This window comes from Tympanuchus pallidicinctus, unplaced genomic scaffold (genome assembly GCF_026119805.1).
Source record: "Tympanuchus pallidicinctus isolate F22 unplaced genomic scaffold, pur_lepc_1.0 scaffold2, whole genome shotgun sequence".
Lineage (NCBI taxonomy): Eukaryota > Metazoa > Chordata > Aves > Galliformes > Phasianidae > Tympanuchus > Tympanuchus pallidicinctus.
In genome coordinates this window covers 19671506-19815684 of record NW_026294721.1, presented here as the reverse complement: position 1 = coordinate 19815684, position 144179 = coordinate 19671506, and positions in this window count along the sequence as shown.

Below are 144179 nucleotides of genomic sequence, written 5' to 3'. Positions count from 1 at the left end.
TATCCAGAAGAACCTTGACAGGCTTGAGAGGTGCGCTGATATGAACCTCATGAAGTTCAACAAGGCCAAGTGAAAAGTCCTGAACCTGGGTCAGGGTAATAGCATGTACAGATATAGGTTGGGTGGAGAATGGCTTGAGAGCAGCCCTGAGAGGAAGGATTTCGGAGTGTTGGTTGATGGAAGATTCAACATGAGCTGGCAATGTGCTCTTCCATCCCAGAAGGCCAATGGTATCTTGGGTTGCACCAAGAGAAGGGTGACCAGCAGGTTGAGGGAGGTGATTCAGCCTCTTTACTCTGCTTTTTTGAGACTCCACTGCATCCAGTTTTCGGGCCTTCAACATCAGGATATTGAGCTGTTGGAGTGGGTCCAGATGAGGGCCACGAAGATGATCTGAGGGCTAGAGCACCTCCACTATAGGGACAGGCTGAGAGCTGGAGATCTTCAGCCTGGAGAAGAGAATGTTCTGGGGGTACCTTATTATCTTATATCTGCCTTTCAGTACCTGAAGGAAGCCTGTAGGAAAGCTAGGGAAGGGCTATGATTCTATGATATTCCTGAAAGCATGGCAGTTTTCTTAATGAAGTTCCCCACAAAAATGACTTTGGAGGAAATGGAAACAACAAAAGCTAATGTAAACCCTCAAAAGTCAGTATGAAAGCATCATATTGTTTTGGTCATGAATATTCTCTAATGTTTACATAACTGTCTAAATTGCAATGAGATATGTCACAGTTCTTTGAAAAATTGTTTGCATGAGTTACAGTAAGTCAGCACTAATTTAAAAAGTTTATTAGCTAAAAATACTTTCTCAACCAAAAAGGTGAAAGAAAAGACTCTATAATTTCTTTGTTGTGATAGCTATGCTCATAACAACAGTCATTAACCCCAGATACAAATTGCTGACTTTTCTTCCCAAAATGCAAAAAGCCATTTTCTTTCCACTATTATAAAATAAGTGGGAAAAAATCTAACATACTGAAGTCTTCCCGCCTTTTTAGTCTTGTCTATGTTTAAGGAACAAAATAAATTTGATTACTTTTGTTGTCTTAAAAAAATTACAAGATATCATATGATTGAAAAAGGCAACATCTTAACTTATGCCACATTAAACATTTTTTAAATATTGAATTGATCTTAATTACATAAAATTCTCTATATAATGGTTTGTAGGAAATCGTGATGTGAACCAGGCAGTAATATAGCTCTGTTCAGAGTCTCTGTGCAAATGCATTCCATATTTCTGTTGACAAGAAAAGTGACATTTAATTTGTATCTATGTATTTCTTTTTTCTTGGGAATCTTGGTGTAATTATTTACAAACATTATTGCAAAATAAAAAAATTGGAAGACTTAGATTGAAAAATTTCAATTTCTTCCTCAGAAAGGGAAGTTGCCAGGAATTATGCAAATCCTGAGGGCTCCAAGCAGACTTCAAGTGTTACTTTTTTGCTGACACATAATCTGTAATCTTCAAAGTCTGTTTGAAGTATGATATATGAAATATGATATTAGTAAACACTGATCAAAATAAAACTTGGCAGACTTTTAAAATAAATGATTAATTAAAAATTGAGAGTTTAAGTTTACGCTTAACTGTTTGCTCTTTTGTTTTCTCCATAACCCTTGAATAGCATTTCATAAGAGGTCCATTCTTCATTTCTTTTTCGGATACACAATTCCTTAACATGCAGTCATCAGAAAAAATCTTTTGAACAATTTGAATTTCTTACTGAGATTGTATAATCTATTTATTACTCTGTCTTGGTGTAAATATTGCACTGATATAGTTCTTAAAAGCTAACGTGGAATAAAAAATTAAGATTCTGTTTTCACAAAGGAAAATCAGTTTCTCCCAGCATAGTCTGGGATTTCAAACCTCATTGTAATCCAGACTGTCATAATCATAAAACTTCTTTGCCATAACCATCTCACACTGAAAAGCCAACTTTTTCAAAACTCATCTATTTATGTGCTAAATGTAATATGTGCTAAATGGTAATACAGGACACAAAACTCAAAATTCTTTTACTTAACCTGTGCAGTGATAATTGCATATTAATGTAATTATTAGCACTGAATGTTAAGAGAAAATAGTTTGCAACTTGTAATCAACTTGAAGTTTATTGTTCTTGACTTATATACAGAGAACCTCTGTGTTCAAGGATTTTCTACTTATTTTTTCTCCTCCACGAGATACTTAATTAAACTCATAATAGTTGTTTTTATGGAGGGCCTTTTAAAAATGAAATTACTTATTAATAAAACGACATAGTCTTTAAATCTAGAAATGATAATAAAGAACTTTATCTATGAAGGAACTGTTGTACTGTCCACTTACTACAGATGTGTGAAGATTCTTTGATTGCATGGATGCATGGGATTTTCTATAAGCAATCAAAATCACACAATAAGTGCTTTCAGCTTTTGTGAAACTTAATCATTTTTTAGGAGCGTTGAGCGTATTTGTGTTTAAGCATATATAGCAGTCCTTGATATTCTTCATGACCTTTCAGCAAATGTTCCACAAGCTGACAAATGTGCCCTTTCATCTCTTTACAATGAAATATTGCAGAATTATCTCAGAACCATTTGTATTACAGTTATTTACTCCTGATTCCTTACTTATTTTAGCTTGTGTGACATTTCTGCCTCATAAATAAAATGGAGAAAACTGGCAAACTGATCTTGAAATTGTATATGTTCCAATCAGTAATCTTAGAGTTGGAACCAAAAATCAGTGTTTTCTGGGCTCTTTTGAATTAACACAAAACTTTGTATTCAAAGAGGATTACTATTCTCTTGGCAGAAGGAAAAAAACACATACCTGGATATATACTGGAAAAGCAAGAGAGTATATTTGAGGCCAAACTTCTAATATTAATTTCCTTCAGACATTAACAATGGGAAATAATTTGCACACCGCAATGAAGCTAAATGTACTGCCAAATTCTTTTTATTTAAAGGTTGTAACAACGGAATATAACCTTCCCTGGAAAGAGAAATTTGTTAGAATTTACTGTAGGCTGTGGAGAAAAGTGACATCTGAAGTAAGAGTTAACTGCAACACACTCGCTCTGGGCATTTTAGTTATGGACATTGCATAAGAGGAAAAACACCATCTGTTTTCAGCCAGCATCATTTTCTGACACTAGGTGTCAAAAAAAAGTAGGAAAGTAGTAGAACTTGTCTCTAAGGAATGTATTACATCCAAAAGAAATAACAAAGTAGGTAGCATGATGACATATGAAGTACTGAGAACTTCATTTGAAGTCGTTGGGAGTTGGGGCTCTCAGAGTCTCTGAAAATCAGATTGCCCAAAGAATTAATTAAAATTATGCTAGATTAACATACATAAATCACACTCTTATTTTATCCTGACACTTCTGTGTATTACTTGGCAGTGGTCAATGAGCCACTTTGTACTCAAATCATTATTTAGAATTGTTATTAGTACATTGGCAAGGGACCATATTAACAATCTGTAAAAGTTGATAGAAGAAAGCCTGGTGTAGGAGATAAAGACTGAAATATTGTTTATTATGGAAAGACCGGCACTGACCTAACATCCTCATTTTAAAACGTAAGGAAAATTCTGTCCTAAAGTGAAATTTGAAAGGAAAAAAAGAGGAAGGTCGTTTAATTTCTGCTGTGTAGCTCTTCTATTATTTGATTTATTTTAGCTTCCAAAATGGGTAAAGATGCACAACAGCATTGAACATGATCAAAGTAATGCAGAATGTTTGTCATAAAAAGTGTTTAAAGTGAGATAAATTGAAGTATGAAACAAACATTCACTGATCATCTAAATCCTGAGTAAAATAATCTATGTTACTTTCACTTCTCTATGTTTAGTACTGAAAAAGATAAGGAACGGATAGGATAGTTTAATAAAATTCTAAAAGTTCCTCCAGCAAGGTTTTGAATTTGACGTGATTTTTTTTTCTTGGGAAATGAAGAAATTAAGTTGCATTTTCAATTAAAAAAGGAAAATAGAATTACACAGAACTAAATTCTCATGCCCCCAGTATGACAACATGCAAAGAATGATTTAAAAACACAAATAAAGAACAAAAGCAATAAAACCAAAAACAAACAAACAAACAAAAAAAAAACAACAAAGAAATGAGAACAAAATCTGTAGTTGCAGATGCTAGTAGCTTAAGATACCCAACAGGAAAAAGAAGCAAGATTTCTTTGAATTGAGCTGCAATTGATACATTTTGTAAAATAACAAGTCAGCCAAACACCATCTTTCGGAATAGTTCTAGTTTAAGGCATCTGGAGGGCTTTATTTCCGTGTAAAGAAATTTAATGTGTAACTAAAACTCAGGTCAAACAACAATTTCACATCAGAATAAAACCAGAAATAAATATTTTTATGAGGAAGACCAGCTTTTATCAAAATAAAATAATATATTTAGCATTAATGTATTATAGTATTATAGGGGAGTATCACCTCCCTCACTCCGCTGGCCATCCTTCTTTTGGTGCAGCTCAGGAAACAGTTGGCTTTCTGGGCTGCAAGAGTACACTGTTGGCTCATGGCCAGTCTGCCATCTACCAGTACCACCAAGTCCTTTTTAGCAGGGCTGTGAGCAATCTTTTCATTCCTCAGCTTTTTTTGATAGTGGGTGTGAGCAGGTGTGAGTTGTGAGACTTTGCAGTTGGCTTTGTTGAACCTCATGATGTTCACCTGGGCCCACTGCTTGTGTCTAGGTCCCTCTGGATGGCATCCCATCCCTCTTGTGTGCCAACCACACCACGCATCTTTGTGTCATTCATAAATTTGCTGAGGGTTCACTTGATCCTACTGTCAGTGTCACTAATGAAGATATTAAAGAGTGCTGGTCCCAGTACTGAACCCTCAGGGACACCATTCTTCACCAGTCTCCATCTGCAGATAGAACTACTGATCACTACTATCTGGGTATAATTTTGCAACCAGTTCCCCACTCATTAAATGGTCCACCTATTAAATCCATGTGTTTCCCATAAGAACAGGGAAATCATTCAGCAATTACTGTCACAAAAACAATTACACAAAAAATTACATGCACACACTCAGCATAGGGAGAGTAATGTAAGGTATTGCCTACTGGTAAAAAAAAAAAAAAAAAAAAAAAAGAAGAAGAAGAAAGAAAAAGCAATGAAGCAATGGGAGCTTATGCATTCCCTTCTACCTCCTCCTGAGCAATGCAAAAGAATGTGGAATGGGAGCTGCTGCAGTCAATCCATTATACTTTGTCTCTACTGCTCCTTTATAGTCACTCTCTGCCTCTGCTCCAGAGTGGGGTCCCTCCATGGGATACAATACTCCCCAAACTGATCCTCTGTGGCTTCCCACAGGATGCAGCTCTTCAAGTTCTTCTTCCACATGAGTCTGTACCGTGGAGACACATTCTTTAGGAGCAGATTGCTCCAGCTCTGGTCTTCACGGGCAGCAGCTTCCCCAGCCTCCCTGCCATACCATGGCTCCCCTTCATGGGTTACAGCTCTGACCCAAAGCTTCTCCTGCAGGTACTCTCCATCGGCTGATAAATAATCAGTCAATAAAGCTTTTGTACAAGTTTTCCTCAAAACAAGAAAGTGGTTTATAGGCCTACCTTTGCTAAGCCTGACAGTAAAAATGAGTCCTTATGTGTTGGGAAGGCCAGGTATTTGTATTGAATGAACATAAAATCTGTGGTTCAATGCTGTAACGGTGTTATGTGTCAAAAGATGATGGCCTTTACCCTTGCTTAATATAGCCTAACATGGGTGGTATGAAAGTTATGAATAACTTCAGAGAATGCAGATCAACAAAAATTCCATGTTATTAATATACCAAAATTCACTCTGGGAAAAAGTAATTCCTATTTAGCTTTTATGGCTTTATATATTCTACAAAGTTCATGTAAAGATACTATCATTAGATAGATAGATAATTAAATATTGTGGATTTGGGGCCAAGGTTCTTTCTCTAGGCTTTCCATACTGCTAACTTCAATGCAACATTTCCAGTTTCACATCCACTAATATAATGTATACTATTAAATCAACAAAAATAATAATAAAAATAGTAAAAAGGTAATGTATGCTTCTGCTTTAATTGCTTAAATTACTGGAATTACTGAAATTTCCATTTCAAGATTTTACAGTGGAATTCAGGGAGCCTGAAATAGTCTGAAAGGATGTTAAATCAATAGCTTTTACCTACTTTCTGTTTCTATGTATTTTAATACTCTAATGGAAGCTTGTGCAACAAATGATTATGTGTGCTGCAATATAACATTTTAAATGATAAGGCATTGCTTTATCATTTAATCATATTGACTAAATTGCTCTTCAGAACTTGGTAGTAACTCTTGTTAATTTTGAAAAATATTCAAGGAATACTCAGTGATTCAAGTTAACTGTGTGTGTGTAATTAAGCTATTATGAGTGGTCTTGTAAGATAAATATTCATGAAATTATTGCAAGATAAACACACTGTTAAACAATGTACCTGTCAATTAATTATTCCATCATTTCTATTATTCCATCAGTTTTCCCCTTCTTTTTCTGCTTGTTTTAGTGGTGTGTGCTCCCTAGCTGTCTTGCCTTCAGCATTAGAGTATCTGAAAGCTATGAACATTCAGTTATCCTCGTTTACAGGACATGGGAATCTGGACGTAAGTAAGTAACATGTTTATATGCTGTTTTCTGGACTTTTTTCTCTGAAGGATTTTCATTATTTAAAAGTCTTTAGAGTATTCTTGTGCTAAATTCAGCACTAGCATTAAAAGGTCAGAAAGCAGGTGCATCAGTAAAATTACATGTTCTCTCAAGTTGGCATTTATGGATACGTAAAGTAAATAATGGTTAAGGTAGAAAAAAAAAGTACATGCCAGGGAATGATTAACCCTTTTTTTCCTTGTTCTCTTTTATATGCTTTCTATTTATGTCCTTTGAGTAGCTGCTTAAAAAAGATATTAAGAAGTAAAACAAAATAATGTTTATCATTAAAAAAAATAAAATCCACCATGGAGATAGTGATATCAACATTGAATTACCATAAATTACCATAAATTACCATAAATATTTCCCTATTTATATTAGATTATATCTGGTGAATTTTAAGTATTTCTTGTATTTCATCAAGGTTGTTTTACTTTTCTATGTCTCTTGATTTTAATATTACAATGAAATTCAGAGCACTATATACAATTGATTATTCCATACACAAAAGCTGTAACATGCTGATCAAGGAGGAAAAATATAAGATATAAATCTTGATGACAGAGATCATGGTGGTAAAATACTTAGTTTAAAAAGTACAATTTCAGAGACTGAAGAAATCCATTATAATTTTTAATTAACAAAATGATTATTTCAATATTTACATTACCTCTGTTTCTCTTTTTCTCATTTCTTCTCACTATTTTCTTTAGTGTTCTCTTCCTCCTTCGTAAGTACCAGCTTTAACTTATGCTTTATAAAAGTACTTTAAGATATTTATTTTAATTTAATTTACCAAAGGAAGCTGCTTGTGGTTTTCTTTTAAAACCTGTATGTGGTATTTTAGGGGTATATTTTTTGCTTTTCGGGATGAAAATAAAGTGCAGGTTTTCTTTCATACTATCAGTGCTTTTCTTCTTGTGCTACTGAAAAGTCACTCAAAAGAACCAGATAATTGTTGTTATTTCACTATTCGCCACACTCAAAGATCTCCAAAGATGACACCTGTTCTTGGATGCACCTGTTCCTCCCACAGTCTTTCATTTTCCAGTAATCCCACTTATGGGAACTACTGAATTGTGGCCTGAGCCTCTGATTGACCACCTGAGGCAAGCAATGAATCAACCACAGGCGCACAGGTGAAGGTAACTCACCTGTGCTACTGGAAGGGTGGAGCCTGGCTCCACCTCTCCTAGACTCATTTAAGTGCTGATTGCCAGTGAGGAAGGATCTCTTCCTAGTGATTACTCCTTGGGGAGAATATTGTAAGCCTTACATTGGTAAGTATTTTCCATTTATTATCTTCCTGTTGCATTAATCTTCCTTAGCCTAACTTTCCTCTATATTTCTTACTTACAACATCTGTATATTCACTGATTACATACCCACTTTCCAGAAAATCACATGCATTCTTTTTCTATTATATGTAATGAAATTGCTTTTTCAACTTGCATTTAGGTTACTTATGTTGGCTCTGGTGACTGAAGTAATGGTTTGACAATAGTAGCAGTTGATAGCATTTGTGTGTAAAACTACACTAACCTGAAATATTTCTGTTGGGACTTCTACCTAGAGTACTAAATCATAAGTTTCTACATAAAATGATCTCTGACTGTCAGAGTTATGGTGGTGAAAGGTAAGCAGTATTCCTGAGTTGCTCCTAAATCACTATAGTAGTATGCATTTCAAGCCCATTATGAGTGAACTTCAGTTTGTGTGGTCAGCATACTAGAACACTTATAGGCTTTCAGGTGAAGGGAGTGACTATGCTTGCCAGCTACTCTAGAAAACATGTTTAAAAAAAAAAAAAAAAAAAGACAAAAACTGGAAAATGGCTGAGATGCACTCCTATGACCATGGGAGTGAGCCTTGCTCCCTGACTACTAAGCAGCTAGGGATGCCAATAGGAAAAGGAGTTTCTAGACGTTATTTAGAATGTATGTAGTGTGTTTATATTTCCAATTATTAGTCCAAAGCTACTTTTGATGTGACAAGAGAAGTAGCAGTTGGTGACAGAAGTTCTCAGGGCATCTCAGATTACTCAACATCTCTGGTAGGCAGACTATCTCTTCAGACTACTGTCATTAGGTGAACCTGCTTCTTGCTCCCCAAACATGTTCTTCTTTGTGCCTTACCAAGATATACAAGACCCAAGCTTGGCTTTCTGCTCCTCCTTAAATTTGTCGATGGCACTTTAGGTGCATAGGTGTTAGTCTTCAGTTTCCACTGGTTTTCTTAGGAAGACAAACACTTCTCTGTTTTTCATTCTGGCCTACAGGTGCAACATCACATTTAATTATGTCACAGATTGGATGTGTAATGTTTCTTCTTTTTTTTTTTTATAATCTAGGAGGACATTTCTTGGCAGTTTTGCAACTTCTTGAATTTCAAGGCCCAGCAAAATTGACTTTTGCAAATGTTTATTCAGAGATAGAAATCCAAGTGTTCTGAGTAGATGGCCTCCCCTCAACAAATATTATATTTTAATAGTATTTCTGTGCTATAGGTTAGTCTAAATATGTTGCTCACTTTGCTTCTCCTTGAAAAATAAATAAACTATCAATTTATCTTCAGTTTTATGCTATCAGCTATTATGTAACAGAAAACTTCCCCAAGTAGTTTCTCCCAAACTAGTCATAATGTCAACATTCTTTGTGTTGAAATAAAATGTTGCTTTTATTCACAACAAAATACCCTACCTGGACTATATAATATAGTCTTTTTTCATTTACAAGTTTATTTTCCCCTCCTATTAGTAGTACATTTATTTTTTTACTAGGTGGGAACTTAATAAATTAGTAGAGAATTAATGTGAAGCTGCATTTTCTTGATATTATTTCATTATAAGAAGTTTCATCTAGACCTACAATATATCTGTATGTCAGGTAAATTTAACTAGTGTGTGTAATATATAAATAAAACTTAACTGTTATGCTGAACATGTAAGATCAGTCTAATACTTACTCTGTACTGTTTTCCAGAAAGATAATGCCAACTAGGTGATTCTTAGCTAGAGTTCGTTCCTGTGTAATTTGAATACCTGATGAAGTAGTACTGTTTAAAACAACAACAAAATTAGAAATCATTGTATGGAAACGGGAAAGGAAGCACAGTCACTTGTTCTTGAATTACACAAAAATATAAAATGAAAGAAATACAGGGGAGATTCAAATTGGATGTTAGGAAAAATTTCTCCGAAAGAGTACCACTCAGGTGCTGGAACGAACTGCCGAGTGAGGTGGTGGACTCTCTGTCCCTGGAGATGTTCAAGAAATGTTTAGATGTTGTACTAAGGGTTTATTGGGGGGACATATTGGTGGTAGGTGAACTGTTGAACTGGATGATCTTGGGGGTATTTTCCAGCCTTAGTGTTGTTGATTCTGTGTTGTAGCAGTTTTCAAATATATCAGTTTCTCTGTAGTTTTCAGAAACTCTCAAGAACTTTGAATCTGTAATTGCAAAGTCTGGTTTACATGCTAATTCTAGCATTTAATAAATTTTGCTTTAAAGGCGTCTACATTCTTTATTAGATCTACCTGTTATGTAGCCTACTTGGACATTATTCAGTTTTAGAGTATAGATTTCCCCAGCCCTGGATGTAGCTTGGATTTTGCTTAAAATGTTCATCAGCTCAAGGTATTTACATATCCCATTTATATAGTAATTTTGAAACTTTGATGTTGGAAATACTCTGCATTGTAGTGCAGTGGAAAACTAGAATTTGAGAAATATATTACAGATGTAGGTAGACACAAGCAGCCTTTCTTTGCTTGAAGTTTTCTGATGAGGCAGAGCTTATTTTGGGATCAGCACTACTTTGGATATGAAAAAAATGCCTTCTAGAAGAAAATCTGTTAATTGCACTCTGTGATTTTAACTATCAGTTAATGCTTGAAACTTTGAATTTTATTTGGTTAGTTATGGCCAACCAGAATTAATTTGCAGCTAACATACTGTTACAAATGATAGTGGAGTCTCCTAAAACAGTAAGCTGAGGTGAGTTACTTTTTCTTTTAAAATGCAGTCCTTCCTTCATGCATACTAATTGATTGTGATATTTTTTTCAAGTACAGATAACTTGTTTTACACCCTGAAGATGCATTTTTATCATCATGAGATGTATGGAATATTACTTTGCTTCAGGAGATAAAAGCAATTTCATCTGAGCCCTTCTAGAAACTAGTGCATCAACTTACCTAATCATCTGTAGCATCTGCAATGGCTATCTTTCAATAAGTATTCTTCAGTATTATTAATTTCTGTGAGATTTTTACCTATTAGATGTTTCAGATGGAAGATGCTTCCTGTATTTTTTCCAAAGTTAAGTAAGATGCTGTAGCTCTTGTGAATGAACCTTACCTCACTGGATTTAAAACAGTAACATCTTGTTGTAGGTTAGCACTGGATAGCAGCAGATTCCCACTGAGTCACTCAGCAGGATGGGGAAAAAATAGGGGGGGGAAAAAAGGGAAAAATGTAAGGTTGTCATAAAGATGCAGAGATCAGTAATTACTAATTATCATCATATAGGCATGACAGTCTTGACTTGGGAAAAATTAACTTAATTGACCACTAATTAAAAGAAAATTCTAATAATGAATTTGTATAGTGAGAGAGAAAAAGAAACATTAAAACAACATTAAATTTCCACAAGACTCAAACAGTGCTTTCTTAACAGTTCATCTCTGTTACTCATTCTCTTTCCCTGCATAAGGTCTCCACAGACTATAAAATAAATAAAATAAACTAACACAAAAGCCCACATTGCTCTCCTCAGTCTGGTTCTTTCTATACTGTCTTATTTCCTGTCCTTTCTCAAAAATATTTCCCCAAGGCACAGCTATGTTGGCTATGGGGACCAGTTGTGCCAGGTATGGGGCCACTGAAGTTAACTGGAATCATCTGTATCCATTGAGGACAGCCCAACATCTCCTCAGAGACCCCTACAGTGCCCACTGTCAGCAGTTAGGCACCCACACCCCAATTTAAAAATAGCTGGTAGCAATAAAATTCATAGGAATATATGGATGTATTTCACTAATTGGTTTTCCAGACAGTGGAATTTTCTGGTTTTCTAAGTATCTGGTACATTCCATAAGAAGTTCTTTAGACATAAAAATAAAAAAAAACCCACAAAGCAAATATAATCTGTTCTCCTGAATTTTCATTGGTTTTAAAGTCCATGTGGACTTAACCAATCGTAGCTTGTTGCCTAATAGTTTTAATGGTAATTCATTTTTTCTTCTAATTAAACACAGATGTAGATCTAAAATTTAAGAAAATAAGGAAAGCTGTATTCCCTTGACAAGCTCATAATTTCCTTTTTCTACCACACTGCAGGGTCGTTGACAGTACCCCAGAGTCTGCCACAGATGCACACTAATTACCTGTTCTGTAATTACTAGGGTACCAATATAACTGTTCAACCATTCATTAAGCTTTCTTCTCAACTTTGTAAAACCCCGGAGACGTGTGCAAGAAGCACACAACTTGGCAATATTAATTGAACCCTATTAACTCCTAATATGTACAAAAAAGTGTAACTATTGATAAAAAAAAAAAGCTTTTTTATTTTGTCCACTAAGCCCAGAGTGTATAAATGATCATTTTTGGTACAGTCTGCTTAGATATTCAGCAACACAGCTGTTCACAGATTGTTAAATATTGGGCACACATCAGCAAGATTAAAGAAAATTCTTGGCTATTAAATTACTAGTATAATTCCCTCATTCAAGGCCTGCGCAGAGATGGTTAGCTGTGTAAGCAAATCTAAGTACAATGATTATCAAGAAAGTTAGGATATTAACAAGAGTTCTGTTAAATAAAAAAATATAATCAGGAAAAAATACCTTCAATTCTTTTGTAGCTCATTTATTTCCAATATCTAGAGACGTTCACTTTTTACGTTTTAAAACATCTTTTACCAACATAATTCAATGCTTGATATGACTGAAGGTAGTGTTGTGATATAAATGAATCAGTCACGAAGAATGAAGTCTTGCTTTTAAACGTCTGTATTTTTCCTACGTCTGTCAAACCTCTGATTTTTAAATTCATTTGTTGCAAAGATGCCACATTTTATCATCTTCTGTTTTTTACAAGCCTGTGAGATATTGTGATGATTCTTACTTGCTCTGATTTTGGTTTACATACTCTGCGCTAGAATCTTTAAGCATATCTTATCTGAATAGGAATCATTATTACTTACTAATACAGCCTGTATTTCTTGATAAATATATGTCACTTTATTAATAATGACTTGTAATCTACATGTTGCCTATCTGCTATTCAGAATCCTGTGGTGGATTCTCAGCACTTCTTCCTTTTAAGAAGGAGAAAATACTTTAATGAATAATTTCTTTTCAAAGCCCTTCTCAATATATTCAACAGAATTAAATATATTCCTAAGTAACATTTTGGTACCTGGTAGATTACACATGTATCCAAAGTCTGTAAAAATGCAGTTGCTTCTTTCTATTTTCTAATTATCTATGTCAGAGTAACGTTATTAGTTCTTGTATTAAGCTGACCTCCTAGTATATTTTTAGCTTTGTAGAATTTGAAGAGGGAAAACTTAGAAAACATTTTACAGACAAACTTTGACAGTTAAATAGTGAGTAGTTTGAAATACATGTACAAAAAACTCTATTGTAAAATTAAATGTTGAATAATTCTCATTATATCACATTTTTGACAAATTAGCCTAAGTGGTTTTTTAGAACTTTTGTAAGTAGTTAAGTAGTAACGAGTACCTACTCTTTACAGTAGGTACTGATCTAATTTCAATGTAAATGAATGATTTTTGCAGTCTATAGCAATTAGCTCAATAAAGGAATCCTTAAAAAATTTAAGAGTTACTATTTAGAAGAAGTATATGGGAAAAAAAATGTCCTGCTTGGAAAGTGTTTCTGGAGACTAGATTATCCTGTTGTATCAAATGAGATTCAATAGAACATGTTAATATATAATGCACTTTATAAGGTGATCCTGTTTAAGCACATTAAGCATTTATAAGGTGATCCTGTTTAAGCACACTTACTGCAATTAATCAGAAAAAAAAAAATAAATACTTGAAGTCAGTGTATACTGGTTGTTCTTGACTAAATTCATCCAGAATTTCAGTTATCTTTGCATTTTTAAACAGTCAAGGATGCATGCCAGTAAATTCTCCAGTTTTGTCTCTGCTTTGGTATGTTTACTCTTTCTTGCTTCAGTGTTTTCTCTTCTTGTGATTAGTTAGATCTGGATTACACTTTGTTGCAGATTACACATGAGGGTAATCATATTCCCTTTGTTAGGGTTTTGCCTGGATTGACTAGAGGAGCACTAAGATTATTAAGGATAATTCATGCCCTTCGTAGCAGAGATTTTCTTTAATGCCTTAAGTTAGACGTTGAATCAGTGATAAAATAAAAAAGCCCCAGTAACAGTCAAAATGCTGAGATAACAAAACATAGCAAATAAAATTCAACTCAATAGCATCAGACACAATTACAAAAATGTTATAGCAGAAGGTTTGCTGTCCAAACTCTGGGCAATACTCAACTTACCATGGAGGATTACTCTATAGCCACCTTAGGTGCAGAATAGCCTTAAGGGAGCTAATAAGTCTCTATTTCTTCCAATGAAGAGCTAAGCCGTAGGTAATTCCAGGTTGCCGAGTCCCAGTAGAATCCCCTGCCTGAAGCTGGGCAGCAAGAGGCCTTCAGGGCATGGGCTGTGTCCTTATCTGCATGGCGGTTTGGCTGCTGAGCCTGGCCCAGCAGAGGCTGCCTTTGTAGGGAGATGTAGGTTTTGTCTGCAAGGCCCTAATTGGCCTGCATCCATATCCAGCCCCACTGGTCCTGGTCCTCTGGGACCTGCTGTTCCTGCTGAGCCCTGACCGAAACTGGAAGGCAAGTACTTTTCTGCTTTTTAGGAAATGCCATAGGATGATTCTAAATTCTACTTCCTCAAAATAGTTAGGGCCTCTGGTAATTTTGTACCTTGTACTGTTTCTAATTAGACATCCTTCATGCATAGTGCTCTTAAAATATGGAGCAATACGGCATTGTAAAGGCTAGATAGCTGGTGCGTGCAGAAGATTTGCCTTGTTAGTCATTATTTTGCACAGTGGATGTTGTATTTATCTTGGGGGCAATATTTTTATCTGTTTGGCAGTGAACTTTGTTAAGCTGGGTTAATACTGCTGACCTATGCAGAAATATTTATATGCATGAAAGAATGTATTATTTTGGAAGGGAAATTTAAAATTTATCTGTCTATAAGAGACAAAGTAAAATGAATACTAGTTAGTCCCTGGTAATTAGAAGTGAGACGTTAAAATGAGGTTTATAGCCTGCCATCCAGCATTCCATTTCTTTGTGCAGTCTACCTATGTGATAGAATGAGTTTTAATTCTGTTTTATTAGCGCTGCCAATAAGCACAGCAAATTTAGGAGATTGTTTGAACCTACAATTAGGAGGGAGTAGAAAGATGGCAAAAGGGAAAGAAAGACTTACTTAATATGTAATATTTCTGTTTAATGATTCAATGGTTTGTACCGTGCCACTATGGATTCTTTGGTGCAAAGGTCAGAATTTAAAGAGCTGTATTTTAATTGGATATTTAGATGAGCTATATTCATTATTATTCTTATTAAATTATAGCTGTATATATCACTTTATTGCTTTAGCATCTTGTACAAGGACTTCATTTGCATTTAATTAGTTTCTCTGTAAAATGATTTCTGGTTTTGAAATTATGCATTTGTACATTACAGAGCCATCAAATTATCAGCCTCACTGCCAAAGATCAATCCAAAACTCTGATAAGTGTGATGAGGTAGGTTTTCCATCATTAAAATTGCCTACAAATTCTTCAGCACAGTCAAAATGTCATGGGCTGTTATTTAATTTGTTTATGACTAGCAGGAGTTAATGGAATTGTGTGGTAAGATGGGATTTTCAAGAAAGCTACAGTGTTGTGATTTAAAAAAAAAAAAAAAAAAAAAAAAAAAAGTGTAAGCAAGCAGTATTAGAAATCTGTTATTGCACAGCTGGGTACCATCACATATGTTGTTCCCCTTCAAGGGAAGAATTAAAAAAATCTTCCTGTCACAGAATGATGAAGACTGGAGAAGACCTCTAAGATCATCGAGTCCAACTGTCCACCTGTCTTAAATATTGCCTACTACGCCTGTTCCAGTGCCCGACCACTCAGAATATGCTTTGTGTGTTCTGAACTTCTGTATTATAAAATATGCAGCATCTGGATGGACCTTCTCTTTCAGAATTGTACATGACTTTTTAATATTGCAATAATACACTTATACTAATTATAAAATTAAATGTGAATTTCAAATTTCTTTAGGAAACTAAAACAGAAATAGAAAAATCTTAACAAAGTAGTATAGACTGGGGATATTTGCAGTGCATGCTTCAACTTGCAGAGAAGAATTCCAATACAGACAGTAAGACTGACTGCCATTTAAAAGAAAATTTTATCAAGCACATTGTGGAAATAAAAACTCTTGAAAGTGGCTATTCAAGAAATATCTTTTTTTTAATATCCCTCCTTCCACTTGTCCTTGATATTCCTACTAGAGAATGATAATTTTTTTCCATGCGTGTTCAGACTAGGAAGGGTATTCTTCAGGCCTTTTACAAACTGGTTTCTTATGGCCAATTATATTTACTATTAAAAATGATGCCTTATTTCTGGCAGGAAATTTATCTAATTTCAGCTTGCAGTCACTGGATATTGTTATGCCTTTGTTTAGTAGATTAAAGAATCTTGTCTTTGAAAAGATAAATGAAGAGAGCTTTTTAAATCTCAGACTCCAGACCCTGAATCAGTCTTATGAAGCTTGTCAGAACCTTTTCCAATGTTTTGAATTTTTTTTGAAGATTTAGGCAGACTAATAGTCAGTGTTGTATTCAGAAGAAATGCAATCATTATATTTCTTCTTATATGCATGCATACTGCAAATTACAACTTCTAATGGGATTTATATGAGTTTTTAACTCTTGAAGTGACTAAAGCTGCTTAGCCTCTGCTTTCAAGTCTCAAGATTACGATACAAGGTACTTCAATAGTTCCCAGAATTTGAATCACAACAAACACGGGAGCCAATAAGAAAACAGAAATTAACTTGGGCGACCAAAACAAATTCACATTAACAAAATATCTACGAACCTATAGGCCCTTTTCAATGTCTGAGAGCACAGAAATATGAGCCTTATCTGACTCATGTATATTTTTGTGTATTTTCTAGTAATAGTGGGTATTTTAGAATTTACTTCAATCAGTAACAGTATAGTAATTATATCAATTGGCTACTGTACTCTGAAGAAGAAAAATGTATATGGGAAATATTTCCCTGATAGCTCACCAGACCAATTAAGTGAACAAAGAACAATCTATTTGCAGAGGGAAGATAACCTTCCCCCCTGAATTTTAACCAACAGAGGGAAATAGGTCTCCTTTGTAACAAAGCACGGAGCAAAACATGGTTTTCTCTATGTGCTTGCTATTTCTCCTTTGAAACATCTACTAGCAGGTGAGGCATTGTGCTGGGCCAGTGGCCCAACCTGTGTCAGCCAAATCAGATACGTTCTCATTCTTAGAACTGTTGCACTACTTTTTTTTTTTTTTTTTTTTTTTTAGAGTTGTGTGTAATGAAGTCTTTGGCTACTTTCAATGATTTATATTTGTTTAAAGAACAGACCCTTGTATTCTCCAGTATTCTAAAAAAAAAAAAAAGGTATCCATACCAGCCAAATAACTCCTTAACATGATACAGCCAATTGCAAAGTAAAGTGAATTGAAGCTGCAGCATGTACTTCTGGGAGCTGGGAATTAGCATAGAAGAGAGATGCCGGCAAATGGCCAGCTGGTTTACTGGCTGGGAGAGTGCAGCACAGTTCCAACTGGGAGTTTCTGCATAGAGGAGATAGGATCCAGCACATGGAGTATGAGGTCTCCCTGAATGTTCATTTTAATTTAAAAGAAGATCCTTCAACCTGAGGTTGCTTGGGTTTGCATTGCCTTTTTGCAGTTACACTGCTGATGGGGAAGAGTAAGCAATTACAAAATTGAATGTGACTTATGTGATATTTTGTCAATGATATTTTAGTACTTTTGAGAAAGAAAACGAGAAAAAAAAAAGATATGTTGCACTGTCACTGTGCATTTGCTGCAAGTAAATGGACAATGATTAACCCATACTTCATATTTATATCTTTTATCCTTTGCGTTCTTTTTTAATGAAGAAATATAATCCCCTCTTTGTGACCATATATTTCTAAACCAAATAAGATCTTGTAACAATTAATGTAGCAAAAGGAAAAAACCTGTGAAGGGAGATACTGCATTTAATAACTCTGTGGCTTAGATTATCTTTTTCGGGTTTTACATCAAAAATCTTCAGCGAATCAGTCATATTTTAGAAGACTCACTTTTCAGTTTTCATTTTTCCTTAGGAGTCTTTTTTTCCATGAGCTCAGAGGTTCTCTCTCCAAACAGTAAGAAATGCTAAAACTTTGTGCCTGTAATTGTTCTTCTCACCATCTGTCTGCTTCTTTAAACGTAAGCAAAGATGACCACTTGTGTTAAGGGAAGCTGATCTCACTGGAGGAAGGGGAAATACTTTATTTGACCACTGATTGTCAAGGAATACAGCTGTGTAAAATTAAGCAAGTGAGAATTGCGGTAATTGCATTTCTCCGTAGAAATTGTGTTTCAGAAATACAGCTAATTGTATGTGGAGGACCGGCACCTTTTTAGAAGATGTGAGCAGCATTCACTATTATGATCAGCTAGGTTTTGACATAAATTATGGGTTTACTTAGTAAATCTGAATTTTAATTGCAAGTTGATTGGGTGATAATAATAATAATTAAAAAAAAAAAAAAGTAGGGGATGTAGTGACCTAAAGGAGGGCTACTGGCTTGTTCAGTAAATTCTAGGATTCTGTATGTTTTTATCCTGTATCTCATGCTCAAAAGGTGAAACTTTTTATGAGGTTATTTATTGCCTGTTTTATCTTGAGGAACACCTGGTGTAATTGCAGCCTCATCCATTGCAGTATTTAGCCATGACAGCAGTCAGAAATTCTGGCTTTAATGTGGAGCTTGCTAAATTGCATTTTGTTCATGCAGGCTTATGACATTGGTCTGTATGGTTTTAAGTTCTGAGAGTAGTGTTTCTTTGTGCTAAGCAGTTCATTTTTCGTGTTATACTTACCTTCACTTATGGTTCTATGGTTTAATAGACAATAAAGGAGTAATGTTTTAACAACAAACAATAGAAGAAAAGCTTCAACTTATTATTGAAATCTGAATTTTATGTGAGAAATTAGGATTCCTTACATGGCTCATCCTCTGTTATTTCAGGAAGATTTTGAGTGGAAGAAAGTGTTTTTTAACCTCCATTCAAAGTGGTAATGAGGATACTGAAAAAAGCAAAGAGAAAAACTTTGTGCAGAAGTGTACTTCTTAGTTGTCCCAGCAATTGCAAACTGACATTTATATATGCAAAATAACCATGGAGGTTTTTTGGTACTTAAATGAGTACAGGCTGAGTGCTGTGTAAGATATTTTATGCTGCAGACACACTACATAAAGAGAAAAATAGAATTGTGTTATGAGGGCCATAACTTTTCTCCCCTTTCTAATGGCAGCAACAATATAGCATAAGTCTGCTAACAGCTAAATTCATTTCTGTGTATGTGACAATCAGTCTGTGGCCCACATGACAAAAAAACAGATGGCAAATGTCCCGTGAGTCCTTAGGATGGTAAGGGCTTTTGTACTTTATTTTTTATGGTACAACATCCTGTTCTGGGTGGAAAATGTACTGGGAATAGGTAATGGCTTAGCAGCTGCTTTTCTGTTCTTTCAAAATGACAGAGGGAAAAATCCCAGAGCACCAGTGATCTTTGTGTAACGCTTATTTTATTTGAAAAAAATTCAGTATACATACCTGAATTTCAGAAATACAGCTAATTGTATGTGGAGGACCTGCACCTTTTTAGAAGATGTGAGCAGCATTCACTGTTATGATCAGCTAGGTTTTGACATAAATTATGGGTTTACTTAGTACACAGGTACTAGTGAACTCTGAAATGCTGAGCCTAAGATGGTAGGCACTAGCTTGCTGTCAGATATCTTTATATTCTGAAATTCAGAAAATTACTGATACTAGTAGTTTCGCAAAGAAGGCAGTCCTTTAACGGGTATTTTAACAGCATTTGTTGAGTAACTAGGAGATAATCTGTTTCAGTTTTCAGTAGAAGATATATCTGAACCAAAAGTGTAGCTGATGTTCTTTTGCTGTCAGCTTCCAGCAAGCTTACTCAGTCAGAGTTAATCAATATATACAAAAGCTTATGGTTCAAGTGGTCTAGAGATTAGATAAGCCCAAACACTTTTGTTTTAATTCCCGGGACAAATAAGTTTTTAATTTTTTTAAGTATTCATGTCATGTTTCTGTTCATGCAGTTAATGATCTTTAGCTTCTGAGAAATTTGAACTTCAATGTTTTCTTGGCACATAGTCTTTCCAAAGAGATTATTTTTATCAGCTCGATTAGCAGCTGGACTGATGAAGATTTAACTCGTGCAACTTCTCCTCAAGAGAAAAGATAGTTGTCAAGACATCCTACATTAACTCTTTGAGGTCCCTTCCAACATGGGCCACCCTGCAATTCAATGAACATTGCGGAGTAGCCATTTAAGATAATCCCAGTCTGCTTGGTGAGAACAACGAAAGAAAATAAACTAGTAAAATTAAAGACAATTTTCAGTATTGCTCATCACAGCTGCTAAGGTAGATATGGCTCTAAGTTTCCTGTACCAGAAAGGAAAGAATATGGTGCACGTTACTGTAGAATGAGAGAAAGCAAAATCTTAATGTGGTTATAGAGATTGACATAAGCAGTATTTGCTTATACAGGCACAGTTCATAGAGAAATCACAGAGCTGTCAGTATCTATTTTAGAATCATAGAATCACAAGGTTGGAAATGACCTGCAAGATTATCTAGTCCTAGTTTTGAAGCAGGTGAAGAATAATATTTTAGCAAGGTATTTAATAGCCTCATCAAATGATGTATGTTACTTCAAATAACTGCATTTGATATGAGTTAGCATGTAAGAACTGACTTCAAAGGTAAAATATGTGTTAAAAAGCTTCTATCTGAAGCCACAGTCCCAGGGAGAAATAGAAAGTTCTTAATATTGAATCTTTTGGAGAGGTCCTAGTCTCGGGTCTGGTGGGCCAAGTAAGTTGCATCTTTCCTCAAATAGTTACATGTGACATAAAACACTTCTAAGACTAGAGAAGAACACAGGTATGTACATAACATACATATATTCATGTATCAAATATATATATGCGCACTATTGAAATATGATCTGTGTCTACTCTCTAACTAAGCCAGTAGGAAAATAATTTTGCTTTTCGTTATGGAAAGTATAATTTTATTTAGCAAAGCATTTAAAGAAACAAAGAAAATATGGAGTATGTATTTGGTAGTTCTATTCCACAGATAAAATTAACACAAGAAAAAAAAAAAGAAATATGCATGATCTGATCTTGTTTAATCTAACAAATTTTCCTAGTTTTTTGTAAATACAACTGGAAAGAAAATAAAAACAAATATATGTTGTATTTGTATTAAATGTCACATTAAAATGTAAGTGAAGAAGTCCAGACTTTCTGAAAGTGTGAGTATAAAGACTCTGAACTCCAAAACATAACAAATAGATGTAGCACTTAAATTTCAGTCTCAGAATTACAGTGTTATTGTTAAGTGGAGTAAAACAAGCATAACAAGAAATGTTCTTATTAGGCTGCTTGTTTTAATTAATGAAAAATGTCAGTTGATTTGATAGTCTAAACATGTCCAATATTTGTACAATTTTACAGGGTGCTTTTTTCAGACAATAGCCTCTATGCAGCATAAAAATACAGAAGCTTTATAATTATTTTTCATTGGAATTTTTTTATGATAGATTTATCTTAACAAAGATATATATCAATTTTAAAATACACTTCTAAGTGTATCCAAAACTTACTCTTAACTACAGATAAAATTAAAAGCTGACAGTTATTTGCAATGCTTTTTTCCCTCTGTTCTATAGGTTGGATTTTGTTGTTGTTTTTGTGGTTTTGTTCATTTGTTTGAATAATGTTTCACACCAAAATATTCTACTAAATAATGCCTGCACAATCAGTGCTGCTTGGCTTCCTTTTAATATGTAAACGTATCAAACCAAAATGCTATGCATGCCATACTATAATATAAGTTGTAATGTGATACAGTAATTTATCAACAACAGCAAAAAAATCAGTTTCTTAGAATCTGATATGCTGCATAGTAAGTTGCAAATACACATTCAGTATAGTCACAAGTTGGCTATTGGTCTAATATGTATTGATCTCTATTTTGCTGATATCAGATTCTTTTTACATATTGATTATGATAATTTACTGTGCTGTCAGTGAGAACAATTTCAACCCACTTGTCTTTCAATTTTTGTATTAGTGCACGGAGATCTAACAGTATCTCTTTCACAGTCATATATGATGTCTTTGCATTGCTAGCAGTGCAAAAGTCTTATAGTCATAAACCAAGATTTGTTGTGTTAGACTCTGCACCAATAAAAATAATCTCTCTGAACTACCCATTTCAAAAGGCTGTAGCATGTCACAATTATTTCTGATACTCTCTAGGTTGATAAATTATTTCCTGTATAAATAAGCCAGTTAGCATATCTAATAAAATGGCAAAGTACATTGCTAATAGTATTTTTGCATACATTTGTCAAGAAATTGCATGCATTACATCATAAATTTAGCCACTGCTTAATTTTCTTGCTCCATGTCTCTTTCAGAGAAGACCATGAACATTTCCTTATTCCAAATAATTTGATTAATCATTTCAGCTATAAGTTTCTACTTGTCAGCCTCAGGAAGCAAAGGTTCTATCTCAGCAATATGTCAAAAACAATGACTGTGCAATGGCTCGGCCAAGTCTTGACATGACATTAAATGAGGAACTTTATCTCATGAGACTACTGAGTGGATTAAATTAAATGAACTTTAAGAGGAACTTTAAAGCTACAAGCACAACCCACACAATCCATAAATATTGAATATATTTGCATTGTGCACTGTCTAGCACTACTGCTTAATTCTGTACTTATTTTAATTCTATTTAGGAAATGCACTGTGTCTTTATAAGCATGCATTAGTTGAATCAAAGGCCAACTAAGAAAAATAGAGTCTTTTCTGAAGCATGAAAATTTACAGTTTAAAACTACTTGTTTTATAAAATCATGTGGTAATTTTGGAAATTAGTCCTCCTGAAAGGAGTTGGATTTATTATGCAGGTAAATATCATTGTACAGAGTTGATGGTTGGAAGTTTTTGTTGAAATTATGGTCTTAGAAACCATTCAGTGTGTCCAGATCATCCATTCTTCCATCCACTGGTTAATGTATGCCTGAGAATGCACTGAATGTCAAGGAGGACTCATGCTTTCTCTTCTGATTTGCCTGAGGCTTCTAAGCATTGCAGATCTGAGGCATAAAATCTTGGAGCCCCACTGGAATCCTGTGTGATCTAGGCTTTGCATTCTACTGCTGTTTGAAAGTATATAATTATTTTCTGCACTCTTGACAAACAGATTTAACCTTTTTTTTCTTTCTTTCTTTATAAACTGGAATGCAGATGTATAATTTGGGGCTAGAAGAGATGAGGCAGCCTATTTCATGACAGTGCAACAAACAGATGTGAATGCTGTGTAAGTGTGAACCCTGTGAACAGTGTCAGTCATTAACAGATGTGAATGTAGCTGTGTAGAGATTTGCCTACAGTTCCCTTTTGTTTGTGAATCTGTACCTTTGTAGATTAGCACTGAAACATAGTTTGCTATCTTTTTTTGTACAGTTAATGTTTAGCATATGACAGTATTTAGATCTTCCATATGAGGAATAAATTACACGTTAATTCATCCTGCCAACCTCCAGATATGTAAATATCATGCTTATATAGTCAGGCATTTATCTAGACTATCTTTAATGGAGAACTTAGAAAGAAAGATTTATCCTATTCATCTTCATTTCTGTCTATGGGTGCAAAAGGCCACTATAGATATTTATCTGTCTTCATTAACTGTAGAATGAGGCTAGAGGACTGGCTTAGACTACAGAACTGCTTTTAAAATGGATTAAGTTTTGAAAGATGAATCAATTTTAGATGCAAATTGAAATCAGAGAATTAATAGAGTTAGATTCTTGGTTTTAAATGTTAAAATCATGTTCCTTCTGCATTTGTAGAAATTGAAAGTACTTTCAGATATCAACTTTCACAGATCCTCTGAATACATATATTTTCATTTAAGAAAGAAAAGGGGCTGAAAGAGATCTAGAAAATAGATAACGTGGACTACATATAATTTTCAAAAGTATTCCTCAGCAGACCTATGCCATAGTCAAGAGTATATTAGTCATTTTTGTTCGTTGAAAGTCTTTTGTGATGCTGTTAGCATTCTACATATTTTACTGGCTAGCTATCTTAAAAATAAAAATATCAAAGTTCTGTTCTTTGTACAATGATGTTTTTAAGTACACAGTGGGAGATAAAATACTTTGTCAAGCTGTTCATTTCCAACAAAAGCAGTCTAAATTAATTCTGATTTTTAGTTGAATAACTACATAGTACAATTTCATGATACACCATGCTGAGTTTTTACACTAAAACTGTTACTAATGAATTTCACTTTCAGGTTGCTTATCAACCCTTCACCAATCTTGGGCATTTACTGATCTCACACAAAATCTCTATCGATGACTAATATAATATCAGTACTGTATTTTGTGAAACTAAAAGCATTCAATGCATTACTGTCAAAGTACAACATTATGGAGGGGATCTAAGCAAAGAATTAGTGAATATAAAGTTGCAGGTGGATTTGTCAATTTTTTTAGGAGGACTGATTATTTATATAGAGGGGCTATTTTAATATATTTATAAATAGTTTGTAGATATTTATATATAAATAGATTTATAATCTGTGATGTAATTAAAAGAACAGAAGCTCTGTAATTAGAACTATTTTTTCTTAAGATATCTGAAGAGTAAGGGAAAAATAAATAGTCTTTCAGCAACATAATTTCTTATGACTAAGGATATTTTAAATGGAGATTGATATTTTTACAAAGACATTTTATGTTCTTTGTTTCATTGGATAATTATATAGATATATAGAAGAGCTAGTGACTGAGAAACAAAACTATAACTTTCTTCTTGAGAAACACTGCAAACTGAATTCTCTTCAGTGCTAAAACATACATTTGAAGTAAAATGATAAACCCGGCTTTATTTTAGAACAGTAAACTGATGGTCTGAAGAGGTAGCTGATAAACTTAATGGGACTACTCACCAAAAATGACAAAATTTAATGTGCGTGAGCCTTGCCCTCTGACAATTACCATCTTTCCAATATTCTAATTGACAAACTGCTTATTTTAAGTAATTCTTCAGAGATTCAGGAAGGTCTGAGAAGTCTAGCTGATTTAGGACTAATGTGTAATATGCTGACATGGATGGAAAAAAAACCAACACTATACCTTTTTTGGGGGGGGGGAGGAAGGGGGTGGGAAAGGAAACGAGAACGTATTTATTTATTAAAGAGCCTAGACATGGCTGGATCCAGTCCTAGTCACAAACTTAGTCAATGGTTTATGTCTACGAGATTATATGTATACAGTCGATCTAAGATATGATCTTAGAAAAGCTAATGAAGCTTAAAACAAGCTTACTTATAGAGGATCTGTATTTACAAGTGTTTTTGGCATCAGGGTGTCAGGGATCTTTGCGCAGGCATAAACCTCAATAAGCATCCTTGCTTGAGGAGAGATCCAATCATACAGTCTAATGCCTTGCAGAAGAGCTCATAAGGGCTCTTGGGAAGCTCACTATTTATGGAGTAAAATGATAGGCTTGTAGTCATAGTTTGCTTTTTAGGCGCATTCTCACTTGGTCCTCAGCTGTTGAACCCGGTGTCAGCTGTCAGTAATTCCAGCTCCCCCCTACTCTGAAACAGATTTGTGGTCATTAATCTGTTTTAGCAAGAGTGTTATCAGTATGAGACCTTGGAATATGGGAGAAAGAATGGATGGGAGGTAGCACACCATCACATATGTTGGAGGATTCAAATCTCTTGCCATTTATCACATCTGTTAATGATTCTCCTTTCTTTAATGGAAAAAACAAACATGACATTATTTTTATAAGCCATTCAAAGGTCAGCATACTATTTCATATTACAAAGATAACAAATCTTTGGAAACTCATTCAATTATGGCTACTCTTCTGACATCTGCTAGGAGCAGCAATAGCTTTTCCCTATGAAGTAGTATACACTTAGCTCTGTTGATTTTATTCCTGCTCAGAAGGCCAGAAAGTGTGTTAGGCATCCTTATTATCTTCATGAAAGTTTTAAAATTTGCTTTTACTTATGCTAGGGGTACTCTTGGGGTAGTCTAAAAAAATAGTCAACCAAATTCAATTATAGAAGGATCACATAAAGAAAGTATTCATGTAAATACAACCTAATCTTGCTTTTAGGGTAGTCTGCGGCAATCCTCAACCACATCCAGTTATAGAAGGACCATATGAAGAGCATACTCATTTTAGTATAGCTGACAGGTTCAGATAACAAGAAACTGCTAGATCATCCAATCTGACTGCTGCAATAGCACAGACCACAAGATTTCATCATTTAACCCAGCAGTCTGAAGAAAAATACCTTCCAGAATGCAATCCAGCCTTGATTTATAGGAATAAAAAAATCTGCTGCTCCCTGTAGGCATTTTGGAAGAGTTTTATTTTTCTCTGTAATTTGCCTGAATGATATCTTAATTTGGACACATTTATCAAATCTAGATTTAACATATACCTTCTGGGATAATATTTATGTATTTATTTTCTATAAATAAGACATTACACTTGGAACAAAATACTTCTATGGCTTCTTAATATTGAGTGGAATATACTCAGCATGGTAAACTGTAGAATTCTTTCTGTTCTAGTTTTCCAGATGCATGCAAAATGTAACAGTTCTCTTAACTTGTAAGGAACAACCACATGTCCGCTGTTTCAGAGATTTGAGTAGGGCATCTTTTCTGATTTGTCTGTGTATTGGATTAGAGCAGGCTGACATTATTTTGCAAGTTCTTTGTCTAATTATTTATTTCTCTGGTAAAAAGTTACTGATTCTTTGCTTAGGCTTGTGAAAAATAATCATTCTTTGTTTACTATAAATTCAAAAGTCTAAGGGAAGTCATACATTGGAAGAGCAGGGCAAGTTAAGGTGTTACAGAATTTAGGTCCTGGTTTGAACACTCAGATTTACTGCATTAAGTTCACTTCTGTCCAAAACTAACACTGTGATTGCAGAATCAGGGAACTGAGAGATAACAATAAGGAAGGGAACATGAGCAATGCTAATCTGATGTCTACATACAATCTTAGATTAAAACTTGGCAAAGAGTTTGTTGGTTCATTTGATTTTATTTATATGAGAGGAAAGAAAATGTGAACATTTTTAACATGGTCAAATGTGTATCAACGTTAATTATTAAGAAAGAATCTAACACCTGTGGAAAGCTTAGGGAAGTGAGTCTTGTCTATTCTCCATTCAAAATTTCAGGATGTCATTTTGAATTATTGAACTGCTTTTTACTTATTTCTTGGAACAGTGGAAACACTGGATGTCTCAGTTTCAGAACTTCACAAAACTGATCTGGAAGTGATTTAAACTTCCTTGTTGATCTTTCATATATCGATATTTTAATCGTAGAATCATAGAATCCTCAAAGTTGGAAAAGACCTTTAAATGTCATCTAGTCCAACTCCCCTACAATGAAGAGGGATATCCACAGCTCAATCAGGTTGCTCAGAGTCTGGTTTAGCCTGTCTTGAAAGCTTTTAGGGTGGGAGCATTCACCACATTTCTGTCAACCTTTTCCTCACCAGCCCCACTGTAAAAGATTTTTTCTTATATCCTACCTAAATCTACCCTCTTGAAGCTCAAAATCATTTCCCCTTGTCCTATTACCACACACCTTGCTGAAAACTCTGTCCACTTCTTTCCTGTATCTCCCCTTTAGATACTGAAAGGTTGCTATCAGATTACCTTGGATTCTTCTCTTCTCCAGCCTGAACAGCTCCAACTCTTTCAGCCTGTCCTTGTAGGGGAGAACCCTTGGATAATTTTTGTGGTCCCTCTCCAGATGTGCTCCTACAGGGCTGTGTCTCTCCCGTACTGAGGTCTCCACATGTGGACACAGCACTACATGTGAGGCCTTACCATCAGAGTAGATACATGCTTTTTGTAGTAAATTAATAATGAGTCTGATGTCTGATTTCATATTAGAATGTCTGTGAGCAAAATACATGTCAATTTGTAAAAGGATATACATGTGAAATTTTTTCGTAAGAGAATTCTATAGTATACAAACTAAATGCTTAGATCTACAGTGTTCATTCCAAAGACTATAGGACGTAAAGACTGAACAAAGCAAAACTGCCATAACATATCATGTTGATTGCCACAGGACTCAAGGGATTTTGATTAGAAGCTAGGAATAAATAACAACTTTTTTTTTTTTTAATTATGATTAAATCTTTAATTCACTAGTCAAGAAGATGTTTTATACTCAGCTTTGCTTTCTGTAACTTTAATGTTTGTCTTATGAGGATTAAATGGGCAATTTTTGTATAACACCTTAAAAATACAAAGAGTAAAATAGAAATGTAAACACTTGTCACATATATCAAGAAAAAAATATGGCAGGCTAGAATCACTCATCAACTTTATTACCTTTTTTTTATACACAGAGGTTGTAAATAATGAAACAACTGCTGTTTCACATTTTTTTTCTTTTCTGTTTTGCTAAACAGCCTCTAACCCCATTCTTTCAGTTCGGGGATCTTAATAAATTGTGAAATTACTACTATTGATCTAGCAAAATTTAGACACAGGTGAAATGTAGTTATGATTGATTGCTAAAGAGCTATCAGTCATTGACATATCATCACTACTTTTCTGAGATCTTCAGCACTATTACATAACCTGCAATAATACAGTGTAACATCCTAGAAATAGCTGCCTAATTAAAATAGTGTCTTAAGGGATTATTAAAATATGTTTTATAGTATATTTTGCTCTCACCCCACTCTTAGTTGAGTAAACTTCCCTCCACTCTAGTACTGAGCAAGGTAAATAGATGTGTGGAAATATTTAAAAAGTATTTTACTTCACTATTTTTATTTTATTTCATGTTTTGTTTTATTTTATTTTTTTTATGTTTTATTTTATGTTTTATTTTTTATATTTTTATATATTTTATATTTTATTTTTTATTTTTTTATTTTTTATTTTATTTCCATGTTAAGTCACAAAATGTGTCAGTAATGCTTCATTTTTGGCAAGGTATTCTACTCTGGATTGGACACATTCCATACTGAAGAAGGGAATTGCCTTGGCGGTTGAGTCAGAGAGCAACTGCCGGGCACCGCTGTTCCCCGCGTAGCAGTGACATTCTTCTGTCGAAGGGGGGAGCTAGAATCAGCGAGGGAATCACCCACCCCTCTGCAAAAAATCAGTCACTAGGGAGCAGAGTGATAAGGAGCAGCATGAAGACGATGGGCAAACAGGGTGCGGTTCATGCAGGGCAGGTGAACAGAGGGGGCAGAGTATCTATCTCCTCTCAGGATACTGACTAACCTATTAGCTTCCTCCCAAACAACAAATCTAGCCATGGTCACTACTAGATATGATGATATGGGAAGACAGAATGTGGTGACTCAGACAGAGTGCCTGCCTAAAAATGTGATGGTTTGAGTCTCTGGCTGCAATGAGTGCCTGAGCCTATTGCTGCTGGTGAAGATGGCAGGGATTCCACCTGTGTGAGGTGGGAGCAGGTGGATGATCTGCTCAGTATGGTGGTGAAGCTCAAGGAGGAGGTGGAGTGATTGAGGAGTATCAGAGAGAGCAAGCAGGAGATAAATTAGTGGAGAAACTCACTGTTGAACTTTCAAGAAAGACATTGGGGTGATATCCCCCAAACAGTGATGGACCCCCTTCCCCAGCCATTGTCAAGCAGAGGGAGGCAATTTAAGAGAAAAGGAGGGGTAAAATAGATTCCAGCTTGGCACCCAGGCAGTCCCTGTCCTGACCTACCTTGGTTCCCTAGATAATAGGTTTGAGGCTTTGGAACCTGAGGGAGAGATCAGTAAGGATGTAGTGGGACATCCACCCTTGAGGTTGTCTAGGGTGAGGTGATCAACTCCACATCAGCTCTGCCTCTATCAAGAAAGACAGAATGGTGATTGTTGTAGGTGATTCTCTGCTGAGAGGAACAGAGGGCCTGACCCTACCTGTAGGGAAGTGTGCTACCTTCCTGGGGCCCAGGTAAGGGATATTTCTAGGAAAATTCCTAGTCTGATTCACTGCTCTGACTATTATCCTTTATTGATAATTCAGGCCGGCAGTGATGATGTCATTGAGAAAAGCATGAGGATTATCAAAAAGGACTTCAGGGGACTGGGGTGGTTACTGGCTGGAGCAGATGTACAGGTTATATTTTCCTCCATCCCTTTGGTGACAGTAAAAGTTACTGAAATGACTGGGAAAACCCTTCTCATAAATACATGAGAGGCTGATGCAAATGTGAGAATTTTGTTTTTTTGGCCATGGGGCAGTTTACTCAGCACCTGCCTGATGGCTGTAGATGGGTCTTGCCTATCTCAAAGGATGAAACAAATCCTAGCCCAGAAGATGGTAGGGCTCATTGTCAGGGCTTTAAACTAGGTATGAAGGAGGAAGAAGGTAAAACGAGGTCTGTTACAGCTGAGCCTAGGGGAATAATGATGGGACTGCAGGTAAGGGAAGAGTCTCAGCTGTATTGCATCTACACTAATGCACATAGCATGGGCAACAAACAGGAGCTGGAAACCATTGTGCAGCAGACAAACTGTGACTTCGTTGCCATTATGAAAACATGGCGGGATTGCTCCCACAACAGGACTGATGCAGTGGATGGCTATAAGATCTTCAGATGGGACAAGCAAGAAAGGCCCCATCTGGAATACTGCATCCAGTTCTGGGCTCCCCAGTACAGAAAAGACGGGGATCTCTTGGAAAGAGTCCAGTGGAGGACCACAAAGATGGTGAAGGGCCTGGAGCATCTCCCCTATGAGGAAAGGCTGAGTGAACTGGGTCTGTTCAGCCTTGAGAAAAGAAGACTGAGAGGGGACCTGATCCAGGTCTATAAATATCTACGGTGTGGGGGGCAGAATGGCAAGGCTGGACTCTTCAGTGGTGAGTGGAGACAGGACAAGGGGAAACGGACGGAAACTGCAGCATAGGAAGTTCCGCACAAATGTGTGCAAGAACTTCTTTACAGTGAGGGTGACAGAGCAGTGGAACAGGCTGCCCAGGGAGGTGGTGGAGTCTCCTTCTCTGGAGATGTTCAAGACCTGCCTGGATGCCTACCTGTGCGACCTGGTGTAGGGAACCTGCTTTGGCAGGGGGGTTGGACTCGATGATCTCTGGAGGTCTCTTCCAACCCCTAAGATTCTGTGATTCTGTGAGGGGTGGTGGCATGGTTCTCTGTGTTAGAGAGTGCTTTGATGTTGTTGAGCTTGGGGCTGGGAATAAAGTTGAGTAAAGGGAAAGGATCGGGGGAGGGCCAACAAGGAAGGCATCCCAGGTGGGGGTCTATTACAGACTGCCTAACCAGGAGGAAGAGACAGATGAGGTATTCTACAAACAGCTGGCAAAAGTTGCATGGTCACCAGCCCTTGTTCTTCAACTTCCCTGATGTACACTGGAATACAATGCAGCACAGAATATTAACTTTCTAAATTATTCTTTGCTGTTTACAGTGTTTACCTGACTGTTTTTCAGAAGTGATGTGCATTTAAATGCATAAAGGTATGTAGAAGGTGAAAGCAGATGCTTTCTTTATAGCAGTCTGATAAAGAACCTTTTAATTTCAAAAAGCACTAACAAGGAGAGGAGAAGGCAAAAAGAACAGCCAGACAAGAATGTGGTAGAAAAGGGGTAAAAAATATATATGGTAAACAGCTGAAGTCTCTAGGGACAAATTGATCAACCATTAACCTACAGGTACAGCATCAAGTAAGGAGGACTTCCTGGATTGTATAACTGTTAAGAAATGGGAAACAAGAGGAACACAAAAATGTGCATATCTTAAAGAGACCTGTGGAACAATGTAGAACCTTCAGGGAAAGGAGATTGGAAAAGAACAAAGAGGATAACAGGCAGACAAAAACAGGACAAGTCCTACAGCTGTCTGCCTGATCACTACTGTCTGCCTTTTTTTTGGATCTTCAACTGTCTGTCCATGTAATCTTGCTGTCTTTCACATACACGAAGTGCTGTAAGAGCTAAATGCAATCTCCTCAGAGCCAATTGCAAGTGGATTTGGGGCCAGGTTCTGGAGTCTGACCAGGGATGTCTGTGCCCCTGGCCTGTTATGCCAGCTAGTGGAGCAAGTTGGGGGGCCTAACCAGCAGCCACTGCAGCATGGACCATCCCATTGGGATCCTGGCCACCAGCTACAAGGGCTGTGTTGAGAAACTGTTATGTGTTATGTCATGGCCTGAACTGATGATTGAGCACCTGGTGAAGGGTTGGGGGAGGTTGTGACTGGCCTGGTAAATACAGGTGCAAGCAATTCACTTGTGCTTCCCAAGTGACCCACCTCTCCCTGAGCTCATTTAAGGGCTAGCCTTCAAAGGGGGAACTCAGTAGCCTTTATCCAGGAAATGAAGTGTTCTGTAGCTAGAAATCCTATTGCTAGCTGGGTGAGTCAATTTTTTCCTATATGTGATTATTGATGTTCTTAATGATAATTTGTTAGGTATTGCAAAGAATTTAACAGAATTAATTTCACTGCTTTTGAGGACCGATGGGGAGGATTATTGTATGTTCTGAAGAGCTGCTACTTAGGATGCTGGGTGGGACTGTTGTGAGAGACAAGTGAGGCATGCTATGATGGGGGCTGTAGTCACAGCCCACGTGCCTGATGCTGGTAAGCATGAATACATCTGCCCTCACACCTAGCTTAGTTGACATATTTTTGCTTTTCTTGTTTTCATTGTATTTTTTTCTTTTGTTTCAGTGAACAGGAGAATTATAACATGGGAACCTACAGTAAGAAATAAGTAGTGACAATTTTCAAGCATTCTTATACTCCTTAGTTTAAAGAACTTTCATGCTTATTTTGGCGTTCAGAGTGTGTTTGCATACATACAATGCTATGTGTTTATATATATATGCACTAATTAATTATGTGGATGAAAAACATTCTTGGTAGGAAAAGTAAAAAAAAAAAGCCTTAAGTAAATGAATCACAGAACGGTAGAGGTTGGAAGGTGCCTCTGAATGTCACCTGATCCAATCCTTTATTCAGGCATAGTCAACTGAGCATGCTGTGCAGTGCAGCTTCCACTCAAGTTTTGAGTGTCTCCAATGAAGAGACAACCTCTTTGGGAAGCATTTCAATGTCATATAGCTGTTAGTGCAGAAAAGTTGTTTTTTTCTTATATTAACACAGAATTTCCTGTATTTCAGTTTGTTCCCTGTCTCTTCTCCCTTGATAGTACTGAGCAGAGCCTGGCTACTTTTACCTCATGCCTCTATTTTGGTTATTTATGCATACTGATAATACCCCTGCTGAGCCTCCTCTTCTCAAGGCTAAACAACCCTAACTCTATCTCTCCCTCTTACATCAGTATTCCAAACTCCATTCTTCTTCCTGGCTTTTCAATGAATTTGAGTATATCCATGCCTTGCTTGTTCCTGAAATATGATTCTTATAACTATTCCTTTTGACATCTTGTGATTAAAATAAAATACAGAATTCTTCCCAAAATAGTGAGGTCCGAATCACTAATCCTGAATTTCTGGTAATTATAAATGTAGACATATGCTAAATGTAGACATATGCTAAAATCAAAATACCCAAAGTCCTTAAATTGCTAGCCCATCAAATAAATTATTATTTGATGAGATTGTAATAACAGGAAGGGAAATACAATTAAATATGATTTGGCATATAGGAAACTCAAACTACCAGACCAGAGAAGCAGAGATCATAAAATTATAACTTTTAAGAAGCAACTGCAGTAATTATGGGAACTAGCTGCCATATAAGGTCAGTTTTAACTGATGCTTCTATTTTAAACAGTTAAGTCTGCCTTTATATAAGTATAAGTAAATGAAGGATAGGGAGAAATGAAGCATATCTATCATATAAATAACTCAAGACCCTTTTTTGTATTAGTGTTGTATATATTTATTGTACTTCGAAGTTAATAGATACTGAGGTCATTCACTGGCAGTTTAAAGAATGGGGGCCTTATTCCACATTAATCCATATTTACACTTTATTTTCTTTTAGCTACAATATTAAAACACTTCAAAGGAAGGTCTAGTAACCGTAACAACTAGAATTTGTCAGACTTCAACAGTTTTATTCCTGTAAATAGTTTAATAGCTTATGCGCATTTGATTTAATTCTCTCTTCAGATTTATCCGTATAGTCAGAATAAAAACTAGTTTTGATTTGATACAATGTCAAATGCACAATGTCAAACTGTACTGGAATGCAATCTGCTGACAATCGCTAGTAACATGCTTGGAAAGGTGAAGAGACAAATGTTGAAGAATATGAGAAAGTCATGAAACAAAAAGACTAGGATCCAGTATAAAACATAATGGCTATCATGATCACTGATATAGATTAATCTTTAAAGCTTTTTTTTTTTTTTTTTTTTTTTAATTAATGTACTAGGAGTAGCTTAAAAGCATAGCTATGTGGAATACTGTTTTAGTGATGAGAGTATGTTTGAGAGAAAACCCTTTTCTTTTAAGAGTTAAAAATAGCTGAACTTATAAAATCAAAATATCTACAGATGAAGTTAAGAATCTAGCTAGGACTAGATTAGGGAGGAAGGACCATTAAGGAACAAGGAGAAAATACTTGAAAGTGTCACAATAACTGTTTACAGATATGAAACGATTTTAAATAAATTATAGGAATGTAATTACGAACAATAATTGCAACTGTGTAATTACAAACAGTAACTGTAATGTAAAAATATTTATGTATATAATATGCATATAAAATCATTTTATTATAAACATAATTTGTTATAGTAAATACTTAATTGCATAGACATTACACATGTAGTCTAAATAAGCATGTATAAAAAAAAAGCAAAATAGAGAGAAGTGAACAAGTGTTAGCATTAAACAAAATAGTGAAAAACACTATTAAATGTGGAATATAACTGGGAAAAAAATATAAATCAAAATGCTGTTAAGACCTATGTAAAACTGATAGAGTTTGGGAGACCACAGTGTGAGGTAAGACCACATAAAATATATAAAAGCAGTATAAGCTTTTTAAGGATTATGAATTTTTTTGTAGTGCTTAAAAATGGAATGTAGTTTTTGACTGATCCTTGAGCATTACAGCTATTAAAAATCAATGATATAGATGTTGGATTAATTTCTCCAAACAATGATTAAAATGTACATTATTTTACATGGCTGTTCTTATAATAGTTAGAATTACTGGGATATGGAGATGAGGGGCAGTGCATAACACATGAGAAATAGAATACCTCAGAAACAACATAAACATCTTCAAAAACTGAGTGTTTTTGTAGTTATAAGGCAGAGTCATAGAATTAAATCAGCAGTAGCGTGAAGCAGAAGTGGTATTTTCCTCATATTAAGACATGCTTTTATCCTATAACCTTGACCAAAGAACTTCATTCTATAACAGTGGATAATTTGTAAACCAGAGTAACCTGCTTTATGAACTCCATAGAAAATTGACTTTGTGACCTTAGAATCATCATGTGCTTGACTTGCATGACAATGGAGACACGGAACACTGCGCTTAGCTAACCATATTCTGATTTAAAGTATCTAACCACAGATAAAGAAAGTTTAAATAGATAATTCAAGCATTTGATTTTTTTTTACCAATTGACTGGAATAATTAAATGTTCAGCTTTCTTATGGTGTCTTCATGGCATGTTCTTTAATCACATGTGGCCATATTCAGTTGGCTATAATTTCCTAAAGAGCAGATCTTAATATTAAGTGCAATTAATTAGAGAAGATCATCTTGCTAAACTCAGCCCAAGGATATCTTTGATTTTTTTTTTTTTTTTTTTTAAGGGTTGACTACTTCTTATCTGAATATAGCAATTGGATTAGTTATATTTATATTGACTTTTATAAAATTGTTCAAATATGTAGCACATACAAGAAAATGTAGTTGCAGAAACTTGTTAAAAAGAGATTTGCTAAGTTGATAAGCTCACTGCAAATTCTGACAATAATGAGCTGTGAATTAGTGACAGTGCAGTAATAAGCATCTGAGGTGAATATAGAAGTTCCTCCTGCTCTTGGCTGAATGACAATTCCTGAAGCAAACTTCTTGGCTCACAAGCTTTACATCTTCCTTGCTTTACATCTTCTTTGCTGTTGATACCTTCTGTCTCATTAGAGAAAAGCTCAGCTACTTCCAGTCTCACTCTGATTGTTTCCTCCAACTCTTACTGACTTATTATTTTACAAATCTGAAGTTCTAAAAACTTAAAAAAAAAAAAAAAAAAAAAAAAAAAGTTACCTGTCGCAGGAAAGCTAGGTAGGGCATAGGCAGCAACAGAATCATTGTAGGAATAATGAGAGTAGTGAGTGTATTGTACTTTCTGCCCCAAAATGGAAATTCAGTGGCAGACAAACAGTACTCTCATCCAAACCAAAACCTCAGCATTTCTTCTCCAGTTCCATCCAACACCTTGCACTAGGGAGCAGAAAATGTGCTCTGGCTGCTCGCTGTGCTGGTGTCCTGGCTGGGGGCTAGAATCTATGCATAGCACTTGTACCTGTAGCACAGCTTTCTGCAGAGCCTTGGACACAGTGAAAAGGCTGGGCTTTTTAGATACTTGTTGCTTTCTAAATTAGACTTTTGGCATAAATAGGTAACAGCTGGGCTAGTCATGTACTGCCAGACCAATCTCTGGCATACTCTGTATCTAAGGTCAATTTTTTATTTATTTATTTATTTATTTATTTATTTATTTATTTATTTATTTATTTATTTATTTATTTATTTATTTATTTATTTTGAGTTTTCCACACTTTCTGGTCTCCCAATGCAAACTTGTCATTGAAGAGTGGAGTTAGCAAGTTTGTTTTCAAGTTTGAACTTGACTGAACTGGACAGTTGTCAAGGTCTCACAAATCTGCAACTTTATAACATTATGCATCTTCGCTACCTGCTAGTATTGACAATTAAAGAAAAGAGCTCTCCTGAATGCATTGTTATGCAATCCTACTAGCTCACACATGTATGACAGCAGCTGTGGGAACAACATCTGTGGACTGGAGGGCCAGTGATGTAAGTAGAAGCCGTGTGCTTGGTTTTGAGATCGTCTAGTATTTCAAGTCTGTCAGGCAAACATTGAATCTTATTATCTAAGGACAAAGAATACATGTATTGGAGGCTAACACAGTGCTTAAGTCCTCCATATTTAGTTCTTTTCTACAATAGATGTTTCCACCACAATTCTATTAATCAGACTCTTATATAGATCCTATATTTCCTCACAGACATATGCATTCATATTGCACTTTACATGAAATCAATAAGAAGAAAAATCTCTTTTAGAGGATACATTACATCGTTTCTTGAAATCCAACGTTTTTGCTTTACAGATGAATGAATGCATTTCTACATATCTTCCACTTTTTCCCCCTGCATATTTACTGTGCATATTTTCCCCTGTGTATTTACTTCTGATTAAGTACCAGAGTATTTCATTAGAAGCCTTGACAAGTACACCATGAGTGACAAAAATGCCTATTTTTACAACAGTAAAACAAATTTTAGCTCTGTTATTTGACTGTCATATCAGTTGAAATTTTCTACCTTCACTTTTCATATATCTTATAATTCTAGTGTTTGTTGCTTCTGTCATTCAGCCAATTAAATTCATGTTGAGAACAACTACTGTGAAAGAAGAGAGTGTCATTCTAATGAGTCCATATTATTGTTTACATTCTTGTACAGTAAGTGGAATTTCAGGAAAGTTTCAGAACCTGAAAGTAAAAAGAATGTATTCTTGTTAGTGAAAATTGAGATAAAGACTGTCTTTCTGAGATGCTGGAGTTTAGGGAGAATATCCATTATATTTATCAATACTTGCAAAACCTGTTATTTGTCTTGACATTTTAAAATCAAATAAAATCAACACTAGTGCACTCAAATCAATATCTTTAAGGGGAGGTTAAGTTTTACAGGTACATGATATATATGAGATGCGAGAGTGACGGTTAGTCTTGATCCAACCTGAACCATCTAAGGAAAGTTACAATAATCATTTCAAATAGGTGTTTCAGCTAATGTTATTTAAATTAAGAACATCTCATTGTAAAGGAAATATTTAAATCATATACTTTTGCAGATTATTGCTACAACTACAAGTAACAAATCAATGGCTATTCCAGAAATTTTGTAATGTTCTACTTGTGAGCTGACAGAGTTACTATTACCTAAATTGGAGAGTGGGACAGATTAAGAAAGGAGCAGCTGCTAGAGCTGTTATTTCCAACATTTCCTATGTTTCTGCTGACAAGAAAGTCAGCAATTCATGTCACTGTTGAGTGGCATGCTCCAGAAGAGACCTGAGAAGAGGTATTTTCTTGTGCTAAATAAACTTTAGTGTTGTCAATTTCCTTTTTGAAAAGAAGCAAAATCAAACTTTCCAAAACACATTCAGAGTATAAACTAGTAAAGGTTAGTGAAGGAGAGTAATAATAAATTCTGAGTACTGTGGTGGAAACATGTCTTATCTGATTTATCTGTACTTGAACTGTCACAATTATCTAAAAGTTTTAATCAACAGATAGCATCCATTATTGGATAATCTCTACTGATTATCAGTAGACAGATTATGTATCAGTGAATCTGATATAAAAATGTTTAAGTGATAGATTTGGAATTTCTGTTTTCCAAATTCACAATATAATACCATGAGTTGTAGACAAGTGTGTACTGGAAAAGTGTCTCTCATAACAAAGCCTGCGCTGTTAAACTGGGTAGCCATTTTCAGCACTTCGTTGCTCTCTAACAGAAAGCACTGCATTTGTATATGCAGGCATATGCAACACACCATTAGTACACTTTGTATTACAACTGATTGTTTGATAGAGTAGAAAGAATAGACAATTTGAGTAGAAAGAATAGACAATTTGCACACAAGCTTATTGCTATCAGTGGATTTCTTCCTTTTTTAAAAAAGTACAAGTTTTAATGAAGTGTTTACAATCACATAAAATCCAAAATGCTTCATTCTGTCATGTTAGAAAAGTATCTATTTCAAATTAATTCTTGGCATACAGACTTCTGTACTAAACTTTGTATCTTAAAAATTCATTTTTAAGAGAAATTCTCAACTTGTACTTCCACTGACTTCAAGAATCCTACAATTCTAGACAGAATTGTCTAGATGTCATTCAAGTTATGTTAACGATGTAGATATAATCCATATCTGTTGAAAGTCAGGAAGTCATTTGACAGTCCTTTGCTACACACGTACAAAGTCAGAGGATCAGTGTCTTTTTTTTTTTTTTTTTTTTTAAATCTGTAGCTACATATTTCATCAGCATAACTGGAAGAATTGCATGTTTTTTTGCAAGTATATTTTCACAAAATCACAGGATTGCAGAGTGGTTGAGGTTAGAAGGGAGCTCTAGGAGTCATCTGTTCCAACTTCCCTTCTGAAATGGGGACCCCTAGAGCAGATTACTCAAGACTGGCCAGGAAGCTTTTAAATATCTCCAGGGAAGAGATTCCATAACCTCTCTGGACAACCTGGTCACCCTCAGAGTAAGGAAGTTTTCCCTCCTGTTCAAATCAAACTTCCTGTGCTTCAGTTTGTGCCCACTGCTTTGCATCCTGTTTACAGTCCTCAGACTGTGGACTCCTAGCTAGCAGTGTTTCCTGGGGGTTCATGCTGTGTCCAGTCTTGTTTAACATCTTCATCAATGGTTTGGATGAAGGGATCTCAGAGAATCTGCTGATACAAAGCTGGGAGGAGTGGCTGACACACCAGAAGGTTGTACTATCATTCAAGAAAACCTGGACAGGCTAGTGAGCTGGGCAGAGAGGAACCTGATGATGTAGAGTCCTAAACCTGGGAAAAATAACAGCACACATCAGCACAGATTAAGTGCTGAACTGTTGGAAAGGGGCTCTACAAAGAAGGATCTGTCCTGTTCTGGTAGACAACAAGACAACAGACTGACCATGAGCCAGCAGTGTGTCCTTGTGGCCAGGAAGGACAATGGTGCATTGAAAAGAGTGTGGCCAATGGGTCAAGGGAAGCTGTGCTCATGAGTCTACAATTTTTTCACCTAGAAAGCTGCCACCTATGGCTCAAACTTATTTATGTATTTGTCTCTGTGTGTGTGTGTGTATATATATATATATGTATATATATATTACTTTATGAAGATAGAAAATATGATAATTGAGCATGAGGAAAAACTAACTTTTGTTCTATTGTATAAGTATCAGGAAAAAAGAAAGTAAAGATGATATTGAGACAAAAAAAAAGTCTTGCAGGCACGAGTTGCTATGTCAGGGTATGATTTGAGCTTTCACATTTTGTAAGAGACTTTTGAACATAGAGGACAACAGTATCTGCTGTTACTCTCAGTTCTGTTTAATGATTCATATTAGATGGATTTTATCACTTACTGTTGTGTAAACTGATGAAAGTCAGCAGAAGGCCGTTGTTCAGTCTCATACCCAAGAAATGTGAAACCTTGAATGCTAAATCACTGAGAAAGTCATTGCGTGCACTGAAAGCCATGCAGTACATTTGCATTGCAAAGTGTGGAAACATAGTGGTAAAGAGAATCTAGAAAAGGGATGCTAAAAAATAATGAAAAAAGGGTGCACAGAAAAACAAAAAAGTCTGCTGAATCAGAACAGAGTTCTACCAATCTAGAAAATTGTAAAATTGATCTTTGCAGGCAATCGGGGCTGATTGAAATACTTTGTCATTCTATCAGCATATCTGGTACAATGATAAACTCTGTTTTTACTGAAAATATCCATGTATTCCTTTGAGACATTGTGAAGATTAAAAAAATGGCATCTTTTGCACCAAAAGCTTCTGTATCACACTTGCATATGACAGGTCAGCTTCACAGTGACTTTGACTAGGTGATTGCTCATGTTAATGCTGTGTTGTCTGGAACTTCCTTTTCTAGTAATACATCAAGAGATTTGTCTGATATTAATTTGCATTGGTGGTTGTGAAGCATTTTTTTTCTGTGAATCTAGCAAGAGAAAAAACTGATTTGAAAGGACGAGAACTAATCTTAGAATACTATTGATGACATGAATGAACTACTGATAAACATTTTTAAATCATCCTCTAAGGAAATGTATTTTAGAAGATTAGAGGCAGGGTCATACTGTTGTACCATAGACTTTATTCACTCTATTTTAAATGATGATGAGCATATTCCTAAATGAGGATATTGGGAGAGTGTGTACCAAGATTTTAAACTTCTAGAAAGTCTCTTCTGATTACTACACATGTATTACCTTTCCTTGTAGTAAATGAGCTAGATTAATTTTGTCTTACTGCAACTTCTGAAAGTGATCAGCTATACTTCTTGAAATTTCCCCACAGTATGTAAAGCAAGCTTTTGGTCAGACTGGTGGTGGAGAGAAAAGGCGTCCTGAATTCTAGGCCGTTTTTTATGAGTCGCTTTTTTTTTTTTTTTTTTTTTTTTTTTATGAGCAGATTTTGTAATTCTCTACTTTGTGGCAAATTCAACCTTTCCTAGCTAACTAGGAATTGATTGTTACATGATGTGAATATTTAAAGTATCTGATCTTTGAGGATTGATTTCAGCTGATGACACATGCTGTACTAAAATTACTTACACTTCTTAGAAGTTTATTCACATTCTAATTTAATATTTTTTTTCTCTAAAAAGTATATTGAAGTTACTTTAATGAATGAAAAAATAAGTGAATAAGGGAAACATGAAAAAGTTAGATGGAGTGCACTTCATTAAATCGAACTCTGTTGTGACTTCACTTTTAGAGTTAACAACAAAATATTATTTAAATCTTATGTTTTTATTGTTCAGTACATATTCTCAAAAAGATAATTTTCAAATGGAATTTTTGTGAGATAAATGAGAATTTAAATGAAAAAAGCTTCTGGAATGTCCTGTGCATTAGATTTAGTGATGCTAGCTGTGGAAGCAGAATATCTGAGGCTCTAAAGCTCAAGAGCAAATGTAAATAAGAAGACCCTTAACCTAACTAGCCAACCTGTCAGAACAGTGGCTGTGGTGCAGAATCTCTTAGTGCTGGATAGTTGCCCTTGAAAGTGTTTCTAAAATATTAAAGAATGTATTGTAACCATCCATGGGAATTACTGAAGCAGAGGATAAAAAAACAGTAAACAGTGGAAGGGTTTTTTTTAAAAAAAAAAAAAGAAAAAAAAAGTTTTATTCTTTTCTCTGTGAGTCCATGGGGGTAAATTTTGAAGTTTTTTTTCAACATGAGTCAGTCCTTGGAAAAATAGAAGGAAGAGGATTTTCTCTGCTTCAAAAGGTTTTCTAATGTTTTCCCAAGTTAACACTTAAAAGTGCTTCTTCTGAGGCTTGAGGAGAATTTTAAAATTGGAAAAACTGAACGTCCATCCCTTGTTCCAGAACTTGAAATTTAACCTGGTAGGCTGAAGACAGTAACTCATTTCACTAATAAGTGTGTACTAACAACTCGAGGGTCAAATTTCTTAATTAGTCCAGTTACTCCAAAAGTTCTACTTGCTGTTAGTCAGACAGCTATGAAAGCAGTAAGTGATATGTTTGCACTTTGAAGTTACTAGAACATCTTTGAATGATCTTATATATGTGATACAACACAAAGGAATTAGAAGTTCAGCTATTAAGATGAAGCAAATTCGCCAAGTATTAATTCAGAAAATTTATCAAATAGACAAATGGGATCTTATTGACATCATTGAGATTCTCATGATTGGAGTGATAGAATGGAGGGAGATGGATAGAGAAGACATGCAGTGGGTGTAATTTCTTATGTTAGTGATCTGCTGCATGCAGTCCAGCAAAAGGGAAGTCAGACAAAGGTGACAGGAAGCTTGCAAGGATGATCATAAAGCTCCAGGACAAACTCAAAATCAAAAAGGAGGACTTCAGTGGGTCAAAGCAAGGACAAGTAACCTGTTAAGAATAGAGGTGCTGTCTGAGTAGCCAGGGATCTGGTTTGGAAACCTAATCCCCAGACAGAAGTAAATCTGGACAACAAGATTTCTACAAGTACATTAACTAGTCTTGCTTTTATTGTTAAAATGTGAGCCCTTTCTGGTAGGAAACAGGAGGTCTTGTTATCAAGGGTATGGAGAAGAAAAGTACTCAGTGAATTCTTTACCTCAGTCTCCACTGTCAAGTGCTCTAGCCAAATTGCCCATGTCACAGATGGCAAAGGCAGGGACTGCAATAATGAAGAGCCAACCACAGTAGGAGAAGATTATTTGAGACCACCTGGAGAACACTGAAAGTAAACATGGGGCCTGATGAGATGTATCTGTGAATTTTAAGGGAATTGATAGATGAAGTTGATAAACAAGTATCTATTTTTCTTGAGAAGTCATGGCAGTTGCTCTTATGAGAATGTGCTTTGGGTAGAGTGTTCAGTTTTGAGGCCCTCAGCATAAGAAGGACGTAGACCTGTTAAAGAAAGTCCAGAGGAAGAACATGAAGATGATCAGATGACTGGAGCACTTCTATTACAATAGGATGAGAGAGCCACAGTTGTTCAGCCTGGAGTAGAGAAGGCTCCAGGAGGTCTTTTTGCAGTCTTCTAGTACCTAAAGGGATATTGGAAAACTAGAGAGATGCTTTTTACAAGGTAGTGAGTGACAGAACAAGATATAATGGCTTTCAAATAAAAGAGATTAGGTTTTAGATTAGATATTATGTAGATATTCTTGGAGTGGTGACACACTGAACAGGTTGCCAATACAAGCTCCATCCTTGGTCAAGTGGACAGTTCCCTTCTCATGCTGGTGAGGTTTGGAGCTTGATAATTTTGAGGTTTTTTCCAACCTAAACCTATGAATCTATGACATCACAGCATACATTACACTATAACCAATACAAATATAAAAAATTAAAGCATTTTATAAATATTAGGAAACATTGTTTTAGTAAGGCAGTGATCAACGGTGCATACATTCAGATAACAGGTTTTCCAAGACATATGAATTCCACTGTTTACTGTTTTTTTTTTTTTTTTTTTTTTTTTTAAACCATGGATGGTTACAATACATTCTTTAATATTTTAGAAACACTTTCAAGGGCAACTATCCAGCACTAAGAGATTCTGCACCACAGCCACTTTTTTGATATTCAGATGTCCTGGAATTATCTGAATGTAGAAAATCCAGACATTTTACTGAAAAACTATGCTTCTTCCTCTCATTCTAATATGTAGGACACTATCTTGAAAGCAGTATGGTAGGAAAACACGTCTCAGAGGAACTTTGTTGTCTTTTCTCTTTGCTACAGTAAAGGAAATGTTTACAATGCTTTCCAGTCTATAGTAAATTTACATGCTGATTAGTGGTTTGAAGAGGCATACGCATGTATAAAGAAATTAAACTGAAATAGGTAGACAGTTCCAGCAGCCACTCAGGACAAAGTTTTTTAAAAGATTTGGGAATATAAATTTGAAACTCCTCCTAGAAAAGGAAGGTGTATTAGGACAACAGTTACAGATTTGAAGCCAAAAAGAAACAGAGCTATTCAATCCATTTTTTTTCATAAACATTGTTATATGCACTAAAAGTGTTTAAATTATGCAGGCATACAAATCAGAAAAAGGGCTCTTTGCATTTCCACATATATTTTGGCAGAACTAAATTATCATGACTAAAATTCATGAAGTTCTTAAGTTCATCTTAGCTGTGAAATTTGCATCCATATCTCTGTGGTTTTCTTATGTGAAATAATAATTTTAGAAATTAGTAGACTTAGACTTCTTTTATGTTGAAGGAAACTCATTGAGGACTGAGGCAATATAATATCAAATCTATAAACTTGATGTTCAAATGCAGAAAAAAGGACAATCTTAAGTTAGAATCTGTATATTAGATTGAAAACAATAGCTAATGAAAGCTTTAATGAAAAGGATAAGAAATTTAAATAACTTAGGTAAAATGTGGTTTACTATTTTCAAAAGGAGAAAAAAGAAGAAAAGCAAGAAAATACAGTAAAGATTAAAGAAAAATAATCATATTCAAGATAGATGTCAGGACCACATTTTTCATGCTTAAAATGATAAATGTGTGAAACAGGTTGTCAGATGTAGTTGCTCAGGCAAAATCACAGGGGTCATATGAGGAAAAATAAGTTACATTCTGCAGGGGTGTAGAGTACTAAGAATGGATCAACATGGACAAGCTGAATAACCTCTTTCATTCCCTGCTGGGATGTTATATTACCCTCATAGTCATCTTTTCTCCAATCATTTAATTGAGAAATTCAGCTTAGTTGCAGCTTTGAAACATTGTTGGAGGGCTTCTTAATTCTCCTACTAGATTTGCATCTTGAGAATATATCTTGAAGACTGAATACTAGTGTAATATTAAGCAATGCCGTTCCTTCTGTCCTTGAAGTATTCAGGTGAATTAGCAGTTCACTTGTGTAAGAATGTCAGGCCAATCTATGTTATGGTTAGTTGTTATCTAGGAGGAATCTTTTTTGGTTTACTATGTCTTTTTGGTAGAAGACAGAACAATGCAGAACAATGGGGTTTTTAGTTGAACTGTGATGGAAAAGAAATGCTGATATTTAGTTATGGTCATGTGTTACAAAACTCTTCTTATTTTCCACACTGTTCTGTTTTTAACAAAGATTTCATGACCTTGCAATCACTACTAATTTCATGATGTTTTTAATATTTTACAGAAAAAAAGACCACCTAGATTATAATCAACTTCAGAGGGCTAAATAGCATCTAATTGTGGTTTGCAAATGGGACCCAAGTGGGACTTGGGAGAGAGTAGCAGAGCAGGGTTGCTATCCATAGGACTTAGGCGGGTAGAATGACTGGACCATTCTCAGGAATTTAACTAGGACAGTGCTAAGACTTAATCCAGGGAAGGAAGAGCCTCTGTGCTAAAAATGAGTAAGAAAATCCTGATAGGTGGCAAGCCAGGCATGGGTCACCAGTGCAACTTGTCAAGTAAGAAGGCCTAGGTCATCCAGGTCTGTCATATAGGAGCATGGTCAACAAGTTCTTAGGAGTGATTATTCTCCTGTCTCCAGCTCTTGTAAGACCAAATCTAGACACCTGCATCCAGTTTTGGGTCACCCTGTAGGGGAAAAATGCGTAATCTGTAATGAGTTTAACAGACAGCTCTTAAGTTTATCAGGGAGTAGATGCCTGCTCTTTCAGAGGCTGAGGGAGCTGGGCTGGTTCACCTTGAGGAAGAGATGCATTTGGGGACACAATATCATCTGTATTTACCCAGAAGTCGCCAACGCAGTTTTCACAGCAGTCAATGTGAGAGGATAAGAGTCAATGGAAATATATTCAGCTTTTGAGTTCCATTTATAAGAAAAAAATGCTGGAATTCCTATTGTGGCTTTGAGGAGTTCGTATACTTTAGAACATAATGATGTTCTGCCTTCAGAATAATTTTGGTTTTGAGCATGAGCTACCTTTCACGCTTATACCTAGGAATAAAGATGTATTGTAGCCCCTTTTAAGAGGAAACCTTTTATACCTTGCTAATGCACGAATTTCTTTTCTTGTTTTCTCCTTCACTACTTCAGTTCTTTGGTTATCTAGTATCAGAGATGAAATCCATTATTTTGCATTTTCACCAGCTATATTTAGTTAAAGCTGTCATTCTATAAGTACTAAAAATATATCACATAACAGTGAATAATGATTTATACTGATAAATGTTTTTGTAGTGCTGTATTGCAACTACAGATACTATCAAATTGCATGCAGTGTCTCCTCTACACTTTAACATCTGTGACATGTCAAACTTGTGTACTTTTAAAAATTTCTTTCCAATTTCTTTTGATGAGGAGTTATATGGATGTTAAGAACATTTTTTCCCTCTGTTACAAAAATGCTAGGCAGTGGATCAACTAAGTAGTTTAAAAGTCATTATTTAATCTTTAATTATGAGAATATAAAAAAGACAAGCAAAAGAAATGCCCTAAAGCAAGTTTTTAGGATGTTTTGAGTATTTCAAACAATGTAGTTATTTCAAATATGGGAATTTCATTTACAGTCTGTAATTCTAGACACTCAGTAATATTGAAGACCTAAGCCAATTCTGTTTAAGCTAGTTCTGGAACTGAAGTATCAAGTAGAGTGTTTGGCTGTTTGTGACTTAGGACTAACACTAGACAGGATTGCTGCATCATAATTATGAATAGACTGCCTGAAGAGTTAGAGGGGTTTCTGTATGATTCTATGATGCCTGAAAACAACATTTTGGAGGTCTCTGCAACATGTCCATATCCTAATTCTGCTATGAAGTCATGTTAACTGAAATTTTTTTAATTTAACTTTTACCTGACTGCACCAGAGAAATACTGTGTTTATCAATGGTTTCTACAACAGTGCTGCGGACAGTGAGCCTTTGCACAAAGCTGCAGATAACCTGAGTCACAGTTTTATAGCTTTTCAGGATTTAATTCCTAGAAAGGCTGGGATTTTAATCTGAACATAAATAAGATACATTGAGAGCTTGCAAGCGAGCAAACTACACAAGGGAAAAAAGACACAAACCAACTTCAGCATCCCCCCTCATTGGAGCAAAAACCGATGTGGTCTTTGTGTGTTTTTTAAGCTGAACTTGGAGTTGAACCCCAGGTGATAGCACAGAGTTCACCTTAGTGACCTTGCTCCTGGTAACTGAAGTTTTTTCCCTCCTGGCTATTTTGCTCTTCATGATAATTTATTATTATCCCGAGATGTGAAGAACAACTTTCTTACCAGGAGGAAAAGGAAGAGTGAAAGTTCAGTAAACACTGTAATGCTACACATTCCCTGTGCAACAGTTGGAGGTTGAAAATACCAGCAATTTGCATTGAGTCATGAGTCCTGATCAAAAACAAACAAACAAACAAAAAAAAAAAAACCACCAAAAAAACCCCCATAAAAAACAGCCAGGCAACACATGATTCTATTTATTTTCAGCACAGCAGATTGTAAGTGTTGAAGTGAAAGAAAATTTGTAGTGCTGTATGACATGCATGTTGATTGTGACATGGCTTTATACAGGAGAACCTGATTCTGCTTTCTTCAGTCAGTGGCCAAATTCAGAAATTCAGAATGAATAAAACGAAATATTGCATTGTGTTTTGAGGCTAACATACCTCTTGACCTCATCCTTCTCTAAGCTTTAAAAACTACATTGTTCTTAATAAAGCATCCCTAAGATGCTTTTTAGGGATGAATTAGACCAGATCTCTATATACTGTTGTGCTTTCCTCTTCATTACATATGAGTTACAAATCTACATTTTACCATTAGCATATTTAGTTGTGAATGTCTGATATTTAAGTATTAAGTATAAAGAAACAAAAAAAGAAAAAAAAATATTGGTGATGAAAAGTGATTATCTCCATAGACGTAAGGGGAAGACAGGTTTTTTTTTTTTTTTTTTTTTTTTAAATTTGAATGGATACAGACTAAATGGCATCAAATCAGCCATGGCAGTTACTATTAGCCTGCAGCTATAGCAACACCTTTTCCCCAGCAGGAGCAGTTGTAGAGCAAGGAGTCTTTGCCGTAGTAACCACAGGAGTGTACCTGGACAGAATATTAAAGATATCTGTGTGCAGCATTGTCATTTGATGGTGAGTGTTGAAATATAGAATGATTTCTCCAGCAAAGAAAATCTATTAAAATTAATTCTGAAATGCCTCTGGGATAGTTTTGGTGTTGAAGAATTCTGCAACTTGTGCAAATACTTTCAGCTGTGATAAGGGAATTTATTAAAAGTCAAGGGAAAGTGGGTAACCAGAAAATTGAAACTGCCAGAAATTCCTACCATCATGCAATACAGAGGGGAAATATAGTGGAAATATATTTTCCTTACTGTTTTGTAAACATTCTAGTTTTAATAAGGAAAACCTGTAAACAATTAGCAGATTTCAGGTTCAGGTTTATGGGCATCTGAGTTTTTTAACAATGAGCAGACTGTCCAATGCAGTCCTCTAGTAATATAATGAATCACTCAGGAATATTTAATGTAATCATAATAGTTAACAGTGAAATAGATGGAGTTAATATTGGGATTCCAGGCTTTCTTTGTCTTCCTAAATCCCTTAAATCCACCTCAAGACTTCTTTGTGTATTCAAGGGAAATCTTAATTTAAAAACCTCTTTATTTTCTTGTCCTGACATTTACCTCAAGGTAAGGACTAAGCATCATTACTGACTTCCAGAACCAACAATGTGAATGCAATTACATGGGTTTACAACACACTTAAAGGGAATTCAGCAAATATCCTTGCTGTAATAATAAAGTGTATGGTCTGAGTAGTCTAATGTACATCAGTGTACGAGACCTTGTGTTACTAGCTTATCACCAAGAACAGCTTCCTTTGTATTTTGATCTATGGTAAAATAACTGCAGAATTGTTATCCTAATGTTTCTCTTTTGGGGAAAAACAAACAAACAAACAAAACACCCAAGCATTTATGATATTTATTTTCAAAGCATTCTATTTGTTTTATCTTTTTTCTAACATTAAGACATAAAAAATTAAGACATAACTTTCTAATATTTAGGTGCTGCAGTCAAAATGCTGTTATATTTGGGGAAAAATATCAATCACAGTTTTCTATTAAGTTAAATAAGGTAAATCACAATATATAGCAAACAAAAAAAGTAAATATTTCAATTGTACCTTCAAGTACAACTGGCATTCATATATACACAAAAATATAGAGTGCTAGAGTTTTCCTAGTTTTTGCAGGCATATAAATTTTCCATGTTTTCACATAAAGAAGTAAAATGGTCCTGTATGAAATTATCCTTGTGAGTAAGAGGAGCATATGCTTACATTAATGAGGCACAGCAAGTAGTGTCCTGTTAACTGACAGGATTTTCCTCAAAGTGACTAAATAGCTTAAATGTCTAATGTCAGGGAAAATATGTTAATTATGCTTCCTCTAAAAATCAAATCCAGTAACATTTTTAATGTATTTGCTATATATAATAGAGACATCCAAATTCATTAGACATATATGAAATCTTTGGTTATTATTCATGAAGATTTGTTAAACCACTAGCAAAAACTTCAGTTATTCTTTTTATCTAATCTGTTACACTCTCAATACTCAGTCTTCTTATTTTACTGTGCTTATAAAGTGCTTTGAAGTGGTTTAAAGTTATTGCTTTGGATAAAAGCGTTTCTATTATTGAAATATCTCTTAAGTTACTGAGACATCAGAAATCCCATTTCAGTTATCCTCTTCTTGTCTGGATATGCACAGCAGACAAGGAGAGAAGCACAGCAGAGAAGCATAAACTACTACATGGAGATGTCTCTATTTTTAAACCACTGCCAGATTTGGGATTTCAGATAATTGCCTAGAACTGCTGGCCACGTAAACTGTTTGAAACCAAGACTTCATGCTCTTAAGATATACAATAACTGTAACTCTAGGAAAATTAATTGAAGGTATTTAACCAAAACCTCTGTAGTTTTAGAATCCATAATGAAGTTCATTGAGCTCTATCATAGTGCTATGGATAGAATGTAATGACATGTGAGCACCTTTAAAAATAACTTCATAAAATATAATAATTATAATTATCATTTTATTTATTTATATAATTATATATTATTTATGTAATAATACAATATAATAAACATTATTTATATAATTATATATTATATTTATTATATAATTATTATATTAATTATTATAATAATTATGATAATATAATAATAATATAATAATTTCATCACAAAGTAGGAAACCTTTTACTTTCCTTTGTTATCAAATCCAGAAATAAATTATCCAAAATGAATTTGTGATTGAGACTTACTCATTGAGGATATACATTGAGTTCTTTGCTGTGATGATCACTCTACTTTATTACTCCATGTAAAACTATGTGTAAAACTTAAATGCAACATGTGCCACAGAAGTATTAGATACTTGGAAAAAACTGTAAGAAAATGTGGTAAAGTCTCAATTGGCCCATAGATTGATAGACTATCATATTTATTAACTTCATCTGATGGTTAAAACAACAACAAAAAAAAAAGCAACAAAAATGTATGATTTGTCTCATTTAAATACTCTTCAAAACTTAGAGATGAGCTATTAAAATATACAACAGACAAGTATTATAGTATAAGTGCATGACATATGGTAAGCAAGAAAGACTTATATGTGAGATGGTGTCTCCATTGTAGTTATTTTTCTAGGCTGGATTCATCAGCACTATGCAGTGTTGTAGTCTAGTGAGGGGAGACGTTATTGCTCTCTTACAATATCAGAAAGGTGCTTATAGCGAGAGCAGGGTTGGTCTCTTCTCACTGGTGACAGGTGACAGGATAAGGGGAAATGGCCTCAAGTTGTGCCACAGTAAGTTTAGGTTGGATATCATGAAAAACTGCTAAACTGCTTTACAGAAAGGGTTGTTAAACACTGGAATAACTCCCCAGGGAGGTGGTTGTGTCATTATTCCTGGATGTGTTTAAAAAACATTTGGATGTGGTGCTCAGGGACGTGATTTAGTGGAAGATTGTTAGTTAGGGTAGTATGGTTAAGTTGTGGTTGAACTAGATGATCTTTAAGGTCATCTTTTCCAACCTTTTCCAACCTTTTCCAACGAGGGATTCTATGATTATGCCTTTTCTTTAAAATCATCGCTTCCTTCATGCAAGTTGGGAGCTGTCTACAAGCTGTAATGTGTGTTTCAGATATAAGAATGAAGAAGTAATCAGGACTCCGTGCTGTAGAATCAATGGAAATTAGTACTCAAAACAAATTCTGACACATAACCGGTGGAATCTGCTTTTCAGAGCAGTAAACATCCATAAATACATTCTAAGTTAGTAGGAAAATTGATTAAGAAGTTGAGACTTTTAATCATGAGCAACAATACAGTAAAAAGAGAACAGTTATGAAATGCTTTCATGATGTGTATTTCAAAATCAGGGTAATCTTAGGGTATGCACAGCCCACTCTCCCAATTTCTGGTTTGAAGTCATTTTTTTAATAAACTACTAAAATAATAGCTTATACAAGTATCTTAATTTTTCATTTCAAGCATCTTTAAAACTTTTCTTGTCTTTTCTTCCCCTAAGGCTTTCATGCTGTATTCTAGGTTCATCCATTAGAAACTGACAGGTTGACACTTTGGATATTGTGCATCTGAAAATGTAGGCTGATAAACCAGTGCCTTGCTACCAAAACCCCAGAGCACTGCAAAGAAACACAAATGAACATTGACTTTCTCATATTAGCACCCGGGCATCTAAATGCTTCAGTAGGCTTTTCCTGTTGGTTACTTTTTTTTTTAAAATTTTTTTATTTAAATTAATAGTATCTTTAGCAATAACTTACAGTTAAAAATCATCAAAGATAAAGATAAGTGTGATAATCTTATCTAGTCACTGATAAAAACTATAGGCCTGAACTGTTAATTTGTAGTCCTGCAGTTCCAACCAATGATAGCGTCTGACCAACACTGTACACATGGATTATCAGTGTTTTACTGCTGGCATCAAAGTATGAATAAGAACGTACATTTTTTATGAAAATAAAAAGTATTTCAGTCTTGAAGTACTATGAGGAAATAATATTGAACTGTAATATAGATGAACTTGTATAATCATCCAGGATAAATGAATGCAACTTCATTACCTTTTTTGTCCGCTGTAGAAGGAGAATGAGAATGCGGGGAAGGGCAAAATGCTAGAAGTTGATATAGTTGCTATAGTAATTGTTTGACATTGCAAACAGCAAATAATATTCTAAAATGCTAACATGAAACTTGTTTTTTGAAGATATAAACTTGAATTTCTGTCTGCAAAATGAGTGAACAGTGTGGAGAATGTAAGCATAAGTACACATACATTTTTAACAAGTTAATGGAGTTCAGGCAGTGATGCTTCAGATTGTTAATTACAAACACTGAAGTTATAAAGCAGTTGAGAAGATGTGAGCAATTCTTCTGCCGTATAAAATCCACTAATTCTTATCAGACTCAGGAGTAAGTGCCAGTATAGTTTTCCTGTCAAAATGCATGTGCTGACCAAGCTTTGTTTACTAGGGCTGAGGGTGAGTGCAGCCAAGGGCAGCCCCATCATGCTGCTGGCTGTGAGGTGACCATAATTAGGGTTGAGCAATGCCTATGGTTGCTGCCTTCAGCCAAGTAACCCAAAACATCAGTATGTGGCAGCCCTGACTAATGGATTGCAGTACTGCTTACTGCTGGGAATTTTTGCAGCATCCATGGGTGCTGCTTTCAGCCAAGATATCAGCACTTGTTCCATGGTACTGCTGCCTGTGTCTGGCATCCTTTACCAGAGGAGATTTAGGTTAGACATGAGGAAAACCTTTTCTCTCAGAGAGTGGTCAGGCACTGGAATGGCTGTCCAGGAGGTGGTGGAGTTGCTGTCCCTGGCAATGTTCAAGAGATGTCTGGATGAGGAGCTGTAAGATGTGGTTTAGTAGCTTGTGGTGGCAGAGATAATGAGAAGACGATTGGACTAGATGATCTTATAGGTCGTTTCCAACCTTGTGATTCTATGATGCTTTGGGCCCAGACCTACGGGGTCTGACATTCTGGCCTGGCCTCAGCCTGCTCAGCTGTCCCTTGTTCTCATCGCCAGTCCTGGTCCTGGCCTCTACCTCCTGATGTGCTAAAGTAGCCTAGACCTGACCATGGAGAGCCACCCCAGTACCCAGTGTGACTACCCTAGCTGTTCCCAGACAGCATGTAATTTCTCTGTTTTTAACATTTATGATATTACATGCTTTCAGCAAATGGTTATAGGTAGAGAGTAATGAAACCTAAGCTGTAGATCTTAAAGAACTGCATATGGCACTTTCCACACTTCAGAAAACTAGAAATGCTTTGTGCGCTTCCTGATAAATGTCTACACCTTTTCCCCAGTGTTCATGCTCCCTTCTCAGTCACTGAATTTGGTTTCAAAGAATACCTTTTTGTTATTTAAGGTAACTTTAATTAGCACTTACATGCTTGGGTATACACAATCCAACTTGCTGAAATCATCCTGCTTTCATCAGTGAGACAGATGCTATTGTTTGAAGGTGAACGTTTGGCTTCGCTTTATTATGACTGGTACAATGAGCTTAATTTGAAAGTGGAATTAGGTTGAAATGACCAGATGTCCTGATTTTGCTGATGCAGCTGGGAAAATCATGGAGTGAGTCCTCCTGGAACATGTTTCTGCGCACATGAAGGAGAAGAAAGTGATTTGGAACAGTCAGCAAGGATTTACTGAGGGCAAATCATGCCTGACCAACACAACTGCCTTCTGTAATGAAATGATAGACTTGTGTATGACAGGAGAGCAGCGGATGTCATTAACCTCAGCTTTAACAAGGATTTGAACAGAATTGTCACAATATTTTTATTTCAAAGCTAGAACTTTCTAAATACGAGTATAAAACGACATTAAAAATATGTCTGGATGATCATCCTCAGAGTAGTGTCTAATAAGAGTTGTCCTATTTGTCATCTTTATCACTCACCTGGAGGAGGTGAATGGACTGTACTTTCATCAAGTTTAGAGATGGCACTCCAGAGTGTGTGCGTGTGTGTGTGTATGTATGTCAAGAGGAGGATGAATTGCTGATATTCTTGAGTGGAGGGCCACGATCCAGAGGGACCTAGACAGGCTGAAAGAATGGGATACTAGGGACCTTATGAAATCCAGCAAGGATTACAGGATTACAGTGAGAAATGCCAGGCCCTACTCTGAGAAGAAAGAGCCCCCATAGTGGTGCAAACTGGGGAGTAGCTCTGTTGAGGATGCTGGAGTTTCTGGTAGCTGGCAAACTGGGCAGAATAGCAGGTTGAGAGCATCCCGTACGGTACTAGGAAAGTAGCTGTCTCACCTTCAGCATTACAGTAAGGCCTTCAGTTTTGATACTGTCATTTTATTTGATTAATTAGTTTCAATTCCAATTATATTTTATGATATTGTGTTATCTCACATTCTGTTATTGTATTCTGCAAATTAGTTCTCTCCCTTACCTCGTTGCTTCTGTTTTGTTTCTAGGCCCATCTCCCTACCTTTCCTCTTTTCCCCCTTCCCCTTAATTTCGGGATGTGGATCTATGAGTCTCCACCCTGTCCTATTTAGTCATGGAACCAGGCTAAACAAGGCCTAGAACCTATGACAGAGGATAGGAGTCAACAGACATAAACGTTAACAAGAGAGAGGCAATCTGATTATAAGGAAAATCTTTCTTCTTATGAGAACAAGCAGTGGAACAGATTTTCAAGTGCAGTTTTTTCCATCTTTGTCCTTTGAAGCTTTTAGGACAGGACTGGATCAAGCCTAGAGCAACCTGATCTGATCTCATAGCTCAGCACACATTGAGCAGAAGGCTTCCTGAGGCTCCTTTTAATTTGAGTTACTTGTGGTGCTGTGATCCAGTTTAAACAGCATTCCCTGTATTCTGACAAAAATATTTAAGTCACTCCTCCCTTGCTTCTAGCTAGAATTGAAGGCTTTACGCTCTCATTTACAGAAAGTAGGGTCATGGGAAATTAGCCATTTGTGACATAATGCAGAGAAATCCAGTTCCTGGATTCAGTTGTGACTTCTTTTGCGGGCTACACAGTCTTAAGCAATAGCCTTTTCATTGATAACTGCATAATATCAAGTAATCCAATGTAGTGAGAAGGCTTTCCCTAATATAATCCATAACAAAAGCCTGACCTTGGTATCACTGTAAGTTAACAGTGAACAGTTTGGGACTGTACTTAAAGGGAAATAAAAAGAGGTGACTCCAGCCTATAAATGGGACACAGAAATGGTATGTAGATTCTGGGGGAAAAGTGATTACAATAGAGGGAAATCTGAAGAGATTGTGCATTAGAACGTAAAAGTGTAAAATGCCCTGGTAGGTCAGATTGGTGATCCATCCAGCTTATGATCCGATAGTGCTAAGGGTTGACACTATTCATTGTTTTGGATGAACAAGGGAGCTTAAACACATTTTGTGGACCATTCCCCTTTTTCTCTTAAATCTTGTACTATGATATTAGAGAGTACATTTATAGCTAATTATTTCAGCATGCATTTATGGAGTTTTTGTGAAGGAGTTTTCTTTGTAAACCCATTGGTATTTGTCTCCACAGTAATCTCCTGCATCAGCACTGCTGACAATGCTGTGTAAAATACTCCCTTTATTTATCTTTAAGAGAACTTCTACTAGCATTGAGTGCCCCTGGAGTATTTTAATGAGGGAGTTGGTGAGTAGCAGTTGTGTATTCAGGTTACCAGTTGTAACACATGCATATTATAATAGTAGCATATTTAAATACATTAAAATTAATTATAGTTTTTAATGTGAAGATGGGAATATTATCAGATATAGAGAGAGCTGAATGAGGATATTTTTAGTAAAGCTGCATCCTTTGAATCCAGAAAGATTATCAGATTCTTGTCTTAGTGCTTCCACCATCTGCAAGCTTATATATTAATACTGAGCAGGGAAAAATTAGGATACTATTGTCATAGCAGTCGAGTGCATGGATGGCAACTTACTATCCTAGTATCAATAGCATTAGCAAGACTTTATTGCTCCTTTTTTTTTTTTTTTTTTTTTTTTTTTTTTTTTTTTTTTTCCAGAAACCTTGAAGGAAAAGCTTGGATAGTATCTTTGCTTTGCCCTAAGAAATTGTTAAAGCTGGTCAGATCATAGAATCATTAAGGTTGGAAGGACTATTAAGATCTTCTAGTCCACTCATTAACCCACCAACATTGTGCTCATTAAACCATGTCCCTCAGTGCCACATCTACCCTTTTCTTGAACGCCTCCAGTGGCAGTCACTCCACCACTTCTCTGGGCAGCCTATTCCTAAACCTTACTACTCTTTTTGAGAAGAAATTTTTCCTTATATCCAATGTAAACTTCCCCTGGCACAACTTAAAGCCATTACCTCTTGTCTTGTTAGTTACCTTGGAGAAGAACCTGCCCACCCCTGCCTCCCTAGAATCGCCTTTTAGGTAGCTGTAGAGAGTGATAAGGTCTACCCCTAAGCCTCCTCTTTTCCACATGGAACAATCTCAGTTCCCTCAGCTGCTCCTTATAAGTCTTATGCTCCTGACTCTTCACTATCTTTGTTGTCCTTCTTTGGACACGCTCTAGATCCTCAATGTCTTCCTTGCAGTGAACACAGCGCTCCAAGGTGTGGCCTCACCTGTTCTGAGTACAAAATGATGATCACATCCGTACTGCTGTTGGCTACGCTATCTCTGATACAAGCCAGGATACCACTGGACCTCTTGGCCAGCTGAGCCCACTGCTCATGCTTAGTTGGCTTGAGATCCTTTTCCTTCATACATCTTTACAGATGCATCCCACTATAACGAAATTAGTTTTTCTGTAAAACAGAAACAGGGCGAGTATTGCCTCAAAATTATAACTATTACAAAATATAAAAAATGAAAATGGGATAATTTTTATCAGAATGTAGTTTTTTAAAGACTCCCACAATTCAACTGAAATAAAATAAATTCACCTTTTAAAAAAAGAAAATTATGGCAGTAAAAAAATCAACATGGCTGTGTTGCGTATCAGTACCACATTAATAAGAAATAAAGTTTATGCAACTTCAAACAGTGAGGTCCACGAAACATTGGTTAAAATCAAACTTGGTAATAAGATTCTCTTCCTTGTTTTTTTGAGTGTTCCAACAATGGAAACAATGGTTCTAGAGATTGTCATGGATAATGAAGACAGATCTTCACTCTTTCACCATTGTCAAAATAAATGCCATTACACACTATCCATTAAAGAAATATCCATGAGAGCTTACAATTCTAAATTGTGAGTCATTATACAATTATCTCCCATAAAACAAGGACAGAGTTAAGAACACCAAGCTAATTATGACTTAGAAATATGGTAGCTGTGTTTACATGGGACCAAGGTAATCTGATATGATTTTGACTGACATCAGAGTGTGGCATCACAAGTTTTGCAGCCCAGGTTGAGCTGGGTAACTGGAAAATTTTGTGGTTGACTAGTCAGATTTTTTAAAAAAGTCTTAATGCTGCAATTTTGATTATTAATTATTACTTAAAAGCCATAGGTCTTTAAATAGACATTTCTGAAATGTAGAATCTTGAAGAATTGCAAGAATTTCATATCCATGGCTGGAAAAGTTAATTCCATTATTACATAAATCCATCCTTACTGGATTTCTTACTGCTGTTCATGTCAGTTCATCTTAAAATGCAAATAGTTAAATATTAAGAAGTAGTTACATCTTTACATTCAAGAAATTATTTCTAACCATCAATACCGAATTTCTAAATACCATTTTAGAATGCAGGAATAATAGGTTTAAGATCTTTACTACTCTTGGAAATCTTACTTTCTTAAGTTGATATGCAAACTTTGTGTTATGGAATGGGAGATTAAATCTACTCATGTACTCCATAATGTTGCAGGCTTGTATGATTACCATAAGGAACAGATGAATAAAGCAGCAAAGTTTTATGTCTCACCAAAATATCTGCGGCATCCAAGGATGTGCATCCACTTATGGACTTTTGTGTAAATTATCAGTTAAAAATATCTGAATATGTGCCTAAAGGATCCCCAGGTCCAGTCTTGATTCATAAACTCATATCTCATTGAGTAGTATCCCCCAGAAGTTTGTCCTGGGACTGATGGTCTTTAACATCTTTATCAGAGGCACCTAGCTGAATAGTGTGAGACATGGTAGAAGAAATGTTCATCACTGAGACCTGAACAAGCTTGAAAAATTGGCCAATATGAGCTTAAATAATGCTCGATAAGGTCAAGTGCAAGGTCTACAGACTAGTAAAAGAATTCATTGAGAGCAGCCCTAGGGAGGAGGATGAAAGGTGTTCCAGTGGTTGAAAATCTTGACGTGAGCCAGAAGTATGCAGCCCAGAAGGTCAACAGTATCTTTAGCTGCATCAAAAGAAAGGCCATCATGTTAAAGGAGGTTACTGTTCCCTTCTATGTTGTTCTAGTGAAGCTTTATCTAGAATACCGTGTTCTGGCCTGAGCTCACCAGCACTAGAAAGATGTGGAGCTGGTAGAGTGGGTCCAGAGAATGCCCACAAAGATGATCAGGGGGCTGGAGCATCTCTCCTTTGAAGAAAGGTTGAGGGAGCTGGACATGTTACATAGTATCTGGTGTGTGTGAAACAAAGGTGTGTAATTCAATTCCTCCATGCAGAAAAAATGGTACCCACTGACATCTATCTAGACTTGATGAATGTTTATGGAGACTGATAAGTCTATGTGAGCACATTGAGCAGCTGTGAAACTATGGGTCACCTCTGTTGGTGCAGATTTTTTACAAACTCAGTATGTGCTGTTGCTGGAATTGCATAGCCAATGGTAGTGACTGTGCTTTGTACCTGAACATTTGCTCTACTAGATAGCAGATCAGATTATTGATTATTGTGCTCTTTGTATCTACTGTAGTTTCTACGGAAATAAATAAGAGCTGTTACTTATAAAGATCTATATAAAAGAAAGGAGGTTTAGATTAAATATTAGGAGGAAACTTTTCACTCAGAGAATAATGAAGCACTGAAACTGGATGCCTAGAGAAGTTGTAGGTGCTTCATCCCTGCATTCAAGGCCAGATTGAATGGGGCCTTTGGTAGGCTGATCTAGCTAGTAGGCAGCAGCCCTGGCCAGGACAGGTGGTTGGAACTAGATGATTTTAAGGATCCTTCTAACCTAAGCCATTATATGAATCTGTTAGGGTCTGATTTTATCAGAGCTGTGGGTGTCTTTAAAAGAATGCTTTGGGCCTTGTTTACCACCAAATTCAGCATTAATTTACTACATTAAGATAATTTTAATGCAGGCTTTTAAGGTAATAGCTGAAATTATATATATATATATATATACACACATATATATATAAATATATGAAAAAAATATATTAATATTTAATAATTGCTGTCCCATAGACATGGTGCAAGTAATATTTCTGGGAGAAAGAAAAACAAATTAAAAATGTTTCAAATAGCAATTTGCTCCTAAGAAAATTCAGAACACATCAATAAAAGCAGAAAATATCTAAAAAATAATAATAAATTTAAAAAGCTGTTGAAGTTTATTAGATAATTCCAGATACTGGTCTTTGGTGTTTTTTTTTTTTTTATTTCACAGAGAGAAATGTGTTATTTATGAACTGCAAAAAGAGATTTAATATAACATTTATGTGGCTAGTAACACAGTTACTTATTATGGTAATAATGAAAACTCAAACTACTTTCTAGTACTGAAACATTATCTATCTATCCATTCATCTTTCTATTTTCTATATCATACTTATATATAGATATATTTTGAGTCTCTATTTATGTATATCCACTTACATATACACTTATGTATGGAAAATGCTGTGTTTAAAGAAAAAAACCCAACAAAACAACAACAAAAAAACAAGCAAAACCCCAGACATTATTTCATAAACTAAATCAGTATTGCCTTCTGGAAAGGAGAGATTCTACAAGATATTACTAGAAATTTCTAGTCGTCTTAGCTTTCACATGGATGAAAAATGCTATTAGCAGTCAGTACTCTCACAGAGTCACAGCTAAGGTAGAATTAGAAAGCTGTCAACATGCTACCACTACTGACTTAAAATTGAGACTTTGCAAAACATAACTTTTTTTTTTTTAAAAGTTAATTTCATGTTAAAATATTCTTTTCAATACCAGTAGAAAAAAAAACAGTGTCTTTCAGGGTCATTGGACCTGTGTTTCTTAAGCAAAATATTGAGTTCAAGAAACTCTGTGTTGTGTAATGCATCCTTATATAAAGGATGATAGTCTAGTGAGAATAATAAGTTAGTAATTTATATTTTCTGCTAGTCTCTTGCATAGGACTGATTTTACCTGAAGGACATATCAGCCATCACATCAATAAACGCACCACATAGATGGATCCTTCTGAACTAATGGCAAATCTTTCATTTGGTTAAAAATTGTCTTGAAAAAGACTATTAGCATTCCTGTGGATCTCATATCACAGCTCTCTTCAGTAATCTTAGTAGAGCCACTAAGACCGGCAACACTGCCATAGTGTGTGATTGATGTTGGGTAATTAAAATTTTATCAGACTAGTAACAAAGTTTGGAAGGCTGCCGAAGTTATTAATGTTGATTCAGGGACCTACTAGTGTATGTTTGAATCTGTCTATAGCAGCATTAGCATAATAGTTATTGATAGCTTGGACTTATTTGATGGCTGTGCATGCTTGGAAGTCCTCTATTGACAGAATTGTTGCTCCTTATAAAATGACAGATCAAAATAAAGCAGTAGCATTCTTATTTTCTAGTGATAAGTAAATCTTGCTGCCTGCTGCTGCCTCTGACAGTGTAAGATAAGCATGAAAGTGCATGTTACAATAAACTTTGACAAGAACCTTCATGTAAAGAACTCACCTAAACCCCTGATTATACTGGAATACCTTGGCTTCCAAAAGCATAGCTAGCAAGAAGGATAAACAGTAATTGCTTTGTAGAGAAGTATAAAACACTAAGCTAATATCATGAATTTAGTATAAAGCTGAAAAATGTTCAATCCATTGATCCAGTACAGAAGTGCAGTCATAAGCGACAAAGCAGTAAAAATTTTGTAAGTAGATAGATAGTACATATACATGTGCTCACACACACACACATATGAAACAGGTATCGAGAGAATTGTAATCCCCATCCATGTTGCCAGATATTCTGCTAATACTACAAGCCTTAAAACCTTTTCTTCTATTCCTAACTATTTTTCATTTTTTTTTTTTTTTTTTTTTTTTTTCCTGATCTGTACTAAAAGCAATCATGATACCAGTAGATCTTGGTGGGGGGTTTTTTGTTTGTTTGTTTTGTTTAAAATTTAAATAATCCCTGGTTTTTGTATTAATCTACAATTGTACATTTCCTGTACTATACAAGATGAGCTGGATTGTTTATATTTCTTGGGACAGAGAAAATAAAATTAAAAAAAACCTGATGTTGTATCATAATGATTTGTTAGTCAAGATTTTGGCATGTCTGTCAATTTTTTAAAAAATAATAATAAAAAAATTGCTGGTATAGAATTTTGGCATCTGCACATTGCTGGAATGAATTTAGACCTCACAGGACTGTCTGTATCTCCATACATTCTCTCATTTCTCCTGGTCACAATTTAAAAACACTTTATAGTTTATAGTGATTACAGTTACGGACGAGCTAACAAAGGTGTGCTTTTTAATGAGTATTTATTTTCATTTGTTTTATTTTTTATATGCCATGTCCTTGCTTACTTCTAGATTGTATATGCTAGTTCCAGTCTACGGTACTGGGAGTTCAGTACATTTCACCAATTTTGATGCTCTGTGCTTTGACTTAATTTTCATATTAATATGCAAACCCTATAACTAAATGTATCCTGAAGCTTTCAGCATGTGATCACATTTCAGCATTTGTCTTTGGAGATGTTAATAGGGTTATTGAGCGGCAAAATGATAATCAGCAGTTTTAGAGGTCACTCATTATGCATACTATAAATACTTCATAAATTCCCCACTGTTTACAGATAGTCTGAAAAGAAATTCTAAATGTTCACTATCTAATGTAGCCAATCTAGTTTAATGCTTGTTTTTTTCCAAAAAGCTATCTATATGTTTATGTAAATTATAACCTCTACACAACATATTTTCACAGCGTGGTCCAGCAGTGTGTGTTATAATAGAAGCTCTAAGGATCACTGCTTTCAAATTAGTCTACATTGATGAAAAAAGTTATTTTCAACTAAAATTAAAACATATCAAAAGCCAAATATTCCAAAATTAGCTAGTGAATCTTATTGCATCACCCTTTGTGGGTTTTAGGTATTCAGATTTGGTTACACGAATGATGCAGTCACATTCATAATTTTTTAAAAAGTGCTCTGTTTGGGAATCTAATAGCTTAAATGTTGATGTGGGACCTGTATATTTAGTGCAGTGTTTCAGTGTACCTGAATGGCAAGTATACTTAGTTGAGCCTTTACCACTCTAATAACCAGCTGCTTGCTTTGTCCCGGCCTGGTCTAAGACTGAGACGTAGATGCTTACATTTTCCTTCCAAGATGCTTCTTGAATTAGTGCATCACTATTAATGAATGAATCTGTGCAATCTTGGTTGCCTAATTGGAAGCCCTGTAGAAAAATGCACCAAACTCCTATATTTCTTGATTTCCTAATCTTATCATCTGCATTTGCTCTGTAAAGAGTTTGAGAACCAAATATTTCAATGTTGCAAAATTTTTTGCCTGAAAAATATAACAAAATAATTTAAAATATAACAGAAGCTAAAAAGATGCAAACCAACCAACTGCATTTTTTTGTCTTGGTGCTGTTGTGGATGCTGAGATGGGACTGCTGTACAGTCTGTGTCTCCTATTTCCATGTTATTCAAAACTTATTCTGATAAAGGAAATTAAAAAAATAATGCATTAAACTTCATTAAATGGTTAAATTATGAGAACTTATGCTTTGGAGAAAGGAAGTTTGCCAAAGTTAACTTTTGGTGAGGTCCAGGGATCAGGATAATTTCATGTATAATATAATGCTGTCCAGTTCAACCTAATTTTAGTAGTTTATTAGGCAACTGCTCTTTTGCTATGATAAATGCATTCTATAGCTCATAATGGAAATCAGTTGTTCAGCCATCTGTGGCATGAGACACGCTAGTCACTCCAATGCTTGCATGGTTGGAATGGTTGTTTATTTCACTAAGGGTACTAGAATTGTATACTGTCATAGAAGTAACTCTTGTCTGATCAACAGATGTCACATTTGTGTTCTTAAATCAAGTTTGTCCTTTTTCTAGGCCCTTAAAAATCACTATAGCTTCCAGAGCTGAAAGGAAGACAAAGCATTTCCAATCTGTAGTGTAATGCACAGTTAGTCCACATTTTTTTTTAAATGAAGAGTGAAAATAATTAAAATGCATGCATTGTGCTTTCACCAGTAAAATTTTCTTAGTTCTATACTGAGCTTATAATATCAAGTTTCTATTTCTTTTTGTATATGCTGCTTACTATTTAGGAAAATTATCAGATAAAGTTGACAAGGACATCAGTTTCTATTGAAGTAATTTGACTGAGTCTGTTCAACTGCACGTTGTTCAGTAACCAGCTATTTTGAGTCAAATTACCTATTTAAATGAGCAGAGCAAATGCTTGCTCAATTTAGTTACATACTATGAAATTTGTACATTGAGTTATTCATTTTAGTGAATAGTTTGCTGAAGACTAACATTCAAATAGCATTTACCATTATCTTGTTAATAGGCCTTACTGCTTTAAATCTACTAAGAATGCAAATAAATGATAATTCTGCACTCATTAATGAAATCTCTAGTGACTTACTTTGGTTAAATGTTCCAACAGGAATGTTTAGCACTTCTTTTGGGGTTGGTGACGTTCCAAAAATCTGTAAATTAAAGTTCTGTGGAGTGCTATAAAATATGCATAATGAAGCCCTGGATGTAAATTAAGGAGATTTATATTGCAGCATTCTGCTTACGTTATTCAATCTGAATGCTTCACAGGTTTTTATTAAGCATCTCAACTGCTCTTTTTCTTGAAATTCATTTTGAATAGTCACCACGGATTCATTGTTACATTACTTAGTTCCCACATTAAAGATTGAGTTGTTCTTTTTAATCTATATATCATGCTAAAGTTTTATTGCATGGTACTTCTGAAGCCAAAGTATTCTATCTGTAGTAGCAGTACACTGAAGTTGCGTGTAGTCCTAAGTAGTTATAATAGAACTGAAAATATTTATGAGCATTCTTGTGCTTAAATCGAGTGCATGCATGCATCATGCTTCTGATTTTTCAGAGAATACTAACTGAAAAAGTTGACTTCCAAGGATCTTCAAATGTTATTTGTGGAAATTAATACAAATACTCAGGTAAAAACGATCCCTGCATGGTTCCTCTCTATGGTTTTCAGAAGGAAAGAAGCTGAAGTGTAGTGTAGTGCACAAGTGCTAACCAGAGCAGTAGATCCAGCATTTTGTGTTATTGTTATTGTTATTGTTATATCACTTTTCACTAAGTATAGGGCAAACCTATTGCAGTGTGTGTATTACATTGCCATTCTTGTTATGTTTCATTTTTTTTCAAAATTTTCAATGCAATTTCATTAAAAAAGAAATAATTCTTGTGTGCTATGCAGCAAAAGAACTGTGATGTTATGGATAACTTCATTTGATCGCCAGAGATTATTAAATACCTGTGGAAATTAGAGCCAGCTCAAATTAGTAAGCAGTGTATTGTTAAGAAGAATAGAGGAAAAGATTAGTATTTGAGCTTTTGGATATTGTTATGCTATGATGATAGAGTACATCTAGAAACAAGACTGATGAATATGAGGGATATATATATATTTATTTTACAAGAAACTGTATGTAAAGCAGATTGAGAGTAGAAACAAACAAACAAAAAATTGAAGATAAATGATGAAGATGAAAGAATTTAAAGTTGAATAGCTGTACTTACATTTGCGTGCTTACCCACACACTCATTCAGAAATGTGCTATATTCTGTCAGAGGAATTAGTAGAGGGAAAAGTCGAAACAAATTCAACTGCAAAATCTACAGGGTCCAGTTTGATTCAGTCTGACGTCTCACAATACATATTTTGATGAATTCTTGGAAGAAGTAACACTCAGAATAGATGGTTACTGGCATAATTCCAAGATGGTTTGAAATTGGAGAATGTGAAAATGCATAGAAGAGTGAAACTGCAGGCAGGATATGAGTAGACCAGGGCTATGACAAGTGTGTAGAAACACTACATTATCTTGGAAAACATTATGTAAGACAGAGTTCTGATTTCTGATATTATTGATTGGGCTAAATTTTTTTTGCTCCAAAATATGTGTTGACAAGGCAGACAAAGCAGAATTTAGATTTTTTATTTTACAAACAAAACTTAAAACGAAAATATGAATATCATGACAAACATAGTTGAAGAGAATTGTGATCGCTTTACTTCAGTGGGACATGGAACTAAGTGAACTGTACCAAATTCATCAAGTTCCAAGTGGTTCCAAAAAGTTTAGGCCAGCAAGTTATATGCCAGACAACAGATTGTAATTTCTAACAAATGCTTGCCTGAATCTATGGCCGTTTTTCCCTCTAAGGCTTTTTCAAAGTTTCTCTATTTTTCTCACTCTTCTTGTCCAACTACTCTTGTTTTTCCTTAAATCTGCTGTTTCAGAAGCACCCACCATGTCTCATGTCTCAGCTCTGCAGCATGTCCCTTTTGGAGCAGCTGGACCCGGCTCTGATTTGACAGAGAATAGTGCTGGGCTCTGCTCACAGGTACCACCCATGTCCCCCCTGCTATCAGAACCTTACCATGTAAACAAAACACAGTCCTTTCTCTGGATAGTATTGAAAAAAGCCTGGCTTCATCTTCTTTACACTCTCCCTTCATCTATAAGACAACCACCCTCCCCAAGCTAGTTCCTGTTCTTCTGAGCAGTCTAGCTCTCAGCTTTTTTTTCACAGAATGGATATTCTTGGCTCCTAATCATTTTTGTGACCCATTACAGGACTTTTTCCAGTATGTCGGTGTCTACCTTGTGGGCAGCCCAAAGTTAATCCAGGTTTCTAGCTCACAAATGCTAAGAAAATAACACGATTACCATCCTTAGCCTCCTCTTAATGTAGCTGGGATACCCTTAGCCTTCTTTTTTGAAAAGGCATATTGCTGACCCATGCTCACCTTGATGTCCACCAGGACTCCCAGGTGCTCTTCTGCAAAGCTGTTTCCCAGCTCAGTAGTCCCTATAACATGGGGTTATTCTTCCACACGTCTAGGTTAGTATACATCTAACAGTGAATAAATCAGGCTCTGGAATAAGCTTGTATGTCTTTGCAGTGCTTTCCACAGTATGCTGTTGATGTTCCTCATATGGAAAGGTAGAAACTAAGCTAAGATCTATTTTGTAGCAGAGTAGGCTAAGCAACAGTAGTTTCCAATGTTATTTCATATTGTTATTAACAATGTTAGTGCATGAACACAAATGAGGAATCGAGTGTGACATCTTTGTCACAGTTTGATCAAACCATCCTAGAAGAAAATTTAACATAATGCTGTAAAGAGATGTTATGCTGTTCTTAGAATCCGTGCAATTTATAGTGAAAAATGGGTGAATATTCTTGGGCATTTTGTAGCAAGCACCAATTTTCACCTTCCTTAATTAAATGAGAAATTGACATGAATGTAGCAGGTAACAAATACAGAAAAGGATTAATTGATTTGAACACGCTTCAAGCTTCTTAGAGAGTGATGGAATCACTTGAGTTGGAAGGGACTCACACATCATCTTGATAAAAGCTGAGTCAACATAGATGGGCTTCTCAGGGGTCATATTCAGTCAAGTTTTGAATATTTCCAAGAATGCAAATACTGCAACTGTTTTGCATAACCTTTTCTGGATATGCAAATCACCCTTGTGATTTTTTTTTTCCTGCAAAATGGGAGAAAAAATCACCCATAACACAGTTCACGCTTAGATATACAAGCCCAAACTAGACTATAACACTGGCTAGTTCCTCAGCGCTAGCACAGCTTAGAATGGGTCTCCTCCCTTCATAAATATGTGATTATTTAAAGTGCAAGCATGAAAGCATTGTGGATACGGTACTACTATCTTCATTATGTAATAGTCAGCCTTGTATGTATCATAATTTATGGAATGTTTTAACATAAATTTTTAGCATATACATTCAAAAGCCACACATTCATTTTTATTAATATTCATGCTAATTAGATTAGATTGAACAAGTATTTGAAGAAATACATGTTAAAATTAGACATATTTGTAGCCCTGCATGATAAGCTGGATATAAACTTATGACACTGAATGCTTAGACTATATCTTATTCCTAATGAAACCTATTTTGTGTACATGTATAAAAATCCTAAATGCATTGTTTAATTAGAAGTGTCTCCCCACTGATTTTTTTTAATGCTTAGCACAATATCGACATTCCATTAAAACAGAAATAACAAACAAACAAAAGACAGTATTTTTAGTATTTTTTAGCATCACCTGTCATTCATAAAAGACTCTTGCAGGCATTGTGCATACAAAAGGATATGTTTGTGTGCTTTAACTCCTGGTTATCTCCTTTGTTGGCAGTTATTCATATGAATCTGCCAGTTAATGAGGTGCTACAAGTTCTCCTTCCTCCAGGTACTTGTCTGCTGCTAGCTAACATTTTGAATGTTTGTTGTTCGGCACCAGCTAATTCCTCTGGAAAATTATTTGGTTTATCATTTCGCAAGTAAGTCCCATTTTGATTTCTGGATTTTCTATCTTGTCTTTTCTCTTTGGTGACCTCTCACTACTTGAGAACCCTGATGCAAATTTTTGATTCAGGTGGGATAGATACAGTTAAACAGAAGACATTTGGCAATTAATTGATTATGAAGAGGCCTCAAATTATCTGGCTGCCTGAGGGAAATACTGTTTCCCCCTGGAGCAGTCACAAGCTGTTGTGCTTTGAAGATTTAAAGGAAGAGAATGATATGGGAGATTTTGATTAACGCACCAAGGGCAGATGTTGCCTGAGTAATGGGATTTGCACCACTCTATTATATGCAAAATTTATAACTCAAGATAACATATGACTTTTGTCATTATCCTTTTAATGAAAACTACAGTATATGGCTGTGAACAGAAATTTTGCTAAGTAAACTCAGGAGAATTAGTTCACTGCACACTTAAATTCCAATTACTGTGAAAAAATAACTAAGCAAGAAACCAAAACACACCCAAAATTTTACAGTAAAGACATTATCAAATACTTTTTGTTTCACTGCTGGATTACTTTATTCTTCTACTTTCATGTATCAGAATAAGAACAGATATTACAAATTTCTATAGTGAAGTCATCATTTCAGCTAAGTATCTCAGTGAATTTTGCAAGCATTGATGAATAGAGTGTCAGAATTACTATGGCAGTGGAACAAAATAAATATATTCTTAAACACATCTGTCTGCATTAGAAATTAATTACTGGCAAATAGAATCATGGAATTGTTTAAATTAGAAGGGCCCTTTACAGGTCATGTAGTCCAACTCCCCTGCAGTGAACGGGGACATCTACAATTAGATCAGGTTGTTCAGAGCCCCATCCAACCCGATTTTGAGTGTCTCCAGGCATCTACTACATTTCTGGGCAACCTGTTTTAGTACTTTACTACCCCTGGTGTAGAAAACTTATATCCCTCTTCTAGTTTGAAACCGTTACCCTATCCCCATCTTTCTTTTACCTCCCTTTTATATACTGAAAGTCCACTGTCAAATCTTGTCAGAGATCTACTCCAGGCTGACAAGACTTAAGAAGCAAAATTTAGTTTGAGGAGAGTGTATTTAGTAGGGATGTAACTGTTACCTGTATTTTGTTTGACTACTATTCTAAGGTCAATAATCTCTATGAAAATTGTAAAGATATTTATACTCTAAATGAACACATTTTGCTACAGGCATACTTTTCTAATTCCTTATTTTTCTAATTTTGCACTGATAAGGTCTAGACAGTGTGGTGATGTTAGGTATAATTGCCTTGAGAAACTTTTCTGCAAGTAAATCAACTTCAGAGCACTTGCAAAATAAGCAGTTGACTGGGATGACAGCCTTCAGAGAACAGCAAGATCTTTTCTACCGCATATTATGACAATTAGTCTATCTAGCCTGAACAGCCTGCGTTGTTACCTTTTGCCTGTACAGATCTCAGCTACGTAAGGCAACAGAGTACACAAAATTTCAAAGCAGCACTAATCTCAGAAATTTCTCTCCCTGCTCCTGTTCACTTTCTGTTTACACAAATGAGGTGGAGTAAAGTATCTCATTTTTCAGGGATGGTGATTTACTCTCATGCAAATACTTCAAATTACCTTACTAGGGAAGGTAAGAAATAAAAATGCATTGCAAAAAAACCCCATAGTTAAAGTCTTGATTTTAGAAGTTCTATTAAAATACCATTGAGTGTTGAAGTTAGGTTAAAAGACAGCACGAGTCTTTTAAAGACCTTAAAAATAGGAGCTGTTTTGCTATGATTTCCACAAGTATCAGACGAAAGATTGTTTTTGATAAATGTCAGCCATTGTGTTTTTCCACCTCATGACATTTATTCTTTAAAAAACAAAGCTGAATACTGTTATATTAAGGGCTATTCTCTGATAGCTTTTTGGTGCACTGATTGGACTGTACCAAAAACTGAATGGTATCCAGATAATCGAGAAATGATGAGGGCACAAAGGTTTACATGTTTAGTATTCTGCTCGAGCTGACAACTCTCCAAATTATCAGCCTTTCTCCAAAATTAGAGTGATGTTTTGTGGAACATTTAGTTTGCTAAAAGGTGTGATCCATGTCTGCATTTTGTAAAATATTTTTTCATCAAAAATTGACAAAAAATTAACACATTTCTGTGGGCTATAGCTAAGTGAAATGTCAGATTCTCAATGCGATCTTTTCTGTGGCTCTTCCAGACTTACTTTGGAATAAGCTCTTAACTGATCTTACTTATCTGGACACATACCAGCAAGTTATATAGTGTGATTATATTACTGCAGTTATGTAATTGAGGCATAGGCAAATCTACAGCCAGCAGTAAGGAAAAGAACATACTGATGGATTTTCATTTGTTCTCATGAACTGCACTTCAGAAACTTTCTGGTCTGGTTCAGAATTTTAATAACAGCATGCATCCAGTACAGACTATGAAATTTCCCAAGTATTAGAAAAAATAATTTAAAAAAATCCAACATACTTCCTGTACATTGTTTTACTACTAGATTATTGTTGATATATTTGTCCAAAATCTCAATACAAACATATCTAAAATTTATGGAGAACTCCATATTACTGTTTATAACAAAAGGTCAGTTAATACTAACAGTATATGCGCAAACACAGTATCTCATAGCAAGATAGCTTACACTTCACCAAAGTCCCAAACTGTGTTACACTTTGCTGCCTACCAAGAATTACTAAAGGGTAATGTTAAAGATTTCTTCAGACTGTTTAGCAAACATCTGGAAGGGAAGGAAATGCAGTTGAAGATCCATCACAGACGGTGATGGCTTGATAATAATGTCCTTCCTTTGTCTGATACAGTGGAGCATGCCTAATGTTTCTACTTGGTGTAAGAGAGACAGTAAATAGTAAATGAGAAGCACAGCTGTCTATTAATTAGCCCTCTCCTTACAATAGCTAGAGTTTAAAAGAAGATTAGCCAGACAGTGGAGAAAATGGGATAAAAGCTGAAGAAGTACAGCTTCTCTTCCTCATTGAAAAATGCTGAATTAAATTTACACCATAAGGGGAGAGAAATCGGTTACTGTGCTTTCATTATGTATTACATACAGTTTAATAAATCTACTACACATGCATTAGTGAGTTTAATGATTTTTAAATAATTTTAGTTATTTCACTCTTTCATCAAACTGTTTTAAAAAAGCAATCAAACCATAATCACTGTTAATTTCTTGTTGAAATATCACTTCATAGATTCAGAGATTTTTTTATAAGAGGGGCCATCCTGCTCATCTGTTCCTGTTTCCTTTATAGAGTAGGCCACGAACTTCCACTGTCACTTTCAAACTCAATAACTAGTAATTGAGTAAGAATGCAAAGTAAGAAAAAAATCATTCTGTGAAGGACAATCAAGAAAATATGTCTGACGTTTGAGACTACATTCATACTGAAAGAATAGAACTTCTAAATGTGAAATTGTGCACTAATTTGAATATATATTTAAGTGAAAATTTATTATGAAATATTGAAGCAAATTATTGCCAGCTAATAGGCAACAAAAAACCCTGGAAATTTTATAACTGCAATGAATTTAAGTATTTATTTTAATAACATTTAGTGTTAAAAATTAATTATTCCTTAAAGTAAAGCATATTTTAAGACATATGTACAGAATGGACTGTGACAATTTTAAGTGTGTTTTAATTGCTGAATATAAGTCAAATTATTTTTGGTAAAAGAGGTGTATCACTGAAAGAATCAGACAGAGAAGTTCCACGTACAGTGGAGCAAATGCACTAATGACGAAAGAACTGTTTCTCATTCCTACCCTCTATCCTTAAGAAATCATGAGAAAGCCTTGTCATGAGTTAAAATAAATAAATAAATAACCACCACCAACAACAAAAAACAAAGCTTCAAAAAGAGCTAAAGGCAAAACGAATTTTAATTAGACAATCAAAACAAAGATCAACATGTTCCTCCTTTAAGGAGTACATGGGCAATAAATAGACACTATCAGCTTGCTGCATCTGTTCTTGTATTCATTCTGCGTGTTTCTGAATAAATAGACTACATTTCCCATTTAAATAGTTTTTGTTCTGATAAGGACAATAATCTGACTCTTGCTGTCTTGTGCTTCAACATTTTGTTAATCTTGATGACATTTTTAGTAATTATTGCATTTGTAGCAGATTGTGGCATTTTAACTTTTTTCTGTTCCAGTAGACAGTCTTCTTGAACTTTCTAACAGGGCCTTTGCTGAAGTTTTCTTTGGCTTTCCCACCATTTTTTTTTTAATAATATTTTTTTTTTAAATTTTAATTCTATCTTCTAATGAGTTCTATGCTCAGAAACTCCCTAAAAAGACATTGTAGAGCCTTGCCTATGTGCTGTCATGGTGAAGATCTTTTCTACTTTCTAGTCATTTTTTTTTTACTTTCTAAGTCATCATCTCTATATTTTCTTCGTGCCTTTCTGAGATTGTTATGGGTATCTTCCACTAAAAATTGTACTGTGAGAAAGGTGAGCAACCCTACTGTGGGATCTCTTCTGCATGCAGAGATAGTTCAATTTTTGAAAACTATTGCCTATCCTCAGTAAGGGAAATTTTCTATGATAAAGAGAAAAGAATCTGCAAGGATAAAAGAAAAGAGATCCTGTTGTATGATCAGCTTTAAGCAGGTTACGCCAAGATTTCACCAAAAGGTATTGTTAAGGAAGAGATATCTAAGGAAGAGGTTCTGCTTTTTAAGGATAAATGTGGTTCAATTGGAGTTTTATTTACAAGACCTTTCTATTTCCTGCTTGTTTTCTGTGTAGGAATTCATTGTATCGAGTAGTGTTCTGATAATACCTTAGACTTCTGGAATCAGAGCTCACTAACGTGAGAATCCTGGCTTTGTCTCTGGATAACTTGTTAATGATCCACAGTATTACAATTCTCTCATTCTGTGGATCAGGTTAAACTGTTCACATTACCATAATCCATAATCTGCCTCCATGTTCAGTCTGAATAAATTCTGAATCTTACAAACCAGTGTGTTTTGTGCCTTGATTTCAGCTGTTTAAGACTACAGCAGGTAAAACAGATTCAACTTGGGGAAAAATAATTTTATTTGCTACCAGTTAAAATAGACTCAGAAATGAGGACTGGAAGTCAAACATTAAAACAACAGAATTAAGCGGAATTAATTTTTGCTGGTAGTGGCTGTTGAATGTTGAAATAGAAGTGCTCAAAACAGATTGAAGTTTGCTGAGGTTATAAAAGAGAATGATTTCTCATTGTTTCACAAAAAGGAAGGGAAAGATACTGAATTTGGTTATGCATATTCCTCTTCAGCATGGTATTGACTATGGGTGTCCAAGTGCTTACAGCATGAGCTGAAAGGCTTCTGCAAAAAGAGGCCGGGCTGCCCCATATGTACAGGACACAAATTCTTCCAAATGCCTCCAGTAGCGTTGTATGGCTAGGTATAGAGGAGAAGGAAACAAAAAAGATTTAGAATCAGCAGCTCATACACCAAGGTCAGGAAGGGCAGGTGCTGCAGGCATTGAGCAGGTATTCCTTATCAGCCTGTGGTGCAGTCCATGCTGGAACAGATGGATACTCCTGATGGATCTGTGGCCTGTGGAGAGCCCATGTTGGAGCAGGGAATAAAAGTAAAGAAGAAGGAGTGACAGAAAGGAACTACTGTGTACTTACCATTAACCTCCTATCTGCCCTGTACAGCTTAAGGCTCAGATAGATTTTGCTGGGGGCAAAGGAGTGATGCTGAACCTGAGAAAGGGGAAGGAACAGTGGTTATCTTTTTGTTTCTCACTACTCAAATCTATACTAACTGGTGATAAATTACGGTAATTCTCTCAAGGTTGAGCCTCATTTGCCAGCCTCTGTAGCGGTATGTGCTGTTCTTATCTTTATGTGATGTTTTCTCTGGGTGGGCATCATGCTGTTAGCTAAAGCTAGCCCACTGCAAGCGTGTTGACGATGCTATCAGCCCTGCAGACAGAAACCTGCTGTGGTTAGAGAAGCCAGATCATCATGGAACTAAGCGGTAAGCAGATACTGAACCTGCTTGATACATTTAATCTACACTTTGGAATAGTTTAGAGCACGAGTGTCCAACTCTTTGGTTTTGTTGGAAATAATCCAAATAATTTTTGTCAGGACGGTATCTCTGATAAAAGCAGAATTTATTCGCGATTGCAATGGCGGGCGTCCTGCAAGTAGGAGCGCGCCTATGGACACAACATGACAGCCTTTATACCCTGTTTTCTCCCCTTTGCCTCCCCCTCCCCTGTTTCCCCAATGGCTGGGTACTCCAGGTTCACAATCTTATCAGAAGAATTTACATTTGCTATTTACTTGTTAATTTATTTGTTATCTGGTGCCAGTCAGTAATCATCCAAGATGTCTCGGTGCTCTCCTTGTCCTATTGATATGGTGATTTTCTTTAAAGTCATCATCGTTAAACAAAGAGCACTGGGGGATGATGTCAGGCCTTCCCAATGTTTCTTCAGGCTCTTCCTCGGGCATGTCATGGCTTGTTCTCATGAAGGATATTCTTGCAGTGTATGTGGCAAAATATACATGTATACACCTATATACAGAGTATGCGTTCCTGGGAAGGTTCGTCTATACGATAAGTGATGTAAACTTATCAGAGATCTTCCCCAAGTTAAGTAGAGGGACTCCCAAAAAGAACTATGAGAGTGGAGATCATAAAATAAAAATAATAATATACAATTCTAATGCAGAAACAACACTTGATTCTCACAGTTTGCCTGAGTCACACTTAGTGAATAGAAATTGTCTTGGGCCTCATATACATAGATTGCTTCAAAACTAAGGCCTCTTACTTATTTCCATGGAAACTACAACAGATACAAAGCAAATGCAGTAACACTAGTTGATAGATAAAATTCTCAGCTACAAAATACTTTTTCAACATAGTTACCACCATTAGCTATGAATTTTCACAAGTGATGAGCAGGAGCCTATATACCTTGCTAGTAACAATCTGCATCAGTGGTCAATGGGATATTTGACCTTGTTTTTGTGAAACTAATGCATCAGTCTGATTGATGGCAGCAGTTGCAATTCTTAGTGAGGTCTCAAGGTGTTCATCAGAGATTTGTGATGAAATTTTACTGTACTGAGCCTGTACTTCATCCTTGAAAATAATTGTTTAAAATGTGTGCCAAAAAGTGATGACATGAATAAGGTGTGATTGTGAAGTGAAGGATGTTTTTCTCTGCAAAAGATAGGGTTTATGAAAGTCCAGTAAAGACGCATGATCAGATTTTTGAATATCTGCAACTCTATATATTCCATTTCCATTCACATTTTATTCCAGTTTATTTCACATGCTCACAGCAGTAAGTGCCTACATAAACAAATTTTGTCTGATGACTTTAGCCACTATTGAATAGGCTCAGACCTATTACTTTTCAAAGTTACACAAAAATATGCATAGAAAGGTATAGATCCAAATTTACTGCAAGGGAAATATTCAGCTCCTTGAGGCTTTTTTTTTTTTTTTTTTTTTTTTTTTTTTTTTTTTTTTTAACTTGCAGATCCATAATCTTTAGAGAAAAATGAATCAGTAAAATTTATTTATGAAATATGTATTTTTTTCATGAGTTTGTTCTGAGTTGAACATGGATTTACACTTTTGATTTTATTGAGCTACCTCTCTCTGCATTTGGCATTACTGGCTTAAAAACAGACTCAAATATACATAAATGGACCAAAGCAAATGTTTTGCATAGGGGGTAACTTTATTTTCTGGCTCAGAATTCTGCTATGCACATATTCTATGGCTTGCATAAAATGTAGAAAGTAATGAGGCTCATCTTTATCGCGCTATTGTCATTCCGAAGCATTGAAATGCAAAAATTAGGATTATCATTAGTTCCACAAGTTTTTTCCACATAATGAAAACAATTAATCAGTGTAAACTGAATGTTTCAAGTCACTGGCAAGGAATGAATTCTTAGACTTCTTGCAAGTAGTACTTGCAATTTTTTATTTACTTTCTCCATTATGCAAGCACTTAGTTTTTAAATGTCTGTTCTGGTGTCCAAGCATAAAAAATGAACCAAGAATAGGGTTTCTTCCAGCCATTTGCATGCCCTAAGGTAGAACCAACCAATTGTATCTTCCTTAGCACAAGATAGGACACATTTAGACATTTTGAAAGACAGTTTTTATGGTTCTGGAAAGTCTTGGCTTTCATAGTATATGTGTTTATGTGTTCTTTTTCTTACTGGTATTAAGCCTTTTTCACTCTCTATGGGCTCAGAAGCAATTTATCCAATAACACTTCAGATTTTATTGTATTCTTTGTTCATTGTTTTTCCTAAGCTTAGCAAACATAGTTCATTCAATCTTTCTTCAAAAGATGTTGTCTCTGATCACTCATTTTACTCCTGACTACTTCCAGCTGATGTCTGAAAATGAATGCAGCACTCTAAATGAAGCTTACTAAGTTGAGAGTAAAAGATTACTTTTAAGTCATAAATGTAGTATAAGATCTCAATTTTGTGCAAGATGACATTTCAACTTCAGTTTATATTTACTAATTTCCCAGTTGGCCCTTGAACTACTGCTGACTAGCTGGTTTACTCCCCACTGTACGTAGGTGGTTGATTTTTTTCAAGAGATTGATGAAGCATTCAAGAGATGGACAAGGCATTCTTTGAGCAACTTGTGGAAGTTGCGCAGTTGGTAGCACTTGTTCTCATGGGAGACTTCAATTTCCCTGATATGTGTTGGAAATATAATACAGCGCAGAGGAAACAGTCCAAGAGTTTTCTTGAGTGTGTGAAAGATAGCTTCCTTACGCAGCTGGTACAAGAGCCTACCAGGGGTGGTGCCCTGTGTCTCGCTCCAATTAATAGGAGGGAGAAGAGGTTCTTTTATTATCTATATACCCGGTGTGAGATTAAGAAGCAACGGTTCAAATGTTGGTCCAACCAGTTTATTACAAATCTTAATCAGGGGAAATGGGGAAGGGAGAATGGACACTATTATGAATTAGGGTAATGGAGGAAGGGAAGGGAAGGGGGGGCGATAGAAAAGATAGGAAAGAGGAAGCAAGGGGTCTTTATAGGCAGCAAGAGGGAGATAGTCACCACCATGGATCCAGCGAGGTTCGTAGTTTAGTCTTTGATCTTCAGTAGCGGTGGGTCGTCAGGCAGAGTTGTCCTGTTGCCAACGACGACGACGACCATGGTGATGATGGCCCTTTTTCAATAATTTCAGAGTGGTTGAGTCAGCTGTTTTTGGAGTGACAGCTCAAATCCAAAGTGGTCGAATCAGCTCCCCTTTGAGTGACAGATCAAACCCAAGGTGGTTGAGTCAGTTCTCCTTGCGGTGGCAGCTTCTGGCTCTGGGATCTCAGCAGGAACCTCCTTTGTTCTTATCTTTCTGGCCTTGCCAGCAGATAAGAGGAAGCAGGGAGGCACCAACTTGCATCTTGCCTTCGCAAGATACAATGGTATCATCCCCCAGCCTTCCATACTTAGCTGGAGCGGTTTGGCCACAGGCCAGATCTTCCGCCAGTGAACACTGCTGAGCACTCTCTTCCGCTCTTCTACAGAGCAAGCAGCTCTGGGGGAAGGGGCTTGCAAATGTTCCCAAAGCGATATCGATTGTCACACAGTTAGCACCCATCAGTTGCCTCCTTGACAAGTCACTCAGAGTCTTATCACAAGAAAAACCTCAGGAAGCAAGCTTTGAGCCAAAAAAAAACTAAAGGAGGATTCTCACACCCTGCTAGACCTGGTCTTCACTAACAGTGAAGGACTGGCAGGAGACGTGAAGACTGGGGACTGTCTTGGGCGGAGTGACTATGAAATGGCAGAATTCTCTATTCTTGGAGATGTCAGAAGGGTGGCTAGCAAAACTGCTATCTTGAACTTCAAGAGGCTGGACTTTGACCTGTTCAGGACGCTTGTAGCACGGGTCCCTTGGGAGGTGCTCTGTAAGGGTAAAGGGTCCAGGAAACCTAGATGCTCCTCAAGATGGAAATCTTAAAGGCACAAGAACAGGCTGTCCGTGAATGACGTAAGGTGAACCATAGGGGAAGAAGATTGGTGTGGATGAACCGGAAGTACTGTTGAGACTCAGGGAGAAAAAGAGTGTCTATGTCCTCTGGAAGAAGGGACAGGCTACTTGGGAAGATTACAAAGAAGTAGCTAAAGTATGCAGGGAGGAAGTTAGGAAGGCAAAAGCCCAACTTGAACTCTGATTGACCATTGCAGTAAAAGAGAATAAGAAATCCTTTTATAAATATAACAGTGGTAAGAGAAGAACCAGGAAGAATTTCCATTCTTAACTTGGTGCTGTGGGGAATGTGACCACTGAGGATAAGGAGAAGGTTGAGGTCCTCAACACCTTCTTTACATCTGCCTTTAATAGCCAGATAAATTATCCTCAGATCACTTAACACCCTAATCTGGAAGTCTGGGATGCTACGCAGAATACACCCACAGTGATTGGGGTGGAAACAGTTGGAGAGCTCCTGCTTTATCTGGACTGTCACAAATCCATGGGATGGATGGGCTGCATCCTAGAGTGCTGAGAGAGCTGGCAGGGGTGATTGCTAAGCCACTCTTGGCTGTCTACTAGCACTCCTGTTTATCTGGAGAGGTCCCAGAGGATTGAAGGCTTGCCAACGTGACTCCCATCTACAAGAAGGGCTATAATGATGATCTGGGAAACTACAGGCCTGTCAGCCTGACCTCAGTACCAGGGAAAGTTCATCTTGGGTGAGATCATACAGCATGTGCATGGTGTCCAGGGATCAGGCCCAGCCAGCATGGGTTCATGAAAGGCAGGTCATGTTTGACCAACTTCATCTCTTTTTATGACTGGATGATGAGACAGATAAACAAGGGAAAGGCTGTTGATGTAGTTTACCTAGACTCCAGCAAAGTTTTTGACATGGTCTCTCACAGTATTCTGGCGAAACTGGCTGCCCGTGGCCTGGACCCTTCTTTGGGTAAGGGACTGGCAAGAGAGCTCTGCCCAGCAAGTAGTGGTTAGTGGAGTTAAGTCCAGCTGATGGCCTGTTACAAGTGGTGCCTCCCAGGGATCGGTACTGGGGCCCATCTTGTTTAATATTTTTACTGATGACCTAGATGAAGGAATTGAGTGTAAGTTTGTTACCCCCAGTAGGTTTGCAGATGACACTATGCTGGGAGGTGGTGTCGATCTGCCTGAGGGTAGGGAGGTAGGATACCTTTGTCAGAGGGATCTAGATAAACTGGATTGCTTGGCTGAGGTGAATGGGATGAGATTCAACAAGGCCAAGTGCCAGGTCCTGCACTTTGACCACAATAATCCCATGCATTGCGATAGGCTTGGGGATGAGTGGCTGAATGACTGTGAAGAGGAAAGGGACCTGAGGGGTGTTGGTTGATGCTCGGCTGAACATGAGCCAACAGTGTGCCCAGCTGGCCAAGGGGGCCAACAGCATCCTGGCCTGCATTAGAAATAGTGTGGCCAGCAGGAGCAGGGAGGTAATCATCCCTTTGTACTCAGCACTGGTGAAGCCTCACCTCAAGTACTGTGTTCAGTTTTGGGCCACTCACTACAAGAAAGACATTGAGGTCGTGGAACGTGTCCAGAGAAGGGCAATAAAACTGATGAGGGGTCTGGAGCACAAGTCTTATGGAGAGGCTGAGGGAGCTGGGATTGTTTAGTCTGGAGAAGACTCAGGGGAGACATTATTGCACTCTACAACTTCTTGAAAGGAGGTTGAGAGAGGGGTTTGGCCTCTTCTCCCAGACAGCAAACAGGGATATTTATGTAATGTTAACTGAAGGTTGATCTCATATAATTTTCCTGTGAATTCACATTTAAGTATTAATTTTCAGTAGAAGCCTCTCTGAAAATTCATATTAAATCTAAGATCTCACTTAAAGTAGGGCATCTTCATTTATGATGTGAAATGGAGGGACTTGTGTTCAAATACACAGATTCACAGAGCCCTCCCTCCCCCCCCACCCCTCTTTAGAATAGCTATGGATAAAAGTTTTATAATTTTATTGTTAATCCAAGTAATGTTCTAACAGTCCAGAGAGAGATGCTCTTTGTAAATTGAGGCAACATTGTCATTAAAATAGAGCTAAACATTTCAGGCTAAAGACATTATACAAAGTATTTCCCAAGAGCAAATATGTGTCACATTCTACTAATTATGGAATTTAATGATTACTTTGCCATGCTTTCAAAATCCTGCCTCTGAAAGGAATTAAGATTAGTAACTCAGGCTATTGAATGTCTTGTCTTTCCGTTTAACTGTACTGGCAAAAAAGACATGTTTTGACAGTAGTCAGACAATTAATGGTAAATTCTGCTTTAAGTGAAAAAAAACTGAGGGTTTTTTTTTTTTTTTTCCCCTCAGATTCATCTTTATTTCCCTTACTTCAGAGTAGGCACTACTTTCTGTGCAGCTCCTTGAAAGGCTTCACTGGAGTGGTGCCACATGGATTAGGCTGAACTGAAACTTCTGAGTAAAAGCATGATACTGTTTCAGAAGCCTATGGAATTCTACTGGTTTTCAAATATATCAGTTTATTAGCAGCTCATAAGGTAGTCATACTGTTGTAATAATATTTAAATTTCTAGTCTGTTGCAGGCTAGGGTCAAATATAATCCCACGCACATTGCTAATCAGATCTGACAGTATATTTGGAGGTGTGAAGCAATGTGTAATGCTGGGAGAGGACAAACAAATCCAAAGAAATGTGCCATTTTTTAAAATCTACTTACACATTCTCTTTTCCTATGAATTCGTATGTAATGTGAGATATTTTTGTTCTTTTTCCAACTATTCTGAAATGTTATTGAGCTGATGCTTGGCAGTATGAAGCTATAGCTTTCTTGCCACACTGATATTTGCATCACATCTTTATTTCCCATGTTAGTCAAAACAAATACTTCTTTCAAACCTCGCAGACTTTCATTCAACTGTACTTGCTAGTTTGGCAGACGTTGATAATGTAATCACATTTGATAACTGTGTGCTAGATATGTGAGGAACATAAATGTTATGAAAATAAACTCGATAATGATGTAATTGACAGTAGAAGGGGCTGCTAATCCTTTTGAAAATAATGTTATGTCTGTCAGTAATAAGAAATAATCAAATTTTTATATATCTGTTGATACAAATTATATATTTCTGTCATATTGAAATATATATTTAGATTTGCAGTGGCAAGCGAGGGGGTTTGCTTGCTCTTCACATGTCCTGTAACAAACTGTGTGTGAATAATTCTATGTTTGAGTGCCTATGTGAGGAGGAAGATTACATCATTTTCTGATTTGCAATAGAGGAATGTGTATAAATTTGGGAACTGAAGGTGTCCAGTATTGTAGTCTGTTTGTTGCTTTGCTGATATTCATCCTACATGTGTTATTAACTGCTTGTATAATTAACTGCTTTAGTCCTGATTTTGTTAAAAGCATGAAGGTCGAGCAGTTTTCTCCTGAGTCAGGCAGTGAACCATGCTTTGCTGTCTGCCTGTGCAGACACCTGTGTGCAGCTTTAATTTGCTGTGAGGGCAGAGTGGGTGGTAGGAACATGTGGTGATGACAACAGCCACAAGCTGAGTGTTGTTCTGTTCTGATGGGCTTGCAGTCTCAGGAGACCTGATGAGGTGTGCCTCACTCCAAAGTGGCAGACATCTGAATGCAGTTGCCTTTTGCAGTTTTGGTGCTCCATGGGAAGCAGAGTGAATAGTGTCTGCAAATGTATTACTTATGCAGTTTTCATGACTGAGACCATGCAATTGAAGAACCAGAGAGGAGAGAGTGAGACAATACCATAATAACAACTCTGGACTTCGAAAGACCGTATTTCAACCTGCTTAGGAACCTGCTTACGATGATCCCATGGAAAGCTACCTTGGGTGGAAAAGGGGCCCAGGAGAGCTGGCTGATCTTTAAGTACAGCCTTTTCAAGGCACAAGAATAGTCAATTCCTGCCACGTTAGCTTAGCAGAAGTTGAGCCTGGCAGAACAAGAAGCTCCTGACTGAGATCGAACATGAAAAGTAAGTACACAAATGGTGGAATAAGGAATATGCAAAGACATCGGCTATTCCTGTAGGAATAGATCAAGGAAAGCAAATGCTTAGTTGGAGCTGACTCTAGCGCACTGTAAGTGAGATATAACATTTTTTCTAACACCTTGTTAGGAGAAGGAAGGTTAGTGATTGAATGGGGCTATCGCCTGCGTCTCAGCTATGCAAAAACTGATTCAGTGGTTTGAAGAGAGAGAGAGAATTTATTTATGATGTCAGGAAGTGTCCTGGTTATATCAGTATTCCATGACATGACATCACGTGATAGGCTGTTGGGTGTAGAGACACAGCATACTGTGAAGCTGTATTTCCTAGTCTTGTGCTCCTTAGCAGTCTCATGTGAATTCTGTTTCTCTCTGTAGTACACTGAGATGTGTAGCATTCCCAAGGGCCTCCACGTGATCTACAATTCCAGGTAATGGGGGTGAGGTGGCTTCTGGGTTCTGGCAGTGTGGCAAGCAGAAGCAGCACAGTTGTAGCCTTCCTCTCTTTTCCATTTGAGTTATTAATTGTAACTCATTTTTTTATTATTATTTTACATTTTCACCATTTGTAGTAAATTTGTTATCTCTGCTTATCTTAATGGGGTTGTTTTTCCTCTCCCCAAAAGGGGAAAAAGGGGCCCCTTTGTCCTGTCATTCTTGAAACTGAGACAGTTAGTGATGTCCAACATGGGGCACAACAGTGATCTGATTTAGATAAGAGATCTGCTGGTACTGAATTAGAACTTTTATTAAAGTTTATGGCCCCCTGCCAATTTTCCAAGAGGTTTTGACATCATGGAAATTTGTTATTTTCCACCTAAAAGATGAAAATAATTCTGTTTTTCTGTTTAACAGTGCTCTTTAAGGGGCTTCATATAATCAGCCAAAAGATGGAAAAAAAAAAAAAAAAAAAAAAAAGGAATGATTTTATGTGGTAAGAATATTCTTGCCATCACCTGGGCAAGAATAAGATTTTGAACAAATTAAAAAGGAAATAGCCTGTGCAGTAGCCCTGGGACCAGCCCAGATAGGACCAGATGTAAAGAATTTTCACTGCAGCAGGGGAAAAGGACTCCATGTGGATTTCTTGACAAAGAACATCTGAGGAGACTCAAGGCTGACCTCTTGGATTTTGGAGCTGAGGACACAGGGGATCTGTAGAGCACTATACTCCAACTGAAAAGAAGATATCAACTTTTGTGCAATAGGAAGGAGATTGGGAGAAAGAGTTTATCAAAAACAAATCTAGGGTAACAGGATGGAGTTTGCACTCAGCATGTTTGTGGACAATATGAGATGGAGAGGAGCTCTCTGGAGAAACCTGAAGTGGCTGAGGTGAACTTTGGAGATTCATGGAAAAAAAATGCAAAGTCCTACACCTAGAATGGAATAACCCCATGCAGCGGTAACATTGTTGAATGCCTCTACCTAGCAGTGTACATTTTTAGCAACATGGAAAGTCTCAATAATAACTTGTGAGTTGATTAAGTCCTGTGTTGAGTAGATCATGGGCTAATTATCTTTTCTCATACTGTCCTGGGCAACCTGATCTAAATGTGTATGTTTGGTGGCCCTGCTAGGCAGGGGGGTTGGAACTACATGATCCTTGAGGTCCCTTCCAACCCGGGTGATTCTGTGATTCTGTGATTCTGTGTGAGATTGTTTTAAACAATAACTTGTTCAAGCCTTATTTTGGGTATCCAAGTAAAAAAGTTGAACTGTACATCTTGACTCTTTATAGAACAAGTATAATCAAAATTATGCAAAATGTAACTTCAGTTATTCCATGGAACAGAGAAAATAAAACTAAACAAATAAGAATTCTTAATGTTGTGTGGAACTGCTGTGTGAAGAGTCCAGTTCCACATAAGCAGAGAAGTTCATTTTAGAAACATAGCACTTTCTGTCCTAAATATCACAGGCAGCTTCACAAGTATAAATTATCTCCCCACTAATATGTACCAGGGTCACACTTCACTTGGGATTCTAAATCCATGTCATTATTCTAAAGTCTGTTTGTGAAGAAATATTCATTTGTTGTGTAGTGAAGGAGCTTTTAGTGATTGCTTTTAAGTGACTTTGATTAACCTCAACAAGAGCTTAAAAATATTTCAATGTCAGAATTTAAGAAGGCTTAAGATTTCCATAAATGAATCAAGGGAGGAAAAAAGTCAGAAAACTATAGAAGCTGTGGAGTGATTGTGTGAATTAAAAAAACTATTAATAGAACTGTCATTGGTTAAAGAATTCTTATATAATGGCAATCATAATTATAAGCTTTTAATCTCTTTCTGAATAAAATCATCAGTCTGGCAAGTCTGTGTGTGCATGTATGTAGATATATAAATACATGTACTTATATATACATCTTTGCCTATATAATTCCTGAACTTTTGATGTGACTTCAAAAAGTTAAAATTCAGAAAAGGAATTAATGAAGGCACATTGATGAACATCAAGTTCACTGAATGTCAAATTGTGTTATTTCCCTAATGTTAAAATAGTACTTAATAGCCTTTGATGCAGCAAAATAAAATAGATGTTTTCTTTGATATGTATGTGCAGAACAAAGATGGCTTTGAAGTCTGTTTTTGTGTATTCCTTTAGCAGTGAAAAACTGACATATGATTGTAAACTTAGATTATTTGAAAGTATGAAAGCACATGAGACTTAAAAGGAAAAGTAGGACAATTTTCTCGACACAAAAGTAATGCTATCTCTAGTGTCAGTGATGTTAATTGACTGTACTTGAACTTTCCCTAAACTTTAGGTGATTAGTTTGTTTAAACTAAAAGGATACTACTGTGGATAAACTTCAAACCATAATTGAGGTATAGAAATAATGAAGTGCAATTGGTAAAATGAATGAGTTGAAAGTGACTTATTAATCTTTTCAGTCAGTAGATCTTTGAGAACTCCAGCCACCACTTGATAGCAAAACGTGTGTCCGTTTCTCACAGTATGAAGAGAGATGCAGAATTTGACACATCTTCTTGCCTTGATTAGTCTTTTGTGAAGTGCATAAACAGACATTTGAAAGAATGCATCTACTCAATATTTTAAGATTTGATAAGAATCTGGTGGCTCAGAGATCTCTTCAACCTATACTAGTCACTCAGATTACATCTGGCGGGGTCTGGAGTGCAGGTCTTAAGATGAGAGACTAAGGGAGCTGGGATTGTTCAGTCTGGAGAGGAGGAAGTTCAGGAGAGATATTATTACTCTCTATAACTATCTGAAGGGAGGTTGTAGTGAGCTGGGGGTCGACCTCTTCTCCCATGTAACTACGATAGGACTAGGGGGAATGGCCTCAAGTTGCACAAGGGGAGATTCAGACTAGATAATAGGAAATACTACTTCTTCAAGAGAGTAGTGGTCAGATGCTGGAATGGGCTGCCCAGGGAGTTGGTGGAGTCACCAATCCTGGAGATGTTCAAGGAACGTTTATACATTGTGTTGAGGGACATCGTTTAGTGAGTACTACTGGTGACATGTGGATGGTTGGACTGGATGATTTTGTAGGTCTTTTTCAACCTTCGCGATTCTATGATTCTGTGATCTGCAGTGCTCTTGGTAGTGGTGTGGGTGAGCATCTGATAGACTTACCTCCTTCACACCCATTTTTAAGAAGGATAAAAAGGGTGACCCTGGGAACTACCAACCTGTCAGTCTCACCTCTGCCAGGAAAGATCGTGGAGCAGATCCTCCTGGAAGCTATGCTAAGGCATATGGAGAACCAGGAAAACCGACATGGCTTCACTAAGGACAAATTGTGCTAGTGGTCTTTTATGATGGCATCACTTCATCAGTGGACAAGGGAAGAGTCACTGATGTCATCTGTGTGGACTTCAGTAATGCCTTTGACATTGTACATCACAGCATCTTTCTCTCCAAGTTGGAAAAACATGGATTTGATACGTAGATTGTTCAATGGATGAAGAACTGGCTGCAGGATTGACTCCAGAGAGTAGCAGTGTATGGAAACTATTGAGTCATGGCCTGATTGATCACCTGAGGCAAAGACTGAGCCAGGCATGGGAGAACAGGTGAAGGCAATTTACCTGTGTGACCGGAAGAGATGGAGCCTGGCTCCACCTCTCCTAAATCCCATTTAAGGGCTGACTGCCCCTGGCTCTCTTTCTGGAGATACTTCATTTTTGATTTTTCTACTGCAAGCCTAGGACATGGGTGAGCATTTCATTTTTGATTGTCTCTTTTTGCCATGATAATCTTCCAAACTATAAACCTGTAACATACAATTCTAACCATGCCACTCTTCAAACTATACATTTGTTAATTGTACAGGTGGTCAGTGGTTCAATGTCTGGATGGAGATCAGTGACAAGAGGTGTCCCTCAGGGGTCAGTACTGGAACTGATTCTGTTTAGTCTTTATCAGTGAGATTGACAGTGAAGTTGAGTGTGATGACATCAAGTTACGGGGTGAGGTTGACATACTAGAGGGACCTAGACAGGCTTAACCAGTAGGTTCAAGGTGGCAACCCCTGTTACCAATACAATACCAATACATACTGGAGAACGAAAAGATTGACCACAGCCCTGGAGAAAAGGACGTGGGGGTACTGGTACTGGATTTATAGGAAAGAAGGGGACAGACTCTTTAGCACGGTTGGTAATAGGACAAGGGGAAATTGTTTCAATCTTCAAGAAAATACGTTTAGGTTAGACATAAGGAAGAAGTCTCTTACAGTGAGTATGGTGACACACTGGAACAGGTTGCCCAGAGATATGGTGGTTGTCCTGACCCTGGAGACTTTTCAAGGCTCTGTGTAACCTGACCAAGCTGCAGACATTCCTTACAGAGTAGTTGGACTAGATGACATTCAAAATTTTCCTTCCAATTTTAAAGATTCTATGATTATTTTCCAATTTCTTTTCTTTGCATGTCCTTTTCTGATTTCCATCTTACGAGCACAACTGCTGTCACGTCCCTGTGAACAAAAATAATTCCCGCAACCTGTCCCACCTCTTAAAGACACAGAGATTTTTTCAAGTTATGATTCCTGCTTAGGTTGTTCAGGATCTTGATTGTCTTAAAGGAGTATTGTCTTGATTGTCTTTACAAGGAGAGTGGTTAGGCCCTGGAACAGGCTGCCCAGGGAGGTTGTGGATGCCCCGTCTTTGGACGTGTTTAAGGCTAGGTTGGACAGGGTCCTGGGCAACCTGATCTGAATGTGTATGTTTGGTGTATGTTTGGTGGCCCTGCTAGGCAGGGGGGTTGGATCTACATGATCCTTGAGGTCCCTTCCAACCCGAGTGATTCTGTGATTCTGTGATCTGTGAGGTATCCCACAGGTTTCCCAATCTAAAGTACTTGTAGAAGCAACATAAGCCTGGCTGTCTTCAGTGTCCTGATTGCTCTCCTTAGATTTCTGAGAAATTTGCCACAACCAATTGTGCATTCGCAGTTTAGCACAGGAATGCTTGGGCTTTATCTGTTATTTTGAAAGACTGAACTAGGAAGAATGCTTGGTGGAAAATTCCGCATTAGGAGCTCCTCATCACAAGCATTAGTGAAGTGGTAGGTAAGTGCTAGTGGCATATGATTCTGTTGTAGCCTTAGCTTAGACTGCAAGATAAAAGAGATCAACCAAGGACGGATGGGGTAAAAATGCAAGAAGGAGTTGATCCTTCAGTACAGTTGGATAAGCACAGGGTTACTGGTACTTCCAAGAAGTTTCTTCATGTTTCCAAAAATCCCAGACTAACTCACTGATTTCAAATAAAAACAGGCAGTAATATTTTTCACAGGAAACAGGAACAAAATGTAAGGATACTTAATAGCAGAAAAACCCTGTTTCCAGAGGAAATGCCAAATTAAAATACCATTGGCAACAGCAAATGAAATTCTAGATTGAGAATGAAAATTTTCTAGCAAAACTTGGATTTGTATATGTGAGTTCATAAAACAGAAATACATAATTTTTACTCTTAAGTACTGTAAAGCTTTCCATTTCTTTTAAAGTGCCATTTTAAATATAAAGCTGGCTTTGTAATGACAGAACAGGGAATAAAGGAGACGAACATTATCAGCTGGTTGTTCTAAATTATTTAGTGTATTTGCAACTAATAGTACACAGTTGCTTTAAGGTATCCAGGGCCATTTGAGACTCTCTAGGGCGTTCTGGACATTTGTTCATATTAATTCAAAAATATTTGTCAGCGATGTAAGAATACAAGTTATTTCCATCTGGAAGACTCAGAAAGACAGAGATGGTTCTTTTTAGCCTGGTGTAAACACATCATTAAATCCTTTTTAATTATTCCTGGTTAACGAGAACCTGAATTTTCATGTTGGAAGGAACGTATGCTTTTAAAAACAAAACAAAAAAAAAAGTGGGGAAAAAAAGAGGGAATTAATAAAATGCAGAAAGTGTAAATTATGTGACATTTGAAGTGTTTTTGTCATTCGTTGAAGCCTTATCCAAGAAAATGAGAGTTACATGTACTACAAATATGGAAACAAATCAAGGACTGAAGTTTTAATTCTTACTCTAGCAATGTCTGTGTGGTAAAAACATGTCAGACAGAGGCCCAACTTTGAATTTTCTTTTAAACTGTTCGGAAGTTACTTTGACTTAAAGGTAGAAGATCTCACTGAGATGAAAAATTAAGTAAATGATTATGTTATATTGAATACTTGATACCATTGTCCTACATAAAATATGACAAGCTTTTTTTTTTTGATCTTTTATATTTACAGTGGGTGTTACTTGTGAAAGCAAATTCTACACTTCACACTTACTGTAATTACTTGGCTTTAGTATGTCTTGAGTGAATGTTTTAGTAACAAACCTTTCATTAAAAAATAATATGGTGCTTATACATGTACTTGCAGAATCTGTCTACAAGATCACATCATGTAGTTATGACACGCTTGACTTGAATTTAACTGAATGCGAAGCAGTCACCATTTTAAGCTAATGAGGCACTTATTTCTTGTTCTTCCCTCCATTTAGATTTCCACTTATCTAGTACCCCTGGGAACCATGACCTGTTGGGCTTACACATTCACTGCTGTTTTTCAGTTACTACATACGTGTTCAGTAGAGCAGTAAAATCATGTCATTTCCGCAACAGAGAAGCATAGGCTGGGAACTTCCATGTAGTAGTAGTTCCTACAGGCACATATGGAAATTTATATTAGTTTTCATATAGTTACTGGAGCAAAATGGCTTTAAAATGAGTACTTAGCTAAGAATGTTAGCATTAAAGTGCAAGACAACTTTGAATATATAAAGAACCAATATCTTGAAAATGCTGGATGAGGATTCTGTGCCTTTATTTAATTTATTGACTTCCATTACTTCTAGAACTGGAAAAATAAAGCAAAACAACCAATAACAACCCAAACTGTCTAGTTTCTAGTTAGTGAAGAGTTTTATTGACTACTTCTACTGAAATGTCTGACATTAGTTTTGTTGATCTCTAACTTTGCTGATGCCATTAGAAGAACTGGAGATAAATGAAACAGAAGTCTTGAGATCTTTTTCCTTTCACTCCTTCAACAGCAGAAGGCTGTGAAGACTTGTCAATCTGTATATAGCCCTGCTCAGATGATGATGTGTATATATATTAACTGCAGTGCCTGTTATAGCCTTAAACTTGCACATGACACTGGAGGGTGTAAGCAGTCAATCTTCCTGTGTGCCCAGTCTTTGGAAATTTATGTAACCAAAAAGGTATTTTATATCATTAATTTTTGAGTTAGAAATTAATTAAAATCTCCCAAGCCTTTATACAAGAGAACATAGTTCTTCTTAATAGGCTTCCGAGACTAACTTGTGGTATATCCAACTTTATAGTTGCACAGTTGATTCACATAACCTAGAATAATAGGGTGCTTTAGGTTGGAAGTGATCTTAAAGATCATCAGTTCCAACCCCTGTTTACCTTCCAGCCTTACATCTTTCAACCACATCATTTTGTGGTAGAAAATTGAGAACTTTCTATTTTCCTTCTAAGAATTTGATACATAGTGTGGGTTAAAAGGGGGAGTTATGTAAGATTCTTTGTAAATCCTAAAAGCTATGAAGTATCTCTCTTGTTTAAGTAATGTCAAACTTTGGTTCTAAATAGAAGAAACCTTTAACACGAGGATAAGGTACAACATGTACCTTGGAGAAACTGGCAATACATAGAGGCCTGCAAGATACAATGCCCTGTGTGATGGTGATGGATCTGTCACATTTTGCAGTTTGGCCTGGAAAGTTTCTTGTTGCTGAGATTGATTTCTAATGAGCCTTAGATATTCTGTTCCTCCAGTTGTGTTCTCAATATGCTCTGGAGCATGTCAGGTATCTTATGGTTTTGATAAATTTGCTAGAGAATTTATGGCAGAGATTGTTCTGTGTCTATCTATAGTTGTTTTTTGTTTTGTTTTGTTTTTTTTTTTTAAAATTTGATTTAGGAAACAGAAGCTTTTATGGAAACTTTTGCTGACCCAAAAATGAGAAACTTCTTACATTAAAGAGGAAACTTTCTTAGTAAGATCTGTGGATCCAATTTTCACATCCATTTTAATGAGGATGGGAAAGTATTCCTTGTTCTGATTATGACAGGCTTTAGAAACAGTTGAGTTGTGAAATTTCTTTACACATTCACAAGTCTGGTTTGGCGTAACACTATTAGCAATACGGAATTGAATAGCATACTACAACATTTTATTGATACATATATATTTTTTCAGATTTACACTAAATGTAAAGCATCAAGATGGTGAATAACTAAGAAGCTGAAACATTAATTTAAGGATGCATCACATATTATATATAGGGAGTAAATTTAAGTCATTAGCAAATGTTCAAGCTGGCATTCCACACTGCAGCTGCATATGTGAGTTGACTCAGTGCGTTATTAATCCTTTCAAGGAGTGCTTCCATATGGATTTCTGTGTTTACAAGGAAGACGAAAACTACAGATTGATGGAATCTTTATCTCTTGGTATATATCTTAACAAGGATCAAATAAAGAAGTTCAGAAATGAAACATGCACAAATACCCCAGAAACAAAGATTACTGAAGTCAAAAGAGCTGCAGTTTGCAAAGCCACGTTTCTTATTGATGATTTAAAGGATTTTGAGACAGTCATCTCAAAGAGGGTTACAGATAAATTTGCAAGGCTCTATCTCTTGATAAGCTTTACTTGCAAATATGCTTTACTGCACATTTCAGGTCTTAAACAGTTGAGTGAAAATGTTTTGCGATATAGAATAGCAGAGACTCTGGATGGGTAAGGACTCGTTGGCCCTACATTATTATGAAGAGTGGTTTAACGATTGCAGCCTTTTTCTGAGAAGAGATTTAAGAAGAACTTCTGTTACCTTTACTCAACAGAAGGAGCAGCCAGTCAACGAACCAGAATCTGTGAATCTGATTGAAGTTTAATGTTGGATCTCTTAAATAATTCCTTCAAACAATCAAAAGCAGCTTAGATCTGATTAGTGGAAAAACAATCCTTTGATATCAATCTGTTCTTTTTGCTAGATAAACCTGACTTCTAAGGGGCAGGTGGAAAGTAAATTCAAAAATAAATGTATACTGCAGCATAATAATTCTTTGTCAAAAAATATTTAACATAAAATCAATATTATTTTGAAGCATTTTATCATCTGTTGATATTATAAAAATACAAATATTTGTAAATATTTGGAGGCCTATCGGTTTTTCTTGGTTAAAATAGCACCTTATGTCTTAAAATCTGCTTTACAGTACTATAGTTAATATAAGTATGATCTTTTCTGGAAATTTGACTTTCTATGACAAAATAAGTCTTGTAGAGAGCAAAGCTTCAAGTTAACCATGCAAGTACATAGACAATAAAAAAGAACAGATTTAGACCTACAGATTGAAAAGTCCAAGATATTTTTCTCTTTCAATCATTAACAAATTCAGCTTTTAGCTGTTATTAGAATGCTTAGCCAAAAAGTCATTATTGGCTTTGATAAGACTTATTTTTGCCCTGAACATTTTAATCTTTCAATGAATGTTTTTGAGATTATTGTTCAGTAATATGAAATTAAAACAAATTTACACTTCTGAGTGAAATAAAGCAATTCCAACTGACTCAACCCAAATTTTTCCTATTTTTTCTCCTTCATTATGCCACAAGAAAATCTATGGAAATAACCTCTCAAAATTATTTATCAGATCAGCTTCTGTGTAATGCAGTACCTTAAGGATCTGTATTATTAACTTCATTTCTTGATAATAGCACCAGCTAATTACTGCAAAATGATATGATGCTTTATGTCAAGCCCTGTTGAAAGGAAAAGAAAAAATGAAAAATGTGATGTGTACTTTTTATTTATAATCTCTTTAACTAATTTTTTAAAACTCTTTAACAGAAGATATAGAAAACTGGGTTTTTTTTGTTGCTTTTTTTTTTTTTTTAATGGTATTCCTAATTCTTACTGTAGTTCATTGATAGTTTGATACAAATAATGTTTTTGTGATAACAGCTTAAAAAATCTTTTTGCATGAGTTCATTGGAAACAGCACAATAATTTTTGCATGAGTTCTGATAATTTGTAATTTTTATTATTTGTATTTGGCCATCCAGAAGTAATATGTGGTACATGGAGGTTATTCTAGATCTACAAAACAGTTTTACCTTACCTTTTTTCCTATAAATCAGACCCCCAAAGATGTAACATTCTCCATCTCATGACACACTCAGTACTGATCAAGTTTCATTTTGTATTTGTTCATATAATAAAATGATACAAAATGTATTGCATTGTAATTGTGAATTTTGGTAAATCACTTAGTCACCTGTAATTTAATTTCTCCAAATGAAGAAGGTATAGGGGGTTTTTTTGTCCAGAAGGAGTGTTACCTCTTTAAATACCAAGCATATTAATGAAACTAACTGTATTTCTGATTAAGTAGTTGCACTTCCAAAGGTGTGATTCAGCATTCATTTTCCGAACACTGACAGCTTCAAAGTATACTGCAATTCTGAAATCTTTGTTAAGAAAATTAAAATGAATTCCTCATTTTTTAATTGCAGCAATTAGCAGTTAAAAATATTAATGAAGTCTAAACTTTCTTAACATTAGCATTTCTAATTATCTCATGTCCCATTTTTTTTTACTGAGGATTACATAGCAATTTAATTTTCTTTATAAGTTTTGAACTGTATTTACAGAATGATTTTTCTTTACTTCTATCGATTTACATAGTTTTGCAAAATGTAGATGAGAATTCATGTTTTTTCTTAATTATTATTATTCCTTATAATACTGAATGCTGAGTTAGATAACTGGCTGAATCATGCTTTTTCTTTTTTTATTTATATTATGATATATATTTGAGCCTATTAATTTTCCACCAAATTAATTAGATAGTAATTTGACTGGGGAAAAAAGAAAAAAAAAGATAAAAATCATGTAGAATTTACATCCAGTTTCAGTATTAATCAGTTGCTTTTTGCAAGCTACCGTGTTCAGTCCCCAAGCACGGATCTTTATACTGTCAGTGCCTATAAAGATGCAAGTGAAGTAGAAAATACAACTGAAGCTAAAAACTTCAGTTTCACACTTACAAATAAAATGTTATGTTTGGGACAATAAACAAAATATGCTTTAAAATGTTTGTTCAGAATTAATCTTTATTTTTCTCACAGATATGTTTGTGGGTAATAAGCAAGTGATAAACATTCAGATCAATCTGGTTCTGTGCATAGAATCTTCAAGGGAGCATTAAAAAAAAAAGATTTCTAACCAAATGTAATTTTGTAATTACATAATTACACTTATAGCAATTTAAAATTTGAGAAAACTCCACAAGAAAATTCAATGTTCCCATGTTCAAACCCTCAGTGAAACATTACATCAGATAAAAACATTGTGTTTCCCTAACAGGGGGTTAGTTACACATTTCAGTAGGTGAATTTCTCTTGAAAAAGTGTCTTTTCGATTTATTTTTACAAGTTGAAATCTATCAAAAAATCAAAAATATAAATAGATAAAATGTAATCTCAAATTCTGTTTGTAGATTGAATATCTTTGATTAGAAATTTGATAATAATCCAAGTCTGAAACATGCAAGTTCTTGATACATCTCCTTGAAAAGGTTAAAATATCTATTGCCTCAATCTGAAATGTTCACTGCTTAACTGTAACTTCATACGTGTGTGTGTGTGTGTGTGTTGGGGGAGTGGGTACAGTGGATGAACACAAAACCTTTTGGAAAGCAAATAGTCTTGTTAGTTCATAAATTTGGCTGTCTGATGCACTACAAAACAGGGTATAAAAGAATGGTAAAAATATGATACCAAAACAAATAAGATTGATGAAGATGTTTCCCCATTGTTACATAGCACAGAGAAGCCTGCCATTTTGTCAGACCAGCTCTCTGCTGCCATCTGTGTCATGGCAAAAAAATGATAACAGAGTATTGGTGGGAAGGTTCAGCCTCTATTGCTTACCACTATCTGCCTCTGATGCTGTGGTCCAACATAATAAAATAGAAGATGTTATTTTCGGAGGAGCTCTCATTTATTTATTTATTTATTTGTATTCTTTGCAATGAGATCCTATCTATATACAACATCATTAGATGAATTATATTAAACTAATACAGTTGTAATAAATAGAACATGAAATGTGCAAGGTAGATATCCTTGAAGTTTAACAGTTAATAGTTATTCACTTCTTAGCTGACTTTGGCAGAAAGTTTATTTTTAGAGTCTACTTAATTGTGATTTAAAGTGGTTTTGCATCTTGCTTTGAAGTGTCTGATGGGAGTCATCTATGTAGCTTGTTAGGTTAGCTGTATTGATAGTCCTCTGTAACTACAGACAGTTTTAAGCAGTACTGCAGGAGTTGTTTTATGTGTCCCCCACATCCCTTTCTGTTTAATTAGAAGTTTGAAAATGAAACAAGTAGATTGGCTAATTACTTGCAACTTTGTATTTCTTCTGTTGTTTCTTCATGCTTAGACACCATTCATATTTTGATAATATCCCATTTTATGGCACATAAAAGAGCAGAGTAAGCTATGTGTTCACTTATACTAAAATTCCTGGTATGATTTTTGATTTTGCCAAATCTGCTTATAATATAAAACATTCCAGCTCTGTAAAACAAATTTGGAGATGGTTCCTATTACAAGCTTAGCCTGTTTTTCTGGTTAGCTGAGCTGCTTATTTGTTTTTTATTTGTTTATTAGGCTTCTGTTCTTAAGCCTATTTTTTTTTCCTGCAGTACAGGAATAACTGGTCAAAGATCAGTCTAGGATGAAAAAATATTTTTCTCTTATATTCCTCTGTGCTTACAGAAAGAGTCTGTAGTGAAATTCATTATGTGTAGTTAAATTCATGTGAGACTGCACATTTCAAAATGTGATATGTTAACTTGCTTTGAGTGTATTTCAGATGTTCTACTTTACTGTTGGATTATGTTTTCTTTGATTAGGCATATCAATATCACCTTCAGTAGGGAAGCCAGTATTTTATGAAAGCACCCCTATGTCAACATCTAATCTTATGTGAATTGTCTATGTGTTGACTCAGTAAGGTAATGAGCGGAAAATCCTAAGACACAACTTTCTCATTCCCCTTCTCTTTCTTCTTTCTTCTTCCATTCCCTTCCTTCTCTATTTCCTTTTCTCCCCACTCATGTTCCCGTTCCTTTTTCTCTTCCTTTCCCCTTCCCCAGATTTTCAGAATTGTAATAAGTCCTGACAACTGAGATGTAGAATAGAATTTTAACATCACTTGTATCTGAAACACTAACAAGCATCATAACATAAATGTTATGACAATGTATTTGCCTATTACACAGAATTACAGTCTCAGCAAACTGAATGTTTAATATTTTTGTTTTGAACCAGATTTACTTCTCCACATTCACTCTCCTTTCCTAAAGAATACTGACCGGCTTAGCAAGAAAGGGGAGTAAATGATGGGTATCAATACTTAGAAATGATTGTATGATTATGATAAATACATCGATGCAGGAATCACTATTGTTAACAATGAGGAAAATGGGAACAAGAGGCTCTGACAATCTGTGCATTATCAGTCTCTGTAGGATCTTTTCTTATGCCTGGTTTGAATGCTAAGAGTGAGAGGTGTTTTTTTATTGAAACATACAGGGTATTTCTCACACAATTTGTGAGTAATATAAAGAAAGCAATACATAAGATTTAGCTGCTTTTGCATGGCATAACGTTAGATTTCAAAATACTGTAAAAATAAAAATACAAAAATTCTCATTTTTCAGGCAATGAAAAAGAGATACAAATGTTAGAAATGGAATACACAAACTCAGCTAAGTAGAAATGGGACTGGGAGGGAAGAAAACTGGCTCTTTGAGCATAATATTATTCTCCTTATGGTAACACTGCTGAGATGCTTTAGGTAGCACAAGGAAAGCTTTGCCTTGCAGTAATTAGGATGAACTACATTTTTTTTTCTGTACTAGCCTAGTGGTCATTGATAAAGGACAGTTAATGCAAACAACATAAAAGGTAGTTTTTAACATTTCAGGGAGGTTGTCTTCTTACATTTGTCACTGCCACATATCATCTTGTTGAGAACTGTGGCTTGGGCTTAGGAAGTAATATTAATGCTGCTGTATGCATTTGACCTTCTGCTCTCTGAGTGATTCAAATAAATCATATGCTGAGAGTCTCGGACAGATGTGGTAAATATTAGTCTTGCAGGAGATAGGAGTATAACGTGAGAGATGCTGTGATTTCATAAAAGCTCTAAAAAAAGCAGATGGTGTGATACAAGCAAAGGTAAAAACGTGCACTGAACTGTCAAAAGCCTTATTGTTCCTGTTTTTTGAAAAGTAGAATGTGGAATAGCATAAAAAGAAATGAAGATGGAAGAAGTTCATGACTAGCCACAGAAATCAGCAATAGCTTGTTATGATAGACATATTTATTGGAATGAGATGTCCTCTGTGACACAGCAGAGAAGCAGTGGTGCTTTGCTCTTTTTTTAGGTAAGAAGATTCCAAGGCTCTGACCTGTACCTGTTAGTCAGACTAGCTGAAAAACAGCAGTGTGATTCTGATGGATTTGAGTGGAAAGCTGGTTTTATTTTCCACAAGGGTGAGACTGAGAAGTCTGCAAGGTCTCTGAAAGTATTTGTTTATGAATTCAAATCAACAGAATAAAATAAGAAGTAGCATAGAGTTACAAAACTTAGTAAGTAGGGAATTGAAATGGGATACCTTATATTACATATTGATAACCATATTCCGTATGTATAACATTATTATTCCATATATAGAATATGGGTAACATGTTTTGCAGTCACTGCTCTCTTTATATTTTGAGTAAAATTTAAATCCAAATTGAAGATGCTTTCATTTAAATGCTTTTGAACTTTTGTAATATGTGAAGTTCTTAGCAGAATTTGGAATGTCTTATTCCAATTAATCAGTTTTCTTAGGACTACTTCTGAAGAAGATAGTGGAAGCCCTATAACTTTTGTAGAATGTTTCATTCTGATTGATTTCCTAACATAGAATTATATGAAAACTAACAGAAATTGATTACATGCCAGTCTTTTCTAAAAAATATGAATATAATGTTGATGAAAAACAACTCAATCCTAGACAAGGTTAATAATAGCAGAAATGATAGTATATTAGTATACACTCATACATAGTTTATACACCTAGTACAGCCTGCATATGTGCTTTTTTACTATTCTACCTTATCGATATATTTAATGCTTAATATATTTCTGTCAAGAAGCTTCTGCAGACTGGGAATTCATGAGAATACAACAGTGCTTTGAACATTAATCAGATAAGTAAAAACACTAGATTTTTTTTTAAAAGAAAGACACATTTAGAAACAAATTTGACATCACATATCAGTAAATCTGATGTGCCTTATAGATGCTATGCTGATGAAGAAAATCACACAGGTGGGAATTTAAAAAAAAAAATTCTTGATACTCAACTGATGTATATAATTTTTGTGCAGTGTGCAGATATAGGGGAAAATGAAGGCATTTTGTTTTACAGCTGCAGTATTGAGGGACCAAGGAAATAGCTGTGGTCAATTTTCAAAGCATTTGAAATAGTATTTTCACAATTAAAAAATGTAAGATAGAAAGGAACTTCAGCTTCCACTGACTAGGTGGGAATTTTGTATATAATAATACAAATAAGCTCACAAACACATACATTCATCTACACCAATAGAAAATTTCATACGTTTCAGAATGTTGAAAATCCACCTGGATTTCAAAGTTCCTCGTGTACTCATCACATACTTTTAACAAATTATTGAACAACCATACCTTGATTCCACTGTACAATCATGCCTACTCCAGTGAGCAGACCAAGCTTAAAGCACTGGATTGTCTTCATTATTTTTCTCTTCACTGAAGATGCACTGAAAATTAAAAAAAAGCCCCTGAATGTGCATCCCTTTTTCTTTAGTTTTTCAACCAATGTAAAAACAAGCTTTTGACATGATTCTGAAGCTGCAGTAAGCATTGCACCAATCCAGTATTGCAAAGTAACCTAGAGAAAAGCATCACTTTATTCTCACACCGTCCTTTCAATTCAACAGAAAAGAACATGTAACTGTTTTTATCAACTACTTTCTAAAAAGATTTCTGTGAGTCGAGATGTTTACAGTTCCATAGGTATTATTAAGAATATTTTGGTGTTGATTTATGGAGCCTATTTAGTAAAATGAGGGAGTCTGTGTGTGATCAGCTCTGATTACTTTTGCAAAGGCTTATCATATTCAAAAGTTCTTAGCAACAGGCTTATAAGAATCAAGAATAGCCCTAGCTTCTCTGCCCTTTACCTCTTTCAAAATGTACTCTCCTTTGGCTTTGTTTTCTCCAGTATAAATGGAGAAAAACATGTACACTGTAAAAAGGAGCAGTGCCTATCAAAAGAAAACACTCCAGTGCACACGATTGTCCCCTCAGGGATGGAATGAGAGGAAGAATGAGTTGCACATGACAGCTGGTGGGGTTTTGTTTTGCTTAATGCAGCGTAGGCAGGTACTGGAAAGGGTGGTATCAAAATCCCAAAGAAATGGAGCTTATTATCTATCTATCAGGTACTTGTGTGGATTTCACATTACTTTGGCTGTATATTATGCCTGTAGACAGGAGTTAGCGTCTACAGTTGCCATTTTCTTATTTAGCTTGAGCAAAATGCCATGTAATGGCTGGAAGTCTGAAGATGATATTCACATGCTCTCTCCCTTTGTCCCTGCAATATGCACTGTGTGCAAGCTGTTGAATTGAGAAGATAAATATCTTCAAACCAATCATCTATAATATTTGAATTCATTTTTTCCTTTTTCATTTTAAATCATGAAACATTAAGAAAGATGGCTAACTTTAAATACTGGTGACGCAAATCTTTTTGAAGAGTTTGTTTGCCACTCCTTAATGGTGCTGATGGGTTTGGTGACTTTTTTTGCTTCTTTGCTTTCTGCAGGCCAAACAAGGCATGTGAGTGGTGGTGGAAGAGAGTAAACAGAAGCAGAACTTGATATAAATGGGAGGCAGAGCAAGATCTCAGGCCAGCTGTCGTCCTAACTAAAAAGCCTTTACAAGTATTCCTGAGTGTTTTTTTCATTAATTCATGCTCCCTCCACTGCCTTTAAAGAAATGAATGACTCCTATTTTCTCATTAATCCATAAAGAAGCTTTGATCCAGTTTTTACAAGTGCAGTTCTTTGTAGAAGAAAAGAGAAATGTTCTCTTCCTTCCCCACCCCTGTCTCCCCTCCTGTCTTCTTCCCAGAGGAACTTTTTGGCTTTACTGTTAGCTAGAAATAGAATGAAGCCTGCTGACTGCAAGCTTCTGTTGGACAAATAATATAGCTTGCTTTAAACATATTGGTACCCACAGTTGAGCCAGGCAAACAGATGGAAAAAGTTTGAAATAAAGCTGTGTAAGCTCCAATGAGGCAAGAAATATATACTTTTTAAAGTTTTGTTATCTTTCTACAAAAACGGCACCCCAGGGAAGGTTCTGTCACTGAATTTCATAGGCCAGGTGTTCTCATGAAAAAGGAAGAAACAAAGAAGTTGTTCTTTGTTTTGTTTTTGTTTTTCTTTTTTTTTGTTTTTAAGCAAGATGGGGGGGGATACCATTTTCTGTATTATGGGAATGCTTAACACAGAAGAAATCAACAGGGGTCTCAAAATGCAACTTTAAAAACAGCTTAAAAGGCTTCTTTATAGTGAGTATTTAAATATTTTCAAGGTTTGTTTGCACCTTGCATTTCTTCTATATTTTCTTCTGTCTTAGAAGAGTAGTTTTAGTTGCTTCTTAAGTGCTGAAAATTATTTAAAAGGAGACTTTCAATTGACGATAGATTTATTTTCTCTTCAGTTTTCTGGGTATGTTTTAGAGAAAGATTTTAAAGTGCAAAAGTGAGCTAAGAAACAACAATTGCTTATAATTGTTTTTCATTATGTAGTATTTTGACCTGGTTCCTTAGCCTCCTTCTGTCTGTGATTCTACTGAACTGTTTTGGCTATTGCAAAAGCATACCATTGAAAAATAGAGCTGTTAATAGTGCATGAAGTTAGATGATCAGAAACAATCCTGGAATGAGTGAATAATTTGAGTAAAATGTGGAGCAGATCATTATTGTTAAAACAGTGATAGAATTTGTATTATTTATTAATACCACATCAGTGTGTAAGTTGTGGAATTTGGTTTACTTGATTTACATTTTCCCAAAAATATTCTACTGTAATATGATCTAGATATTTGTAATACCATTTCAAAAAATTATGCTTTTCTAGCCCCATTCTTTATACCTAGTGTAAATCTTATTGCTTTACACATCTAAGTAGACAAAATTAACAGCAATGAAAATACCACCCCATGAAAGGTAATTACAGCTTAGCTAGTGGCCTTCTCTAAGTAAATATAAAAATTGGCTTTCCTCTGTAAACATAATTATAGCTTTCTCCATAGTTATCTTCCCAAATCTGTTAGAATATATACAGTGAATGGCATGTAAGTACAAATGCATAGGGACGCATTTTCCCAAGAGTAACAGTATTATAGTGCTTAAATATTTTGTTCTGTTTGATCAGTTACAGAACTCTGCAGCACTGGGGCTCTTGAAGTAGTCAGTATTTGTTTCTTTTTCATGGTTCAGTGTTCTCACTGGTACGTTGTATGGGAACTGCTGAATCATGGCCTGAACCTCTGATTGATCACCTGAGGTGAGCAATGAATCAGCCATGGGAGCACAGCTGAAGGCAATTCACCTGTGCTGCCGGAAGGGGTGGAGCCTGGCTGCACCTCTCCTAGACCCATTTAAGAGCTGGCTACCAGTGGGGAAGGATCTTTTCTGGAGATCCCCTCTGCTGGAGGTTCATAAGCGAGCTCGGGATATGGGTAAGCTTTCTATCTATTCTCTTTTTGTTATTATAATCTGCTTTGCCTAGCTCTCTTGTTTATTTCATAATTATAACATCTTAATATTCATTGATTATACATACATATAATGGGTTGACTCTTGTGTGGAACAGAACTATCGTAGGAGAAAATTAAGAGAGCTATTAGAGGATAACTTTCAATGGAGCAGATAGTTTAACTTGTTTTGTTTGTTTTTTCTCCAATGAGAATTTCTCTGAAAAATATGCAAAAAATAGTTTTTATTGACCAACGTAAATAAAAGTCATTTTATATAAACTTTCAAATCTTTTTTTTTTTTTTTTTTTTTTTTTTTAGAGCCTTAATAAGTTGAATAGATGAGTTTTGAGTAATAATAATAATAATATATACAGCATCATATTTTTATCTGAAATCTGAAAAAACACTCAAGGCTGTTATTTGTCCCAAGGGCTTTAAGTCTGAAGTTGTTCATGAAGAAAATTTTGAAGCCAAGTTTTAAAATATGATTTTAAAACCTTAAAAAGTTATCAAATTTCAATACATTTCTATTAGCGACATATAAAACTAATGTGCTTGGGTGCAATTAGTACTGATTGGTGAGGGGTCTGGAACACAGGGCATACGAGGAGAGGCTGAAGGAGCTGGGAATGTTCAGCCTGGAGAAGAGGAGGCTCAGGGGAGACCTCATTGCTCTCTATAACTTCCTGAAGGGAGGTTGTAATAAGCTGGGGGTCGGCCTCTTCTCTCGTGTCATTAGTGATAGGACCAGGGGGAATGGTTTCAAGCTACGGCAGGGGAGATTCAGGCTGGACATTAGGAAGTATTACTTTTCAGAAAGGGTAGTCAGGCACTGGAACGGACTGCCCAGGAAGGTGGTGGAGTCATCGACCATGGGGGTGTTCAAGGAAAGGCTGGATGTTGTGTTGAGGGACGTGATTTAGTAGGAGCTATTGGGAATAGGTGAACGGTTGGACTGGATGATCTTTTAGGTCTTTTGTAACCTTGGTGATTCTATAATTGTAGTTCTACTGCATGGATGTTAAATATCTGATTATAATATATTACAGAATATACTCTGTCTTTAACAAATATCTATTTAATTCTTTCTCTAGCCTTACTCTATGTTTCTTTGCAGAGTTGATGGGAGGATGCTGTACAGGCTGGTTTAAATCCTATTGTTTGCTTGAACAGAGTGTGAGGCAGTTAGTAAGTGCAGTTCTTAAATTAACCAGAGCAGGAATGTAGTTGTGGGCTTCTCCTTGCAGAGAGAAATACATCTGGATAATTACTCTTACATGCCAGAAATCTAGCTTTTCTTCAACATAGTCAGAACTGCTTGGTGCTGCTTGCTTCACAGATTTGTTTGGTTTTTAATGAGGGAAGGATAGGGGTTGCAGTAAGGTACTGGAGATCAGGGAGAGGGACCCCAGGAATTTGGCATCTCTTTCACACAGTGATTTGCTATAAGCTCCTATTCCAAATAAAAAAATTTCCTTTACAGCCCCAGGCTGTGACAACGTATCCAGATAATGATGTGTAAGCAATAGTGCATACGTTAAATTACATTTGAATTAATGATGAGGAAATACAGGAGTAATAACACATTACAGTTTTGGACAGGTGTTCAAATACAGGTTAGAGCTGCATAAGTCTTATATCTTATGATAGAGAAGACTTTTCTCATTAGATTTTGTGCACATTGTCTTCCACTTTTTGAGTTAAAATAATACAATATTTGCAACTTTTTCCTCTTAGCAACTCTGCTGCTAAATGTCTATTCAGATGTTACTTTTATCACCTAGCTGAGGAAGTGGCAAGTTTGAAGACATTTGCTTTTTGAATATAGACTTCTGGATTTCTTACAGGCATTTAATTATACAATCAGAGATCCTTTGGGCAGTAACTGTTCCCTTCAGGTCTGTTCTGTGAACTGCTGTCCTGTTTTTGTTTGAGCGTGTTAGTTTTGTTCTTATTTGCTTATTTGTTTGGCATTGTAAAAAATGATGTCTGTTTCCTTTCCTTCAAACTCAGGAAATGCTTAGTATGTACTCTTTAATTTGTTCTTTTACCTCTCACCAAAACAAACAAATGAACGAAAAACATGACCATGATAATAAAACATCTTAAATATTGGTAAAGGGACTTCTTGCCACAATTTATTGTCACATAGTTATAATGGTTTCTTATAGCTGCATCTTAATGGTATGGAATTTAGATGGCAAATTCACCTTGTTTTCTGCAATGGCAGTTAGGTAGCATGTCAAATTTCTCCATCCTGTGTGTGTGTATGTATACATATATATATATATATATATACATATATATATATATATATGTATATATATATATATGTATATATATATATATGTATATATACATGTATGTATATATACATGTATATATATATACATATATATATATGTATATATATACACACATACATACTGGTCATAGCAAACTTACTAATTTTAATCTACATCTAATGCTGGTTTTACTGAATTCTATTGCATCTGTCTCTGTATTTATATGATAAAAAGTGCTCATAGCTTCTTATAAAGAGGCTATATCCCATAAAAGCCAGGTACTCCTTCAGATTCCTTTACTTTCCCCCCCCCCCTTATGTTATTTGTAAAGGGGGAAAAATTGGAAAAATGAGTCTTTCAGATCTCAGTAAATCATCAAAATTTTCCTTATTGATTTTGCACAGGATTCACAGCTAAGAGAGAGATTATCAAGTAAACAGCTGCTTATATTTCTCACTAAGGGCTGCGTTTTGCTGTTTCTTCACAAATACGCCTGCAGAATTTTTGGGGAATTCAGGCTCTTTTATATATTTCTAATTATGAAACTCCTTTATAGCTACAATGGGAATAGACTAATGTCAGTCTCTTGCATGAAACTTGTGAGAAATTTTGGAGGTTTTTGATTCAATGACAAAATGACATGTGAAATTACATATTTATCTACACAAGGGAAAACCTTGCAAACATTGAGGATTTATTTATAGGTGCTTATTTTAAAAGTTGGACTTAAAGAACCCATTTCAAATCAGGGAATAATTTATTTTTGGTCTCTGCTGCATCAGGAATTACAAGTGTTTGCATCTGAAACTGTATCTATCTCTTAGAATAGCTTGACTCTTACACTGTTTTTAGTGGGAATACAAGTTGCATTACTATGTTTCAAATTACAAAGTACTTTTGTCATTACAGCACATATTGTTTCAGTATAGCCAAGCAGTCAGTCTTCCAAACTGCTCATGATATCCAGAGGCTTCTTATGATTTACATTTAAGTAACTGTGTGGAAATGAAAAATAAAAATAAAAATAGAACAGTATATATATGTCAAATATATACGTCAAATTGGGTTTGGACACAGTCTGAGGCAATTTGGATTACTTCAGTTAATAAAAAGAACACTCGTGAAGACTGATGTGGTATAAGGGTATTAATTTGAAGTAGAGATTATAACTTTATTTTGACATACACTGAATGTTAGCTAGAAATATCACAGGGAAAAAAAAGAGTTCTGGAATGACAGTGTGCAGTCTGAGGGTTTGCCTGAAGCATTCAACAGCAAATTCCAGATTCAAACATCTGTCCAAAAAAAGGCAAGGTGGATTTATTATTAAGGCACTGTATGGTTATTTTGAGTTCTTTATTGTTTAGTTCTGCTGCTAATGAGCTAAAAATGAAATAGAGTTGTAGAGGGACAGAAGAAAGTTTATTTTCAAGGGTTTGTCCTGGATTATCACTTTCTCTTTCCTTCCTTTTTTTTTTTTTTTTTTTTTTTTTCCCCAGAGTAACTCTAGCACTCCTCTTCCTATAAAAGTGCATGCCAAGCACAGCTCTGCCCTTTTCATATCTTTTTAAACTCCTGCCTGGGAAACCAGAACAGTCAGGGCCACCCAAATATGTCATCAAGGGACTTGCCTTTCTTCTGAAGATTTTCTCTAAAACTGTGTGTATGCAGTAGCATTCCGTATGGTAACACTGAATAGCTTAAAAATCCATTGAGAGATGATTTGGCAAGAAGATGGCTGAACACATTTCTCTTCCAGGCCAGGATCTGTTTGCTCTCTGCGTTATGAACCTTTTAGAGGATGTGCAGGTTGTAGCTGAGTGTTCAAAGCCTTGCCCAATAGCCCATCAGACACAGACCTTTGGTTGATGTAATTCCTCTAAAGGCAACGTAGCTGTACTGATTTAGAATGATTTAGAAATGGGCCATGTAGATTCAGTAGTTTTAGTTAGAGTTACAATAAGGGAATTATACAGTGAGGAACTATGTAAAGAAGAATAAGTATTTGCAGTGTGGAAGAGTGGAAGCTTTTTACAGTTTGTAGAATGTGGTACCAAAAAGATTTATCAAGAAGAAAAAAAAAAAAAAAAAAGGTAGGGGAGGTGTGTGAGAAATCAATTTGTCTTACTAGAAGCCACTTATTTGGTGTGATTTCTTGTCTACACTCTGTAAAGACTTCATATTTTCTTACCTTTTTTTTAAAAGGATAAATGTATTAAAACCATAAATGCTTTGGAAATACAATTAGGAAATATCTGTTAAAAAAATAATAATAGACTTTCATATATCTAATTGGTCTTTTTGAGTTACTTTAGTGAGGTAGTCAACTGAGAAGTGGTTTCTGTTGTTTAATTTATGAGAACAAAAAGAACAACATGAGATGAATTATTTCAGTATTACTGATCTGCTTTTTCTTCTTTTCAGATTACTTTTTTTTTTGGCCACAGGAAAAAAAAAAAAGATAGAAACGCATAAACCAATTATCTAGGAATTCTTACATTCCTAGATCGTACAGGATAAGATAAAAATGCAAGACACTAAATTAAAAGAAAAAAAAAAAAAGCAAAGAAAAAGAAAAGCTGAAGTCAATTTATTGCCTGTTATTAATTCAGTCTTCTTGTTCCTCTTGTAGGCCTTTTTTCACCTTTGATTTGTCTTCCATCCATGCAGCCACATATTCAGCCACCCTGCATAACATCCTAATAATTGCTGTGAGTTATTCCAGAAATACATTTTTTCTGACACACGCTGCCTCAGGCTTCTCCTGAAAACATCTTTCTCCGTGTTAGGGTGATCACTTAGTGTCTATCATTCTTTTCTGTCCTTCCAGTCTTTCTCATTGCCTTTTGACTATTTTCCACGCAGCTGTTCTCATTGTCTGCTCTTAAATTCATCTCCATTTGGGAAAAAGCTTCAAGTTTGTAATACATCAGTCCATTTCCACTTCACTGCCATCTTTTGTTTGCAACAGCAAATCTCACTGCTTGCAAAAAGCAAGGAATCACATGTGATTCACTGATATAATATTTGTCAACTTTTTTTCTTGGAACATTTGCCTGATAGATCTTTTCCCTGAGGCAAATGTAAACCCCATGTGTGTGAGATCAGAGGGAAGCAAATGCAATCACAAATTGGAAGAATAATTTGCAGATGGAATGTATTAATTATAGAAGGAATTTAGGTTGAGTTGTAAGCATAGTCTTTCCTGGATATAAAGATCAATTCTTTCACACTTAAGTGCTTCAGAACTGATCTACTAAAAAGATCCCTAGAACACAAAGAGGCAAAGCTTGGCTATTCATTAAATTAGCAATTAGGCAAAGTATATATTGGCATGTTATGTCAGGAAGTTAAACAAACAAACAAACAAAAAAAACTAAAAAAAAAACCAAACAACTAATGAGGTCTCCTCTTCATATGTGAAAATGAAATGTCACAAATGCTGAAAAGAAATATTACTGTTGCAAATATTTGAAACCACATTTCTGTTCTTGCAGTCGCAGGAATCACAACTTTGTGCATTTCAGCAAACATGTGGCAATGTATTCATAGGAAAAGTTAAATCTTACTGTCAGTGTCATCTATATTCTCATGTACAACATGATATACTGGGAACAAGAAGGACAGGCTGGATAAGTAGCTTTCTTTGTTTACAGTAATTAACCAAATGATTTAAACTACGTCTCAATATTAGTGGGATGGTTGCTTGTACAGTTATACAGCACACTGAACAAACTCTCAGCCTGAACACTGAAGAATGTTGGAGAAAACTCTATTCAGTCTTTGCTGTCTTTGTGCAGGATGAAAAAATTATTCCCTTTGACAGAACTAAAGGTAGGTGTGCATCTGGCTTTCACTCAGAGAGAAAAGCAAAGTTTTAAAAAATATATATATTCTGTTACTTTGGTTCTGTGCTTTGGGTTTTTTTTTGTTGTTGTTGGTTTTTTTTTTTTTTGTGATAAGTGTTTTTTCCTCGTTATTTATGATCTTTTTCATGTTTTGCATAGTAGGCAGTATGTAAGCATTTCATAAAACAAAGACCTTTCTTCTAAGAGCAAATAAATAAGCAAGACTTCCGGAAGCTGGGATAAAAATGGAAAGAATGGAAAGACGGGGGGTCTAAATGTCATATCCATGTTAGTCTGATAAGAGACTAGAGTGCAGCTGGACTTAGCTTTCTCTGTCAAGCTTTCTCAATAGAGCCTGGACATATGTACTAAAGATTACACATATGGTGAAATAGGGAAAGATCACAGAATTGAATCACAGAATCACAGAATTGTAGGGGTTGGAAGAGACCTCCAGAGATCATCGAGTCCAACCCCCCTGCCAAAGCAGGTTCCCTACATCAGGTCGCACAGGTAGGCATCCAGGCAGGTCTTGAACATCTCCAGAGAAGGAGACTCCACCACCTCCCTGGGCAGCCTGTTCCACTGCTCTGTCACCCTCACTGTAAAGAAGTTCTTGCACACATTTGTGCGGAACTTCCTATGCTGCAATTTCCAGCCGTTTCCCCTTGTCCTGTCTCCACTCACCACTGAAAAGAGTCTGGCCTTGCCATTCTGCCCCCCACACCTTAGATATTTATAGACCTGGATCAGGTCCCCTCTCAGTCTTCTTTTCTCAAGGCTGAACAGACCCAGTTCACTCAGCCTTTCCTCATAGGGGAGATGCTCCAGGCCCTTCACCATCTTTGTGGTCCTCCGCTGGACTCTTTCCAAGAGATCCTTGTCTTTTCTGTACTGGGGAGCCCAGAACTGGATGCAGTACTCCAGATGAGGTCTTACCAGGGCAGCGTAGAGGGGGAAGATCACCTCCTTTGACCTGCTGGACACGCTCTTTTTAATTCACCCCAGGATGCCATTGGCCTTTTTGGCCACAAGGGCACACTGCTGGCTCATGGCCAACCTGTCGTCCACCAGGACACCCAGGTCCCTTTCCGCAGAGCTCCCCTCCAGCAGGTCATCCCCCAACCTGTGCTGATGCATGGAATTATTCCTCCCCAAATGCAAGACTCTACACTTGCTTTTGTTAAACCTCATCCGGTTTTTTTTCTGCCCAGCTCTCCAGCCTATCCAGGTCTTGCTGAATGGTCCCTTCAAGTGGGATAAGAAAAACCAAGCTTAAGACAGAGCAAAATAAATAAAGTCGATACTAAGTTACTTCTGAAGTGCTCTCTAAAGTTTTCCACCTGATTTAAGACTCCAGGCAGACATTTCTTTCATTTGATCTCAAGAATCCACTTCTGCAGGTAACTATGAACACGCAATTTTCTTAAATGTATCTTTATATAAAGTTTTCTATTGGCTAAAGAGTTGCAGAGGGAGCAGAAGCACTCGGTTGTGTTCAATATCATTTATGGTAGAGTTGGAAGCCCCAGCTCAAGGGGTACTGAAGTTTTGCTGAAGTTGAGCTATTGCTTAGATTAGATTCTTAAATAAAGGGAAAAGAAAGTGTAATTAATTTGTCTATCTTTCGTTAAACAACAATTTCTTGAATTCTTCCTCTTGAAACAGAGAAATTCCATCTACCTGCAGTTAGTATGTCTCCCCCTTTCATCCATTCTCCTTCCTTTATCTGTCAGTATACTAGTCTGGAGGTTACATTTTTGACAGTTGCCTTGTGCTAATAACAAAGTCAGGAAGGGAGTTAAAATCACAGAGTTGTGGTTGTCATGAATGCTAATGGCAGCAATGCAATGATTTCATAGGATGTAGTTATTGTCATGGGATTTGCTTCAACATCCGTGAAGGAGCCAAACTTTGTGTGTTCATTGTTAGCTTTCGAAACTTCTAAAATTTCTAAAACTTTTATTGGTAGAAATAAACTACGAAATAAAGTACTAACAGAATAAAAGGTGAATGAATTTGTTTTGGGTAAATGAAAATAAAATAAAGAGCTAGTTGTGCAAAATGTTGTTTGTAATTAAGCATATATAATACTTGGTTCAGTAGCTATTGTTGCATTAAAAGGGTTCTTTTAGGCATGACTGTATTGTCCCATCTTCTGAATTTATGGAAATGCATAAAGATTTTTTTTTTTTTGTAGGAATTTTCTTTCATTTTAATTTTTCCCTGCACCATAAAGAATAGCCTTTCCAAGGTTCCTTGTTGTTGTGATATTTTATCAAATTGAAAAGAAATATTTAATAGGGAGAAAAATTGCCTATAGAAAAAGTGAAATTATTGCAGTCTTTTACAACCAATTATAAAACTGAGCTATCATTTCAGGAACGGTCCTGTTTGTAATTTGACACACTAAATCATCATGATAGTTCTAGAAAAGCCCTGCAGACATACTTAAAATACTTAAATATAATAGCAATTAAAATGAAATAAAATCAACAGAACCTGAGGTCAGTATCATCATATTTCCATTTCTCTGAATTATTTACAGAGCAACTGCTTCATTTTTCTGCATGAAAGATTTAATTTTAACTACTTAGATAACTATGTTTACTACTCTGGAGTTCTTGGTAGTTGCTGTCTACACTCTCTTAAAAATCAACAAGATCATTTCAGTTTTCTGCTAACTTCAGATTTCTGCTAACTAAGCTTCAGCTTGAACCTAGTGCTTACAATACCTAGACCAGATTCAATAGAGCATAAAATAATGTCTTAAAAATGCAGTGTCTGAATACAATCTCTTTGGAATTAAAGAAGAGTATGTAAAGGATCTGAAGCTGATTGTCAATGGTTTACGGGCTGGTTTGGCCTGGTTCCATGACCAGCAGGGCGGAGGGATCTGTGGATCTGCACCTCCGAGAAAGGGGAAACAGGGGACCCCAAAATACTTGAAAACAACAGCAATAATCTGAGGTGGAACAAATGATTTACTAAATAGAGTATTAGCAAAAAATACAATGAGAGAAAGAGAGAGAGTCTGTCTGGATGGTAGATAGACCTCACCACAATGCTGAGGTGAGAAGTGCAGTCCAGATGAGTGACTGAAGAAAAGCAGATGGCGAAGCGCAGACAGCGAAGAGCAGGTGAAGAAGAAGGATCAGGTGACCTTGCACAGAGTTCTATCTCCTTGCTGACCGCAAAGCCTCCTGGGGAAATGCAGTTCTTCTCCTTCGGGCGAACATTCGGCAGAAATCATACTCCCCCGCCCCCCAGTGCATTACATGATGTTATGGTGTGGAATACTGGTGACCAAAAATCATAAAACCATGACACTGATCTAGTTCTTCTCAGCAGATGAGCTTTGGAGAGAAGGACCTGGGAGTCCTGATGGACAGCTGGTTGATTATCAGCCAGCAGTGTGCTCTTGTGGCCAAAAAGACCAGTGATATCCTGAGATGCATTAAAAAGAGCATGGCCAGCAGGTCAAGGGAGGTGATCCTCCCCCTCTACTCTGCCCTGGTGAGGCCGTACTCATTTAGACTTACTGTGTCCAGTTCTAGGCTTCCCAGTTCAAAAAAGACAGGGATCTCCTAGAAGGAGTCCAGGGAGGGGCCACAAGTATGATAAAGGGCCTGGAGCATCTCCTGTATGAGAGAAGGCTGAGTAACCTGGATTTGTTCAGCCTGGGGAAAAGAAGACTGAAAGGTGATCTGATAAATGTTTATAAATATCTGAATGGAGATAGAGGATGAATGAATGAGATCAGGCTCTTCTCAGCAGTATGCAGCAGTAGGACAAGGAGTAGTGGCCTAAAACTTGAACATAAGAAGTTCTGTACTAACATGTGGAAGAACTTCTTTACAGTTAGGATGATGGAGCACTGGAGCAGGTTACCCACAGAGGTTGTAGAGTCTCCTTCTATGAAGATATTTGACACCTGTCTGGATGCCTACCTGTATGACCTGCTCCTAGGTTACCTGCTTTAGCAGTGGGGTTGGACTCAATCATCTCTAGAGATCCCTTCCAACTACTGTGATTCTGTGTAATACTCTGACATAAGTAGGACGTACTTTCATACTTCTTGCATTCACTAAATAATGACAACTTACTGGAAATATTTTGGAGAAGCATTTATCCTCATGGACAACTTCATATTCTCTCTTACTCCAGGGGCTTGTTAATTTGTGAGACACATTATCAGAAAAGAAGCATCTACAGACTTCATTCAGATAATTGTTTCCCCACTTCACAGACAGTCCCACTGAGGATGTGAAGTTCTGAAAAAAAGATGGGCTTTTGTATGTAGGTTTTATGGCAAAAGTAGGGTCTTGGCACAGGGAACAGCATTGATGTGGGAATGCTGGAGTAAAACAGCTGGGTCAGGCCTGGTGGTCCTGCTCAGTTGCGTTCTTTCATAGCTGCTCCTTACTGATAATGTGTTTGCTCATTCAGACTTTTTCTGTATTATGTGGAAATGAAAGGAAATGTACATAGCTTGCTCTAAAAGTAGTGCCTCCTATTTATTTCCATGGAAATGACAGCAGATTCAAAGACCACAATAACACAGTAGTTCATAGAGCAATTTCTCAGCTACAAAATGCTGTTTTTCAACATAGTCACTACTGTTAGCTATGTATTTTCACCAGTGATGAACAAGAACCTGCATGCTGTACTTGTAAAAAATCTGTATCAATGGAGGTGATCTGCTGTCACAACTGCTGAAAAGCATAACCCAATGCAGTTCTGACATCCACTGTTTGATCTTCATAAGCATTCAGCAAGTACTGATGAATGTCAATGGATGCAGTTCTTTCCTTGTGCAGAAATTCAGTGACACACCCTTGCTTCATAGACACTTCTATACCAGATGCCATTTTGTCAGACTGCCCCTCTACTGATATCTGTCACATGGCAATCAAGTGTAATGGAATATTGGTGGGACGGCTCAATTTCTTCTACTGCCATGCCATCAACATCCATGCCTGATGCTGTGGGCCAACATAATAAAATAGGAGGTGTCAGTGCTTAGTTGAGTTAGAGAACTATCTGTTTCTTGTAGCATCAGAATAGTTCTACCTTACTGTGTTCAGTAGGCATCTTATATACCATTCACTTACAAACAAGAAATTCCTGTCCCTCTAGGTTCCACTAATCAGTTAATTGGCCTAGCTTCTCCCAGACAACAGTGATAAAGGATGAAAGGTTTCTCAAGTGTGACAAGGTTAACAAAGCATACAGAAAAACTCCTGTTTACCGTTAGATACAAACAGACATCATTTGTTCTCTGTTTTACAGTCCAGTCTCCCAAGGTTTCACAGTGATAGGGTCTTCCAAAGAGGCTAAACTCACTCACAGTTACATCTTCCCCGGCAAGGAGGCATTACTTTCAGAGGAGCCATCCTACATTCAGTTGAATGGGTATTGATAAAGAAATTACTCTAGTCCTATCTTTTCCTCTGCAGTTGCTCTTTTTATGTTTAAACATGGACGTACCTCTCACAACCTTATAAAAGAATTATTATTTTTTTTAAATGCATAGATTTTTGTAATATGTCTCACATAAGCCTTTATGTAGGCTTCACTGTGAGCTTTTTTTTAACTCTCCTTTTATTCTATGACTTGGAGTAGAGAGAGAAAGAAGTAACATACTTTCAAGTGTCTTTAAAAAAAGCACAATACTTTACAACTACTTTTTAATGTGTGAATGTGTGTGAAGATATGCAGACAAAATATAAGATATCTTCATCAAATATATATGACTGTATTCCTATTTTATTTGAGATATGCATAATCACTATGTTGAAGCAGAAAAAAATTCAACTATAAACCATATTTTAGATTCTTTCCAGCTTCTGGTGGGAAAATTAATTTATGTTGGCTTACAAATTGGCAGATAAACCCTGAAGCTGCAGGAAATATGGTTCATCAGAGCTTAAGGAAAACTATCTAAACTATGGCTGAGTTTAAATCATTAAAAATATTACTCTAAAATGGATTGACTTGTCAAATTTTTCTGTGCCCCTGCTTCAAAATGTCACAAAATTTCTTTCATATAAACTGAGCTATCTAAGACGTAATGCACAAATTGTATCAGTAAAGTAAAGTCAAATAAATCAAATTTAATATTTTTCTTTTCTCTCCACTAGTTTTATTTTAAGTTATTGGATTCAGTGGGAATACATTTAGGCCACAACCCAACAAACCACTTAAACACATTTTTTATTTCACTTTAAATTACATTTGTCACATATGACTTACCTACTATTTGATTTACTTAAGCTGTGTGATCAAGATTCGAGAGTTAAAATCAAAGTTGGAAATAAACTCTTGTTGGAATCAGTAGATTTTGAAAGTAAGTGTACTTCTGAGCATCACAGTCAGCACTGTGTTTCAGCCAGGTATTTGAGATGTACAAGCCTGGAGTTGGGGAACTAGAAGACCTTGAGACACTGCCTGACATGCAGAGATACCAAATAGCAAAGAGACATGGAAAGCTGGTTGGGAAAAATCTTTGTGGGATGTTGGTGTTAGTGAGAGAATGTCTTGAGTTGGAAGAAAACTTAAAAATTATCAGTTTGAACTTGCTTACCATGGGTGAGGACACCTTCCACTATACAAAGCTGACCAAAGCCCCATCCATCCTGGCCTTGAGCACAACCAGGGATGGGCCATCCACAAATTCTCTGGCAGCCTGGTCCAGTGCCTCACCATCCACTTGGTTAAGAACTTCTTCCTCATGTCCAATTTAAATCTCCCCTTTTTAAGTTTAAAGTTATTACTCTTTGTACTATCATATTGGCAAAGAGTCTCTCCCATTTTTTTGAAGGCTCCCTTTGAGTACAGGAAAGCTGTTATAAGACCTCCTTAGAGTCTTCTCTAGGATAAACAGCCTCTCTGTAGAAGAATGTGATTTTAACAGTTAATGGACTGAAGTGGATCAGGTAACTACTAAAAAGCTGATTCTTTTACTGGTATTAGTCTTCATACAATATGCACAGGAGGAAGAAGTAAGGCCATAAAAATATGTTAATTTTCAAAGGTTTTAGAGATTCCAGCCTAGCACACATGATTTTATCCTTCCATTTATGCTAAGATGCTATCAGTACTATTTATCATAGGATTTCTGACAAAATTTACAAATGTGATTGGTATAAAATGATTCAAATACTACATAAAATAATCAGATATTTTTCATGAACAGTAATAGAACTTGCTACTCTTTAAGGATACCTTTCTGACAGTGTGACTTCAGGACTTTTGAAAAGTGAGGTTTTCTAGATACTTCATGAAAGCTACGCTGACCGCATTGTTTAGAGGAAAAATCCAAAGCATCTCTCTCTATATAGAAAACTTTGAACACAGTCTTGCATAGTATTCTTGTACTATTTCTTGATCTTGGAAGCCTATTTCAGGATTTCTTAATCCTTAATTTTCTGGGAAATTTTATCTACCACACAGATCTGGGAAGGAAAAGTGAGAGTTGCCTTAGCCCCTTACAGCTGCAAGTTTGCAATATTAGTGAGTGGAGGAAACCAGAGCAGTATCACCAGTACATGAAAGAACTGAGGTACAGTTCTGTTTCAGATTCAGGAATAACAGTGATCTAGTCTGGAAATATTTAGCATACACAACTCAGTGGACAGAGTATGCATAACTTCCTTGTAGAATGAGAAGTGCTTTTGTGGCCATTGTTCATGATGATTTGCATATTCAGCCTGCCTTTGAAAAGCAGAGTCATAGTCAAGGCAGTGTGCTATTCTGGGTCATTGCTTGACATGTATTCTCCGTCCTTTTGGAGAAATAACAGTGTTTAACTGTTTTCACAAGGCTATTCTCTGGTAAAGTAGTGTTAACTTCAGAATGTCAACTTTGATGCCTATCTCAGCTTGCAAGTATGATGTTAAATGTCCACACAGTTGTCTGACCTTATATATGTGTTTTTTCTTCAGCTTTTTTCCTAGGTTATTACTCTTCCAGCAGCTAAATTCACTCACTGCTAGTCTTTCACTCACTTGTAACTACCTTTATCTTCCAAACAGCTGATTTATCACCAATGTGAGACTCTTGATTTACACAAGGTATATTCATTTTTTTCCAGACACTACACAGCCAGGCTTGTGCTGTTTTTTATATAAACTGGATGTCACTCTATGTTGCATGAATATGAACCTTTTGGTGAACCTTTCATAATACAAACCATTATGATGACCTTATCTAAAGATGCCCTTTAGCTTCATATTCAAGGTTAAAGGTGTGGTAAAAGAGCATGTATTGAATAGGATTCTGTCTTTCGTTCATTTTATGTTCCAGCTTGCTCCACGTAATACAGTGAGAAACTGTCAAAACAGCTGTCCTGGATAAAAACATTACTTTGTCAGAATGTAATCATGATTAGTATCATTCAATTACAGAACAATGTCAGTGATGCCTGATAGCTTTCTCATATTTGAATTAACATTCATGGCAACAAGAAAAGGCTCAAAAAGATTTGGCTTCCCAGGGCTGTCACTTTGACATGTGTTTCATTCAGAAAGAGACTGACCTTACACACAGTTGTTCCGTAAGGCATAGATGATTGGCTGTGTCTATGTGGATACAGAGGTAAATTGATTTAGGTGTCTCCCTTCTTAAGATTTGAATAGGAGAAGGAGAAAAGAAGAGGACACAGCCCACTGGAGGACTAAGTGTCAGGATGTTAAACAACATGGGTTCTATGGCTGCTTGCAGCTGTGGCAGCTATGACTTGGAGTAATAGTTGCAAGCCCCAGTAGCAACATAGAACACATTAGGAACAGAGAGGTCTGGAACATCCATTAATGGCAAAACCAATTGTTATTTATTGGAAGAATGGTAGCAGGAAATGTTTTTGTAAACAGTTTTCCAAGAACTAGTAGCAAGTAGCTAACTGCAAGAGTAGCAGTGTGTTTTTATTGTTCGTAGATTTTTGCATATGTCATTTTATTATTTATTTATTTATTTATTATTTTATTTTATTTTATTTTATTTTTTAAGCTAAAATAGAGCAGAGGGTGGATGCTTTTTGAGTAAAGTGATTCTCTCCATCCCTACCTAGAGGAAAAAACTGACCAGGAAGGGATTTAAAAGGACCCATTAAATGAGACTGAATTTCACATGTGATTTCATCTGTGCCATGATGTGCAGGTGGAGTTTCACACTGACATTTTAGATAAATGCCTTGTATGTACCTGACATTGGGTGTGGTAGTATTATAATGTTTTATTCTCATTAGATCCAGAAGAATGAGAATTGCCCTTCTCTTTGTGATGGAGAGCTTTCGCTTGGAATACTTAGATCTCTGAAACTCCAGATCTCAGATATCAGCATTAGAAGGCACTGAATGACTAAACTTCCTCATTTTGCAAAATGGCTCCTATTGTTATCAAGTGACATTATCACTAGTTTAACTTGAATAATGTGAAACCTGCATTCAAACGTCCCTATGGTAGCCATTAGTAGAGAAAATCATAACTTCTTCAAGGTTAAAAGTTCAAACTGTGATGACTGTATCTTTTAACCCTGTTAACTGACTTTTACCCTGATCTCTGTAAGCCTGTTAGCTTCATCATGTTGAAGAGATTGTGACATCTTCCAAAGCACCTGGAGGGATGCATTTCATTTCAGTTCATTTGTTCTGGGATAGCAATATCACTCGTCTGCATCTAGCCTTTTTGTGCTTAAGTAATTATAAATTTCTAAGGTTATAGTCCTTTTTACTTTCCTTTGCACTAATACAGTAGTATTTCAACAATATATTTTTTTATTTTATTTTTTATTTTTATTTTGTGAGAGGGAAATAAACAACTTGGCTAGGATGAAAAGCAAGAAAATGCAGAAGATAAGGAGTTGCTGTGTTGTTTAAATAGAATTTTTACAGGAGAGATGTGGGAATAGCTTATGAAAAAAAGAATGGATGTTCTAATACACATCTTTTGCAGGTTTTGACTTGTGCGAGTTGCAAATTTGGCTTTGTTATTTACTAATCTTAACATCAATAACAACAAAAAAATTAACCTTCTGTCTTATCACAATGAACATCCAATTCATCACAGGCTATTACTGAATATATAATAGACAACTACATGCCATAATAAATATGCTGTAGCAGTAATGGCAGCATTAGTTTTGCCGTTAAATCAAAAGAACCCACTAGTATTGCTATTTCAAAAAGGATGTATTTAGACTTTGTCTTGAATTAGTGACTTTAGTGTATTTAACTTGTTTGTGTAAAAGCTGCATTTAAGGGATGCGTAGTGTTATTTCAGGAATGGCCAAAATATGTATTTTCCTTGAGATAAAGTATTCTCCAAATTCATCTTGCATGTAAATTCACATGCCGGATTGCTGTGGTTTAACACCAGTAGTTATCAAGCAACCACATGGCCTCTCTATACCTTCTTCTCTTCAAGAGAACACAGGGAAAACATACAATGAAAAACCTCATGAGTTGAGGTACAGACAGGCAGATCACCCACCAATTACTGTCATAGGCAGATTAGATTTTGGATAGATACCTTGTAGTACTAAATGCCATATATGTAATTCTTCTGGGAAGTGTCAATTTCTTCAGTGAGAAAAGAAAGGAGACTTATTAGTCTCCTATATTAACATTACATATTTATTGTTATTGTTATTTTTATTTTTTTCTAGGTTGGGGAGGGGGTAATTTACAAATTATGAAGCTACATCTGAAAATGAGATTTATGTGCCCACTTTTGTTTGAAAGGTGAAACTTCAGTAAACAATAGTCTGTTTCATGAATGCCTATACACCTAGATAGTGTAGTTGGCAGGGCTGTAATCAGTCCTTTCATCTCCCAGCTTCTATTGGTAATGGAGGTTGCTTTGACCCATGTGCAAGACATTGCCCCTATATCCTCTCTGAGATCTATGTGGAGATCCCACAAAATTTTGTGTTGAACTTTAAAATTTAGTATGCATTCACTGGATTGTAGTATGTTTATGCATGCAGTATGAAACAAGGCTTAAGTGAAACAAAGTTGTTTTGGAAAACAAACTTAATCTGAACTGAAACACACAAAATCTTAAGTAGATATGGGATTATTAGGGCTTCTGTATGCTCTTATTAAACAGAGACATTCCTTCTTTATATATTGTTTGAAATGCAGTAATGTTAGGATGAATCCTGAAAGAGGTGATGCAAAAATAAGAAGCTATCTCTACTCCCAAGAGAAAATGGCAGCAACTTAAAGATTTCTAGACGAGCAGCTTCTTTCTCATTACACTTATTCAGGGAACAATAAGCTTTGACACAAGATCAGGACTGCTAGGCACTGTTGCTGTTCTGGTTTATTTAACAGTGGGAAAGAATTAATATTAAATAGCAATTGCTTTGACTCAGGGCTGATCTGATGCCTCTATGTCTTATCCGTCTTTAACCGAACTTTAATCGTTACAGTTTTGCTGCAATCTATGTCATTAACTTCACTTAAACTGATTGCCCATTAAGTATAATAATGTTGTACTGAGCATTTCAGGAAATTAATATTTGTATGCTAGACATTTGTCATTTTCTTACACTAGCTGGAATATTTTTGATAGTTGTAAAAACATTCTACATTGATTATTGTTATTTATTTTCTAAATAAATTTGAACATATAACTTTATCTCTGATGAAAATAGTTAGTTTGTAGTGTTTTCTAAATTTTGGAAGATTGTATCTTCAGAAGAAAAAAAATAACAATATCCTTAGTTGAAAGAGAAGCTGTTCATCACATATTGTGCAGCTTTTTGAGTAGAATTGCATAGATTATTATAAAGTGCCTAACTGCATTGGTATTCTGTAATTAAGAAATTAAGAAAATGATTAGGAAAATTCGATACATAAATATGCACGAATACCTGACATCAATTTGGGTAAAGAAACACAAAAATCATAATTTTTTAATTGTCTTTTTTCCTGACAGATAAATAAACATAAGATGGCATCTGTGCATGTCTTATGTTTATGCTCTTCATTTCACAGTGTAATAGCACTATGAAATATTGTAGCTTTTAAAAAATATTAGTTATAATCTGGGATTATTTTTAAATTGATATTGACAAATGGATTGCCACTTTCTGATAGCTTATCTTCTATTTCTCAAACCTATTTATTTGAAAGTAGAAAACAAACTAATTCTTTTGTAATTTATTAGAAATATATGCATATTTTTAAGGGTATTTTTTCCAGAAAAAGAATAAATTAGGACCAAAATGCTTGAGAGATATCATTCTATCTTCTGGGGATCTTATGGCATAAGAACTGACTTGGAAATTCAGTCTTTAAGAGTTTCTGGGCAGGAAGAAGAAAGTCACAGAAATGGGAATAAGAAAAAGACTTGAAGGATGTATTTGGCAGGAATCATTAGTTGAGTGAAATAGCCCAGAGGTATATTGGATGACCCTGAGGACTCATGTAATAGAAATGGGATGAAATTCAATAGCACAGCATGGAAGGTCATACACTGGAGGACGAAAACTGAGACTTTCTGCAGTGAGCTAGGAACTGATCAGCTGAGGTGCAGCAGTCAATCACAGGATAGTTGTAAGTTTCTGATATAATACAATCCAAGGGTATGATAGCTAGTATATTTCTAGGAGAAATGAGGAAATCCACAAAATAATATAGAGACCTTACTCGTAATATTTTGCATAATTTTGGACATCTTGTTTCTGAAGTAGATTTCTAAATCATTTATAAGTGCACAAATATACTACTGAAGTTTATTGACTTTTTAACCTGTTAAATAAAAGCTGAGAAGTGGTATGGCTTGTTCCACAGAAGTAGTTTTGGAAATTCTATACTAGTACTGGTACTAGTAAAAATAAACTACAGAAGTAAAGTGTGGCTTTATCAATTTTAGATGTTTTGGGATTTAGTTACCCATAACACTACAGGCTGTACAGGAAAAACCATTTTCTAGTTAGCTTTGTGACTCTTCTAATTCCTGATTAATGTGTGGAATATGAAATCAACCAAGGATTTGGCCTTGACTTCTGTATGATCTTCATCAAGATTAAGAATATGAAACTAATATTTTGATATTCATAAACAACCATGAACATGTCTATGGTGAAGGAAAAAGTAGAAGCTGAGTGACATTTAGAAACAAATGATTCAGAGAGCAATTTTGATGCGTAGATAGGCTATGGACATTGTATTTTTAAGAAATTTTCACAAGTGAGTAGAAATGAAAAAAGATAGGGTGAAATAAGAGTTTTTCAGAAATGCAAAACTATTCAAAAACAGTTTCAGGAGTTTATTTCTGATTTTATAACTGAATAATTATCAATTACATTTTGATTATTACCATGAAATCACTCAAACAGGCATATGTATTTGCTACTTACTTATATGTAATATAAAGAACAGCAGGCTTATTATCTTTGCATTTGGTCAGAAGAGCAAAAGTGTATGAAGGCAGAAATTAGCTATCCTCATGGCAGAAGGCTCTAACACCTGCCATAGTTCCTTCCCCAACTTCTGTCTCCTTAGTTTGCTACTCAAGCTGAATGCTCCCCCAAACTCAAGTGCATTGTAATTCACACGTGAGCACTTAATTAATTGGTTCATTTAATCAGTGTGTGTGCAGAAAAGGCCTTATGCTAGCAGTATTTCGCCCTGGGAGAGCTTGCCCATCAGAGAGGCATGGTGTCTATGTCCCCAGATAGCAATTAACAACTACTGAATTGCTCTCTCTGAATAATCATGAAATTCGTCTGTCTCGGATCATTTCATGTAGTCTAGTAGTGCTTAAATTTAGTGTCTTGCCAAACTGGGACCCATTAGAATCCACAGTGATTTCATGTGCTTTTGAGCTAATTTGAATGAATGCCTTCTCTAGGTATAAAACTGTTTCATGCATGAAGTTTACACATTGATATTCATTTCAATATTTATATAAATATTTTGGCAAAAAAGTGCAACACTTCTAAACTTAAATTAAGAAAGAACACAATAAATAGCAGTAAATATCAGTATAGATTTCTGTTCCATTCAATATCAAAATACAAAATAAAATTTGTCCGCATAATTACATTTAGACTTGCTGTTATTCTTGCTAAATGTGCCAGATATGATTACTTAAGTGCTTTTCTTTTATTTTGTGTCAGTCCAAGTGAGTATAGTTAACAAAGATATCTGATAGGTTTGGCACAATTTCTCTGGAAAACTCATTCAGAAAAATAACTCTTTGTAGATGCTCTCTTTGAAAGACATAATCCAGACACAGTTATCCTTTTGATACACTTGAATAAAGCCTCTAAATGGTAAGGGTCGTGCTAAAAATGGGGACCCTAACATTTGAAACAATTCACAAAAGTAATTATGATTCAAAATAATGGTTATTTAAATTCTCTGCTCTTTGGGGTTGTAGAAAGCCCTTGCCTCTAAGGCTTCAGATTCTTTTTGTGAAAGAGGTGTTGTTTGCACTGACTAACTCTTTAACTCCAGAAAAATACTTTGGAGGCAGAATTCATTTGCGCTTACATGTTTATTCTGAAAAAAACCAATATTCTGAATAGATGCAACTTTCAGTTGTTTGGGGTACCAAGAATATGAATTACACAGCTGACTGCAAATGTGTTAAGTCGTGGAATAATCAATAGAGATTTCTGAGTTTCCTGGAAGAACACTTCTGCTATAGCCGAGTGTGGGAATTTCAACCAGCAGGTTTTCCCACAGGCAGGGGAAAGAAAGGCTCAGCCCGTCAACTGATCCCAGAAGCCAGTGAGGTCCTCCAGACTTGTCTGAGACAGTATATTCCCTAAAATTCCATACCTTTTAGGCCATTTTTACATTACTTTCTAACTTTCAGGTAGCGCTTGAGTGACTTTAGTCATACATACTTTTGTTGTGATTGGCATAAAATCTTCTTGCTTTGCTTTTAAAAGTATAGGCTAAGAAATTGAGAAGATGTGCTCATTGAGGGGTAGTCACACCTTAGTGACAAGTATCCTTTGGGTGGAGATATGTTTTTTATATTATGAGGTTATTATGAGCAAAATTCACCCAAGGATGTGTTTTTGACAAAAAAAAAAAAAATATGAAAAAGGCAAAACTATTGTTACCCTACAGTAACGCAACACAGTTAATCAGTCCCATAGTGCCATCAAGTTCCCATTCCTGCAATGTTTTCATAGAGACTGACTATGCAGTTTATAGTTCATTCCACCCTCCGTGCTGCTTCTCTTAGAGTCAATACACCAGGCTCTCCAGGTGTTGCCAGTCTCAAGGCTGTAGTTCATGTTGCCTAGGGAACTGTCATCAAGAAGATTCGTTACAAATTTACTGTACTCTGCCTTCAAAGTTTCCTCAGCGTTATACTTTCTTGTAAGAGGGGTACATCTCAATAAGTCCCCTGCAATAATTATTATACAACTTGGCAGAATATTTCCATTTTTAAATAGTATGGAAAAATTGGCACTTTAATAATGAAAGCCAATGCTACATCAAGCAAAATTTTAAGCACTATCATACTAAAAAAATGCCCTTGTCTTTCCTTACTCTTCTCATCTTATACTATTTGAATGCACTGACTCTACATGGTTATGCTGCAATCACACCAATGTAAATTAGGAATATTAAAAAATGTTTTAAAGCAGTGTTGACTTAAAATAACAACTACAATTAAAGAAAACCAAACAACAAAAAACCCACAAAACAACAACCATTCACACAAAACAAAATAAAAAGGGTTCCATTATTTGGTATTTCTTCTTTCTCTTAAGTCTCTGCGTCTTTAGTTTTCATAGTTTTATACAGTTTCTATTATTTTGAAGAAAAAGACTCTCAGGTAGAAAAAGTATTGAATTTAACTAAGGCAATAAAAGGATGAGAGGTGGTAATTAAAAGACATTCCTTCTATAACTTTTTTATTTTATAAAATGTTTTCATTTTTGTTTTTACCTCAACTAATGTTTATTTTTGTTTCTTCTTTGAATTGCTTCCTGTGGTACTCTTTACCAGTGGTCCTGATAAAGATAACATGACTTCTGTTTGCTCTGCAAGTTTTGTCTTCTGGATAGGACGTATCAGGCATTCTCAAGGATTTTAAGATAATCTTTTGTTCCTTTCAAACACTTTCTTACATTTAGTATAAACTCTTTCAGAAATAGTCTAGATTCATGCTATTAAGGCCTCTTCTAGCATTGCCATGGGAGAACAAAAGTTGTTCTTTAAGAATCATACACTGTTTTCTCTGTCCTTCAAAATAAACCAACAAAAAAAAAAACTTTTAAAAAAATATTCTGAATGTTTTCTTTTAAGAAACTTAATACCCAAATCCAGATACTTGTCAGATGTAATAAATTTCAATGCATCTGAACATAATGCCTAGCCTACTCATACCACAGGCTTTCAGTTTATGTACCTACTTAAAAAACAGAGTCACAACAAAAGTGACAGAAGATGTGCTTTGCAGTTGTTGCATCTCCCTGAAGTCAAACCTAGAAAATAAGATCTAAATAATAATAATAAAACACAGAAAAAAGACAGCTGAAAACATTTAGCTTGCTATTTGATTAATATTTTTAACTTCAGAAAATTCCAGAAATGTTACTTATGCTTGCGTATTACAGCAAATGTCCTTCAGAACAACTGAGTGAATATGAAAAACTGAAACCAAAAGAAATGAACAAAGAAAACAGCAAACAAACTATTCCAGAAACATATTTTCTTTTTCACAATAATTTTGTTCTCAAGGTTTTGATATTCAGCAATGTCTAACTTCAGATAAATGTACGAAATAAACTAGATAGTAGTTTAGATCTCATAACAGATCAATGTTTCTAGATAAACTAGAATACACAGGTGCACATATGTCCTTATTCCACTCAAAATAGATACTAAAAAAAAAAAGGTTTTATATATATATGAGTGTGTGTGTGTGTAGTAAAAAATATAGTTATATAGTTATATGAAGTATGTAATAATAAAAATGTAATAAAAATATACTTTAAAACATAGTTCATATACTGAAAACATCTAGCAGTATAAACAGGTAAGAGGAAGCATGTTATCAGTTTTCTGTGTCATATTAGAATTGCAACAGCAATAGAAAGGAGAGATAAAAAGAGAATAAACCACAAGGAGATGTCAGAGAAAATAGAAGAGTGATGTTAAAGGTCTGCTGTGACACATCGAATAAGGACTGTAAAAGTTTCTGCTCTGCTCAGTGCTGAATGGTAGTTTCAGTAACAGTTGGATAAAGGTTACACAAACATTGTAAAGCTATAAACAGGACTATGCAGCTAGAACTGTGGAAAAGGAGGTTGTGTGGATTTATTTTCAGTCACTCTTTATCAAAGATTTTATGTCTATTGTATCAGAAAATGGATAAAATTTAAGATCTTTTTAAGAAAAGATTAAATAAGTCTCTTTGCTCTTTTTGTAAATACTGCTGAAATAAAGATTAGTTAAACTTCCTATGACTACAAAGCAAATAATCTTCAGCACAAAGAAAATGTATTTAATCTTCATAGCATATTAAGTTTATGCAACTAGAAAACAGTAAAAACTTTATTTTTCAACACGTAATGATAACAACATGTCCCCATATTCATGTAGTTGCACAATAGAAATTACAAGGCAAAAATAAATTTACCCCTACTTATGGCTTAGGCAAGGTTATTTTAGCATATAGTACCTCAGAGAGCTGCAGGTCTTTGCAAAAAATATAATTTAAAAAAAGAATTTAAAATTATTTAATGAGTATATAAGTTTAATGGAAGATGACAGAATTGAATCTACTATGTACTATGTCATCATAGTTTAATTTAACTTGGGGATTGGGATTAAAAATACAAAGACACTCTATATTAAGTAGGTTATTATTTTTTAAGTATTGGAAATTACTGCATTATTCAAAACATTGGTGTGAGTCTTAAAGAAGTAGTAAAGATTTTAATATCCCATTTACATATCCATCCATTAATTTTAACTTGATTCATCTGCCTTTAAAAGTGATTAATGAGTGGATTCTAGACACACTGAATAAATGAAAAAATTCCCCATAGGAACACTTAACTGAAAATGTTGTCCTCATAACAACAATAATAAGAATAATAATAATGGCTTCTGAAGATAAAGTTATATCAAAATTGAAATTAAAATTCAATCTGTCTAAAATTTATTGAGTCAAGCAATGTGTTTACAGAGCTCTTTGTTTCAAGGAAAAATAATTCAGTAACAAATACGAGAGCAGAAATGAAAATGTATGCCATATAGGAAAATAATTTTACATGAATTTGAAAACAGCGAATTCTTACATCTGAACTCTATCTGCATTTGGATTTTATTATGATCTGAAGCATATTTACAAGACAGAAAAAATGATAATAATTCCCACAGCTGCAGTCTTTTTAATTAAATTTGCATTCCACCTATCTGTGATAGATGGATAAGCACTTGACAGGAAATTAAAGTTAAATGATGCCCCTTTCCCAGCAGTTATTTAGTTCTGTATGTGATTTTGCAGGTTTCTTGGGCAATAGTTTTAGATTAAAAAAAAAAATTAAGAAGAAAAGGACAATAGAAGTATCTGGATAAGGATGTATATACAAATTTGATAACCACTAAAATTTATTAAATTGTCAATGTTTGAATCTTTATTTCTAAATATCTGAATAAATGTGGGCCCTCTTGCATTTTTAACAGTAAATTTATTTTTAGTCTAAATCTGTTATGCAGTTAATGACACCCAACTTCTTATTCATGTTAAATCATATATTTTGCACTCCTTTTTCCTCCCACCCCTATTTTCATTAATGCCTTGTTACAATATTACATTAAGTTTTTTAGTAAGTCATTTATATGCATTGATTTAATGTTTCCTAGTTATTATCTACAAATTTTAGAGTAAAATTATAACACGAAATTCCTAACTGATGTTGCCTTGGTAGTTGGAATCACAACTGAAATTTCATTTCTAAAAAATAATATTAATAGAAATATAATTGTTTTAATTTCACAAACAAGTTTTGGCTAGAGACAGAATGTCTGCATAATAGATTTGAAATTAAAAAAAAAAAAAAAAGAAAAAGTTTTATTAAGTCATTACTTTATAGCTACAATTCCAGAAGTATACTGTACCATATGGCTGGCAAAAAGGTATTAAGTAGCAGCTGTTAATCCATTGAGCCGAAAACATGTTATAAAATAAAGTTGAGTTACTATTTTTTGCCATAGTACATATCTTTCTGACAGATACATGCATCTAATTTTATTTTTACCTTAATGGGTATAGCATACAGGTAGCATACATAAATTATTCAGATGGGCAGAAAAAGACAAGCTTGAACACAACTGCTTGTTCAAGACTTCTATAAGAAAACAGCAGTTATGTAAATCTGCATTAATTGAAGATGGAGCTAGATGTACGTCTGCTAGGCAATATTGGATTATTCATTTCCAAATGAATCTCTCATGTAGCATTATTTATTATTTCATTACAGAGATTCAATAATATTACTAATAGTACAACATAGTGTAATTGCTAACTCTAATTTTCTAAAAGTAGAGTAGCTCTTAAGAATGATAAATAAGAAAGGGAAGAATCTTTTGTGCATATGTTGTAGAAAAATACATTGGGAAAGAAGTGAGAACAGACGCATGCTATTTGTAAGCGCAGCCTTCTTACTTTTATTACAGAAGTTTCCTGAGGCCTGAACAGAGATCAACTATATGTGCAACCAATTTAGCAATATGCAAAACCATTATAAAATATTAAACATTCTGTGACAATGCCATTTTGTTTGCATTTTTCTTTGTAACAGTTTTGGCAGCACATAAATAACTGGTTTTTGTACGCTAAATAATATGCTTACATGGAAGACATATAGCTTAACTCACAGGATACTTAGGCACTAATTGCTACCTTACTGCTTTCTGTCTGATAAACAAGTATTTCCCTCCATCCCAAATGAAGAGGTGGCAAGTATATTTTGGTTTTGATGAGAGAGCAGAAAGGAGAACTTTGTAATATACTGCAAAATTCAAAAATACAAAAAGTCTAGTCAGAAAATGATATATGGATAGGAACAATTTAGTTTTAAAGTTACGAAAAATATATACATTTCAAGTCACATTTAAACAACTTTAATCACTTAATTTCTTGTTATTTTTTACAAATAAGCCTATTGTATAAAAAACCTCACATTTTGGGATAGGGTAATTTGTGGACTAAATTAGTCAGTAAATTATTTAATGTCAGCTTTCTTCTTCAGAAATTATTTTCTTCTTTCTTATTTTTTCCACATTTGTTGTTCAATTACAAGTATTGATGGATATTTTGCCTTCTCCATTCCCCTGTGATAAAAATGTCATATTTTTCATTTTGCAACCTGTTCCTCAGCCTGTATTCTCCTGAGTAGTCATATTAACTCTATGAAGCAGTTGAAATGGAGAAGCAGCATGATGAGCTATACTCCTCCGTCTTCCTTTGCATGCTCACACTACACAACATTTTTTAAGGCATCTCTCATTCTTGTGCAGGCGCTGCATGTCTGACTAAAATAAAATATTTGCCACATGAGGAAGGCTTTTTCTGACAGCTTATTTACTGTCTCACCTGATTCTTGTCACAGTATCATGCTGAAATTGTTTATTTCCAAAATCTCTTCTCTGAGTGCATCCAAAGGGCGAAGACTGAAAAAGTACAAAGATGAAAATTCAAAGGAAGCAATTCTACTTCTTTCTGTTCGCCTTCCAAAAACGCATCCAAAAGAAATTTAATTATGTATTTTCTACAGTTTTCATGAGAATGTAAACTTAGGAATAGTGAGGATGAACAACTTTTTCAATACAAAAAGAGCAATGTTATATAGTCCCTGGCATTTTTCAGCCTCAGCCTTGCACTCAGCCTCACTGACATAATTTTATTTTCTACCTTGAGCCCCTAAAGCTCTTTATTCAACACTGAGTTTGACTGAAAGAGATGACAACCAGTTTGGGCTTTCCACCACAGGGAATTCTTGGATTCGCTTGAGGCTCTACAGAAATTTGCACTGGGGAGTTAGCTCAGGTACCCAGTCTGTTTCAGTATCACTTTGATAGCTAAGAAAATGCAAAGAAATAGGGTAGCCAATACTGCATTCTTTTACTGCAAAACACATTTTAAAAAAACAAAATTACTTCCTGTTGTACAGAGTTTTCATAACAAGGTTTTGGTTGCAGGGGACTAAAGGTGTGGTCTCTGTGAACAACAGCCAGCTCCAGATGCTCCAAAAGAGACCCACCGTTGCTAGATCTGAGCCACGAGCACACTGGGTTCCTCTGGGAAAGCAGATTTAGGAAACGGAAGAAGTACTGCGTAACAGCAGCTGGGAGAGAGGTTGAGAACCAGAGGAACAGCCCTGCCAGCACCAAAGTGCCCTGCAGGAGGTGCTCTAGGTAAGCAGCAGATGCTCTCTGCAGCCCAGGAGGTGCCTGCCAGGTGGAGCGCACTGTCTCCTGCAGCGCACGCACACCGCGTGGAGCAGATCTCTTAGTGCAGCCGTGCACGCAGTGCAGCAGCAGATGTGGCATAAAGGCCGCAGCCTATGAAGAGCCCCCGCAGGAGCAACCTCGGGCTGGAGCTGCGTCCCCTGGGGAGGAGCCGTAGTAGGACAGGAGGCACTGCTGCCCGTGGAGCAGTGGGCTTCGTGAAAGGGAGCCATATTGAAGCAGTGCTCGAAGAGCTGCGCCCTTGGGACGCCGACACAGGTCAGTTTGGGAAGGATGGCAGGCAATGGGAGGGACCATGGAGTTGTGTTCTTCTGCACTACTCCGGGGGAGGAGGCAGGAGAGAGTAGAAGGGGGAAGCTGTTTTTTCTTTGCTTTGAGTTTCTCAGTAAACAGGCAATGAGGTACGTTAATCTCCCTATGCTGAGTCTATGTCTGTGTTGATAATCAGTGAGCAATCCACTTGTCTTTATCTCAGTCTTAGAGCTCTTTTTCATCATCATTCTCCCCCTTTTCTCTTGAGGAGGAGTTAGAAAACAGATATGTAGTTTATCTTCCCATCACAGAAAACCACCACACCTGTACCTGCAATATTACAGTCTGTGTTGTCTTTTAGCATAGTATTAAACAGTTCCGAGATCTTAGGCAGAGAAGGCTTGGCGAATCATTTTTCTTGTTTTAAACGTTCTTACTGTAGAAGGTGTTTTAGCCTCTACTTTTTGCAAAATGTAGTTTTGCATGGCTGAGAGTTTTTTTCTGTACTCAGGGTATCTGAATTTGGATTCAACCTATATTCCAGTAGAACTGTTAATGCTATATGAAGTACTACCAACTGAAGATATTGAAAGACTTACTCAAGAATATTTGTTATAACCTTATCTCTCTTCTTCTATAAGGCTGATAGACTGCTAATATTTGAAGTAAACAGCAATATTCACTGTGCAATAAAATAATTTTAGAGCAGGTTGAGAATGGTTTGGAAATTATTTGCTAATATTGAACTGATGGTTACCAAACTTCTGTGAAATTTTATCAGGTTGGGCTATTTCTGGGTTCCACAAAATGACAGTTTCTTAATGTTTTGGGGGTGGCATTGGCCACTCCTGGATCAGACAACTGAACAAAGCTCAGATGTTTCTAACCTGACTGAAACCATGTGAATTCTTTCATAGCAGCTGTGTTGTAAGTCAGGGAGATGTCCTTTCAGGCACAGCATTCAAAGGCTGCTTAAAAGGCCTGAAACACCTGTGCTCGTTATGCTATCTGTTCTGTTTGGATATATGTGTGTTTGAATAAGCCTGCGTTCAACACAGTAGACTTGTCTATGTCTTGTTCAGCTGAGATACTTTTAATTTAAGTTGAAAAGTCTATAGGAGTTGCTTCATTTCCGTAGGTGTATCACATAAAATATAGTTTTTCAAACTGTTATAAATGCAGTCTGTGTGCTGCAGTCTAAGCATGTTATCACTTTTCAAAGCGATATGTCAGTTACTGTGAAGAGCTTTTTTTCTTTATTTTATTGTTGTGTAGTGATGTGAATATTTACATTAGGAAGAAGTTATGCTGGTTTTTTTTTTTTTTTTTTTTTTTTTTTTTCTGTTGCATATTCACATGGGAAATACTAACCAATGCAGAAATATTTACCTATAAATGCAAGTATATAGATGTATATTCTGTATTTGTGTTATGAGGGAGGCAGCTGCTTGAGACTGAAGTTACAAAGGCATTCCTCATTCTCTAACAGAATGGCCTTTGTTTTAAGAAAATGTCCCTCCCAACTCCACCTCAGTGACACAATGTGAAAATGTTTTATGCCTTCTCAAAGGTTATGTTTACAGTGTGGTAGGTTAAATGGAAAAGGGTTTTGAGTAGAACTGCTGGGAAAGGACCCTGGGTATACTTAGAACCTTTCAATGTCCAAAAAGAGGAACAAGGGAATACAGCTAAAATGTGGTCAATAGTACATTGCTAGTGCAATTACTCGTTTTTTTTCTGTTCTTTTTTTTTTTAAAAAACTGGTTTTAATTGAATTATGGAATCCCTGTAGTGACTGAGCACTGTTTTTGTTCACAGTCTATAGAGTATCTGGTTCCATAATATATGTTCTTTACCTCACTATTTTATTCTAGAGTTTCAGTCAATTCTAGCTACATTGAATAGCTACTTGTTCTCACTATAAATTGTAGCTAAGAAAAAAAAAAAAAAAAAGCAATAGTAATCTGATTTCTTAATACTTTCTATCTTGACTAAGCAACATAAATTGAGTCAGAAAAATCCAGAGCCCGTAACAGTGAAACCAGTTCAAAGCCTTTGTACTTATACTAGTAGTGGTGAAAAATAAATACATCGCATTTACTGACATATTTAAGCATTCTATTTTCTGAACAGACAGTTGCCAATGTGATCTCTGTAAGCCCTGCGTTAACACAGATGGGATGGTCAACATTTCTATGATTTTTAATGGTCACTGTTCCCTAGGTAGTTGTATGGGTTATGTTGTAATTCCAGTGCAACTGCACACAACATGTCTGCAAAAACAGAGAATTGTTGATCACTGAAGTAGGATCTCCTGTGCTGTGAAGTGAATTCTGAGGGTGGAGTTTTGCTTTGCATTTGTTGAGTACTGCAGAAATATCTGTGGAAATGTTACTATACGTTTTCTATGTGTAAGAAGTATAGCTGTCAGTGGCGTTTTTTGTGGTGATCTGTCATGGAATAGAATATGTTGTAAATTTTGTCCATCCTCATTAGGTGTTCTGTAGCAAGTGTCAGGACTAGCTGAGTAAAGCGCATCCTCACTATCTCAGTAAAAATGTCATCATAAAAGTTACCAACAGATTTCAAAGTGCTCTAGACTGAAGAAGCTTTGCTAGTGCAGTTGATTTTTTAAAGGAGCAAAGGGGGAAAGAAACCAGTGATTCATTAATGCAAGTTTTTGGAGGAATATTTCTCCATGGCAAGGATCGTGAAGTCACAAAATGTTCTGTGGTACAGAAAGATTGCTAGTGATGGAGAGATGATGGGCATCCAGCCCAAGGGTCCAGAGAATATAATTTAAGATAATAAAGATGGAGTAGGCCTACTATTTGAAGACTGCATACTGCCACATAAAAGAGTTGGTAGTGATTTACGTTATATGAGTATTTCAGTCTGAACTCTCCTTGCAAACTAAAAATTTGTGTTTCCTGACTATGAACAGATATTTCAAAGTGAAGTGAAATATTCTGTATGCTATGCTAGAATAAGTGACTTTAGTGGGTCCAGAAGCTTTCCTAAACACTTTTTTTTTTTTTTTTTTTTTTTTTTTTTTTTTTTTTCTCCTCCAAGAGTCACTACTGTTAGCCAATTTGCTCAGATGGGCTAAATGAGATGTACTTCATTTTGTTGTGTGACAGCTGTGCGTGGCTGTGTGGAACAGGGCATGTCTTTCATGTTGCTGTTGCCACTGCTGAAATGCACCACCCACCATGTCACTGTGCTGACATTCACTGTTTGGTCTCCAGAAACATTCAGCAAGTGTCAATGAATGTCAGTGGGTGTAATTTTTTCTCATGAAGGAATTCAATGATACACTGATATTTCTGATTTCACTGATATTTCAATGATACAGTGATACTTCTTCATATCCAATTTCATGTCCGGCACAGTTCTGTGAGTCTACGCCTCTGCTGCCATCTGTCTTATGACAACAAATATAACAAAATATTGACAGAAAGTTTTGACCTTTACTGCCATACCACTTCTGACACTGTGGTCCAACATAATAAAATAGGAAGTACTGCTTTTGGAGCAACTTACCATACATGCACAAGGAACACCTTCAGATGATGCCTTATTGCCCTTATTCTTTTGTGTATGTATGTGGTCTCATACTGACAGGCTTTGGAATATGGAACAAGTAATCCTAAGAGGCATTCCCCAAAATGTCAATATATTTTATGAAAAATAATCCTTATTGTGCATGTTTACCACTTTAAATGCTGTGTGTTCCACAATTAGGTATAATGACCTTTTCTATTTAATTTACAAACAAGCTGTGATTAATTGAAGATTAATATACTCTCCCTGTCGTATTTGTACTTTTGAAAAGCACAATTGCGAATAAAGGGAAGAGTTCCTAATTTTCCTTTCTTTATTTTGAAAAGCTTTTCCAAAGCATGAGAAAGCACTCTTTATAATTTAAAAAAAAAAATAAATTCTTGAGAAAACAACCAAAAAACTTGTGAATTAGAAAGAAGATAAAGGATCACTGCTGATCCTGAAAAGATCATTGAAGTTTTGGATGCGTTTCGTCAGCCAGAAATCTCTTAATGACTCCTAATTCTACAATCAGTGATTTTTTTTTTTTTTTTTTTTAAGATCACAAAAAAAAAAAAAAAAAAAAAAAAAAAAAAAAATCACTAAATGCCTTGTGTTGAAGGGGGACCTAGAAGAATTGAGTCCTGAATACATGTGCAACACGAGTAATACACTGTGAAGAAGTAGCATTCAGCCATGAAATGCTCAAGAACCACTGTTGCATCACAGATTCGGGATAATTTCCTGATACTGCAATGGTGCCTGCAAAGTTCGTGACTCCAATGATTTGCAGAAATAATACACACACACACACACACACACACACACACACACACACAATACAACAGCGTAAAAAATAACAAAATAAACCACAACCTATGCCTGAGATGTTTATTCTGACTATTTCCTGATTCTCAGAAGGTGTATGTAATTCAACACTTCATGATTTCTTCAACATAAATGAAGCATGGAGAGTGCATCAGAAATAATTAACTGTAATTTCGTAGCAATTAGATGGGATAATGTGTTTCTCACAAAATATGGTGTGATGTTTCTTTGAATATTCTGTAATGTCATTTTCTCATTTTATTTTTAGTGGGTTCAAAATGAGCAGTTATGCTGTTCTGTTTTTAACACAAAGGACAAAATAGTAAGCACTTTTTGCTTAGCTGAAATCTACATCTGACTCTGGTGATTGTACCATGGAGGGTTCTTGGAATTCTATGATGTCTCGCTAGCTCATAGGCTGTGACTCTTGTCACCTTTCTTAAAGAGAAAGGAAAGTCAGTTGTACAAATTTTTTCAGCCCTCTAATTGAAATGTAAAATAATTCTTATTGCTGAAGGGATAAAAAGTGGGACTTTTAGTTGGGGGAATGCATTGCTAAGGGAATGCATTGACTTAGAGAAAACGCTACATAAAGGATTATAAGAGGCTCTACACTGCCATTATTTTTGAAGTGTATGACAAAGACCTTTTTCTCTCATTCGTAAAGAACTCCATTTTTTTCCATGCAAGGACAGAGTTGTTGCTTTTGTTCTGCAAGAAACTCTCAGTTATGGCATTCTATAATTGTATTTTGAGATGATCCAAATTAAAAAGGCAACAGGCAATGCTGAAGTGAATGTAAAATTACTGGGGCTCTTGTGATGATTTATTCTTTTATCTGAAAGAGTTTTGAGGCCATGTTGGATATATTAAAACTTGTTGTGTGACTTTTCATAGCAAGAGTACTTATCTGTATTACAAAATATAGAAGTTAGAAATATAGAAGTCAGTGTTCCTGTTTTTTGCAGTACAACTCCAGATTACCTTATGAGAGTCTCCAGCGTGGGGAGGACTGGAGAAATGCAGCCTTCTGTACTACTTCTGATGATATTCATTACCTTTAGTAATGGTTACTTACTATGCTAAATCTTTAAGGAGGCAAAGCAGTGTTTTTTAAATTATGTGATGCTGCTTCAGTTATGAAACAGCAGTTAAAGAGCTGCTAGAATATTTTGACAGTGGAGCAGCAAGAATTTTGAAAGTAATCATGAAGCTAAATAAGCATCATCTGTACTGAATGGCAGGTGATAGCTAAAGAAGTTTTGTGATTTATCTGTGTTTAGAAAAAAGATAATATTCATGAAGGTCTGTGTGAGAAATCCACTGGGCATAGATTTTAATGAGAACTGGGGACAACTTATTATGTTTATTCCAAGTTTTTTTTATACCAAAGTTGAATAGAATTTAAAACTTCTGAAATCATGGGAAGTGAGCCAGTGTGTTTACTTCTGTACTTCTTCAAAAACATCTTTGTCTAAATATGCAATATTGGAAAGTTCCTAGATGTATTATTACCATTTGTTTGAGAATTTTATTTTTGTAATTTATTTATTCCTAACCATAGTAAGAACACCTACCTGCTCAGAGGGTGGCCTAAGCTAATTTAGCAACAGCTGAAGCAGCAGGAATCATCAGTGCATCCGGGGAGTCAGAGGGAGAGGGAAAAGCAAATGTGCAGCTGCTACACCAAGAGAAGAGGTATCAGGTACCTGCTGTGATGTTCAGCCTTTTTAGGTCTCTAGCACATGTATGCATGACAGCAGGACATCTTCAGAATGAGAGTATGAATGAGCACTCCATATGGGGATAGCACAGGAAAGTAAATATTCCAGGCAAGACTTCAGCAAAAGTCACACCTGGAGTAATTACCTGGAGACGGCATGTTTTGTGGTTCTTCAGTACAGCTCAGGATTTAATCTTTATCATGCCAATCAGCTAACTTAAACTGAGTAACTCTATGATAGACAATTTGTTCTATGTTGAAACAGGGATTAAGAAAGGTTTAAATCTGGATTTTGTACTCTCGTGCTATATTTTGGGGTTATTAATTCTTTGCCCTTAACAATTTGTTTGAAATTTGTTTCTTTGCACTTTGAAGTCAGTTTCCTAGGTAGAGTGTGTTTAGGAGAAACTTTTTTTTTTTTTTTTTTTTTTTTTTTTTTTTTTTGCAGCTAACGAGTTATCTTTTGGATGGGGAAAAAAAAAAAAACAAACAAACACAAAACAATACATATGACATTCACCTATTACAATTAACAGATATATTTCCATTATTCTTCTCTTGTCCTTTCTATGACCCCCAGTCCTTTAATAATAGAAGAAAAAATACTCAATCATGTTAAAATTAGAAATGAACTTTTGAACCTTCAATGCTGAAAATTAATAAAACAGCTCTGTCTTCTTTCATTGACGCAATAAATGATATAATGCCAGTAAGAAGAAATTGTATAGCAGAATGACTTTTGAGTTAGAAGGATTGCGCTGCAACAGCAAACACACCATAGTTAGAGTAATCCTATTAAGAAGAAGTATGAATGAAGACATTTGTTAAACCAATATCCATGCAGGAAGATGAAATAACCCTATATTGGTTTCTAAGCATAGCCTTATTTTGTATTTAATTATGCTGTTACCTCTTTGGAATGTATCCAGTTCTGTTCTTAATATGTTAATTAGAGCTCACTTCCCCTAAGGTAACTTTAAAACTGTTTCTGTGTTAAAGTTTCCTTCTGTGTATGTATATTTTTTATATATACTGTGTGTGCATATATGTGTGTAATGTGTATTATATATTAGGACCTGAGGTAATGGCATGGAGCTGTTTCATGGGAGGGTCAGCTTGGTGATTAGGAAGAGGTTCTTCACCAGAGAATGGTCAGGCACTGGAAGAGGCTCCGCCAGGGCAATGGTCACAGTCTTAAGCTGCCAGAGTTCAGGAAGTGTTTAGACAGTGCTCTCATAGACTTCGAATTGTGTGATTCTGTATGGATCTAGGAGTTGGACTCAGTGATTCATTTGGGTCCCTTCCAACTTGATAGTATTCTGGGATTCTGTGATTCTTTGTTGAACTACATCTATCTATACAGGTTGCTCAACTGGAGAGTTAGGTTGGTTTATTTTATTCTGCATCCATTCAGGCCTATTCCAAATTGACTGAAAATGAACGTTCTTCTAAACTGAGCCAATAAGCAGAGTATTAGTTTGATTTTGTGGAAAATCACTAATCTCAGTGTGAGATCTTATGGAAGGGGAAAGTACCCTCTAAAACTTAACAATTCTTGTGGACTCATGCTTTTGCATACTTAAGAGGTGGAAATAAAAGACAAGTCAGTTTGCTTTACACTGGCCAGACTCTTGTATTAGTAGTCATATGTATTACATTTGTATATTGTATTGTACTCCTACTATTTGTTACAAATTATTTGGGTTACAGAATTCTGCCAGGAGCCTAGCCAGACATCTGTCTCTGTAAGTTTCCAATGTCTGGGTGAAATGAGATGCAGGTAGTTTTAATCTTGCCAGGAAATTTTCTCCCTCACTGCCCATGTATCTGCAGCCTGTTTCTGCCAGTGGCAATTCCCAGCAGGTAGGGTGTTCCAATATAGTTCAGTCAGATAACTAGTACTGATTTAGTTTTCAAATCAAATCTTTCTCTATTCCTTCTCAAAATTACATCCTGCTGCTTTTTCCTTCCTCCGTCAGTACAAATGTCTACAGTTTCTTCATGAATGTTCTGCTGTATTTGGCTTGCAGGCTTTTCCTGTGGACCTGCGTTTGTCTTCCTACACACACTTCTTTCTTTGTAGGAAGTGGAACCCTCCGTTGTAAATAATCTCTGGGTAGATACTTCCTAAATTCTTACTCAAATCTTGTTTTATACTGCTTTCCTGTGTTATTTCCAAGATTTTCCTAATAGAAATTATATAAAAAGCCAATAAATCAAGTAAGAAATTAAATTATGGTGACAGGGTGGCTGGGAGTATTAGTTCTGCATGGATAACGGATCATCTCAGAGTGCAGCGTTATTGAGACAGATGGGGTTATAAAATGCAGTCGCGAAGATTTAAACTTGGAGAATTGCTTGGGAGTAAGTTTTCATAAATCTTTGATTTATGAAAATTTTGATAAATATATGGTTTCCATCCTATGTTTTGAAAATTTATTTTCTTAAAATGTTTTCTGGAAATTATCTCACAGTTGATTCTTTTAAATTGACTACTTGTTTGTGACAGCTCTGTTCGAAACTAAATTTGGGAGATGAAGCTAGGAGAAATGTTTTTAGATTACGTGGGAGTCCATGTTCATCTGTTGCTAACAGTGCAACCATTTACCTTGAATAAACTGGCTAATTTTCTTTTAGACTAGCTTATATTTTGAAATTCTGTTGACTTCTAGAGATGGACTGTGTTATTATCAGACAACTGTTGTCATTCACCTTGATTTTTGTTTAATTTTAGAAAAAGCTACAGCTTCAGTATTAATGAAAATCTTGAGAGGAAGGGCCAGTCAGAAATAGTGCCAGTGCTATGAATATTCATTTTTTTTGATGTCTCAGATCAGTGTTAGAAAATCAGAATTTGTTTTCAAATTTTCATTTCCTTTGAATACTCATTTATTAAGTCTGTGATGGTCCATGGATTTTGCCATTGTGGAAGCTGCTTCTTGTTTATACATCTGAAATGTGAATGATAGTTGTCATAGAGAGCAAAGAATTACTTTAAATATGGAATAATTGTCTGTTCTGTGTTGACAAAATAATGAAAATTCTTGTAGATATGATTATAAGCTTATTGGTTTACTATGTCTAAAAAATAATGGAATAATCTAGGATAGAAAAAGTCTTTAAGGCAATTAATTCCAACTGTCAGCATGATGTCCCTTCACTCTCCATGTCTCTTAGTGCCACATTTGTAGGTCTTTTGAATACCTGCAGGGAGTGGGACTCTAGCCGTACTCATAAGTCCTAGAAAATACATTGTGAAAGTACAATAGCAACTTGTATCTTCACACATTATCTTCTTCCCGCTTTGCACTTCATTAAGTATCAAATGGTGAATTTTAATTTTGACTTTTTCTCCCTTGATGCTCCAGTCCTATTAAGGAAAACAAAGGTGATGCTTTTCATTTAAGCTAATGCACCTTTATTGTACTGAAATTATATTTCCATCTATTGCTGTTAATTCAACCGTCCTTTTCAGGTTAATTGAAAAGATGATTATTTTTTGGGCTACCTCTCATTTAAGGTAGCATTTAGTATAGATGAGAACTGATCTCATACTTTTAGAAAATGAATGCAAAAACTATTACGTTAAATCCCGTATCCCATTTAAAAGATACTCAGTATTTTCTCACTAATGTCAAATCGTGTTTGTTGTGTGATGATGCTGCAATGTTTATTCACAAGTTTTACTCCTTGACATTCTGTGAGCTAATAAAAAATGTCTTTTTAACTTGATATAATCAATCTGTACTTTCATGATAATAAATTCAAACATCTACCTTGATAAGAACATAGAGAAAATAAAAGCATAGTAGATTTCTTCCAGTGTCAAAAATCAAGGGGAGAAACAGAAACAGCATTATTTTATAATTGAGGTGTATAAATGTAATTCAGAAGTAGAGTTGTGAAAGTAAATCATCCATGGATATGTACTTTAATTTGAAAATAACTTTAGAATTATTTGTCTGCATTGATAATCATGAGAGCCATCCTCTGGACTCTAATATGTCCAGCTTTCTCTTGTGATGGGGAGCCCAGATCTGGAGCCAGATTTGCAGGTGCTACTGCACGAATGTTGGGTAGAGAGGAAGGATTGCCTCTCTTGACCAACTGATGATACTTTGCCTGATGCAGTCAAGAATCCCATTAGCCTTCTTTGCAGCAAGGATACACTGCTGACTTCTACTCAGTTTGCCCATCAGGACTTCCACGTCCTTTTCTGCAGAGCTGCTTTCCAGCTTGGTGCCACCAAAATGTCCTGGTGCTGGGGCTGTTCCTCCCCAGGTGCAGCACTCTGCACTTCTCCCTATTGAACACCTTGAAGTTTCCGTCAGCTACCTACCCAGCATCTGTCCCTCTGGATGGCTGTGTGACTGATCCTTTGGTGTGTCAACCTCTGCTCTTGATTTCCAGCTTTAAGTTTGAGTGTGGCTAAGACTGCAGTACTTCAAAATAAGCAAATCAGTTATATGTGGAACATACAAGGCGCTCATGAAAAGCACCTTAAATTGTACAGTAGGGGAAACTCAGGTCCTTGTGTCTTTCATAGTGTCTGGTACCTGCTAGTAATAGAGAACCTGCTGGAATCAGTCACACTCTGAAAAATGCTTCTCCACCAAAACAACCTGAAGCATTTCAGAAAATTCAATTTGTAAACACCATTGACTTCTGTGGCTGAGTATACTTCAAAAGGGAATGAAAGATTATAACTCACATCTATGAGGTTTTGAAAAAAAAATAAATATCAGAATTCAAGGACAGTGTTTCCTTTTAGGGCATGTGATCTACAGTTATTTTTACTGACTTTGTTACGTTAGTATTGCTGTGTTGTTTTTATGTGCTTTTTAGTTAAAGGAAAGAGCAAGCTTGTTTTATTAGAACAGAACAAACAGATTATGTATATAAAGATAAGTAAATATAGTGCTTCTAGTGAATTAATAAAAAATGAAATCTAACTGAAAGTCACAGTCAAAGTGTTGCAATTCATCACACTTGTTTAGAATCTGATCATTAATAATTTAGCACTGTAGTTGCTTTCTGTATAGTGACATAACCTTAATGTGATTCCAAAGTGATCCATTTGTTATAGAAAAATACAGTTCATGCATCATGATGGTATAGATTAAAGTTAAAAAATAAATAACTGATTTATAAGTAGATTTTTTTTATTTAATTTGCAAGGCAGTTAATCTGACCTGTTCCACTGCTGAAGGCCAGGAACTTTCCCATAGGACAAATGTTTCAGATGCTATCCAACGTTTTCACGTTGAAAAGTTTTATCAGCAAAAGTCAAAGTTTTATTTGAGGATAGTGGATAAGGAGTTAGACTCAATGCAGAGAATGAAATCATCAGGATCAGCATGCAGCTAAGACTTCCTGGAAATACTTTCAAATGATAGGTGTGATTACTTTTCTTTCCCTACCACTGATGTGGTGTTAATTAGGTATCAGTATTTTCAATTTCAAAGTTCTGAAGTCAACAGATGCTTCAAAAATATCCCAAATGTCCCATTTTTAAAGATAGGAAGTTCACTTTTAGGTTGTTCTTCTCTTATTTATTCAGTCACATTCCTGAGCTGCATTTGAAAAAAGATATTTCACATCAAAATTATCTGTTGCCCTTGGGAATTTTACTGCTCATTCCTGTACACTTGTAGTGCCTTTTTATTGGCTAATTAATACACTGTCAGAAGATGGTGGAAGTTTGTTGTTTATGTAGGTTGCTCCAAAAGAAATGCCTCCTATTTATTTCCATAGAACTACAATAGATAAAAGTGCACAATAACACTAATTGATTGTGTAAATTTCAGCTTCAAAACAGTATTTTTCAACAGATTTGCTAAGTTGCCACCATTAGCATTTTTGTTAGCCATCAACAAAAGCCTGCATGCCATGCTTATGAGTATCTGCACCAGCAAAGGTGACCCACAGTTAATGTCATTGCTGCTGAAACATACCACCTGCCACCTCACTGTGCTGACCTCCTTTATTAAGTCCCCAAAAACACTCTGCAAGTGTCAATGAATGTCAGTGAGTGTCATTTTTTTCCTCATAGAGGAATTCAGTGACACACCTTTGCTTCATACACCATTCCATGTCTGGTGCCATTTTGTCAGAGTGCCCCTCTGTTGTCATCTGTCACACCGCAACAAAATGAAATGGGATGTTGGTGGGAAGGTTCAACCTCTATTACCATATCACTAACATCTGCCTTTGATGTTGTCTAACAGAATAAAACAGAAGGGATTACTTTCAGAGTAACCTGTTTGTATTTCTGTTTGATAGTTGAATTTCAACTTTTTTTTTTTTTTTTTTTTTGCTAATTTAGGAAAGGTCATCTATCCTTTAAGTTCTCACTTCAGTTTTTCAATCCCAGCATACCAGTAAGAAATGTAAGTTTAGCATTATCAATATTCTAAGCTCAAACTCTTTTCCTTCTTATAAGGCACCCTCCAGTCTTCTTCTGACTAAGCAGCGGTAGCAACGTTGCAGCTTCTTAATGGTGCCATTTGCATTTTTAGAGTGAATGTACAGTGAAGATGATGAGAAGTATGTACAGCTGATGTGTACTTGGAGACATTTTGGTCAGCAGCCCTATGCTCTACATGCAGACACAGGTGTGAAAATGTATTGGTTAATATTTGCTTTTAAATCTGCTCCTGCTAATGTCCATATCTTGTATTTGAGAAATTGTGAGTAATTATTCCCTACCTGCTGTTTTTATGGCTTTATAGGCATGATGAATGGTATTCAGAAGAAATATAGGCATCTGGTACTGCTTTAGATGCCAGTATAGTCATCTGATTGTCAGACAGCTCTCCAAGAGGGTATAGGTCTCTTCACGTCTGCCAGCCTAGTGCAAACATCAGATACTTTGGGTATTTGAAGTGAATGTGTATTCTATTTTCGAGATATCTGAATCTCATGAGTTTGAAGTCTATTTTGTTTCATATGGAACAGCAGTGAAGGTGAATGCACTTTGGAATTGATCAGTGGTGTAGTGATATATTCTGTTCTTGATATTGTTTAACGTTTGCTAGCTGTGTGTAACCAGATAACCTTAAAGGAGAAATTGCTCTCTCCTTATACATACCCTTACAATATATCTTGACAGTAAATGACAGGCACACAGATGCGAAAGGAAATATTACAAATAAACTTGGAATTTTTTCCTTGTTTGAATATTGAACTCTGGCAAGTCTGCAGCTTCCCTTTGGCACAAATCTTGAGATTCTGTGGAAAACTATCCAAAGAGTTGGCATCAACCACTTCATATACATGAAATAAGAAGGTGTTTGTGCTTATATAAGAAAGTTGAATATATATATACGTAGACTCAAATTTTCTTATATATGTATAAGGAAATTTGAATCTACATGTATGTTTTGTCTGATGCTGAAATATTTATTACTTAAAATATTTTTGCAGATTACCATTTAAATGTGGTGCTTTCAGCCCAGGCTTATTATTTGATGGAAAAATTTTTCAGCTTTGAACTGCTCGCTACTCATTTTTTCGTATTCAAATAATTTTAGATTTCTGGACCACTTTCTATTATTCTTTCTTTTGAAGTAGACCAGCGAAATAACAAAAATGTATTCTTTGGTTTTCTTATGTTTTTCAAATGCTGTACATTATTGAATATCAGTCCTGAAACAGTTTGTTAGTTGATTTTATAAATCCCATTTACAAGTGACTCACTGGGTACAGAAGAAAGCTCTCCCATTTGAAGTGGGGATGATTCCCATCTCCACTTGAAGAATCTGTATTGAAGTTTTCAGGCTATTTGTGCCTTTAATTTTCTCAAATCTTAATATTCTTTTTTTTTTTTTTTTTTTTTTTTTTTTCTTTTTTCCTTTTTTCTATAGAACTCTTCTACTACTGAATTGGAAGAGATTTCAGAAATAGCTGGAATCTAAGCCCTGAGGTGGTGTTATGACTTTGGGCATGGATGAAGTTGGCATAACAAAAATCTTGAAAAAGGAGTTTAAGTCAGGTCAGGGCTGGGGGGAAGTGGGGAAGGAAATTAAGCATATTATTTCTCTGTTGTGAATACACACACATGTACACAAAATTCAGTTTCAGGAAATTTCAACAGAAGCATGTTGTCTCTCTTTCTGCCTTTTATTTTTCTTGAAGGCTGATCAAGAAAATAGAAAATTGTCATAAAAGCCATTACTGACCCCTGCTAGAATACAACCAAGTAAATGTTCAGCGTAAGCTTTCAAATGAGATGTCTGAATTTAAATTTTCCTGCAGTTATTATAGAAGGAGACAGATACTAAGTGAAACACATATGTACAACAGTATCAACATTTTTTGTCTGTA